Source organism: Mesoplodon mirus (genome assembly GCF_964341445.2).
Source record: "Mesoplodon mirus genome assembly, chromosome: 4".
In the NCBI taxonomy this organism is placed as follows: domain Eukaryota; kingdom Metazoa; phylum Chordata; class Mammalia; order Artiodactyla; family Ziphiidae; genus Mesoplodon; species Mesoplodon mirus.
This window is the reverse complement of record NC_138979.1, coordinates 160,699,253-160,827,818: the sequence shown is the minus strand read 5'-3', so window position 1 is coordinate 160,827,818 and position 128,566 is coordinate 160,699,253. Positions and strand designations below refer to the sequence as shown.

The window sequence follows — 128,566 nt, the reverse complement described above, 5'->3', positions numbered from 1 at the left end:
GAAAGGGAATTCTTTAGAATAATTCAACGCAGAAGAATTTATGTTGGAGAATATCAGTCAAAGGAAAGATAGCAAAAGCCAGATAACAAGATTGTCTAGAGAGGACCAGATTGGATTTAGAAAATAATCCAATCTCATGTAATACTAAACATGAGCCCATTTGGCTTGAGAGAATCACTGAAAAACAAAGCTGATACACACTGAATTCTGAAAACAAAACAAAACAAAAACCTACCTAACTCTGAGACTATTAAGTGTGTCAGTGTGTCAGTTGTGCACCACTTAAAGGTTTGACCTTGCTTCCATCTTAATAACCCAGATCTTCACCTCTCATAGGAGGTGGATGTGAGCGGAAAGTGGGGCAGCTAAGTTTCCTTTGGAAGAAAGAGCTTTTCATTCTCAAATAGGAATTTAGCTGTGTTTCTTTTAGCTTTTATTGAAATATAAAGTATATACATAAAATTACAAATCATAGTGTACAGCTTAGTGAATTTTCACAAAGCAATCACACTTCTGTACAGATCAAGAAGCAGAACATTATCCAACTCAGAAATCCCACTTGTAATTTTAATATTTTCTATTGAAATTCTCTGTGAAAACTATAAAAATAAATGTAATTTACTATAGAACAGACAAGGAGAAAATCAGATGATCACCTCATTAGATGCAGAAAAAGAATGGTTTCTTTCATTTCATAAATTTCAATATCCATTTATGATTTTTAAAAAGATTTGCAAGCCAGAAATAAAAGGAAACTTCCTTAATCTTATACAGAGTATTTACTAAGAAAACTACAGCAAACATCACAGTTAATGCTGAAAACCTGAAAGTTTTCCCACTGAGATCAAGAACAGATGTCCACTGCTATCATGTCTGTTACAGGTTGAACTGTGTCCCCCCCACACCCCCCAAAAAAAGATGTTTAAATCCTAACCCCCAGCACCTCAGAATGTGACCTTATTTGGAAATAGGGTTGTCCCAGGTGTAATTAATTAAGATGAAGTCATACTGGAGTAGGATGGGCCCAAGTAGTCTCCTTATAACATGGCCATTTGAAGACAGCACACAGAGAGAATGCCATGTGATGGTGAAGGCAGAAATGGAGTTATGCAGCTGCAAGCCAAAGAATGGAATAAATGGAATTCTCATATGCCGCTGGTGGGAGTGTAAATTGGGATGACTACTCTGAAATACTATTTGGCACTATCTACTAAAGCTGAACAACCCCAGAGCCTATGACCCAGGAATCCCACTCCTAAACATATAACCAACAGAAATGCATATATATGTTCACCAGAAGGTATGTACAAGAATGTTCACAGCAACATTATTTGTAATGGCTGAAAACTGGAAAACAACACAAATGTCTACCTACACTAGAATACATAATCAAGTTGTAGTATATTTGTACAATGGAATACAAAACACCAAAGAGAATGAATGATCTATAACTACATGAAACCACTCAGATGAATCTCACAATGTTGAGCAGAAGAAGCTAGACAGAAAAGAATATATACTATATGTTTTCACATATATAAGTTCAAAAATAGACAAAATTTATATATAGTGTTAGAATTCAGGACAGTGGAGGGATAGTGACTGAAAGGGAGCTGCTAAGGCTGTTTCGCGATCTGGGTGCTTGTTACATAGGTATGCTCAGTTTATGAAAAGTTCAAGCTGAACCACTTTTGATTTGTGCACTTTTCTGTTTGTATAATTCAATAATAATGTACCTCCAAGAAAACTGTGAAATATGGAAGTTCAAAAGAATATTTACTGTAAAATTGACTTTACATATAGTTCAAAAATAGACAAAATTAAATCATAATGTTAAAAGTGAAGGTAAGGACTTCCCTGGTTGTCCAGTGGTTAGGGCTCTGCACTCCCACTGCAGGGGGCACGGGTTCAATCCCTGGTTGGGGAACTAAGATCCCGCATGCCACACGGTGAGGCCTAAAAAAAAAAAAGAAAATAAGGAAGGTAGTGGTTGCCTTTGGGGAGAAGGAAAAGGGTAGTGACCAAGAGGGGTCACAAGTAGGGTTTTAAGTGCTAACAATGTTCTATTTCTTGAACCAAGTGGTAATTACATAAATATTTGCTTTGTTAAAACTTATGAGCTGTAAATTTATCCTTTGCGCTTTCCTGTTTGTGGTGTTTTTTTTTTTTTTTTTTTTGCGTTACGCGGGCCTCTCACTGTTGTGGCCTCTCCTGTTGCAGAGCACAGGCTCCGGACGCGCAGGCTCAGCAGCCATGGCTCACGGGCCCAGCCGCTCTGCGGCATGTGGGATCTTCCCGGACCGGGACACGAACCCGCGTCCCCTGCATCGGCAGGCGGACTCTCAGCCACTGCGCCACCAGGGAAGCCCCCTGTTTGTGTTTTGTACCTCACAATTTAAAAAAAAATTTTTTAAGCGTGGGAAGGAGAAGAAAAGTGATGGTAGTGGAAGACAAAGAAAAGATGAGATTAGGTTGAGGAAGGCAGGAAGCTTTCTCTTTGCCTTTTCCTTTCCTACCTGGCATGATAGGTTCTAGCTGTCAGGCCCCAGGCCCTCTATCCAGAAACCCTCCCTCAGCAAGGCACCTAATAGGGAAGCAGCAACGCTGTTTAAAACAGGCCCTTCCACGTTCCCCTCATTGTTTCAAGATAGATTTCAGCATTTTTCTAGATCCTATAGGAAATTCTATCTGCTACATCCCTTTTTTTAAAAAATAAATTTATTTATTTTATTTTTGGCTGTGTTGGGTCTTTGTTGCCGCGCGCGGGCTTTCTTTAGTTGCGGCGAGCAGGGCCTTCTCATTGCAGTGGCTTCTCTTGTTGTGGAGCACCGGCTCTAGGCGCACAGGCTTCAGTAGTTGTGGCATGCGGGCTCAGTAGCTGTGGCTCGCGGGCTCTAGAGCACAGACTCAGTAGTTGTGGCGCACGGGCTTAGTGGCTCCGCAATATGTGGGCTCTTCCCAGACCAGGGCTCAAACCCGTGTCCCCTGCATTGGCAGGGGAATTCTTAACCACTGCATCACCAGGGAAGCCTCTATCTGCTACATTCTTACACTTAAGGAACTAACATATAGTTGGCCGTTCAAATTTTGTAACCTGCACAATTAATTTTCAAAAGTCACAGCCATCTTCATTATACAGAACCCGTCTCCAGAAAATTATTTAAAAGAAGACTCATTAGGGCTTCCCTGGTGGTGCAGTGGTTGAAAGTCCGCCTGCCGATGCAGGGGACACGGGTTCGTGCCCCGGTCCGGGAAGATCCCACATGCTGCATAGCGGCTAGGCCCGTGAGCCATGGCCGCTGAGCCTGCGCGTCCGGAGCCTGTGCTCCGCAACGGGAGAGGCCGCAACGGGAGAGGCCACAACAGTAGGAGGCCCGCGTACCGCAAAAAAAAAAAAAAGAAGACTCATTGTTTGTGTAATACTCTCCTTATGACATTTTAGTAACATTGATTTCACGTTACGTGACCAACCCCAAGCCCATTTTTTAGAGACTAATTTTACTAATCTAGAATGCAAAAAGTAAAGAACAATAAAAACATAAAGTGCTCTTATTCAAAATGAAATAAGGGATGAATTAAAGCACAAATCACACAGAAGGTTTTGTGTGGGAAACTCTAGCGGGGCGGGGGGCGGGTGGTCAGCTGTTAATTGTCAATGCTGTCAAAATCAACTCAGCATGAGCCTTCTCTGGGTTAGGTTTATAATCCAGCTGCCTGGGACTTTCCTGGTGGTTCAGTGGATAAGACTCTGTGCTCCCAAAGCAGGGGGGCCACGGTTCGACCCATGGTCAGGGAACTAGATCCCACATGCCACAACTTAAAGGGCTCGCATACTGCAACTAAGACTCGGTGCAGCCAAATACATACATAAATATTAAAAAAAAAAAAATCCAGCTGCCCTTCTTTCCTTATGTTTCATTCTTGCTGTTACTAGGGAGACTTGGGTGAGGGCGGGGACAAGGGGGTGACATTTGATTGGTTAGTGGTTTGAAGCCATATTCTGATTGGCTGGTGGCTTGCGTATTATTTTATGGAATAAAATCCCTGCTACCTCTCGCAGCTTGTACCATTCTAAACAACAGGATCTAGACGCAGATTATCTGCTATTGGACCCCTTAAGATTTGGGATGGATAGTGTCTAGGCTCAGGGTAACCTGATCATATATAACCTTGGCAGTGTGAGTACTTCTTTCCCTTCTTAACACCATGGAGTCACGCTTTCATTTTATCCTAAAAATAAACTCCATAGGTGTTAATAAGTAATCTCAATTGCATGTGGTCAGTCTTTCATTCCCAGTGGATCTGCACAGTTTAGGAAAGCCTGTAACTTGAGAGTAGTTGATCCCTTACAGTTCTTTGGATGTCATCCATAGCAGCAGCTAAAACTTTAACAGAAATATATTTGGAAAGATATTATGGAAGTCACAAAGCAGACAAGAAGGCCATATAACTAGGTCTAGGAGCAGGAAAAAGCCAATCCAGGAGCTATTATACTATCAAAGCTCTGGATGCTGTATGAAACAAAGTTAAACTCTTTTTTTTTTTCCTTTAGCCACTCAATGCCTTCTCAGATATAGGGGGTGGTGAGAATGTTGCAGGAAGGGGAACCTGTTCCAGGGCTAAGAGTGGGCTCTTGTCTAACACTCGGAAATGAATTGTCTGAGGAGACACACGTGCTGACAAAACAAGACTTTATTGGGAAGGGGAACTCAGGTGGAGAGCAGGAGGGTAAGGGAACCTGGGAGGACTCTCTGCCACGGGGCTTGCAGTCTCGGGTTTTATGGGAATGGGGTTAGTTTTCGGTTGTCTCTGGTCAATCATTCTGACTCAGGCTCCCTCCTGGTGGCTTGCGCATCGCCAGGCCAAAATGGATTCCAGCGAGGATTCTGGGAGGTTGGAAGGACATATGGATTGGCATCTCCTCTCTCCTTTTGACCTTTCCTGAATTCTTCCGGTTGGTGGTTGCTTGTTAGTTCTGCGTTCCTTACCAGGACTTCCTGTTTAAGATAACTCATGCAAGTGGTTACTATGTTGCCTGGCCAGGGCTGGCGGTTTCAGTCAGTGTTTCCCCTAACAAGAGGAAGGATTCTTCAGTTCTCCCCTTCAACACCTATAGTGAAAAGGCTGGACACTCTAATCTAAATCCTAATACAACTGCATATAATTTGAGTGTAACGTGCCAAGAAAAAAGTCTGGATACTCTTAGAAAGGAGTGGATGTGAGCAAACAAAAGCAACAAATATCCACTCCCCTGGGGGAAGGGCCTCCATTTTCAGGTAAATGTATTCAAAGACCTGGGCATAAAAAGGAGATTAGCATTATCAATCAAATGCAAAAAGAATACCACCACAAAGATTTTGAGAGAGAATAAACAGAGGCTTTCTGAGCAAGGAAAAATTGGGAATGATTTTAAAATCAAAGAATAAATGTATTAATTAGGAAGTAGTCCAAGCTGCTATAGCAATGAGACTGAAGTACAGTGGATTAAGCAAAACAAAAGTTCATTTTCACTCATAGAACAATTCAGAGGTAAGCAGTCCAAAGTTGTCATCTTCAACCTAAAGCTTCCATCTCTGGGTTCAAGGTGGCTGCTCTGGCTCCTGCCATCAAATCTGCATCTAGTCAGTAGGGAGGTAGAATGGGTTAGGGGAGTATACCTTTAAAAAAATTTTTTTAAATTAATTAATTAATTTATTTTTGGCCATGTCAGGTCTTAGTTGCGATGCGCAGGCTCTTTGTTATGGTGTGCAGTCTCTCTAGTTGTGGTGTGCATGCTCAGCAGTTGCGGCATGCAGACTTAATTGCCCCCCAGCATGTGCGATCTTAGTTCCCTGACCAGGGGTTGAACGCCCCCTACAGTGCAAGCACGGAATCTTAACCACTGGAGGGCCAGGGAAGTCCCAAGGAGCATGCCTTTTAAGGTCATAACCCAGAAGAGATACTTATCATTTTCAGTTACACCCTGTTGTCTACAACTTAAATGGTAGGCCATGCCTAACTGCAAAGAAGGCTGGGAAATAAAATTTCTACTTGGGCAACCCAAATAAAACTCATAAGACCTATTATTAAAGGAAGAAGGGAAGAGTGAATGCTGGGACAACTGGCAATATCTGTTACACTGACAATGACAAGTTCTAATATGGCTGTGGAGCAACAGAAACTCCCACACTGTTTATGGGAGTATGAATGTGTACAGTACTTAAAGAATAATTTGAGAATATATTATCTTCAATAATTTGAAGACATACAATGCCTTATGACACAATTTCACTTCTAAGTATATTATCTTGGACTACAGATACTTTTTTACATATGTACAAGGAGGCATGTAAAAGAATAAAGCTCTGTTTCTAATATTAAAAACGGCAAAAACTTAAATGATCATCTATACGAGCATGAATAAACAAATCGTTTAATATTCACACTGAAATATCATACAGCAATTAAGGTGAGTGAACTAAAGCTAAAACTAACATGGATAAATCTCACAAACATAACTCAGAAAAAAAGAGAAAGTTGCAAAAAACTATATACTGGATATATACTCCAAAGAATTGAAAGCAGAAACTTGAACAGGTATTTGTACACCCATATTCATAGCAGTATTATTCACAATGGCCAAAAGATGGAAGCAACCCAAGTGCCCCATCCACAGATGAATGGATAAACAAAATGTGGCTTATACCTACAATGGAATATTATTCAACCTTAAAAGGAAGGAAATTCTGATACATGTTACAACATGAATGAATCTTGAACATTATGCTAAGTGAAATAAGCCAGTCACAAAAGGACAAATACTATATGATTCCACTTATATGAGGTAACTAGAGTAGTCAAATTCATGAAGACAAAAAATAGAATCAGATTGACAGGGGTTGGGGGAAGGGAAGAATTGGAAGCTTTTGTTTAATGGGTACAGAGTTTCAGTTTTAGAAAACAAAAAAATTTGGAGTTGGACAGTGGTGATGGTTGCACGACACTGTGAATGTACTTAATGCCACTGAACTGTACACTTGAAAATGGTTAACATGGTGAATTTTATGTTATGTATATTCTACCACAAAAATTACTATATACAGTATGTTTTCATTTACAGGCAACTCAAAAGCATACACATTACAAACATATTGTTAAGGTATACAAGTGATGGGTAAAACTATAAAGTAAACCAAAAGGATGACAAATACAAAATCCAGGAGAGTGGTTACCTAAGAGGTGGGGTGGAGCTGAGAGAAGGAGGGAACGTAATCAGAGAGGATTATACAGAAAGTGTCAAAGTTATGGGTAATATTCTTTTTCTTAAATTAGGTTATATGTACAAGGGTGTTCATTTTAGTAATATTCTTTATCCCTTAAATATACTCTATGTATGTAATATTTTATAGTATCTATATGTTATACATTATTTCATACAAAGGTATACATTTAAATACACCTATCATATATACTTAATATAAATGTATGCTTTTGAATGTATGAAGTATTACATATTTTTACGTGGGAAAATTAAAGGAGAATTAAGAAACATGAAAGTGGGTTACTTGAGGAAAACTTCGAAAAACTAATGTTCAGAAACTCTCTCTAGGCTGAAACAGTTCCAACTTGTATAGTTCCACCTCAAACAACAGGTTTGAGAATGAGGTGTAGTGAATACTATTGTCTGCCTTCAGGACATCCATTTCCTTCCTTCTTCCTTCTTGATAAAACCCCAGTTTTGTTCAGGAGTCCACATCTCCCCTTACATATCCCATGTCACTAAGAAAAAGCTGACTATCTTCAGCTCCAAGAGTAGGTCGCTGCAGTTAAAGTCAGTCATGCCAATATCATCCCCTTGCCTTTTATTGGTTCAGAGATTCTGGCTTAACCTAATCAGCCTGTGGCATTTCTTTTTTATTTTGTTTTGTTTTGGCTTGTTTTTTTGGCCCTGCTGTGCAGCTTGTGGGATTTTAGTTCCCCGACCAGGGATTGAACCCCGGGCCCTCAGCAATGAGAGTGCAGAGTCCTAACCACTGGACCACCAGGGAATTCCCTGCGTGTGGCATTCCTTAGGCCATTCAAAGATTGGCATCTGTCCAAAGTTGGCACAATCATGCTGACGAGCAGGATTTTTATTACATGGTTTGGGGAAGAGACCCTATTTCTAACAGGTATGAACAAGGAACATGTTGTTCCAACTTCTGTTTACAGCCAGCTGGGGGCTTTGATGACAAAGCCAACAGAGGAGGAAGGTCAGAACTGAGAGATATGGAGCTTCAGCCCTGATAGTGCTGTTTATAGAGCTCACTACCTTTGAAACTCCTGTTATTTGAGATGTATTTCCTCACTGTTTAAGGTAGACTGAGTTAGGATTCCCACTGCTTGAACTGGAACCACCCTAACTGAAACCTGGAGGTACATTTTAAGGATACATAGAGAAACAGGAACCTCAGACACACAGTTGGGCCCCATGGAAGTTCAGGAACCCTACTTGTCACTACAAGAAGGGCTGAATATGTAGGTCTCACAGAGAGTGGAACGTAGCTCAGGAACTGGGTGGCCCTTAGGACCCAGTGTAGACCTGGCTGTCACTCCCTCAGCATTAGTAAGTTTTTGATCAATTCTTATCCCAGGACTCTGCCATCTTGGGACTCTTGTTTCAGGTGCATCCCTGCTTTTCTTTATGTATGATTTCTAATCTTGCTATAGCTGTTCAACTCTTCATGTCTTGAGATCTAAATTCCCCAGAGAGGATCTATTTCCTTAAGACAGTCCATCTCGTGAACCCCCTGCCAATCTATAGATTAGATGTTTGTGGGTAAGATGCCCTACCCTTGACTCAATTAACAGTAGTTGAGGGACTTCCCTGGTGGCACAGTGGTTGAGAATCCACCTGCCAATGCAGAGTGCATGGGTTCTAATCCCTGGTCAGGGAAACTGCAAGTTGCAGGATGCAGCCAAAAAAAATAAGTAAATAAATACCCTATACACTTCATTTAGGCATATCATTTGTTGATATTTTGCTACATTCTCTCTCTCCCTCCCTCTTCCATCTATGTATCTATGTATCTATGTATCTATGTATCTATCTATCTGTTTTTCCCCAATCCATTAAACAGTTACTTGAAGCTATTGTGACCCTTCACACCTAAACATTCAGCAGGTATTTCCTAGGAACAAAGCTATCCTTACATGCAACTACTATATACTATTCACTCTAAGGAAACTTAACATAAATACAATTACAGTCGGCCCATTATTTAAATTTCCTCAATTGTCCCAATAATATCCTTTACAGTTTCTTTTTTTTTGGTGTGTGTGTACACATTTAGTTTTATTGTAACAAAGCAACTTGTACACTTCTAATGTTTAAAACTGAACATCATCTTTCCAGTGAAACAAAAAGAAAAATTTAAAAATAAACAGGAATGAAATTACAATAGAGAATGTCAATTGCAAATAAGATCCTACAGGTTCTTCTGATTCTCCCATTGAGTGGTAGGGCTCGAGTCATGATTAGGAGAGAATTTTATTTTAAAAGTGTCATCTTAAATTGCAAGGATGTCCATTAAACATCACAATTAAACATGCCAAAGGAGAAGCCATGTTGTCAAAATGCCCACTTAACCCACCCAAACATCTCAAACCCACCCTTTGCTGACCTTCTATAACCTTTTTTTTTTTTTTTTTTTTTTTTTTTTTTGCGGTACACAGGCCTCTCACTGTTGTGGCCTCTCCCGTTGCGGGGCACAGGCTCCGGACGCGCAGGCTCAGCTGCCATGGCTCACGGGCCCAGCCACTCCGCGGCATGTGGGATCTTCCCGGACCAGGGCACGAACCCGTGTCCCCTGCATCGGCAGGCGGACTCTCAACCACTGCGCCACCAGGGAAGCCCTATAACCCCATTTTTTTAAGTTTTTTTTTTCTTTTTTTAAACAAGAGAAAGTAGACAGATACATGTTGGTAAACACTAACTGTCCATACTCACATAGAGACACAGTGTAATCTCTGAGCCCAATATACAGAGAAAGGAGGAAAAAAGCTAGAATTCTATGTACTACTATACAGGGGCCTAGCACCCTCCAGCTTCCAGCAGAGCTAAGGGAGCAGAAGGTTTTTCTTTTTTCCCACAGAGAATGGTGGTGTTGATTCCATAAAGTTTTTGTTGAGACAGGAAAGGATAAAAATGAATTTGGAACAGAAAGGGGTAGAGATTCTTTTCCCACTGAATTCTGCTCAAGGTATTTTCCCCCAAAATAAGTTGTGAGCCATGGTATAAAGGAGAAAAGAGACCTCAAAAACAGGGCGCCTGAACACAAGAGGAGGAGAAAAGAAAAAGACTGCAACTTGCTCCCAGAGACTGGAGAAAATTAAAAAAGGAAGGTTGGAATCCATCAGGGTTCCATTAGTCATCTTCTTCATCTTCCTCTCCTCCCCCCCATCATCATCTTCATCTTCTTCACCTTCATCCGCATCCCCTTCTTCATCAGTATCTTCCAATCCTTCTTCCTCTTCATCATCATCTTCTTCTTCACCTGCCCCTTCCTCATCATCCACGTCCAGAACCAAGTAGCACTGTAATGGATTTGGCCAAATATCATCTTTGAGGACCTCTCCTAACTCATCTGCACCTGCATCAGAATGATCAGTAAACCAGGTGAAGAAGCTTTCTGGTTCCTCATGCTGTCTCTTCCTGCTGGCTTTATTCTGCATTTGATTTGAACGTTTTGTCAAATCCTTTCTGGATTTCCATTTGATTTGAGTGGACTTTGAAGATGGATCACCACTCTCATTCAGATGAAATTCTTTGGAGAGAACTTTATTTTCGAAGGGTTTTCATCAAAATAAAAATCTATTCTGTAACCTGAGTTAATATCTTCACATTCTGTCACTTCACTCTTGTCAAATAATGCAGCGCCTCTTCATCCTCCTCCCCAAGCAGTGCAGACACTTGTGGATGGTTAACAAATGTTACCCCAAAATTTGGGATTTGGGCCATCAATTCCGACCTCTTCTGAAAAAATGGTTGGCGGAGTTTGTTTTATTTCTGTTCTACTTTCAAAATCTCCTCACAGGCTTGTTCGTTAAGTCTGTCTGTTTCATTTTGTACTTCATCAATATGTTCAATTGCTTCTTGCTGTTCTTTTTTTTCATTGGTCAAGTTCGGAGAAGCAGACGTTTCTTCTGGCCTGAAGGCAGGAGTCAGTTTTGGTTTCTTCGGTTTCTTTGCTTGGGGTGGAAGTGAAGACTGGTGTTTGGGGGCCATGCTGGGAGAAGAGCCAAGAATCCACCCAAGGGAAGCCACTCTGAGAACTCTACAGTTTCTTATTTTTTTAATTCAGGGTACAATCAAGGATCACACATTGCATTTAGTTTTCATGCCTAGTCTCCTTTAATACAAAAACAGTTTTTTTTTTCTTTCATGACATTGACATTTTTTAAGACTCCAAACCGACTGTTTTGCAGAATGTCCCTAAACTTTGGATTTCAGTTTCCTCATAATTAGATTTTTTTTAATTTGGGGGGACAAAAATACTACATAATTAATGTATCCTTATATACCCCACACCATGATGTACATTATGTCAGTTTGTCCCATCAGTAGTGACATCAAGTTTGATCATTTGGGTAAGGCAGTGTTTGCCAAATTTCTCTATTGTAAAGGTATGTATAGTAATCTATGGGATAATACTTTGAGGTTCTGAAAGTATCTTTTTCCCTACAGCTTTTTACCAATGGTTCTGACATCCACTGATGATTCTTGCCCAAATCAGTTATTACAATGATGATTGTAAATGATTTTATATTTCTATCCTTCCTTCTACATTTATCAGTTGTAATATTCCTATACAAAAAAGCTCCCCCATCTCTCTCATTTTGTTTACTCTTAATATCTTATGGACACATGGATTCTTTATTAAAAATGAACATGTACACCTTACATTTATACAATGTTATACATCAAATATATATCAATAAAAATTAAAAATAATCATGTGATAATCCACTACTGTCATTACTAATTTTGATCCTTCAGTTGTCTCAAATTTGACCAACATGAGACTTTTCAAGCTGGTTCCTGTTTCTTTTGGCAAGTCCCCATCAATTTTTGAGCACTTCCTTGCATTTTTCTATAATTAAAAAATTTCCTTATTATGAAGAGGGACCAAGATGGTGACATCGAAGGCTCATGAACTTCCTTCCTCCCATGGACACACAGAATGTACAGCCACGTACAGAGCAATTCCTCTGGGAGAAATCCAGAAACTAGCTTAGCGACTTCTACACATCGAGTAGATGAGAAAATACCCACCTCAAAATGGGTAGGAAAGGCTGAGACACACTCTCACCATGAACCTCACCCTCAGTACAGGGCCATACAATTAAGGGGGGAAACCCCCAATTCCCACCTTCTCCCTGAGGAGTGAAAGGTTTGGACCCACATCTTGTGCCCCAACTTTTAAGGTTCTCACATCAGGGATGGGTCCCTAAAACACCTAGCTCTGAAAGCCAACAGGGCTTGTGTCCATGAGTCCCACAGGACTACAGCAAACAGAGAAGCAATTCTTAATGGGTTTGTGACTTCCTTTGATCATTAAACTTTCATTTCTCACTGTGCCATCGCTTGGATCTTGTAATATGTTTTTTTAATTGTAGTAAAACACAGATCACATTACACTTGCCATCTTTATCATTTTTAAGTGGATATTTGGGTTTCTTCCACCTCTTGGTTACTGTGAATAATGCTGCAATGAACATGGGTGTGCACATATCTCTTTCAGACTCTGCTTTGAATTCTACTGTATATATAACCAGAAGTAAGATTGCCAGATCATATGGTAATTCTATAATTTTTTTGAGGAACCACCTCAAAAACTACTATTTCCCATATCAGCTGTACCATTTTACATTCCTACCTATAGTGCACAAGTGTTCCAATTAATAGGATGTTGGTCACATCCTCACCAACCCTTGTTCATTTTCTGTTTTTTTGAGAGTGGCTACCCTAATGGGAGAGATGTAATACCTCGTTGTGGTTTTGATTTGCCTTTCTCATGATTAGTGATGTCGAGCATCTTTTTCACGTGCTTGTTGGCTATTTGTGTATCTTCTTCAGAGAACTGTCTGTTCAAGTCTTTTGCCCGTTTTTAAAATCAGACTGTTTTTTGTTGTTGAGTTGAAGTTCCTTATAAATTTTGGATATTAATCCCTAATCAGATATATGATTTCCAAATATTTTCTCCAATTTCATAGATTGCCTTCCTCTTTTTTTTTTTTTAAGGGCTTCAAATGCTTGGTTTTTTATTTATTTATTTATTTATGGCTGTGTTGGGTCTTCATTTCTGTGCGAGGGCTTTCTCTAGTTCTGGCAAGTGGGGGCCACTCTTCATCGCGGTGCGCGGGCCTCTCACTATTGCAGCCTCTCTTGTTGGGAGCACAGGCTCCAGACGCGCAGGCTCAGTAGTTGTGGCTCACAGGCCTAGTTGCTCTGCGGCATGTGGGATCTTCCCAGACCAGGGCTCGAACCCGTGTCCCCTGCATTAGCAGGCAGATTCTCAACCACTGCGCCAGCAGGGAAGCCCTGCCTTCCACTCTCTCGATTGTTTCTTTTGATACACAAAAGGTTTTAAGTTTGACGTAGTCCCATTTGTCTAGTTTTGCTTTTGTTGTCAATACTTTTGGTGTCACACCCAATAAATCATTGTGAAATCTAATGTCCTAAAGTTTTCTCCTTTGTTTTTTCTAGTTTTATAGTTTAGGTCATGTGTGTAGGTCTTTGATCCACTTTGAGTTAATTTTTGTATATGGCATAAGAGTCTAACTTCATTCTTTTGCATGTGGATATCCAGTTTTCTGAGAACCATTTGTTCAAGAGACTGTCCTTTTCCCATGTGTGGTCTTGTACCCTTGTAGAGAATCATTTGGCAATACGGTCAGCCCAACATATCCAAAGGTATTGCACCAGTGGATTCAAGCAGCTGGGGACAGAAAATATTTGGGGGAAAAGGTTCCAGAAAATTCCAAAAAGCAAAATTTGAAGTTGCTGTGCACTGGTAACTATATTGCATTATTGTAAGTTATCTAGAGATGGTTTAAAGTATATGGGATGGGCTTCCCTGGTGGCGCAGTGATTGAGAGTCCGCCTGCCGGTGCGGGGGACACGGGTTCGTGCCCCGGTCCGGGAGGATCCCACGTACCGTGGAGCGGCTGGGCCCGTGAGCCATGGCCGCTGAGCCTGCGCATCTGGAGCCTGTGCTCCACAACGGGAGAGGCCACGGTAGTAAGAAGCCCACGTACTGCACACAAAATAAATAAATAAAGTATATGGGAGGATGTGCATAGGTTATACGCAAATACTTCACCATTTTATATAAGGGACTTGAGCATCCACAGATTTTGGCGTCTCTGAGGGTCCTGGAACCAATCCCCTGCTAATATAAAGGAACGGCTCTATGTGTATGGGTTTATTCCTGGGCTCTCTATCATTGCATTTGGTCTATATATCTGTCTTTATGTCAGTACAACACTGTCTTGATTAGTACTTTGCTTTGTAGTATGTTTTGAAATCAGGAAGCATGAGGCCTCCAACTTTGTTCTTCCTTTCCAAGATTGTTTTGGCTATTCGGGATCCCTTGAGATTCCATACCAGTATTGGCATTTTTTCCTTTTCCATTTCTACAAATGTTATTGGTATTTTGATAAGAGATAGTATTGAATCCATAGATCGCTTTGGGTAGTATGGACATTTTATTGAGTCTTCCAATCCTCCAGCACAGAATGTCTTCCCACTCTCTTGTATATTCTCTGATTACTTTTAGCAACATTTTGTAATTTTCAGTGTACAAGTCTTTCACCTCCTTAGTTAGGTTTACTCCTAGGTATTTTATTCTTTTTGATGCTATAGCAAATTGGATTGTTTCCTTAGTTTCTTTTTTGATTGGTCATTGTTAGCCGTACTGAACTGCAACTGATTTTTCCATGTTGATTTTGTATCCTGAAACTTCGTTGAAATCATTAATTAGTTGTAACAGATTTTACAAACGGATTCTTTAGGATTTTCTACATAAGATCATGTAATGTATGAACAGAGATAATTTTACTTCTTTTCCAATTTGGATACCTTTTATTTTTCTTGTCCAACTGTTCTAACCCAGACTTTTCAACATGTGCTTTATCAGTTGGTATAGGCTAAGTTATGCTCTTGTAAATAACAAACAAACAAAAAAACCAACCCAAATTTCAGTGGCTAAAACAACAAATGTCTATTTTTCATTTACCCTAGTGTTGGGATGTTCTGTGGGATCCAGGCAAAGCAAGGTCCCATCTCTATGTTTTCATGATTTGAAAGGCAGGCCAAAGGGAGCATAGTTCATCACAGAATGACTTTTAAAACTTCTGCCTAGAAATGATACATGTCATCTTCACTCACATTGCCACACCTAACTTCAAAGGTTGTGGAGAAGAGCCATCCTATACTGGGTCCATAAACAAGAGAGCCAGAAATATTTGGTAAACAGCACAAACAACTGCTACACTCTACCCTTCTAGTTACCAAATGTTGATTTCACTTTCTCTACCACAGGCCAAGTATACACTACACAACCCCCTCCTCCACATAGACATTCTCCAAGTCCTGTCCAATCATGACATCATGCTCCAAGTCCAAGAGATCTAGGTGGAGCACAGCTGTCTCTACAGTAAGGGGTATATGTAGTAGTATCAGTATCAGGAGGTGTGGCTTTTTTTGATCTAGAGACCTATGCACCAAGAGGGCAAATTATCTGCCCTTATAACACCAAATATACAATTGGTGGAAGAGGAACAGGACAACTACAGTGAACACTCCTATTCAGAAAAGGAAACAAAACAAAACACATAGAAGTGACTAGTTTCTAGCAATTCTGTCTACAAGATGAACTGTGCAAGGGCACCTTACTTTGGGGGTAAGGAATTCAGAAAAGCTAAAAATAAAAGGACAGGCAAAAGTAGATAAGGCAAATGCACTACAGAAAAGAAAAAGAAAAAGAAAGCAAAGATCCTGTTCTTAATATAAGAAAAAGTAGAATTCATTCTAAAGAGCATTAAATGAAACAAAAAGAATACACTATAATGCTAAAGGCTACAGTTCACACAAAAAATATCAGTTATGAATATCCATGCACAAAACACCACAGTAGCAACTTTCATCAAGTAGAAACTCTAAGAAATGCAAGGAGAAATAGACAAAGTATACTAAGATTAGAAAACTCAGTGTGAGACAGATCAAAGAGTCAAAAATAAATGTAAGGATACAGAAGACCTAAACAATCAGGTAGATCTTATGCATAAATATCAAACCTTTTACCCTGATAATACCAGATAATACAGAATGTACCTCCTTTTCAGGTGTACATGGAACTTTCATGAAACTGACCATGTTAGGCTACAAAGAAAACCTCAATATTTTCCATATTGCATATTCAAACAGCATATTATTTTTGCATGCCTTTTCCCATCTTTTAATTTACTGAGGTGTAATTTACAAATAATAAAATGTACCCATTTTGTGCACATTTCAATGCTTTTTGAGAAATCAATATATCCAAGTAGCCATCACAGCAATCAAAATACAGAAAATTTCCATCATCCCCCCAAACTCCCTTGTACCTCTACAAGAGCCAATCTTCTCCCTCCACATCAGGCAATCAATTTACTTTCCATCACTATAGATTGGGTTTGTGATTCCTAGAGTTTCATATGTACGGAATCATACAGTATACATTCTTTTGTGTCTGGCTTCTTTTGCTCAGCTTAACAGTTTTAAGATTCATCTATGTTATTATATCAGTAGTTCATTCTTTTTATTGCCAAATAGTATTCCATTGTATGAATGCACAGTTTGTTTATCCATTTACTTGTTGATGGATACTTTGGTTGTTTCCAGTTCTTATCTATTATGAATAAAGATAATATGAACATTGGTGTACAAGTCTCTGTGTAGATATAAGTTTTCATTTCTCTTGGTTAGATTTCCTAGGAGTGGAGTTATTGGGTTGTGTGGAAAGTGTATTTTCCCATTATTTCCAACAGTTTTGTGTCATCTTGATTTAGGCACATCTTGTAAATACCATATAGCCACAAGATTTTAAAAATAGCCAATCTGAGCATTTGTCTTTTAATAAGGGAACTTAACCTAGTCACATTCATTCATCATGACTACTGTGTTTGGACTTTTCCCTACCCAACTTAGTCTTCTATTTTCCATTATTTCTTCTTCCCTCCCCTCTTCTGCATCTCTTTTTCCTCTTTCTTTTAAAATTTACATATAGTGAAGTATACAGATCTCCAGTGGTGTATTTTTTTTAATTTTAATTTTTTAGTTAATTGAGCTTCCCTTTTCCATTTTATTTCTGTTGGTTTAGGAGACGTACATCTTACATTAGTTAGGATTAGGTTTGGCTATACAATTAAAGTAAAACCCAGGTAGCCTTTTCTAATGTATTGGCACACCTGGTCACTCAATTCCAAAGCCAACATTATCTAACAGTTCTCCTGCAGAAGAAGAACAACTCTCCAGTAAGAGCTCTGATTAAGATTATTTGGCTTGACCCTGATCACCCATGTTTGAAATAATCACAATGACAAACGGAATAAGGATGTTCTAATTGGTCCAGTTTGACTCTAGGTACCTCACATAAGTGGAATTACAGTATTTGTCTTTTCGTGACTGGCTGATTTCTCCTAGCACAATGACGTCAAGGTTCATCCATATTGTAGTATGTGTCAGAATAGTATAAACGCATACTATTCCATTGCATGTATATACCACATTTTGGTTATTCATTCATCTGTTTGGACACTTGTGTTGCTTCCACCTCTTGGCTATTGTGAATAGTGATGCTAATGAACATGGGTGTACAAATATCTCTTCAAGATCCTGGTTTCAATTCTTTTGTATATATTCCCTGAAGTCGAATTGCTGGATCATATAGTTCTATTTAAAAATTTTTGAGGAACCGTCATACTATTTTCCATAGCAGCTGTACCATTTTATATTTCCACCAGCAGTACACAGCAGTCCCAACTTCTCCACATCCTCGTCAACACTTGTTGTTTATTTATCCTTAACAGCAGCCATCCTAATAGGTATAAGGTGGTATCTTATTGTGATTTCAATTTGCACAATGATTCAATTTCCCTAATGATTAGTGATGCTGAACATCTTTTCATGGGCTTTTTGGCCATCTGTATGTCTTCTTCAGAGAACTGTCTGTTCAAGTCCTTTGCCTATTTTTAAATCTACCTCATTGTTTTTAAATGCTCATGACATTCCATAGTATAGATATAACATAGTTAAAACTTTCTGATGGTTATTTACATTCTTTTCAATTTTTCTCTATTATAAATAGTGGTGCAGTAAACATCCTTCTATACACTTCCTTGTACACGTGTGAATTTTTTTACACATTTATCATGCATTTACATCACACTGATCATGTGATGCAAATGCACTGATCATTTTAAAGGAAATCACCTATATACCTGTAAATAACCAAAAAATAGAATTGGGCTCACATGATATCTGCAATTTTTATTTTAATGGATCCTGCCCAACTACTGTCTGAAATGGTTATACTTATTTGCATTCTTGTGAGCACTACATGACTATCAATTTCCTCATACCCTTTTATATATATTGGAAAATCTTCTGGTCAGTCATTTGTCTTAATTTTGGGGGAAGTTGTTTTGCAGAGAAATCTAATTTTAATGTATCCACTCTTAGCAATCTTTTCTTTTATGGCTTTTACGTTCTTCATCTTCTTTTAAGAATTCTACTCAGAGCCTATACACATTTTTCTTGTTTTTATCCTAATACTTTCATAGCTTAAAAAATATTTAGACTTTGATCCAGTTGAAACATTTTCTCATGAAGGATATGAGGTAGAAATCTAATTTTTTTTTCAAATGGATAGCCAACTTGTCATTATAATACAATAAGCACTAACATTTATTGAACAACACTTACTTGTAACAGGTACTGTTCAATTCAACCCCATCTTATTGGGGTTGTTTTGAGGATTAAACAAAACATTTTAAAAGGGAAGCAAAGAAGGCATCAAATGGCTATGTGGTTTGCCCAATTCATACAGATATTAACTGGTGAAATCAGGATTCTAACCCTAATGGAATGACTCCACAATATTTGGCTTTTAATGTAATTTCCTTTTCATATAGATTTGAAATACCAGCTTTATAACATACCAAATTGCCATAAGTATATAGGTCTATTTATGGACTTTCTAGTCTGTTTCAATGATTTATTTGTCCATTCTTAGCTATGTTGTGATCATGTAAAACATCTAATCTGATCATGTTATCCACCCTAATTAAAGTTTTAATAACTCCCCATTGACCTTAGGATTAAGTCCAAACCCTTTAGCATGTCATATAAAGCCCCCTCCCTCCCACCTCCTACCTCTGGAGTCTCAGATGTGGGTACAGACACCTTCCCTTTCTAGTTCTTTTTAAAGATTAACTCAAACATAACTGCTTCTGGTCTTTCTCCCCTCCCCATGCCAACCAAGTAGAAAGAAATCATTCTTTCCACCCGTATGTCTACTCCCTCATACTTTTATCTTAGCATCATTATTTTACCGTATTTATTCATCTACATGTTTCTCTTTCCCACCATATATGAGTATCTTGAGGATAAGGCCATATCTTATTAAATACCTAGTATCATCTTAATAAATATTTGTAGAGTAAATCAATATAAAATGACCATCAAATTATGTGAGCAATTATCTGATTTATAAAAAGATGCAGGGCTTCTCTGGTGGCACAGTGGTTGAGAGTCCGCCTGCCGATGCAGGGGACATGGGTTCATGCCCTGGTCTGGGAAGATCCCACATGCCACGGAGTGGCTGGGCCTGTGAGCCATGGCCGCTGAGCCTGCGCGTCCGGAGCCTGTGCTCTGCAACGGGAGAGGCCACAACAGTGAGAGGCCTGCGTACCGCAAAAAAAAAAAAACAAAAAAAAACCCAGATGCAACAAATTTTAAAATGACACAATATATAATTTTCAAAACAACATTAAAAAGTGAGTGTATTTAACCGTACTCAGCTCATTACAGAGCAAATGGGTGAGTGGAATAATAATTCATGCTATAGCATGTTTAATGAACTGGCAAAAGGGAAAGTTGGTCGAAGGAAGGCAGAGGAAATTTGTCTTTTAAGAATTAGAACCGAGGGGCTCCATAATCATCTGGCATCCGCTCAATGTTGTACCTGATCAGAACAAAAAATTAACACTGGTCAGAAGTGTGAGTCCAGAACCCACCTTAAAAACCCATCCTTTCCTGATTACATCACTCTCACCTCCTCTTGTGAATCCTTTTTGTCAGTGGGAACTAAATTTTAAAGGCCTATCATAATGAATGATTTACAGCAAAATGCCGACTATATTATCTCTATTCTTCAAAGTGAGGAAGTTAAGTTACAGCAAAATGCTGACTATATTATCTTTATTCTTCAAAGTGAGGAAGTTAAGTTGGGGAGCCAGGCACTGAGTCCAGATAAGTCCAAGGCCCTCACCCATATTCTTCCCATTCTGTTGTGTTTGTCCCAGGATAAAAGCTGGCCAATAATATCTGAGGACTGACATAGGAATATCCAAGAAGGATAAAAAGCAGCTTTTGTTTGTTTGTTTGTTTTGGCTTAAAATAGTGGTCATTTATTTATTATTTAGTACAATTGTGAGGGCTGATGAGGAGGTTTTGTTGCTGGCCTCCCTGGACTCACTCACAGACCTGCCAACCGCTGGGGGCCCAGCTGGCACTGGGTGTCCGCAGCTTTTGTTTTTTTAATAAACTTTTAGTTTCCCAGATGAGGTGCTAATCACATGCACTAGGTTTCAAAAAAATATTTCTAGCCAAAAAGATTAGCTTGATTTTAATTACTGCTTTGTATTTAAGGCCCCACATCTCCCTATTTCTTCTAGTGATCTTATTGTAACAACGTGAATGTCTGCCTCATTCCTAAAGCCTAGCTCTATCTTTTGCATTTGTTCTTGTTACTTTGCCTCATTTCTTCAAATAGAACTATGTAAACATTTGATACATCAATCTCTTTCAAATCCTTCTATAACTTGACCTCATTTTTAGCTGATATCAGTTATATACTTTTAATCACTTCCCTAAGAGAAAGTTCTCACCTATGGTTAGAAATGTACATGATGGGAACTCCAGGGATCTTCCGGATTCTTCGTTTAAGGTCCCGGTCAACTGTGGCCACAATGTAACACTTGTGCTGGAAGAGACCCATTGGGTGTTCACATAGAGCTCATTCAGGGATACTAGATACAACCACTGGCTAGTCTGAAGAACTATTCATTTTCACAGTAAATAGGAAAGGAAAGGCTAAACCAATTTGTTGAGTAGCTACTATGATCTAGGAGCTCAAATTTATAAGCTGCCTGGGCTGAATGTAGCTCTAAGAATCTTGAGGGGGAGAAGACAGAAAAACTATTTAAAAGCTGCAAATTGGTTTTTGTCTTATAAGTGGAGAGGATTTTCTTATCTGGGACAGACAATTCCTTGGTTTTGGGAAAACGCCCTTAGAGACTCTACGCAAAGGTAGAGTAAGTGCCTTAGATCCGAGGGCACAACTTTTGCGGTCTGTGGCATCTCCGGGGATGACCTACTCTGAGGCCTCCTAGCAGTGGGGGTAGGCTGCCTCCTTGGCCCTAAAGCCAGAATAGGAGGATCTCCAGGACAAGTCTGAGTGAAACAGCTCTGAAAGCACTAACATTTAGCTACCAGTTTGGAACTAATTTGTATTGTACTTTACTTCCATCCTACCCAAATCTCTCACTGAGTTTTATAAAGAGTTGCAGATTGGTGTCAGCCATGCTGTGGGAAATGAAGGGAAATGCTGGCCCCACCCATGGGATGAAGTGGCTAAGAGGATGGCAGTGTGGTCACCAGATGAAGATGATTATCCTCAGCAGAGAGAGGCTCTTTAAGGGCAATCAGTAGCAAAAGTTCTTGTAGTATTTGACAAGGAAGCCAGAACACAAGAATCAAAAACCTACTTATTCTAGGGTATGTGTGAAACAGCATCCTGGGAGACTTAGATGTAACAAAATTCCTACACAGGGAGTAAATGGAACCTCACTTTAGATTCACAGGGAGGTGGAATCTGATATATTATTATGTCTATACTCGCTCACTTAAACCATCTTAGATTTGTGGAATAAAGAATCAGTAAATGCTCCAAATTACACACCCAATAAACGCAAGTGCTAAAATCTGAAATCCTCCCTAAGCCAGTGATCTTTCCATTATGGTTATAGTAGACACTTCCAATCCATTTTCTCAAGTAAATGAGGACACCTACACTTCCCATGAAGGGATTCTATATAATTTTTTTTATCATTTATATTCCTAGATACTTTACATGAACATTCAGGAAATAAGTTTATCTTTTTTTTTAATAGCACAAAGTACATATTAAAAAATGATGATACCTGAGTTACTCTTTGTACTAAGCAGTCATCTGCATAGGTTCCTTTGTGTGTGCATGGTAATCGTTCAAATCTTGGATCCTTGGCAATCCTATATGGTTATAAAAGTGGATTAATGAAAACATTCAAGCAATTGAATAACTTTATGACTCTCAATCAGTGAAATAAGAGTAAAGTGATCTATCTGGAGATTTTAAGACACCCCTCTCCTCCTGAAGCTTATCTTCAGTTTAGAGAGAAGGGAATTAAAGCTTACTGACTGACAGCTGCTGTGCCTTACATCATGTACTTGTCACAAAACTGCATTATTATACTTCCATTTTACAGATAAAGAAGCAGATTCAGAGAGGTTGATTAATTTGTTCAAAGCTACACAGCTGGGAAAAGCCAGGATTCAAAACCAAATCAATTTTAACCCAACCATTTTACTTTTAGAAAGCTGTCTTACACACACGTACAAGAATATAGGCACGAGGATGTCACTACTACACAGTTTATAAGAGTGGAAAACTGTGATAATCTGATTATCCACCAGCAAGGTAAAAGTTAAATACATTTTGGTACCCCTATCCTATTTTAAAAAATGAGGTAGAGTTGTATGTACCAATGTGGAAGGACATATAATAAATTGTTAAATAAACAAAGCAGACCATATATACGTATGGGTGTGTATACACACACACACATATGTAACATAAAAAAATCATATTCATTAATGTCTTCACTGGTCTCAACAGAAAGGTCTTTAGTATTGGGAATGTGATAAGCTTATGATTTTCCAAAACTCTAGTTTTTCACTTGAAAGCTCAATTTTTATCATTGGTAACTAACAGAGTAAGTTGTTTTCCTTGAAGTGACAGGTTCATTGCACTAATTTTTGAGAAAATACCTGTTAAATACCAAAGTCTGAAAAATCAGTGTTTCCCAGTTGTTCTTCACATAAAAATGATATTTCATGAAAAAGAAGCTGGTTCAGCTCACAACTCAAGCACACAAATGCTTTTCATAGAGACAACGTTCATCCTTTGGTATGTTTTTCTTCTTCTTCCAGTTTTATTGAGATATAATTGACATACAGCACTGTGTAAGTTTAAAGGTATACAGCATAATGATTTAACTTACATACATCATGAAATGATTACCACAGAAAGGTTACTGAGCATCTATCAGGAGAAATGCTTTATGTGTACTTCACATTTCACCACACAGAATACTGATGTGTACTGCAGGGTTGAGATTTAACAAAGTTAATGAATTTTACTGCTCTATTAAGCATATTCTTAAGTGACCGGCATTTTTTTTCAACTGCCAGTGGGTGGTAGTGAAGAATACAAAAACCACTAGCATTATTTGGGCCCACTGCCTTGATTTGTACTAAGGCACTGGCATTTTTTGCATTCAGTGAAAATGTCAGCACAGTGACAAAGGCAACATCTTGGAATTATTATGAAAACAGCTTTGCAAACTCCCTGCAAAGGTCTCTAGGACTCCTGGGGTGGGGGAGGGTTCCATGAGCCACACTTTGGGAACCACTGCTGTAAACTCAAGGGCACTTTCTAGAATAAACTCAAAACTTCTTTAGGTAAACTCAAAATGCTTTACGTGTGAAATTCTGAAGAAGATAACTAGATAACAAACTAACAGAAAAGCACTTTCTAATTGAAAATCTAGAGGAACTTAAATGGAGGCCCATGAGACCAATATGACTAAGTAACTTAGTTCAAAAAGCTTCAGCTTGAAAACCTCTAACCTTCCAATGTTTGCTTTCTTAATTATAAATAGTTAACTAGGTTTGTATGATTTTTATTTAAACTAACCAGATAAGAAATCTTCAGATAGCAAACAGTTGAAGGAGGGTCAAAACAATCTTCATTACACCAATCTAGAACAAATCTGGACCAGGTCCTTCCTACCTTAGAGCCACTCGATACTTCTGCCCCAATTTCTCAATTTCAGCCATTACGCAGTCAGTTATACAAGGGATACCTGTTAGGAAAAAAAAATTAGTAACAGAACTTGTAAAGAAACTGATTTAACTCTCTCTGAATTATATCCTGTTGAGAGTATGTACGTATGTACGTATGTATGTATGTATGTATGTACGTATGTATATGTATTTACTGTTTGCCGTGCCACACGGCTTGAGGGATCTTAGTTCCCTGACCAGGGATCAAACTGAGGCCCCCAACAGTGGAAGCGCAGAGTCCTAACCATTGGACCACCAGGGAATTCTCCTGTCAAGAATCTTTGAAATGACAGCAAAATAAGCACAGTACAGTGAACAATAAGAACTAGAGAAGAATAAAATCCCTATCTATAAAGAAACTAGGGAACTGTTGCAACCCCACATCACAAATTCCATAAAGTATCTGTCATAAACATAACTGGGGAAAAAAATTGAGCTGGATCCCTGTCATTGTTTATATATTAAAATAAATTCTAAATGGAAAAAAATCTAAATGTGAATCAAAATATTTAAATGTGAACCAAAAGAAACCATGAAATTAACCAGAGAATATAAATTTGATCACATAAAAATATAAAACTTCTGTTTGACAACTATCAAATGAAAAGTCATACTAAAGTAAAATAAAAATAAACTGGGAAAAACATTTCTACACATTTGTCAAAGGGTAAATTTTCTTAATATACAAAGAGCTTTATAATAATAGTTTGGAAGCACTGAAATTGAAGCTGTGATTAAAAAATCTTCCAACAAATAAAAGCCCAGGACCAGATGGCTTCACAAGCGAATTCTATCAAACATTTAGAAAAGAGCTAACACTTATCCTTCTCAAACTCTTCCAAAATATAGCAGAGGGAGGAATACTCCCAAACTCATTCTACAAGGCGACCATCACCCTGACACCAAAACCAGACAAAGATGTCACAAAAAAAGAAAACTACAGGCCCGTATCACTGATGAACATAGATTCAAAAATCCTCAACAAGATACTAGCAAACAAGATCCTAGATACTAGAATCCAACAGCACATTAAAAGGATCATACACTATGATCAAGTGGGGTTTATCCCAGGAATGCAAGGACTCTTCAATATATGTAAATCAATCAATGTGATATACCATATTAACAAATTGAAGAATAAAAACCATACGATAAGCTCATTAGATGCAGAAAAAGCTTTCAACAAAATTCAACACCCATTTATGATAAAAACTCTCCAGAAAGTAGGCATAGAGGGAATCTACCTCAACATAATAAAGGCCATATTATGACAAACCCATAGCCAACATCGTTCTCAATGGTGAAAAACTGAAAACATTTCCTCTAAGATCAGGAACAAGACAAGGTTGCCCACTCTCACCACTATTATTCAACATAGTTTTGGAAGTTTTAGCCACAGCAATCAGAGAAGAAAAAGAAATAAAAGGAATCCAAATTGGAAAAGAAGAAGCAAAACTCATTGTTTGCAGATGACATGACACTATACACAGAGAATCCTAAAGATGCTACCAGAAAACTACTAGAGCTAATCAATGAATTTGGTAAAGTAGCAGGATACAAAATTAATGCACAGAAATCTCTGGCATTCCTATACACTAATGATGAAAAATCTGAAAGAGAAATTAAGGAAACACTTCCATTTACCATTGCAGCAAAAAGAATAAAGTACCTAGGAATAAACCTAAGGAGACAAAAGACCTGTATGCAGAAAAGTATAAGACACTGATGAAAGAAATTAAAGACAACACAAACAGATGGAGAGATACACCACGTTCTTGGATTGGAAGAATCAACATTGTGAAAATGACTATACTACCCAAAGCAATCTACAGATTCAATGCAATCCGTATCAAACTACCAATGGCATTTTTCACAGCACTAGAACAGAAAATTTCACAATTTGTATGGAAACACAAAAGACCCTGAATAGCCAAAGCAATCTTGAGAAAGAAAAATGGATCTGGAGGAATCAGGCTCCCTGACTTCAGGCTATACTACAAAGCTACAGTAATCAAGACAGTATGGTACCGGCACAAAAACAGAAATATAGATCAATGGAACAGGACAGAAAGCCCAGAGATAAACCCACGCAAATATGGTCATCTTATCTTTGATAAAGGAGGCAAGAATATACAATGGAGAAAAGACAGCCTCTTCAATAAATGGTGCTGGGAAAACTGGATAGCTACATGTAAAAGAATGAAATTAGAACACTCCCTAACACCATACACAAAAATAAACTCCAGATGGATTAAAGACCTAAATGTAAGATCAGACACTACAAAACTCTTAGAGGAAAACATAGGAAGCACACTCTTTGACATAAATCACAGCAAGGTCCTTTTTGACCCACGTCCTAGAGAAATGGAAATAAAAGCAAAAATAAACAAATGGGACCTAATGAAACTTAAAAGCTTTTGCACAACAAACGAAACCATAAACAAGATGAAAAGACAATCCTCAGAATGGGAGAAAATATTTGCAAATGAAGCAACTGACAAAGGATTAATCTCCAAAATATACAAGCAGCTCATGCAGCTCAATATCAAAACAACAAACAACCCAATCTAAAAATAGGCAGAGGGCTTCCCTGGTGGCACAGTGGTTGAGAGTCCGTCTGCTGATGCAGGGGACACGGGTTCATGCCCCAGTCTGGGAAGATCCCACATGCCACGGAGCGGCTGGGCCTGTGAGCCATGGCTGCTGAGCTGGCGCATCCGGAGCCTGTGCTCCGCAACGGGAGAGGCCACAACAGTGAGAGGCCCACGTACCGCAAAAAAATAAAAAAATAAAAATAAATTAAAAAATACAAAAATATATAAAAATAGGCAGAAGACCTAAATAGACATTTCTCCAAAGAAGATATAGATTGCCAACAAACACATGAAAGGATGCTCAACATCACTAATCACTAGAGAAATGCAAATCAAAACTACAATGTGGTATCACCTCACACTAGTCAGAATGGCCATAATCAAAAAATCTAGAAACAATAAATGCTGGAGAGGGTTTGGAGAAAAGGGAACCCTCTTGCACTGTGGGTGGGAATGTAAATGGATACAACCACTATGGAGAACAGTATGGAGTTTTCTTAAAAAACTAAAAATAGAACTACCATATGACCCAGCAATCCCACTACTGGGCATATACCCTGAGAAAACCATAATTCAAAAAGAGTCATGTACCACAATGTTCACTGCAGCACTATTTACAATAGCCAGGTCATGGAAGCAACCTAAGTGTCCATCAACAGATGAATGGATAAAGAAGATGTGGCACATATATACAATGGAATATTACTCAGTCACAAAAAGAAACAAAATTGAGTTATTTGTAGTGAGGTGGTTGGACCTAGAGTCTGTCATACAGAGTGAAGTAAGTCAGAAAGAGAAAAACAAATACCATATGCTAACACATATATATGGAATCTAAAAAAAAAAAAAAGGTTCTGATGAACCTGGGGCAGGACAGGAATAAAGACGCAGACGTAGAGAACGGACTTGAGGACACGGGGAGGGGGAAGGGTAAGCTGGGACGAAGTGAGAGAGTAGCATGGACATATATACACTGCCAAATGTAAAACAGATAGCTAGTGGGAAGCTGCTACATAGCACAGGGAAATCAGCTTGGTGCTTTGTGACCACCTAGAGGGGTGGGATACAGAGGGTGGGAGGTACAATGGTGAAAAACTGAAACCATTTCCACTAAGGTCAGGAACAAGACAAGGTTGCCCACTCTCACCACTCTTTTTTTTTTTTTTTTTTTTTGTGGTACGCGGCCTCTCACTGTTGTGGCCTCTCCCGTTGCAGAGCACAGGCTCCAGACACGCAGGCTCAGCGGCCATGGCTCACAAGCCCAGCCGCTCCGCGGCACGTGGGATCCTCCCAGACCGGTGTATGAACCCATGTCCCCTGCATCGGCAGGCGGACTCTCAACGACTGCGCCACCAGGGAAGCCCTCACCACTCTTATTCAACATAGTTTTGGAAGTTCTAGCCACAGCAATCAGAGAAGAAAAAGAAATAAAAGGAATCCAAATCGGAAAAGAAGTAAAGCTGTCACTGTTTGCAGATGACATGATACTATACATAGAGAATCCTAAAGATGCCACCAGAAAACTACTAGAGCTAATCAATGAATTTGGTAAAGTAGCAGGATACAAAATTAATGCACAGAAATCTGGCATTCTTATACACTAATGATGAAAAATCTGAAAGTGAAATTAAGAAAACACTCCCAGTTACCATTGCAACAAAAAGAATAAAATATCTAGGAATAAACCTACCTAAGGAAACAAAAGACCTGTATGCAGAAAATTATAAGACACTGATGAAAGAAATTAAAGATGATACAAATAGATGGAAAGATATACCATGTTTTTGGATTGGAAGAATCAACATTGTGAAAATGACTCTACTACCCAAAGCAATCTACAGATTCAAAGCAATCCCTATCAAACTACCACTGGCATTTTTCACGGAACTAGAACAAAAAATTTCACAATTTGTATGGAAACACAAAAGACCCCAAATAGCCAAAGCAATCTTGAGAACGAAAAATGGATCTGGAAGAATCAGGCTCCCTGACTTCAGAGGGGTGGGAGGGAGGGAGACGGAAGAGGAAAGAGATATGGGAACATATGTATATGTATAACTGATTCACTTTGTTATAAAGCAGAAACTAACACACCATTGTAAAGCAATTATACTCCAATAAAGATGTTAAAAAAAAAAGGGTGGGAGGTAGATGTAAGAGGGAGGAGATATGGGGATGTATGTATATGTATAGCTGATTCACCTTGTTATACAGCAGAAACTATCACAACATTAAAGCAATTACGTTCCAATAAAGCTGTTAAAAGAAGTAATAGCTTGGAATTATGTGTTATTTGCCAGACACTGTGCTAAGCACAAGGATTATCTCATTTAATCTTAAGAACAATTCCTATCAGGTAGCATTGTTATTATTATTCCCATTTTATAGATGAGGAACCTGAAGTACCATGAAGTAACTAGACAGCAAAAGGTGAAGCCAAGGTTTGAACTGAGACTGTCAGGCTTCAGAGTGGGTTCTTAACCACCAGGCTACATTTCAGTTCATAGAAGAAGACATACAAATGGTCAATCAACAGAAAAATGCTCAATTTCACTCCTAGTTAAAGAGATATAAATTGAGATAAGATTATACTTTCTACCTATTAGGATGGCAAAAATTAAACAGATGAAAACACCCAATATTTGAAGAAATAGGTATCCTCACATTGTAAGTAGGTGTATAAATTTGTATAACTATTTGAGGGCAATTGTGCAATACCTATTAAAATTAAAAAATATATACTCCCTTGATATTGCAATATGGCTTCTAGAAAATGTATTCAAAAGAAATATTCCACCCTAACACGGAGACACATTCACAAAGATATTCACTACAGCTTTGTTTATAATAGGATAAAAACTGGAAATAATCCAAATGTCTAGTCTTTAAAAATGACATATTTAAACAATAGAATACTTGTAGTGGGGTGGGGGAGAAATGGACTGGGAGTGTGGGGTTAGTAGATGCAAACTATTACATAGAGAATGGATAAACAACAAGGTCTTTCCCTGTATAGCACAGGGAACTATATTCAATACCCTGGGATAAACCATAATGGAAAAGAATATAAAAAAGAATGTATCTATGTGTATAACTGAGTCACTCTGCTGTACAGCAGAAATCAACACGATGTTGTAAATCAACTATACTTCAACAAAAAAAATAAAGAATACTATAAGTGAAAAAAAGAATAAGGCCCGGGCTTCCCTGGTGGTGCAGTGGTTGAGAGTCTGCCTGCCGATGCAGGGGACACGGGTTTGTGCCCCGGTCTGGGAAGATCCCACATGCCGCAGAGCGGCTAGGCCCGTAAGCCATGGCCGCTGAGCCTCCGCGTCCGGAGCCTGTGCTCCGCAACGGGAGAGGCCACAACAGTGAGAGGCCTGCGTACAGCAAAAAAAAAAAAAAAAAAAAAGAATAGAGCCCATCTATATATATTCGTTGTAAATCAACTATACTTCAACCAAAAAAAAATAAAGAATACTATAAGTGAAAAAAAGAATAAAGCCTATCTACATATATTGGCACAGAAAAATGTTCAAGATGTAAAAAGCAAGGAGAAATACATAACTAAGACATGATCTATCCATACAACGCCATACAATGGAATATTATTTGGTAGCAAAAAGAAACGATATACTGATACATGCTTTAACATGAATGACCCTTGAGAACATTACACTAAAATGAAAGAGGACCAAAAATATGTGACCCCATTTTAACGAAATGTCCAAAATAGGCAAATCTATATATAGAGAAAGCAAATTAATGGTTGCCGATGTGGGGCAGGGTGGGGCGGGGGGTTGGGGGAATAGGAAGGGTTGGGGGATGATGGCTAAGGAGCTCAGTTTCTTCTCACATAATGAAAATGTTCTAAAATTGACTATGAATACACTAAAAGCCACTGAATCATATATTTTATTTATTTATTTTTTTGTGGGATTTTAGTTCCCCGACCAGGGATTGAACCTGGGCCCTCGGCAATGAGAGCGCAGAGTCCTAACTACTGGACCACCAGGGAATTCCCTGACTCATATATCTTAAACGAGTGACTTATATGGTATGTGAACTAGATCTTAAAGCTGTTTTTTTTTTAAAAAGCATGAAGATGAAAAAGTAAATAATGCATGACCCATTCTCATTAATAAACAAAAGTAACCTCTACCCCACAGAAATTGTATATGAATTTTTAAAAGCTGCCCCTTTCTGAGGAAAGGCATTATAGGGAACTTTCATTTTCTTTATGCTAGATTTTCTTTTTACAAATACATTAACACTCTTGAAAACAAACAAAGTTAAGAAATCTTAAACTAAAATACAATGCCCAGAAGAAAAAGCAGTTGTAAAATGGAGGAAAGAAGAAGTCAGGAAGAGCAGACAGTCATGGAATCAGAGGGCAATACACGCCTTAAAAGGATCAATTTCAGAGCCATGTAGCACTGAAGCAAGGGCTTGCATCGGGAGCAGGGAAGCAGGCTCAGGAAGATCACTGCAAAGAGGACTCATGGGCAGAAAAGAAAGTTCATGGGTAGCTAACCATCCTCCTTTGTTGGAATATCAAATGCAAGGGACCAGGAGCTATGAAAAGGTCAAAGGGGCCTCTCCAAGGCAAGAGGAAGATAAAGGCATTCTTTTATAAATAAAGGCAAGTGAAGAAAAATTAAATAAGCAGAGCTTAAAACAGTTAAGGAATCTCCTAGGTAACTGAATTTGTACTGTAGTAGAATGTTTCTTCAGACTTTACTTTGAGGTATTATGTTACACAGAAAGTGGTATTTTCCTTAATAAGCTTGTTTTTGGAAAAGGCACCATGAGAACATTTAGCTGTATGCATTATAGCTATACTCTATGGTATCCATATCTGCAGAAAAACCTAACTATAGGACTAAAGCTATCCTAAACAATCATCTTTTTTTCTTTTTTTTTTTGGCCACACTACACGCTTGTGGGATCTTGGTTCCCTGACCAGGGACTGAACCTGCACCCTCAGCAGTAGAGTGAAAGTGCCGAGTCCTAACCATTGGACTGCCAGGGAATTCCCCTAAACAATAACCATTTAGATAATAGTGGCAGAGCTATAGAGTCAGGGAAGCAATTCACCTCCAAGAGGCCATGCTTGAATCCTCCATCTATTTCATTTATAAATAGGTCACAGCATTCCTGGAGAAGCAGGAACACCATGGGAATACAAGAAGTCTACCAAGATTAGTGTCTTCCCTCATACAGGCCACCCTAGTCCACTTTTATAGGCATGGTAGTGCGTCAACTTCAGACTACTCTTTATTTCTGAGACTTTTTAAAAAATTAAAGTATTAGATGTACATAGCTTTAAAAAATACGAAAAGGACTATATGAAAAAATGACCATCCCCTGATCTTTTCCCACCCCACTAATTCTGATCCTTAGAGATGACTATTTTAATTCATTGGCTGTTTTTCTCACTTGGTGGTTACCTTTATAACTTGATTAATAATAAACTTATGCAGTTACTTTATTTTTTAGGAAGATAATCAAAGATATTCATTGCAACATTGATTATGTTAATGCATATTTTCTAGTTTTTTTTATCTTAGCACATCCAAGTTTTGAAATGCTTAAAGCTGTACAAAGTTCTTCGTAGCATGTATTAACATGCAAAGGTGTTCATGATACATTACTCAGTGAAAAAAAAAACAGGTGGCCAAAAAGCATGCATAGTATAATTCCAATTATGTTTAAAAGTAAATCTATATTTTTATTAATTGTAAAACGTTGGACGGTAATACCCAAACTATTAACAGTGATTATTTCTGGGAAGTAAAATTACGGCCTGATGCGGGGGAGAACTTTTGCCTATTCTTTTTATGTTCTGTATTGCTTAGTTTTTCGTTTTTTTGTTTTTTAAATATGTATGTATTTATTTATTTATCTAGTTGCACTGTCTTAGTTGCAACAGGCGGGCTCCTTAGTTGCAGCTCACTGGCTCGTTAGTTGTGTCACGTGGGCTTCTTAGTTGCTGCAGGCAGGCTTCTTAGTTGCGGCAGGTGGGATCCTTAGTTGAGCATGCAAACTCTTAGTTGTGGCATGCATGTGGGATCTAGTTCCCTGACCAGGGATCAAACCCAGGCCCCCTGCATTGTGAGCACGGGGTCTTAACCACTGTGCCACCAGGGAAGTCCCTGTATTGTTTAGTTTTAATGTACATGTTACTATTATAATTTACATAATTTCAACACGTTAAATGATTTTTGACTCACCACTTCCTGTAAAACAAAGTCTAAACTCCTTAGCTTTTTACTTTAAGCACTCAACAATTTGTCTCCAAACCACTTCTGCCAATCTTTAAGAAATGTTTGTGGATAGAATTGAGTTTCACCTTCACTCTCCTACTTATACTCACTTGAGCCCAACTATTCTCACCAAATTTGCTCTCATGTTTTCAACCTTTGGGAGTGTCCTTTCCTTTGCTTGGAAGGCTCTCTCTCCTTCTCTCTATTCACTAAAATCCAACCAAGCTATGAAGCTCAGATCAAGTAGCACTCACCCTCTCTTGAATTCCTATATTATATAATATAATATCTGATACTCAAGAAGTGATCATTATCGAAAGAAGAAATGAATCTTCAAGTGTCTGTTTAGTTTTCTCATTTCTAAAATGGGAACATACTACTCATCATATTAGGTTATTGTGAGGATTATAATTATGAAAAGCACTTAACACGACACCAGAACATAGTAATTCATAGTTCAAAACAGCTGGCATTATGATTATCTTTTTTTCCATCTATTGACATCTCCTCTCTCCATCTAGATGGTCAAATCCTGGATGACAGAAACAGCACACCATATATTCTAGCATCCTTCTTTAAACTCTGTGTAGTAGAGCCACTTCATATTTATTGTTAATGGTGACAATGAAGATTATGAAAGAAATATACCACTAACTTTCAAAGAAATAACAAATCACTTAGTTTGGAAAATACTATGACTTCATGGTACCAAGAATAACATATTAACATGGAATTATTATAGTAAAACATTACTGAGATGAAATATACAAATAAAACAATATGTCCTTTCTTCAGTGAAATCACAGAAAATAGGTCATTCCTAGAATTCTATTTTCACAAACGTAGTCAATACTTACTAGATGCCAGATAATAGTAAGGAATTATTTACGGAAAACACCAGACGAATTTGGTTTAATATCTTGTTGGCAGATAACACATCATGCTTCTACAGAAGCTCCATGTGTTCTAGAATTTTGATGTAATAGGATTTTACATACTGTCATAAAAATAGAATGCTCTACTGCAAAGACATAGCAGGAGTGACCAAGTCTTGTTATGTTTAGTTCTTCACATTGTTCCCATCCAAAATCACTGCTACATTACAGCCTTCAAATTTCAGTCAAGGGCTTCCCTGGTGGTGCAGTCCGCCTGCTGATGCAGGGGACATGGGTTCTTGCTCCGGTCCGGGAAGATCCCACATGCTGCAGAGTGGCTGGGCCTGTGAGCCATGGCCGCTGAGCCTGCGCGTCCGGAGCCTGTGCTCCGCAATGGGACAGGCCACAACAGTGAGAGGCCCACGCACCACAAAAAAAAAAAAATTCAGTCAATTTACTGGCAGCTTGATTGGATCAGTTTCTGTTCCCACTTAATCCCACCTGACAGATATGATCTGGGTGGCACGGCACAGTGCCACTGAAACAACTGGAGTCCTTGATACAGTACATTATCCTAGAACAATAAAGTCAGATTGTTATTTTATCTTTGGAGGCCTAAAAATTATTTTTCTGAGCGTGGCTTCTTGGTTGGTTTGTGTGTCTGCTCAGTACTTTATAGTTAAACCAACTTTTTCCCTCATCAGTGTGTAACTCTGTGTCCAGTAATTCAAGAAGTCAAAGTGTGAATCATTTAAATAAGATAGATGCCTTAAATATTTTTTTGTTTTGTTTTTGTTTTGTTTTAGCATTATTTACTTATTTATTTATTTTTGGCTGCATTGGGTCTTCGTTGCTGTGCATGGACTTTCCCTAGTTGCAGTGAGCGGGGGCTACTCTTCATTGTGGTGCAACGGGCTTCTCAGTGCAGTGGCTTCTCTTATTACCGCTTCTCTTGCTGTGGAGCACGGGCCCTAGGAGCGCAGGCTTCAGTAGTTGTGGCGCGCAGGCTCAGTAGTTGTAGCTCGCGGGCTCTAGAGTGTAGGCTCAGTAGTTGTGGTGCACGGGCTTAGCCGCTCTGCGGCATGTGGGATCTTCCCGGACCAGGGCTCGAACCTGTGTCCCCTGCATTGGCAGGCAGATTCTTAACCACTGCACCACCAGGGAAGTCTCTTAAATATTTTATTTAAACTTAAAACTTGGGGGGGAGGGATAAATTGGGAGATTGAGATTGACATATACACTCTACTGTATATAAAGTAGATAACTAATAAGGACCTACTGTGTAGCACAGGGAACTCAATACTCCATAATGGCCTATATGGGAAAAGAATCTAAATAAGAGTGGATATATGTACATGTATAACTGATTCACTCTGCTGTACACCCGAAACCAACACAACACTATAAATCAACCACACCCCAACAAAAATTCTAAAAAAACCTTAAAACTTATATGTGTAACTAGCTCAGCATCTTTTTTTTAACATCTTTATTGGAGTATAATTGCTCTACAATGGTGTGCTAGTTTCTGCTTTATAACAAAGTGAATCAGCTATACATATACACATATCCCCATATCTCCTCCCTCTTGCGTCTCCCTCCCACCCTCCCTATCCCACCCCTCTAGGTGGACATAAAGCACAGAGCTGATCTCCCTGTGCTATGCGGCTGCTTCCCACTAGCTATCTATTTTACATTTGGCAGTGTACATATGTCCATGCCACTCTCACTTCATCCCAGTTTACCCTTCCCCCTCCCCGTGTCCTCAGGTTCATTCTCTACATCTGTGTCTTTATTCCTGTCCTGCCCCTAGGTTCTTCAGAACCATTTTATTTTTTTTAGAGTCCATATGTATGTGTTAGCATATGGTATTTGTTTTTCTCTTTCTGACTTACTTCACTCTGTATGACAGACTCTAGGTCCATCCACATCACTACAAATAACTCAATTTCGTTTATTTTTATGGCTGAGTAATATTCCATTGTATATATGTGCCACATCTTCTTTATCCCTTCATCTATCAATGGACACTTATGTTGCTTCCATGTCCTGGCTATTGTAAATAGAGCTGCAGTGAACATTGTGGTACATGACTCGTTTTGAATTATGGTTTTCTCAGGGTACATGCCCAGTAGTGGGATTGCTGGGTCATATGGCAGTTCTATTTTTAGTTTTATAAGGAACCTCCATACTGTTCTCCATAGTGGCTGTATCCATTTACATTCCCACCAACAGTGCAAGAGGGTTCCCTTTTCTCCAAGCCCTCTCCAGCATTTATTGTTTCTAGATTTTTTGATGATGGCCATTCTGACTGGTGTGAGGTGATAACTCATTGTAGTTTTGATTTACATTTCTCTAATGATTAATGATGTTGAGCATTCTTTCATGTGTTTGTTGGCAATCTGTATATCTTTGGAGAAATGTCTACTTAGGTCTTCTGCCCACTTTTGGACTGCGTTGTTTGTTTTTTTGATATTGAGCTGCATGAGCTGCTTGTATATTTTGGAGATTAATCCTTTGTCAGTTGCTTCATTTGCAAATATTTTCTCCCATTCTGAGGGTTGTCTTTTGGTCTTGTTTATGTTTTCCTTTGCTGTGCAAAAGCGTTCAAGTTTCATTAGGTCCCATTTGTTTATTTTTGTTTTTATTTCCATTTCTCTAGGAGGTGGGTCAAAAAGTATCTTGCTGTGATTTATGTCGTAGTGTGTTCTGCCTATGTTTTCCTCTAAGAGTTTTATAGTGTTGCAGTTACTTTTTATATTTATTAATTTTAGGCATTTAAAGAATTTACCTCTCTTACTCATCACACATCCCTTATCCCATCTTCCCAATTTTATTTTTTTAATTTTTTAAATATTTAAATATTTATTTATTTATGGCTGCATTGGGTCTTTGTTGCTGCATCTGGGCTTTCTCTAGTTGTGGCGAGCGGGGGCTACTCTCCGTTGCGGTGCGCGTGTTTCTCATTGTGGTGGCTTCTCTTGTTGTGGAGCGCTGGCTCTAGGTGCATAGGCTTCAGTATCTGTGGCACACGGGCTCAGTAGTTCTGGCTTGTGGGTGTAGAGCGCAGGCTCAGTACTTGTGGCACACGGGCTTAGTTGCTCTGCGATATGTGGGATCCTTCCGGACCAGGGCTCAAACCCATGTCCCCTGCATTGGCAGGCGTATTCTCAGCCACTGCACCACCAAGGAAGTCCCCCCAATCTTGGTAATTTTAATAAATCAATAAACAACATTCACATTACTGTCATTCTGTAAATGTTCATTATATAGTATCTTTTAAATATTAAAGACAGAGGTGCACATTTTTTCCTTTGATTCCAATAATTTATTCTTTACAGCCAAGTTAAAGTCTAATTTTCATTTGTACCTTCAACTAGATGACTGGAAAATATATGAATATAAAGCCACCACAATACGCAACAGATCTCACTATTAGGAAGTTATTCCCTTGTACTTGGCCTAAATTTTTTTTCCTCCTCATGGTAGGAAGAGAAGATCATTTGAAGGAGGAGACACCCAAACACACAAGGGAAATCTATTAAATTGTATGGTAGGTATGGTAAATTGCATACCTACGTGTAAATAAACTACCTTAGATCCTTTGTGGTACAAATAAACATCACACTGAATAAACTTAAGAATAGTTGACCATAATCATTTCTGGTTCTCTGATTGTAAACGGCAAAATGTCTTATTTAGCTTTTCCACATTGGAGTGGAATGGAGGATGTTTCCTACTTAATGTAAATAAATAAATAAATAAATAAATAGTGAGAAGTGAAATAAATTTTCATTTATCCAGAATTTTAAAATCTGTTTTAAAATCCTAAAACAGAAAATTCCCCACCTATTTTTTTTTCTAAATTGATGTCTATAATGATGGTCAAAGCATGCTAAGTGTTTCATGAATTGTGAAAGTTTAATTATTCCCAGTCAAGTTTGCATCATATTTCTGTTTTTTTATAAATGTCTTTTTTTTTTTTAACATTTTCTGGCATATTGCTTTTCAGTCCTTTTTTTTAAAATTAATTATTTGGTTGCGTTGGGTCTTAGTTACAGCATGTGGGGTCTTCATTGTGGCCTGTGGGACCTTTAGTTGAGGTATGTGGTATCTTTTAGTTGCGGCATGTGGACTCTTTAGTTGCGGCACACAGGCTCTTAGTTGCAGCGTGCAGGAACTAGTTTCCTGACCAGGGATCGAACCTAGGCCCCCTGCATTGGGAGGGTGCAGAGTCTTAACCACTGGACCACCAGGGAAGTCCCTGCATTATATTTCAATTCACTGAAAATGGTCATTGCTATGGTGGACAAATTAAATAGCCAGCAATTCAGTTAAACTAGAACCCCATTCCCCTCTTTTCATGTATTTGGATAAGTATGATTATTCTGTACAAGTGTCACAGAAATGGAAAGGTCTGATACTCACACTTGGCATACAGACAGTCCATCATTGACTGCACTAAGTCCAGTTTGGCTTTAATGGAAAAGTTGATAAAGTTGGTATCAACCAGGATGTGGTAAGGTGGGCCCAGCTGTGTGTTATATTGGAAGAATAAGCAGGAAGGGTGTTGGGGGCTGAAGGAAAAAGAAACAAAACACAAAGTAATGTCAACACTGATATTTAGTAAAAACAAAAAAAAGAAGTCTCTGCTTGGAACAGTTTGTTCCTTTTTCCTTTCTTTGGAAATAAATCCTAATAAATCCTGTGATGATATATCCATCACCAATCTAGAGCAAATAAGAAAAATAAGAAAAATGTGATGAGGTTTCATAAAGCTAAGTGTATTTATTTAAAAGGAATGACCTTTATCCTGAAAATATGCCCTTACTACTTTTTGGTGACACATTCTCTCTTTTATGAAATGCTGGTATGTTAAAACAATGGCAATTATTTCTTTTGAAAGATTCTTGGCAAAGAAAAAAAAATGATCCTAGATATAATCCCCAGAATTTTAGGGAAAATTTTACTGCTCTATGAAGTCCAAAAACCTTCAAACCATTAGAATTGGTATATACTCATCAATAACACTTTCATTTGCATAGCTTCATCTGTATAGTTGTGCCAGACTGACAAATGACTGAGCAAATCAGTTCAGGGAAAGCCTGAATTTCTATGAGGTCTACAGTTTTAGAATCTTTCTTCTAGTTTTAAAGGAAAACTTGAAATTTTTGATTACTCACACTTCTCTTTCTTTGAGTGCACTGGGATCTTTCTTTTCTTTCTTTTTCGGTTTTAATCTATCCTTTTCTTTACTAGGAAAAAAAACAAGTAAATTCAATGTAGGGGAGAAGAAAAAACCATAGCAGTTATAACCTCATGAAAATTAAAAGTTTCTTCCTCCTTCTTTTTTGTCTACAAAGGAAATTCTACTTTGTGACTTCATTATATTAATATCAGCGTACAGTTTTTGAGCATGAATAACTGTGTGGGAAATAGCCTGGAATTAACAATTAATCAGTAAAACATAATTAAATTTTAAAACTATTAGCTAATAATCCATAAAAATTGTTAATGGATAAATAAATGTTGGTTAGATTATTATTTCTTTCTTAGTCAGAAGCTCTCATATCAAGGATCAAAATCCACTTCCAAGCAGTGGGTAAATAGGCTGACATTTATCTTCTAAAGACTGAGATGCTTCAACAGCAGGAGGAAAAGGTTTCCCTTACATGTCTCTTAAAAAGCGCTAAAATGTGACAATATATATACAAAATTTAACTTTAACTAGAAACAGAATATTAGTGGGGCAAATTTCCTTAAAATTACATAATAAATACATACTAAAGGCCAAGAATACAATTTAATAACAAATGAAGGCTCTAACAATCACTCACTCCTTTGTTCTAAGGCTTTGGAACAGTGAAGTCTAGTCCTTATTTAATAGCTCAGTCCATTGTTCACTGAAGCAGGCAAGCTGTTTTAGTTCCTCCTTATAATAGGGAATATCATTCTTCTCTTCTTCCAAATCTTCTTATAAGATTTATAAAGTGGAGACATCTATGTATTTTCCCATTTTTTTCTTTCAAAAATACTTGAGTTGTCAGGTGCTGGTACAGCCATGGTCTCTGACCTCACTGCCTTTCAAAAATTATAACAAACCTTTTTTTCCTGGGGAATGTAGCAGTGTAATGGCAAGAACATAAGAGATAATCCTACCTACCTCACAGAACTGTTAGGAGGCTTAAATGTGATATGGCAGATACAGTATATAAAAACGGTGGTACAAATTGAACACTTAAGAGATGCTGAATTCCCATCCCATTCACCAGTGTACTTGCTCATCAGCTAAGTGACTGTTATACTTTATTACCCTATGCTATATAAATCCAAGACACAATAATATCAAAACTAAACACAAAACAACAACAAAAACTTTTACTACTTATCCCCTCGTGACTTCTATATCTCCGGGCAGTCTATGAACCCAGTTGATTCCAGACACTCACAGCCTCTGATCTCTGAGACTAAGCATTCGCTTCATGGTCGCATACTTCCGTGTTTTCTTTTGTTTCCCCTTAAAACAAAAATTTTAGAGTTAAAAGAGTTGGAAATACACTGCATCTTCTTGAGTTCCTTTTCTTTTGTCCACACCCCTCTTCCCTCAAATACCCAACTCTTCTTATTCTAGCTGCCTCAACCCAGCGCTCTCCCCACTCGCTAGACCATAACAGGCACCACTCCAAGCAGTTTAAAAGCTAAGATCAGAATGAAAATAAGCAAGGGGAATGTTGTGGAAATTTGGCCAATGGCTACTCCCTCAATCTCTGTCCCAAACGTGATCTGACAATACCCCTTCTCGAACCCTCGTTCTCTCACCATGTTCACGCCGCACTGTTGTTTCTTCCGGAATCACCAGCAGCGCGACACTTTTGCGTCAGCCGTATAGCGCTTCCGGCAAAGGATAGCCCGGAAGCGGAAGCCGTTTGGGGAAACGGAAAAGCCCCAAGCCGGTTCCCGTCCCCGGCCGGGTTCTGTACTGGGTTCTTTTGGGGAGGGTCGAGGGACGGTTTTCTGCTGGTGCTGCAGCCGCCTCCCAGGGTAGCAGAGCTGGGACTTCGCCGTGCTGCATCCCCTGCTCGGGTAATGTTTCTCTCTTGCGTCTCTCCAGCACGGGGCAGAGCCCAGAGGACCTGCCTGCACTAGAGTTCCAGAGAGAGGTAGCACAAGGGTAGGGGGGACGAAATTCTGGGTTGCCCAGTAGCTTGGGGAAACACATTCTCCTCATCCTTCAGCGCTGGGGCATCAGGTCTTTATCGTGCTACTCGGAGGCTCTGGTTCCTACTTGGTTCTCCCAGCCGGCATTGTGCCTGGTGTAGCCAGGTGGACGATCCTCATGATTCTCCCCCGAGTGATTACCGTGTTTTCATCTCGGTGAAGCGAGGGATGGAGCCGCGTTTGAGGGCCTTCTTTAGATTGTCTCTAGAAAATTGAGGCATAAGCTTGCATATGTTACTAGTTACCAAGCCAGGAAAATGTTGGGAAATAATTAACATGTATTGTGAAGGCTTAGTGTGTCATCTCTAATGGAAAAGGTAGAGTTTTTGAGAACAAAAAGGGAAAGATAGCTTCCATTTTTTGAGTACCTCCTAGGTACTCTGGTGGTTCTTAACCTTTCGGAGATCCATGGACTATTCTTTAACAAATGGGTACACACACAACATTTGTCATACAATTATGAGACTCGTGGACTCTGAAGCCCATCCGTGAACCCTCTAGGTGTCTGCGCTTAAAGTTAAGAACCCCATCTTACATACTGTATTTGGCACTTTAATTATATTACCTTCTTTGACCTTCACAATAACTTCAGTACCCTCTTTTTACATATGGGGAAGCTGAGGCTCAGACTTTGTTCAGGGGTTTGTTTGGGTCTGTTTGATTCCAAAGTCTGTACTTAACTTATTGCACAAAGCTGTCCTAGTGTTTGAAATCCAAGAAGGTTATGAGGTTAAAAAAAAAAAAGCTGACCATTGCATCATAAGCCTGACTATGAAATATAGTATATTAACATGAAATTTGGAGCCTGACTGATGGAATTAAAAATCCCTGTTCTGCCTCTTACTAGTTGTATGTAATTGGGTGATTTTATCTATGCTTCAGATTCTTTACCTGTAAAATGAATAGTATCTGTCTTACAGGGATGTAATCAAGACTAAATTAGTTGAAGTATGAAGTTCCTAGTACGACTAAACCCTATTAAAGTGTTTTCTGTTATTGTTGTGTGTCTTCTGTCAGAGTATGCCAATTGTGTATTTTAATATAGTTGCTCAATTTGGAACTTGAATGTGTTGATAACCTCAAAGACTTTATTACGTTTTCAGTTCTTGAAAAGCTCAATTGCAGGGTGATTTCTTGTGTTGATTTGAGTAAACAGTTTTCTTCCTACTTCTGCTTTCCCTTTTAGGCACGCGTGCATTTAGATAGCTTTGTAGGGCACATATCTGACTTTGTAGGCTCTGAATTTTTGATATGGAAATAATTTTATTATGGAAGCATCTACAGATACTGTATGTACCTCTTGCTTTACCCCATTTGTGGTTACTAGAAGTTCCTAATCTTTCGGGAACAGCCAAGCTGTCATGGTGATATGATAGCCACCACTTTTTCGATGCATTAGAACCTCCTGGTGATTAGGCAATAAGCTTCTTAAGTAAACATGATTGGTGTGTTTATTTTAAACATTTGGAAACTGATTAGTGTTATATATAGGTTCAGAGGGAAAATTGCATATAATTAGTCATTTGCATTTAAATTAGACATTGACAGAAAAACACTCTCTTGGTAATGTGTACCCTGAATTTTGGAATCCATGAACAATAATACATTTTTTAAAAAGCAGTTTGTAGTATCTATTCTGAGACTTTTCTGATTTCCTTGATTGTTAAAACTTGATAGGGAGCCAAATTAATGTAGGAACACCATGGGGGATGAGACCATACTTAGAAAAATATGTTTTGTTGCATTGTAATTTTGTTGCAATCTGAGATTCTTATGGTCTAAGATTAAAGTACTCGGATATTCTATAGCATATTTTGATGGTGATGGGAGGGGGAGATGGTGTTTTGTGTTGGGTGGGAGCAGAAAGTAATTGCTTTTGATTACATACTTGTGAGAAAAATATATAATTTTAGTCCTTCTCAGCAGTCAAGAGATTGTTTTGTACTTTTGTGCAGTCTTGAAGAGAAAGAATTGTTCAAGGCAGTCGACCCGCAGTTTGAACACATAATTGGGCTTGGACTTCATTCCATTCACTAATTGGTCTAACTTACTAATGTTAAGTTGTTAACAAATTTCTGTATAAAATTTTGGATGATGAAAGACTCCAACATCTTGTATTTCAATGTTAGAAAGTTAGAGGTAGATTCACTTTTGTGGCCATTAAGAGAAAAAAAAATTCACAGGTATTTTCTTCCTTTTCAAGTTACAGTTTTTACACTGTCTCATGTGATACGAGTTTTTCACCCAACAAACGTTAGTTGCTGTTAGTTATTTTTCAGTTAGCTTGACTGCCTCTAAACATGGTAGCATGATATGTGTATAGCATTCCCTACTCCTAAGGTATCGATATTGAATTGGTTCGTAAGGATACCTCAGAAATACATTACCGCTGCATGTTCATTCATTCAGAAGGCATTTATTGGGGGCCCATTCTGCTCCAGGCAATGTGCTGGCTGCTCTTAAAAAGTTCAGGCCTGTATTGGAGAAAGACTTGTGAACAGATAAATTATGGTAGGTGGTTGAATAGGTATGCAAATTGAAATATTTTAGAGGAATTATTCTACTTGTTCATCTTTCTGGTAGTGGTTCAGGTCAGAGTAGTGTTGTGTAATATTTATTTAACACTGTAACATACCATATAACAGATCAAATTTTATGACCTTAATGGATTCTAGTAAATCAATTTACCTTTTAAGTGACTTTCGTCATTAAATAGCTTAGGTGTAGATTTTAGTTATCTTTCTTTGGTTTCTTTGCCTTTTGAAGGGTTTATGAATGCTTAGCCTTTACTAATATTCTTTTGTATAGCAGTTTCCAAAGTTTTGAGGTTGTTTAACCTTATTGCAGTGTGTGGGTATGTGTGAGCATGCCTGAGACTTGATATGGTGTTATGTCACCATGACATTTTCCTGAAGGGACTCTTGAAGCCTGTACTACAAATTGTGGTTTAATAGAAAGAGGTGAGTATCATTTAGATATTAGAAACCAAACAGTTATGGTAGCTATATGTCTTGTCATTTAGCCTGAATTGGAAACAGTACCATATGATTTTAATATGAATTTTTGTTACCTTGTGCCACCAGGGAAGTCCTGTTCATTGTATTTTTAAAAATACTAACACAATAAAAAATTTAAAATTATTTATTTGTTTGTTTATTTATTTATTTGGCTGTGCTGGGTCTTTAGTTGCGGCACACAGATCTTTTGATTGTGGCATGCGAACTCAGTTGCGGCATGTGGGATCTAGTTCCCTGACCAGGGATCTAACCCGGGTGCCCACATTGGGAGCATTGAGTCTTAGCCACTGGACCACCAGGGAAGTCCCACAATAAACTTTATTAAAAGATTGAATGGCTTAGTAATGATTTTGAGATCCTTTCCTGCTTAGGTACTCTAAGATCTTATACAATATCCCTGTGTAGTTTCTACTTTCTCTTCCCAAGGCATATCCATCTATTTTTATCCTTTAACAAATGCTAGTTCCTTTTGAACTACCCTTAAAGACAAAATGAAATAAAACACTTTAAAAAGCATTTAAAATACATTTCTGTTTTGAAAAATTGGGATTGGCTTAAGTAGATGACCTGTCTTTATGCTTCTGATGTCTGCAAGGGCATCTGATTCCACTAGAACCATACAAGGAACATGAATTTGGTACCCCACATAACCCACCCAACAGACACTCAGCCCACTACTCATAGAAACCTACTAGCCATACTTAATTCTCTGTCTTTTTTTGGCACTTGTATAAGCTCCCATGTCCACCCCAAGAACTTTGACAAAGCAAGAGAAAACACAAGTGCTAGTAAAAGTAATTACATAGTAAAAGTTGCTTTTACATTTTAAAGTTCCTTAAATGCTAGCATATTGTGGATATAAAAGTGCAGAGGATTCTTTTGGTTAATCTCCCCACCTCCCTACCCCTAGCATCCATTTCCTCCTTCCTCCTAACAGATTTTTTTGCATGTATTCACTTTCCTCCCTTGCAGTCACGTGCTTCAGGGAAAGCCAACCACATCTTCACGCCAAAGGATGGGGCTGGTTGGCTAAGAATAATTCCATCCGTCTCTACCGGTCTCTAATTTAGGAAAGAAAATGTAATTCAACCTTGGTCAATGACGTGAGAGATTAAGTTTGCTGTAGGCTTCTGGAAAAGTCCTTCCTGTGCTTTCATTTTATTTTCTATTCATTATTCTTTTTGATCAGAGATCAGGTAAAGATAATCTAAGAATATACAAAATACATTTTCTGTTGTGTCCCTTTGTTTTTATCCATAGATCCAGCCCAGGTTATTTTAAACCCCTGTCTTATCCACTTGGGGAAGTTTAACTCCAAGGATACCCCTTGGTGTATGTAGTGAAACTGTTAGGAAAACATGTAAAACTTCCCAAGTGTGATCTAGTTTTTCATATCTTGGTGAAGAAGGAAACCCAGCTGGGCTGCATAAATGGTTTATATCCATAGAAAAGGATCAAAAAGGTTTTGAAAAAACGTTTTAACCAAGCATTACCTAAACTGGGGCAGTGACTTGGGAGGCATGATCAGAATCCTAAGGGGGAGTGAGAATGTAAAGTGGGGAACCTTATGTACTTTTTTTAAAACCAAATTTTACATTGGAATAATTTTAAGTTCATAGAAAAGGTGCAAAATAGTACAGCAAGTTCCTGTATACCTTTCACTCAGATCTCTCCCTGATGTTAATGTCTTACATAATCGCAGTACATTTTGTCACATCTAAGAAATTAACATTGGTATGACATTGGACTACAGACTTTATTTAGATTTCATAAAATTTTCCACTAATATCCTTTTTCTGTTCCAGGATACCACACTGCATTTAGATCATGTGTAATTTTGATAAATTAGGGTTTCCAGTGAGCTTTTTCTGTGCCATGTATGTGGTCCAATAATCCCCTCTGACCAGTGCTGAGGAGAGAAAGTCATTGACCATGAGAATAAACAATACCACATAGGTAGTGTTTTGTAGCCTTTGATTCCCAGAGCACTGTTAATTCAGTGGGAGAGTTGGCTTTGCTCCCAGGAGAGTGGTGTGAAGTTTCCTGAGAAGCTTAAGAGCTGATCCTGATTGAGGGTCCCTTCCCAGCCTCCACTAACACTGTGTGTTCACCTCATAGATTTTACTATATGGAACTATCACCAATTATTTACTTGTCTGTCTTCTTTACTAGTTTGTTTCTAAGGGGTCAGGGACTATCTTATTTTGGAATCCTAAGCATCCAACATATTGCTTGGCATGTAATAGGTTCTTTTTTTAAAAAATTTATTTAGTTTTGGCTGTGTTGGGTCTTCGTTGCTGTGTGCAGGCTTTCTCTAGTCGCGGTGAGCGGGGGCTACTCTTCTTGCGGTGCATGGGCTTCTCATTGCTGTGGCTTCTCTTGTTGCAGAGCACGGGCTCTAGGCGCATGGGCTTCAGTGGTTGTGGCTCACGGGCTCTAGAGTGCAGGCTCAGTCAGTAGTTGTGGTGCACGGGCTTAGTTGCTCCGTGGCATGTGGGATCTTCCCACACCAGGGCTCGAACCCGTATCCCCTGCATTGGCAGGCAGACTCTCAACCACTGCACCACCAGGGAAGCCCTGTAATAGGTTCTTAATACACATTTGAAGAAATTAATAAACCCTTGTTTGGTAACATTGATTATTAGGTCAACAGAAGTTTTGTTTTGAATACCATAAGTGTTGAGTTTCTCCTTCAAACTGAGCCATCTTAAGTTGTCATTTCTGTGGCTAGTTGAGTTTTTCTTCCCAGAATCTTAAACAAGGAACTATAAAGTATTCATTTAAGGTTGCTCTTTCTTCTGATTATATAAATAATTTATTTTCCTTAAAAAATAAGAGTAGAACTGAAAGTAATAGATGGTAGTAGAGTTAGAAATTGTGTTAGCTTTTGAGTATATGTGTGACAATTCCAGTTTCACCCCACTGGGCTGTAGATCTGGCTGTTTGCCTACTACTTCATGCACAGTTAATGAAATAAAAACTTCCTAGACTTATTGAGGGAGACGGCTTGTCAGATTCAGAGAATTAGTTTAAAATTTTTCCCGTTACAGCCAAGATTCAGTGGCCCAGGGTCACCTAAGCATAAAAGCTGCCATGGTATGGGAACACAGGGGCCTGTTCTAAATCTGTGGATCGGGCACAGTAGAGTCAGTTTGGTAAATAGAAAAAACATCAGGGTAGGAGGGAGTTGTAAATAAAGCTGCTATTTTCTTGATTTAGAGTAAAGACTGTGACAGGGACATAGAGCCAGTTTTCTATTTTGTTTTTCTCCAGACATCCCATGAAGTTACAAAATGAGCAATGATAATTTCTTGTTTCATTTCTCCCTGTTTTACTAACATTAGCTTTATATACCTTTCTCCTACTTTCTTTGAACTATTCTCTATTCCAGGGGGCATAGAATAGTTTTATATATACTATTCATTTAATTTTGAGTCTGAAGAACTCTGGATTATTTTACAAAGACTGATGTAATGGAATCCACGTTGAATTAAGAAATGTAGAATTACTTTTAAAAACAAGCATCAGGGGTCCAGAAATTTTATGTCATTTGAGGAGAACTGAGGGACTAAGATCTTGCCTACATTTAGAAATGCCGTTTATTGGATTGAAGAAGTGGAACATCTGTTAAAAGATAAAAATCTTACCAATTCTGAAATAGACTATAACTTAAATAGTGGTTGTTAATGTGGGAAGTTGATTTTGAAAGAAACAAAGGGTTAATAAAACTGTGTGACTAATTATGAGATAAATGGAATGCAGGTGTTTCTTTAAAAATCTTGCGAAAAACTTTGACAGTGGATTTCCCTGGTGGCACAGTGCTTAAGAATCCGCCCGCCAATCCAGGGGACACGGGCTCGAGCCCTGGTCCGGGAAGATCCCTCGTGTTGCAGAGCAGCTAAGCCCGTGTGCCACAACTACTGAGCCTGCACTCTAGAGCCCCTGTGCCACAACTACAGAAGCCCGTGTGCCTAGAGCCTGTGCTCCGCAACAAAGAGTAGCCCCCGCTTGCCCCAGCGAGAGAAAACCTGCGTGCAGCAACAAAGACCCAACGCAGCCATAAATAAATAAATAAACAAATAAATAAATAAAAATTTAAAGAAGACTTTGACGAGAGATTTTCTTATGCAAAACTTTTAGGTAAAACTTATAGAAGAATATCTTTGTGACGTTGTTAGGCAAAGATTTTTTTAAAGAAATAAGACACGAAAAAGCACAAACTATAAAAGGAAGAAAAAGATTAATAAGTTGGATTTCATCCAGTTAGGAAAATTAGAAACTTTTACTCTTTAAACAACTGTTAAGAAAATGAAAAGGCAAGCCACAGAAAATATTTGCCGAATGTATATCTAATAAAGGACTTGTATTCAGAATTTATAAAGAACTCTTACAACTCAGTAGTAAGAAGACAGCTCAGTTTTTTAAAATGGCAGAAGATTTGGATACCAAAGAAGCTTTATAAATAGCCAACAGGCCCATGAAAAGATATTCAATATTGTTAGTCCTTAGGGAAATTAAAACCACAGTGAGATACCACTTCACACCTATTAGAATGGGTAAAATTTAAAAGATTGATAATCCCAAGCATAAGTGGGTATAGTAACTGGACCTCTCATACATTGCTGGTGGAAGTGCAAGGTGGTACAGCCACTTTGGAAAACAGTTTGGCAGTTTCTTGTAGATTAAATATATACTAACCACATGACCTAGCAATCCCACTCTTAGCTGTTTACCCAAGAGAAATGAAAACGTGTGTCCCCATTACAATTGTACTTGAATGTGTACCCATAATAGCCCCAGCCTGGACAGAATGTCCTGTACTGGTGAATGGATAAACAAATTGTTGTACGTCCACATAATGGACGACTACTACCAGCAGTAAAGGGGAATGAACAACTGATACAAGTAATGGCATGTATGGAGCTCAAAAGTGTTACGTCACACACAAAAGACTACATTTTCTATGTGATGTCATTTCTATGGCATTCTGTAAAAGGCAAAAATATAGCAAAAGAAAGTACATCAGTGGTTGTGCAGGAGGGTGGAGGAGGGGGCTGACTGCAAAGGATCATGAGGGAACTTTTGGGGATGATGAAATGTTCTGTATCATGATTGCATTTTATATCATAACCTTATACAGTTGTCAAAACTCTTAATTGTATGCTCTAAATTGGTGACTTACTAGATATAAATTATACTTCAGTGAAACTGATTTTGACAAGAGATTTGACGAGATTTTTTTTTAACCAGTGATTTATATAGGATTAGAGAATGGATTTAAATTAGTTTGGATCTGAATTTGGTATAGGCATTAAAATAATTTTGAAATAATAATATCACTGAACTAAGTTGCAAAGAGCTTACTAGTTATCAGTGTTGGGTCAAGTTGAGGTTAATATTATTAATGAAAATAGATGGAAATAAAATACAAATTTTATTTGAAGAAGTTGCTAGATCAGAGAATGAGAGTTCCAAATAACTAAGGAAAAAAAACTTGAGGGCTGATTTTGAATTCCCCCTCTGGCCTAAATCTTTACTCGGTCTAATACAGTTGACCATCAATTTCTAGAAATAGTCACTTCGTTTTGCCTCCAATAAATTACTTTTATTGGGTGGACCAAAGAGTACCTTCGGTTTTTTAAGTAAAAATAAAAGACACAGTTTTCATTTTCACCACAAACTTTATTGAACAACATTTTCACCCTTTTGTTCCACTACCTTCTGCCATTTTTCAGGCCATTTCATAATTCCATCTTCCCAAAACTTTTTATCTTTTTTGAGCAAAGAACTGTTCCAGGTGCCTTTTACAGTCTTTCAGGGAATTGAAATTTTTTCCATTAAGAGAATTTTGTAAAGACTGAAATAAATGGAAATCTGAAGGTGCAATGTCTGGTGAATACAGCGGATGAATCAGAACTTCCCAGCCAAGCTCTAACAGCTTTTGCCTGGTCATCAAAGAGACATGCGGTCTTGCGTTATCCTGATGAAAAATTATGCATTTCCTGTTGACTAATTCTGTATGCTTTTTGTCGAGTGCTGCTTTCAGTTGGTCTAGTTGGGAGCAGTACTTGTTGGAATTAATCATTTGGTTTTCCGGAAGAAGCTTATAATAGAGGACTTCCTTCTAGTCCCACCATGTACGCAACATCACTTTCTTTGGATGAATTGGCCTTTCGTGTGGTTGGTGGTGGTTCATTTCGCTTGCCCCACCATCTCTTCCATTCCACTTTGTTGTACAGTATCCACTTTTCATTGCCTATCACAATTCGTTTTAAAAACGGAACGTTTTCGTTACGTTTCAGTAGAGAATTGCATGCAGAAATATGATCAAGAAGCTTTTTTTTCTCGTAACTTACGTGGAACCCAAACATCAAAGTGATTCACATAACCAAATTGGTGCAAATGATTTTCAGTTCTTGATTTGGATATTTTGAGTATGTCGGTTATCTCCTGCGTGATATAACATTGATTGTTCTCAATTATTGTTTCAATTTGATTGCTATCGACTTCAGTTGGTCTACCTGACCGTGGAGCATTATCCAGCAATAAATCTCCAGCCCGAAACTTTGCAAACTACTTTTTTTTTTTTTTTTTTGCGGTACGCGGACCTCTCACTGTTGTGGCCTCTCCCGTTGCGGAGCACAGGCTCCGGACGCACAGGCTCAGCGGCCATGGCTCACGGCCCAGCCGCTCCACGGCATGTGGGATCTTCCCGGACCGGAGCATGAACCCGTGTCCCCTGCATCGGCAGGCGGACTCTCAACCACTGCGCCACCAGGGAAGCCCTGCAAACTACTTTTGACACATTTGATTAGTCACAGCACCTTCTCCATACACTGCACAAATCTTTTTGTGCATTTCAGTTGCATTTTTATCTTTCTTGAAATAATAAAGAGTAATATGCCGAAAATGTTGCTTTTTTTCTTCCCTCTTCAATGTTAAAATGGCTACACAAAAATTCACCAATTTTGATAAGTCTCTTTTTAAATGCACACTGATATGACAGCTGTCACATACAATCTAACCAAATTGTTTCGAATGAAGTTAAAGACAGCTAAGTGCTACTAGAGCCATCTTACAGAAAAAAACAAATGAACCTTTTGGACAACCCAATACAATTTTTCTCCTCTGAGTTTCTTCTCATTTTGATTTGCTAGCTCTTTTTGGGGGGCAAGGGCAGGGTATATTTAAAGTTGATCCCCTCAGGGTTCTATGATTAGTCTTTTTCTTGGTCTGCCTGCTTTCTCTGGCAGTCTTTTCCCATTCCCCATGTCTTTTAACTGCCCTCAGGATCCTGGTATCTGTAGCTTCAGAGGCTGATTTCCACTCGTCTTGTGGATATACTCACCTGGATATCCTATAGACACTTTAAACTTAACATATTCAGCTCTGCACTCATTACTTTCCTTACATACTTGCTCTGCCTCCTTAATTCTCTACCGTTATTCATCCAGGCTCCCGAGCATAGAAAATCCTGATCTGTCCTTGGCTTCTTGCTCTCCTTGATCTTTTCAGCCTTGCAGATCACCAATCTGTTGCTTCTAACAGAAATAAAGCATATGCTAGTCTCTCCCTCTCTACATCACAGCCAGTGCCTAGTAGCTCCCTTGGACCAGTATCCTCTTGTCTCTCAGCCATTGATCTGTCTTTCTCTTCAGAGTCTCTTTCAACTTGCCCCCAGAGTTACTTCTTTTTAAATGTGTGATCCTCTTACTCCCTTAGTTAAAAAACATCTCCTGTGGTTTTGTTGTCGTTGTTGCTTAGAGTCTAATAAAATGAAGTCATATTCCTTTAAAATTACAAATTAAATATTTCTGAGCTCTCATTCTTCTTATCCCAAGAATGTCTTCCCCCCCCCCTTTTTGGAGGTTCTTCTTGATGCATCAGTATTCCTGGGTAAGAGGGTAGGCTCTGGAATCACACTGCCTGGTTCCTTCAGTTGTCAGCTTAGTGACTACAGACAAGTTATTTTAGCTCTCTGTACCTCTGTTTCCTCATTTCTAAAATATGCATAATAATATGGTTACCTTATATGGTTGCTGTGAGAGTTAAATGAGATAATATATGAAACACTTCAAACAGTGCTGGCACATAGTAAGTTCTCAATGCAGGTGGATTCTTCTTTTTATCATTATACTTGAAAAAGAAATCCAGAAAGCTTAGTATTTTGGATTGTTGCTGTGGTTGTTTCCAAATGAGATTTCTCTGGATCTCTCATCTTTCCTGATGAGGAACGAATATAAATGAAAACTGTATAACTTGGCTGAACCAAGTTCCCTCAGGTACACTCTGTGCCATCTTCCTCATTTATTTGGGTTGAGCTGCTTGGGCACAAACCACCATCATAACCTGGCAACCCCACAGCTTGGTTTGCACATAAAGCCGTATCCCCCAGGGCTCTCGTGTGGTCCCAAGTCACCTGGGTCTAGTTGCCAGTCTCAGCTGGTCCTCCCTTCCCTTATATTCCAAGTCTTTCTCCCCAAGCGCAGCTGAATTCCTTTCTTTTCTCAGTGCATCTCCATTTTATATCTGAGGGAACTGAAGATAAGCTAAGTAGCTTGTCCAGGATTGCTTAGTTGTGAGATTCATGCTCTTGACCACTGCACTGTACTGTACTTAGAATCAGTCACCCTGGTTTGGCCCAGGTGGTTTTCTAAACACTTTGCTTTTGTAATGCTTAACTTTTTATCACTCTCTCTCCACTCAGTACTTTTACTTATGCTGCTGCTTCTACCTGGGATTGTGGTACTTTTTTTTTTTCTTTCTGCCTGGCACATGCTTACTCATTCTTAAGTAATAGACCCTTTGCCACTCATGTGAAGACTTCCCCACTCAGGCAAAGTTACTTCTCTCCTTCCTTTGTCCTCCACATATTGTTTTTTCTCTTTTGTGGTACTTGCTACGTTGTATTGTCCAGCTCTCACATTGGACAGGGTTTGTGGAGGTTAAGAAAAGACCCCGTCTTATTTATTCCTGTGACCTTAGCTTTTAGCACACAGTCTGGCATGCCACAGATGCTCAACAAATATGAAATGAATGAAGAATGAATGATACAGAAGAACCTAAAGATGTTGGTGGTGAATTATAGTGAATTTGCTAAAACACAAAGTTTTAGCAAATAATTTTTTTTTATAATTTTATGCAGTGTTTCACAGAACTAACCCCCGAGGTTTTTTTTTTTTTTTTTTTTAATAATTCTACAACATTTCTATTGATTGATTGATTGACTGATTGATTGGCTGTGTTGGGTCTTCGTTTCTGTGTGAGGGCTTTCTTCAGTTGCGGCGAGCGGGGGCCACTCTTCATTGAGGTGCCCGGGCCTCTCACTATCGCGGCCTCTCTTGTTGTGGAGCACAGGCTCCAGACGCGCAGGCTCAGTAGTTGTGGCTCACGGGCCTGGTTGCTCCGCAGCATGTGGGATCTTCCCAGACCAGGGCTCGAACCCGTGCCCCCTGCACCGGCAGGCAGACTCTCAACCACTGCGCCACCAGGGAAGCCCAGCAAATAATTTTAAGCTAAGAGAAAATACAGATACCTAGGGATGGAGAAACATAGCAGAAAAAATAAAGTGTGAGTATATGAAATGGGTGGTAATGGGGTAGTATATCAGCAGTTGAGGGGGGGTTGCAATGCTTTTCCAAATTTTCGGCTCAGGTACCTCTAATGGTAGAGGATCAGGGGCATGTAACCCTTTGGGGGCTGGGAACAGAGCCCCAAGGAGCCTTTCTGCCTCAACTACAAAATATATATGAACGTTTTGAACATACCCATGTTTTATCTTTAGAAATTCTTGCATATTTTTCATTCTATTTTATTATCTATGAGTTTGTTTTAACATGAAAATATTTTTTCTCCCCACTACCTCATCCTCTAATAACTAGACGCAGTGGGAACGTGTCCATTTATCCTCTGTCTTCTAGCACATTCTGGCATGCCCCAATGCCCACATCTGGGGAGCATGGAATGGGGTTATAGTCTAATACAGCAGCTTTCTACCTTTCTGTTTTGGGGGATAGTATAGTCAGGAGTATTATGTCACGGAACCGAGGAGGGTGAGCTCATCTTGTTCTGACTAACGAGGCTGTTCCTGGAAGGCTGCAGTCAGTTGGAGGCACCTCATTACCAGATCGCTGGGGACCAGCTGGAGAGAGTTCACAGAAGACCCACAGGAATGATTAAGAGACTGGAGGGGCTGACAGATGAGGAATGGATAGAAATGAAAATTGCATAACTTGGCTGAACCAAGGTAGCAGGAATACACAACTGTATAAATATCTCAAGAGTATAAACTTGTTGGGGGAAGGCGATCTTTTATGGTGGGATTTTGGGGTGGGGAGAATAAACCAAGGGTGAAATTAAGCAAAGGAAAATATAAACTAATAATCTAAAGTGTCTGTTGGTACACTTTGTTTCTTGGAACCTCCTTAGTTGGACCACTCTAACTTGTGGGCCTTTTGCTAATTGAATGATTTGTTTTTTTAAGTTTGACTTCCATGGACTTGCGGCTGGTGCTTCTCTGTGTAGAGAACGCTGGAGACTACATCTTAACAAAGCGAACGTCTTTCTTTTGTCCTGTCTTGTTTTGTGGGACTCAGTGGTTGATATTTGGAACTCCTCTATGTGTTGCCACTATCTCTTTATGCACCAGAATTCTGAAGTGGACTTTCACATAGTTTTCTTTTTTTAATTAATTTTTATTGGAGTATAGTTGATTTACAATGTTGTGTTAGTTTCTACTGTACAGCAAAGTGAATCAGTTATACATATACATATATCCACTCTTTTTTAGATTCTTTTCCCATATAGGTCATTACAGAGTACTGAGTAGAGTTCCCTGTGCTATACAGTAGGTCACAGCTTTTTAGAATAGCATTGTAAAAGTAGAAACTCAGTATGTATTGTAGTAACTTTAGAAACCCAGATACAGTATTTGGTCCCTGAGGTACTGGTTGGTTTTAGGAAATTATAGCCTTGATGAAATCCAAGCATGATTGTATGAAACACATACTTGGGAAATGATTGTATGAAATTCCTATTTGGAGTATGGAAGGCATAAAACTTTTAAATAACAGTTGAAATTAGCCAGGAGAAACATTTGCATAATGTTGCCAGTTTTATAGCCCTTTTCCTAAGAAGGGGTAGTAGAACTGGAAGAAAGTGATTTTTATGCTTTTTTGTTATATAAAAATGAGTTCATTTATACAGCACATTTATGTACCTTTAAGACTGTCATCTATACCAGAGATTGGTAAACTTTTTTTTGTAGACGGTCAGATAGGAAAGCTTTGTAGACCATACATCTCTGCTGCAACTACTCAACTCTGTGTTGTAGTTCAAAGGCAGTCAAAGGCAAAATGTAAATGAATAAACTTGGCTGTGTTTATTCTTCTTTTACAAAACTTTTTTTTTTTTAAGCAAAAACCGGTAGCTGTCTGGATTTGGCCTGCAGGCTGTAGTTTGCCAACTCCTCCTGCAGTAGACCCTTGCTCCTGAAAGTGTGGTCTGCAGACCAGCAGCATCAACATTACCTATGAACCTGTTAGAGGTGCAGAATATTGGGTCCCTTCTCAGCTGACTGCTCTAGAGTCTAGACTATGTTTCCTGAACTTTAACATGCATAGGAATCACCTGGGGAGCTTGTAAAAATATGGACTCTGAGGACTTCCCTGGTGGCGTAGTGGTTAAGAATCCGCCTGCCAATGCAGGGACACGGGTTCAATCCCTGGTCTGGAAGATCCCACATGCCACAGAGCAACTAAGCCCGTATGCCACAACTACTGAGCCTGCGCTCTAGAGCCGAGAGCCACAACTACTGAGCCCATGTGACACAACTACTGAAGCCCTCGCGCCTGGGCCTGTGCTCTGCAGCAAGAGAAGCCACTGCAGTGAGAAGCCTGCGCACTGCAATGAAGAGTAGCCCCAGCTCACCTCAACTAGAGAAAGCCCGCGTGCAGCAACGAAGACCAAGCGCAGCCTAAGTAAACAAACAAACAAACAAACAAACAAAATATTGTTTCCTTATTTTTAAAAAAAGGGTAACTTGCCTTTTTAGGGAGAAAAAAAGAGTATTTAGAAACTTTTTATGTGTTCGTGCATCATTAAGAATTTGGGGGACTTCCCTGGTGGTCCAGTGGTTAAGACTCTGTGCTTCCACTGCAGGGGGCACAGGTTTGATCCATCCTGTATGCCGTGTGACACAGCCAAAAAAAAGAATTTGGAAAATACTAAAAGGTACAGGTAGAAAATAAAAATGTCTATACTTCAAAACGCCTAGAGATGACCACATTTTTTTATGTTGCTCCTTCCAGTCTTCTGTATGTAATATAATATTTAAAAAATTGGGCTCATGATATGTAAATAATTTTGTGCTTGCTTTTTCATTTAACATTTTATTTGTGAGTGATTCACTGTGATATTCCTTTAAAGTGTAATTTTTTTAATGCTTATATAGCATTCTAATGGATCTCTTATAGTTTATGCAGTTCTTCTCTTGTTTGTGGCTCCTTTAAACTGGTTCCGATTGCTAGTTGACCCAGGTTTTGGCTGATGTACTTGGCAAGTCTATCACCATATTTTAAAGTAATTACACATACTTATTTATTTTTAATTATAAAAGTTTGATAACTTGTTTGATCTGGTGGCTTTCACCCATTCTGTTCTTCTGGTCTTGTTAGCATTTTGTGTTTTCTTTTTTGGTCTCCCATGATAGAGAGGCAGTAGAGTGGTCATCAGAAGCATGGAGTCTGAGTCCAGGTTGTCTGGGTTTGACTCAAGTCTACTGTGTACTGTGTGTAATCTTGAGAAAGTATCTTGAGAAAATGCCTCAGTTTTCTCATCTGTAGAATAGGGATAATTGTATCTGTATCTTAGGGTTGTGAGTTAATACATATGAAGCACTGAGAACAGTTCTTGCCATGTGGAAAGGGACTGTCTCTTTTCATTTAGTGATCAGTAGTTTCTTCTCATGTGTTCTATGGTGGCTGTTCTCGCCAGAAACCCCTTTCTGCTACATTTAGTTCATGAATATCTTTGAGTTACAGACTGACTTTACTGAACTTTGTTACTCAGTGACTTTATCTTGAATGTTCACAAAAATTTTCCCCTTACTCACAGTAGCAAATTTCACTGTTTTAAAGATGAAGTCAGTATTGTTTAACCCTGTCTTGGAAATGCATACATGGGCACAAAGGGAGCAGACTGCATAGGCTGATTGATTGGGTTTTAAAGCTCTTTGGTGGTTTCCCCTTTCCAGCTGAGTATTATCTTGATTCCTTATCAGGGCATACAAGGCCCTCTGCAGCCAAGCCCTGCCTGTGCTCTCCTTTCATTTCTCTTCACCTTGTTCCCAGCCCCATTAAAGTGAAACTGGGTGTGTGGTCGTGACGAGGCTCACTCTCAATCTGTGCTCTACCCTGCATCTACTGAAGGGTTGGAATCCACTGAAGTGCTGGAGCTCTCTTCTGGGGAGTGACACAGCTAAGCCCGTGAGATCACCACTTGGCTTTTCTTGTGGACTTTTAATTGGGAAAACTTGGTCAGAGGTTACCTGCCCTTGGTTATTTTTAGTGCCACAGGGTTTCCATTGTCTATTCTATACCTCCTCTTTGTTGTTTTCTGGGGGTTCTCTTTGAGAGATAAAAACCTATTCTACCGACTCTTTTTTTCTTTGTAGCGTAGGATCCTGGGACAGCAGAACAGATGCACCCTTTGGCAGCCAACTGCGCCCCGCACTAGAGAGAAGTCCGGGGATGTTATATTTGGGGATTAGATTTCTCCACCGTGGAATTCATGCAGTTCGCTCCAGAAACACTGACCCTCTGCTTCTGTGACACACCCTCGCTGAAGGTCTGATGGACAGACACTTTCTCTTGACCTTGCAGCTGTTTTCTTTCATGTGGAAGTTGGAAGACAAGGTGAAAGTGGCCAAAAGTTACCTGCTTTGGTGGATAGGTGTGCTTCCCTTGGTTCTCAGAACATGGGCCCTCGTTTAAAGGTAAGGTGACAAGACTAGTTAAGATTTACTTATTATTGGGATGTAGAACATGGACTCAAGTGACCAGTTTCTAAGCCCTCTCAGCAGGGGATAGCATTGACGTGCACAGCTGCAGTTGGAATTGACTTTGCTCCCAGCAGAGCAAATTTGAGTATGAAGAAATCAATTCTCCATTTCTGGGAATAGACTTTTTCACAACCAATCTTCAATGTTAGGGCTAAAATTTATTTGATATTGTAATTATAAATCTTCTACTAAAAAAAAAAGGCAAAGAGTTTTAGAATATGTATGTCAATCAACTTTCTAACATTCCCTTGAGACATTTCCCTTTTCCCTTTTTTGTAGGTAATGTGAGCCAAAGTTCTGTAGTTATTAAGCAACTTGCCCGGGATCTTTTAGTAAGCAAGTGATATTTCTGCATTAGATAATTGGTACTACATTCCATTTTCCTTTGTAATGCTTTATTTTTATTTCAAAAGATTTTAAAAGGGGCCGTAAGCATTTGTCTTTCTAATTTTATCCTCGGTAAGATTGGGTAATGCTTTTCGCACTTTCTTTTACCAGTTTCTTAAATCTTTTCTCTTCCTAAATACTTCATTATCCCTATGACTCCATTCTTTTTCATGATTCACTGTTATATGAGGTTAAGAACACTGGGCTTCAGAGTTAGACAGGCTTGAGTCACTTAACCTGCTGGGAGATGTTCAGCAAGTCAACTTCTCTAAGCCTAGGGTTTTTTTTTTTTTTTTTTCCAAGTCTCTAAAATAAGAATAATAATGCTTATTTACCAAGTTGTATTGGTGACAATTACTTGGGCTAACATGTAAAACACCTAGTACATTGTTTGGCCTGTGGTAAGTGGCTCAATAAGGGGGTTGTAAGTTATGGGTTTACTACTGTGAGGTGGGGTGGGAGCAGAGGGCAGAGAAGGCACGGCAGGTACAGTGAGAGGACAGAAAATGCCTACAGAAGAGGTGGATCTGGAATAAAAGTGATTTGAGGGGTCACCCTAAAAGGAAACCCTGTAGTCCAAGACAAAGGCATGGAAGCTTTGTGACGGCATCCAGAAAGGAGGAAAATGCAGAAGGAAGGCAAGTTTAGAATGTGACCATGGGTAAAATTGAGAGCTGGGTAAGTATTGCTGGGGAGTTTTTTGGAGAGGTATCATAGAGAAGTGGGACGGCTTATAAAGATCACATCAATGAGTGATGAATTGACAGAGCTAACTCCCTGATCACAAGGAGGCTTCGCAGAGAAGAGAGGAGAGTTTGGAAAAAAGTATTATTTGGTATGCTGAGTTTTAAATAATAAAGGGAATTGGAGTAGAAATGTAGAATTGGCCTTTTGGAAAAGGTCTAGGTGATCTAGATCAGTGGTGATGATTTGGTTGAGTGACAAGTGAATGGGGAAAAAATGGACAAGGACTTAACAAGGTCAAGTTCATTATTATCAGCCACGAGGACCAAGACTATGGCTGTTCCACACCGTTCCCCCAGTACCTGGCATAGTAAGTAGGTACTCAGTATTTGTTGGATGAGTTATTTTAGTATTAATTTTTTAACCCTTCATTATAAAAATTTTCAGACATAAAATTAGAAAAGTTTAAAGAACTCCCACATAGGCAGAGATTTTAAGTATGGTAAGAGAAGCCTTGCCTTTTCTAGTTCTGATGCATTTCTCATCGAATGAAGTGGGGACCAATAGAGAGGTTCCCTCAGTTTCTTACTGGCTCTGAAACAAAGGAGTAGTGATGCTGCTACTACTACTGATAATAATTATAATAATAATTAAAACTGAGAACTCACTGTGTGCCAGGCACCATCCTAGGCTGTTTACATGTGTTAACTCTTTTCATCCTCACAACACCCCAGTGAGGTACACACAGATACTAGCCCCATTTGATGGATAGGGAAACTGGCAGATTATAGAGAGATTAAATAAGTTGTCCGTGGTTACCCTGTGAGTGGCAGAGAACGGATTTGAACCCAGGTAGTCTAGCTCTAGTCTAGTCATGCCCTCATCTTCTATATTATTCTCTTTGCTCTACTGTTTGATTTGAGAGTCTTGATGGCTGTGGAGAGTTATATTGAAGTCTTATCACACTAAAGGAGATGGTGTCATAGAAATTATTAAACTTCATCTCTTTTTACGGCCATGAGAATTCTGAAGCTTAGACAGGTCACACAGTTGCAGCCCTGGAACTGGTCTCCAGGCTCTGACTTACTGCTTGTCAGCTGCCTCTCACAGAAAAGGTTGTTGTGGTTGTCAGAGACAGTACATAGGAATTTTCCCAGCCCTCATGATGTGTGCCATAAATTGAGCATTGCTCCATTCCTCTAAGGAGTATGAGACTTAAGACCACAAGTCTGTAACATCACCTACATATACTTCATTTTCTACTGAGTGCTGTAACTTTGCTGAGGGCTAAATGTTCACGTCCAGGATCAGATTGAATGACGTCCAACTGGGGGAGTATTTAAGACAATTAAACTGCTGGGTTTGGTTCCACCAAGTCACCTAGTATATCCTGTAAGGCACAGAGAGTTGCTTTTTGAGAGGTGATAGCAGCTTTTCAGCATAGGGTCCCAGGAGATGAGATTCTTGTTTGGGAAGGAGGCTCACTAGTCGTGATCTCAAGTATTGAGTTAGTATATTGTCCTCTGTAATAGACCCTTTGGAGAGCAGCTTAATTCATGTGTCTTGACAGTGCTAATGTTCCCTGTGTGGATTTCCTTTCTGGTAGGACTTTGGACACCAGTCTAAATAGGGATTTCTATGAAACTTGACATGGTCATTCCTCAAATTACCTACTCCCTATGGATTCTGTTGGATATATTGTTATCAAAGGATCTAATGGCCATTTTTGGTCACTCTTTCTCTTAAATTTTCCCAGCATAATTAGACATAAAAGCACACTTGGTTGGAAAAAAAAAAGTTGTTTTGGTCCCTCCCAAATCTGAGCATAGAAATTTTCAGCTGTCTTGTCTCTAAGTTATATATTAGTGCTGATAAAAGGTGCTGGGTTGAGATAACATTGATAACCTTAATATATATTGACTTGAAAAGAAAGAATGAATTTAGTGCATTGTGGATTGGAGAGCACGTACAGTCTATGCTAAGGTCAAAACTCAGTGATAAGATAGGAATGTCAGTGTGCATTGCATTTTTCCTTGGCAGTACCGTGGGTGTTTCAAATGAGTAATAAGATTGAAGTCTTATTCTGGAGATAAGTCTAATAGCAGTGAAAGTTTTCCCTCAGACTCTGGCCCCTATTTGAGTTGTTCTGACTTTGGCAGGCATCACTTAGGATGAGAAGTACAGTCTCCTCCTTTGCTTCCTTCCTCTCCTTGGCCTCTCTGCTGAGCTCATCTTCCACAGGGCCCATTAGTTTGTCTGATTGGTAACAGCAAAAGAAAATGGTTTCTCTTACATGCCCGTTGCTTATTATTAGGATGACCCAGAGTTCATTTTAATTACATAATGCCAACATGATGATAATAATCCTTTTAAACATTTTATATAACTATTTCTACTTAGATGAATTACTTCCAGAAGGCAAACATAAGGGGAAAGTGACTCCATTATCTTCCTTGCCTGTGTAAATTAGTACCACTTTGCATGGGGAGGTAAACTGTCTTGGGGCCCTGGATCCAAGAAGATGAAAGCCATGCTATTACATTTTGTAATTAGAAGTGGCTGTTTGTGGTATTCCTAGGGTGGTTGGTAGACTGGAAGTCTTTAGGGGGAATGATGGTCTCTCTTTCTCTGAAATGTTGTAGGGCACCTGTCAAGCTAGAGAGAGAGCAGGGATAGTAAGGCTGGAGATGGTAGGCTCAAGCCACATGCTCTGCTTTGTCTCTCTCTGAGACAGCTGTAAGGAAGAGTTAGAGGAAAGACTAAACAAGTTTTCTTTTGCAGCTGCAGCTGTGATCCTCGGCTGTCTGTTGGCATTGAAGGGACCTGATGTTTTACGTTATTGGTACGTTATAGAAAGAGCTCTCTCTTATTTCTTTGTTAGGGTTGCTTATATCATTTTTTGCCTCCTTACCTCCCCCTTTCTCCTTGAAAATAGACTTAGCAATATTTCCAGGCATGCCAGAATGTACCTTCACAGAGTTGGCAGTGGAATTCATTCATTTGAGAAATATTTATTGAGTAATTATGGCCAGTGCCAGATGCTGTTTCCTGTTGAGTCAAAGTCGAATAAGGCAAAAATCTGCCTCCATGGAGTTCATAACATGAAGGGGGAGAAAAGTTATAATAGATGAATGAATGCACGGGCTTTTGAGGGAGCCCAGAAGAAGGAACCTCTAACTGTGGCAGGGATTTGGGAGGGCTTTTGCCAAGTGACCAAGGAAGGGCAAGGCTTCCAAATGGAGAGAGTAGAGTGCGCATTCTTCTTACTATGTTAGGACCCCAGTACGTGACGGGAGGTTGGGGGTAGGCATCGTATGTGGACCATGGTGTAGAACAAGGGTTGGTAATCTTTTTCTGTAAAGGGCCAAAGAGTAAATATTTTCAGCTTCCCAGGCCATACAGTCTCTGTCACAGCTACTGAACTCTGCGGCTTTAGGGCAAAAGCAGCCCTAGACAACAGTAAATAAGTGGGTGGGGCTGTGTTTCAGTAGAATTTTATTTACAAAAACAGGCAGTGGGTGGGATTTGGTCCGAGGACCCTGCTATGGAAGTTCCTCTCTTCACCGACAGAGGTAGTGACCCAGTAGAGGGTGTCTTTGGAATTCTTGCTTGACAGATGTCTGGCCTGTTCCACGGTGAGAAGCTGTAATGTGTAACTGGCGGGTGGTGCGTGTGTTCTCTCTTTTACATAGGTGGCATCACGGTGTCTGTGGTTGCATTCTTCTTCACAATTAAGTTCCTCTTTGAGCTTGCCGCACGTGTAGTCAGCTTCCTCCAGAATGAGGACCGAGAACGCCGAGGGGACCGGACTATATATGACTACGTGCGGGGAAATTACCTGGATCCCCGGTCTTGCAAAGTCTCCTGGGATTGGAAGGACCCGTATGAGGTGGGCCACAGCATGGCCTTCCGAGTGCATGTAAGGGAATGTTTCTGTCTCCGTACCCACTGGGGTTTCTGAGTCAGTTGCCTTCCAGAATCCAGTTCAGTCTGTTGATGGTGCTGGCCTGAAACGTTCATGTTCTCCAACACCTCCCCACCCCCACCCCCCAGGAACTTGGGAATTGTGGACATCTGAAGAGTCACACATTTCTCTATCGTTTTGGTTTAATAGGTGCTTAGCTTGGAAGAAGTATAAAGCTTAATGTTACATTTTCAAAATGAGAAGAATATTGCTGAAAAGAGTAGGTGTTACAGATTAGGGGTTGGCAAACCATGGCCCAAGGGCCAAATCAGGCCCACTTCCTGCTTCTATAAATACAGACTTACTGGAACACAGCCGCACCTATTCATCTTCCTGTACTGCCTATGGATGCTTTCACGTTTGAAGAGTTAACCACAGTTGAGTAACTAACTGTGTATGACCCGCATACCAACAGCATTACTCTCTGGCCCTCTGCAGAAAGTTTGCTGCCCCCTGCAATGGCTTCTCCACTGCAGCCTTGCGCTTAGCTCCATAGTCTGAACCCCACTAGCCCTGCCTAGTGCTTTTGTTCACTCAGTGCCAGTGGTACCCACTGACTTACCTTTACGTTTGGGTTAGCAGTGATAATATAATAAAAAAAAGGGGCAAGTAAGACAGGGTAGGCAGCATCTGTGGTTCAGAAGTGTCAAGTTGAAATGGACTCAATGGTGTATTTTACCTGTTTCCTCAGAATACATTAAGAATTTGTTTGTAACTTAATGGTTTTCTTTGAAGCACTGAGAGAATTTGTTCCCTCTTGTGTGAGCAGGACTGTAGGAGTGGGTAGATACAGGGATTTACCAGTCACCTCCTCCCTCCCCACACTCTCTCAGGTAACACAAGAAATGATTTTCTCCCCCTGCTCGATAATGGGTGTCCCTCTTCTCTCCACCGCAGTTATTCTATAAGAACGGGCAGCCATTTCCTGCACGTCGGCCTGTAGGACTAAGAGTTCACATCTCTCATGTTGAGCTAGCAGTGGAAATTCCAGTGACCCAGGAAGTCCTGCAGGAGCCCAGTTCCAACGTGGTCAAGGTGGCCTTCACTGTGCGCAGGGCTGGGCGGTACGAAATCTCAGTGAAGCTTGGTGGATTAAACGTGGCCTATAGTCCCTACTACAAGATTTTTCAGCCTGGTAGGTTGTTTTTTCTTTCTTTCTCTCCCTCCATTCCTTTCTTCCTTTTTCTTTTCCTTTCTTCTTCTTTTCTTAAACAGTGCCTTTGTTGAGATTTAATTCACATGCTATATATATATAATTCATACATTTAAAATACACAATTTAGTGGTTTTAAAAATTTGTAGACTTGTATAACCATCACCACAGTCAATTTTAGAGCATTTTCATCACCCCATCACCCTGTACCCAGGTCACTCCATATTTTCCCCAAATCCCTTCTCCCTAGGTAACCACTGATCTGCCTCTGTGGATTTGCATACTCTGGGTACTACTCTACCATTTACATTGCATAAAAGCGTGATCATAACATATGTGGCCGTTTGTGACTGGCTTGTTACACTTAGCATAATGCTTTTGAGGTTTGTCCATGCTATAGCATGAATCAGTACCGCATTTCTTTTATTGATAAATAATATTACATTATATGGATATGCCACATTTTATTTATCCATTCATCAGTTGATGGACATTTGGGTCGTTTTCGCTTTTGACTACCATGAATAATGCTGATGTGAACATTTGTGTATAGTTTTTGTGTGCACATATGTTTTCATTTCTCTAGGAGTGGAATTGCTGTGTCCTCAGCCGGGTAAGTTCTTAAGGGGTAAGGGTGCCAGAATAGACCGAAGGTAAAGTCTTCTGATTTTTGAAACCTTTTCAAGTAAAAGCACCCTAATCCTACCCTTGCTGCCAGTATGTGTTTTACTTCTTACTGAAGAGTGTTTGCCCAGGCTTCTAGCATCTTAAGAACTGAGGCCTCTGTCTCAACTTTTTTTACCCCCTCGTGGTCCTTTGTGCCAGACAATAGATGTTCATGGGCTTTAAAGCCTAAAAGTATAATCTCTGACTCCTGGTTCTACAACATACCATTTAGTGTGCTGAGACCCTGGCTGCCCTGTTTGCCCTGCCTTGGCTTCCTTTTGACGGTGTCATTAGATACTAGCCAGGTTGGTGTCCACTTTGGGAGTCAAACCATAACAAGAGGGGTCTTGAGAAGATTTGCATATGTTTGCATGAAAGGTTCTCAGTTTTCTTTCTCTTATAACAGAGGAAGCCTCCGGACAAGGTGGCTCCCAAGCCTTCTCCCTCTCCAGGTATTTCCTCCTTTGCTTCAGTGACTCACTCACAGGCTCCTTTCCACACGAATTAGCATCACCTTGCCTCCTGCCGCCAGTGGAGAACAGTTCATATCCTTATAATGTGTACCAGCCCTTTTCTTTTTAAACTAAAACTGAACTATTTATTTTGACATGACTGTAGATTCTCCTACAGTTGTAAGAGATAATACAGAGAGATGCTCTGTACCTTGACCCACTTTTCCCAGTGGTGACATCTTACAGAACTAAAGTACAGTATCACAGCCAGGTTATTGACATGGATGCAGTCAAGACACAGAACATTTCCATCACCGCAAAGATCCTTCATGTTGCCTTTTGACAGCCACACCCACTTTCCCTCCCTCACCCACCTGTTTTTTAACCCCTGGCAGCCCACTAATCTGTTCTCCATTTCTGTAATTTTGCCATTTCAAGAATATTATATAAATGGGATCATAACAATATGTAACCTTTTGGTGAACATACCTTTTTTTCACTCAGCATATTTCTCTGGAGATTCATCCAGGTTGAGTATATCAGTAGTTGGTTCCTTTTTATAGCTGGGTAGTATTTCTTGGTGTGAATATACCATACTTTGTTTAACCATTCACCAGTTAAAGAACATCTGGGTTGTTTCCAGTTTGGGGCCATTATAAATGGTGGTTTTAATTTGCATATCCCTAGTGGTTAACAATGTTGAACATGTTTTTATATGCTTATTTGCCCTCTGTGTGCCCTTTTTGATGAAATATCTTTTCATGTCTTTCACCCATTTTCTAAACGTATTTTTTGGTTTTTACTATTGAGTTTTGAGAGTTCTTTAAGTCCTTTGTTAGAAATGTGGTTTGCAAATATTTTCTCTCAAGCTTTAGCTTTCCTTTTCATCCCCTTAACAGGGTCTTTCACAGAGCAAGACTTTTCAATTTTGATGAAGTCAATTTATTGTTTTCTTTTTATGGATCATGATTTTGGTATCTGAGAACTCTTTGACTAGTCCTAGATTCCAAGGATATTCTCCTATGTTTTTTTTCTAAAAGTTTCCTAGTTTTATATTTAATATTTAAGGTCGTGATCCATTTTTTTAGTTAACTTTTGTATACTAGGTCAAGATTTTTTTTTTCTTATAAATGTCCAGTTGCTCCAGCATCTTTTGTTGAAAAGGCTAGCTTTCCCCTATTACATTGCTTTTGCACCTTTGTCAGGGATCAGTTGGGCATATTTGTGGGGATCTATTTGTGGGTTCTTTGTTCTATACCATTGATCTGTGTGTCTGTCCCTCCATCAATACCAGAATCTTAATTACACAGCTATGTAATAAGTCTTGAAATTGAATAAACTGACTCTTTCCACTTTACTCTTCTTTTTTATAATTGTTTTAGCTATTCTAGATCCTTTGCCTTTCCATATAAATTTTAGAATAATACTGTCTAAATCTACCAAAAAATCTTGCTGAGATTTTGATAAGAATTGTGTGAAAATTATATATCATTTGGGAAGAATTGACATCTTTGCTATGTTGAGTTTTCGAATTCATAAACATGGTATGCCTCTGAATTTCTTTTTTTTTTTAAATTAATTAATTTTATTTACTTATTTTTGGCTGCATAGGGTCTTCGTTGCCGCGCGCGGGTTTTCTCAAGCTGTGGCGAGCGAGGGCTACTCTTCGTTGCAGTGCGTGGGCTTCTCATTGAGGTGGCTTCTCTTGTTGCGGAGCACGGGCTCTAGGCATGCGAGCTTCAGTAGTTGTGGCACGTGGGCTCAGTAGTTGTGGCGGACAGGCTTAGTTGCTCCACGGCATGTGGAATCTTCCCGGACCAGGGTTTGAACCCATATTCCCTGCATTGGCAGGCGAGTTCTTAACCACTGCACCACCAGGGAGGTCCTGAATTTATTTCTTTAATCGGCGTTTTGTAGTTTTCAACATACAAGTCTTATACGTGTTTTGTTAGATTTGCACCTAAATATTTCAAGTTTGTTTGTTTATTTTGCAATTATTCACTTATTTTTAAGGCCTGCTTCACTTGTAGGCTCCCAGGGGGGTGCTTGGTACTACATCTATAACTCTCAGTTCTGTTTTCTCCAAGTTTTTCTGTCATTTTGTTTAGTGCTTGCAGTGGTTAGGAATTTGTAAAAATGAGTTCCCAAAAGTTCATTTGAATTAATCTCTTTGTTTTCTTTCTTTTTCTCTGCCTCATAATGGTATTGTTTATCCCTAGGAACTGGGCAGGCACCCAGCTTTTTAGGACTCACTGACTGAGTAGATCTTTGTGCCCTAAAAATCACCTCTCTGACGTTATGTTCCATTGTCTTTGTTCCAGGAACGGTGGTTCCTTCCAAGACCAAAATCGTGTGCCATTTTTCTACTCTCGTGTTGACCTGTGGGCAGCCACACACTCTTCAAATAGTGCCCCGAGATGAGTATGACAACCCTACCAACAATTCCACGTCCTTGAGAGATGAGCACAATTACAGTCTGTCCATTCATGAGGTAAGCAGGCTCCCGTCTTGCCCTGCGTGCTCCCACCTGTCACTCTCACCCTCTCTAGTTCACTTCCATCCATCTCCTTCTCCCTGACTGTTGCGCCTGCCTTCCTTCATCTGACAATACCTATCTCATTAGTAACTGTGAGACTTCGATTAGCTCGTTGATAGGAAAGTTCTCTGTAGAGAGTAAATTCCTGTGCAAACAGGGGAAATTATGTATGGTTGGTGATGCTTTGTTTTCCTCCTGTAGCTCGGTCCTCCGGAAGAAGAGAGCACTGGCGTCTCCTTTGAGAAGTCCGTGACATCCAACCGGCAGACCTGCCAGGTGTTCTTGCGGCTCACCCTGCATTCTCGAGGCTGCTTCCGTGCCTGCATTTCGTACCAAGACCAGCCAATCAATAATGGCGAATTTGACATTATTGTCCTAAGTGGTGAGTTGAGAGAAGAGCTGTGATTTAGTCCTCTTCTTAGGCCCCTTGTTCTTTGCACGTCTGCACTCTTCTCACCAACCCCACAAATATTAGATATTTGAGCCAAACTTGGTTTAGAGCCCTGTGGACTAAAGGTCTAGTGACAGGTAACTCTCTCCCCTGTCTTGCACTTTAAACCTTATTCCTTGTTATACTTCAGAGAATGAGAAGAATATTGTCGAACGCAACGTGTCCACCTCAGGAGTGAGCATTTACTTTGAAGCTTATCTGTATAATGCTGCCAACTGCACCAGCACGCCGTGGCCCCTCCCGCCCATGCACACAAGCTCTGCCCAGCGCCGGCCCTCCACGGCTCTGGAGGAGGAAGATGAAGACTCACCCTCTGAGTGTCACACCCCTGAGAAGGTGAAGAAACCGAAGAAGGTGTACTGCTACGTGTCACCAAAGGTTGGAACTCCCATTCTTGCCCCCTGCCCGAGCCTGCTTGTAATTGGTACTTGGTTACAAAATCCACAAAGCAACAGTCTGAGAATCAGAGCGAGATGATTGCCGTGTTGGGGTTCAGGGATACCGAGGAGGCTCCTTCAAGTTGAGCAGAAGGCCGTGCCTCCTCTTCTGTTGCCCATGTCTGGTTTGGCTGGATTACACCTCTGTCTAGAGAGTCTGTGCCTTGGGATTTCAGAGCACCTGTGGCGTTCTGCTGTTTGATTGCTTCTAGGAAGATTTTTCAAGGCATGGCTCTCAGAGTTTTAAAGAAAGGTACTTTTAACCATTAACGATTTCTCACTAGTGTAAAAATTACTGTTGGACCCTTGTACTATTTCAGAACAATTTGATCTTTCATTCTGTGATTTGTGAAAACACAACAGATGTCATGATCCATGTGCAGGATTGGAATAGAGAAATTTTGGCAGAGACAAGGAGGTGAACTTCCCAAGGCCCCTGAGCTAAGAGGCGCTTTGTCTTAGGGGTTTTCTTTTTTAGTATTTGTATTTTGCTTATTCATACAGACCTCAGAAAAATGAGACTCTTGAAACATCCCATTACATTCCTTTAATTGCATAACCAAAACTGAGCTCTAATTCTGTTCTACTTTAGAACACTTCACTATGTACTATCCATCATTTAAAAATCTAGCCTTAGGGGGCTTCCCTGGTGGCGCAGTGGTTGAGAGTCCGCCTGCCGATGCAGGGGACACGGGTTCGTGCCCCGGTCCGGGAAGATCCCACATGCCGCGGAGCGGCTGGGCCCGTGAGCCATGGCCGCTGAGCCTGCGCGTCCGGAGCCTGTGCTCCGCAACGGGAGAGGCCACAACAGTGAGAGGCCCGCGTACAGAAAAAAAAATCTAGCCTTAATTTGGCCTGGGGGAATGGCAAAGAGGGAAATGGTGAGGTAGAGATAAAACAAGATTGGCTGTGATAATTGTTGAAGCTGGTGATGACTTCATTGCACTGTTTTCTCTTCTTTCGTATCTGTTTGAAATTTTCTTTAATGAAGAGTTCTTTAAAAATCAAGAAAAAAATCTGACCTACTACATGTTCAGATGACAGGGGTTTTCATTTTTATTTATTTATTTATTTTTCAATGTTTATTTTATTCATTTGTTTTTGGCTGTTTTGGGTCTTCGTTGCCGCACAGGGGCTTTCTCTAGTTGTGGCGAGTGAGGGCTACTCTCTTTGTTGCGGAGCACGGGCTCTAGGCATACAGGCTTCAGTAGTGTGGCAGGCGGGCTTAATAGTTGTGGCTTTCAGGCTCTAGAGCACAGGCTCAGTAGTTGTGGCACGTGGGCTTAGTTGCTCCGCAGCATGTGGGATCTTCCCGGACCAGCGCTTGAACCCGCGTCCCGGCAGGCAGATTGTTAACCACTACCCCACCAGGGAAGCCCCACAGGGTTTTTTTTTTTTTGCGGTACGCGGGCCTCTCACTGTTGTGGCCTCTCCCGCTGCGGAGCACAGGCTCCGGATGCGCAGGCCCAATGGCCATGGCTCACAGGCCCAGCCGCTCCGTGGCATGTGGGATCTTCCCGGACCGGGGCACGAACCCGTGTCCCCTGCATCGGCAGGTGGACTCTCAACCACTGCACCACCAGGGAAGCCCAGGGGTTTTTTTTAGATTAAAAAGTTATTGCATTGTCTTTTCTTTTATTGTAAATGGCAACAGACCTCTTTTTATTCTGACATAAAGGATTTTTCTGAACTTTTTTGTATGAGACTCCTCCCATCCCCCACCCCCTCTTCCCCAGCAAATCCTTGGTGCCATTCAAATAGAGATAAAGCAGTGGGCGTGGGCCACTGGTGTTCCCTGTCCACTGACTTGGAAGAAGTCTCTCTGAGAGCATCTGGCTAAACAGAAGGAGATTTTGATTGTTTCTAGGTGAAATGTTATCTACTTATAAAGTGAAAACCTGATCTCAGATATTTGGAAATGGTAGTAAGACTTGAGTATTAAGATTATGAAATATCTGTGTGAAATTGCATGGTGAGAATAATACTTTAAATTTGCCGATTTTAAGATAGAGTTGATGTTTTCTATTTGATTTCAGTCCTAAATTATCTTCTTTGTTCAGAGAGGAAAAGGGTTACCATGAGAAATGTAGATGGGGACTGATATTTAAATTATTATACCCAAATAGAACCTCTTTATTTATCATTCACTTCATTTTCTATATGTTGGTCCTCCAGCAATTCTCAGTGAAGGAGTTCTACCTGAAAATCATTCCCTGGCGCCTTTATACCTTCCGAGTGTGCCCAGGAACAAAAGTAAGTTGAACCTTACATCCGGTTTGTGTAGAGCAGGCTTCAGCCTCCAACATCTCAACCTTTTCTTTTTTCCTTGAAGGACTTTTGGTGTTTCTGGAAGTTCTCATTGTGCACACAGGATTTATTGCCAATAAAGAAGGAGTTGTTACCTCCTCGTGAAGGATGTAGTTCTAGGAGGACACGTGCCTACAGAAACAGCAATTGGTAGCAAGTCAGAATACTTCAACAGTTACCTTTTGTCCCTAAGACTAAGTTAATGGAGAGGGTGCTGGTAACTCTGACCTGAGCTTGGCTTCCCAGCGTGCCAAAGACAGCTCTTTTAGCACCAGTAGTCTCATCTATTAAAAATTTTTTAAAAATTTTTTTAAAGTGGGTTTTTTTTTTAAAACTCTTCTGAGCTTTTGGAATCTAAAGGCAAATCATTTTCCCCCAGCCAGTTTGCCCAACCTATTCAGGTGCTCATTTGCTATTTTACGTATCCTTCCTGCTTTCACCCTTCTTATATTTTATGTTGGAAAGTCTGTAGTGTTGCCTGTGATCCTAACTAAAAGTGGTCTCTGTGACTCGAGTAATTTAAAATAAAATCTGAATCATAGAGCACTGAGGTGAAAAACAAGGAGATGTACTCCTGGTAGGTACTTACTTGGGGAAAACAGGCTTAACTTGTTTTTGTTGGTTGGTCAGAAGGGTAGGGATGTGAAGGGTTTTTGCTGGATTTGGGGGCTTTATAGATTAACTCCTTTTCTTTTTTTCCTTTTCCTTTTGTTAGTTTTCATACCTTGGCCCTGACCCTGTCCATAAGCTGCTCACACTGGTGGTGGATGATGGCATTCAGCCTCCTGTGGAGCTCAGCTGTAAGGAGAGGAACATCCTAGCGGCCACGTTCATCCGCTCACTCCATAAAAACCTAGGTGAGTTTGGACAGGGATTCTGATGGGGTAGGCACTGACCCCAGATATCTGGATGCCTGAGGGTGTAGAGGTGGCCTGCACAGGTGTCTTATAATGAGGCTGTAATCATGATGGATCTTGCTGCTCCTTAGGAGGCTCTGAGACCTTTCAGGACAAGGTGAACTTTTTCCAGAGAGAGCTTCGGCAGGTACATATGAAAAGACCACATTCCAAAGTCACCCTGAAGGTCAGCAGACATGCCTTGTTGGAATCGGTGCGTAAAGTTTCATCCCTGTCAAAAGTTTCCAACTAGAAACCTCTGTGATATTTGGTTATATTCTGCAGGTTATCTTTTCTATGAAACCCACATCTCTGTCTTCTTTAAATGTATTAAAGACGGTGTTCTATGCATTTGATTGTACAGAATTTGGGGCAGATTTGTTGGAGGTATGTTATCGAAAGGAGAGACTAGTTGACACATTGGCTTTAAAATCAGACTGAACTAGCTCCTGAACAATTTCATGGAACTCTTACTAGTTTGAACTAATCAGATTGCTTCCCTCCTCTTTGCCTTCATTATTTCATCTGTAAAATAAGAGAAGATGCAGACAGATGACTATTTAACTTAAAAGCATTAAGGGCAGGTGTTAAGTTGTTGTTATAGAAGAAAGTTCTTGTTATTGAATCCCAGGAATAGAAGAGCTCTTGTGGGATTAAAAGGAAATGATTTTTTTTTTTTTTTTTTTTTTTTTTTTGCGGTATGTGGGCCTCTCACTGTTGTGGCCTCTCCTATTGCGGAGCACAGGCTCCAGACGCGCAGGCTCAGTGGCCATGGCTCATGGGCCCAGCCGCTCTGCGGCCTGTGGGATCTTCCCGGACCGGGGCACGAACCCGTGTCCCCTGCATCGGCAGGCGGACTCTTGGCCACTGCACCACCAGGGAAGCCTGGAAATGATTTTTGTTGTCACTCTGGCCTGATGGAAAAGGAACACCTGATGTGTGTCTGACTCCATTACATAGACACTGGCATAGTTCTTACGTTCCTTGAGAATGAGAAGGCCTTGGTCCCTGTCCAGAAAGTGTTTGTGTTATTTAGCTCTGGTAGGTGCTGCTGGAAACCCCTTTTCTCAGCCACATTCTCCTTGTGGCATGGCTTCCTGTCTGAACCTAGCCTTGTGGCTAAAAATGTCTAGCGGATAGACTGTACTTTACTGAAAACCAAGACTCCTTGGTTCTCTTGCTGACAGCTTACTGATCTGAGCCATTGTTACTTCTTTATTTAAGAGTTTTCTCATTAATAAAATGAGGATTATTTTAAAAAAAGAAGTTTCAACTTTCCAGTAAGGCAATGGTGTAAATATGAATTGGATTATTTTTTTAATTTTAGATTTCTTCTGGAGATATTTACATTTTAAATATAAGATGGTGGGCTTCCCTGGTGGCACAGTGGTTGAGAGTCCGCCTGCTGATGCAGGGGACATGGGTTCGTGCCCCGGTCCGGGAAGATCCCACATGCCGCGGAGCGGCTAGGCCCGTGAGCCATGGCCACTGAGCCTGCGTGTCTGGAGCCTGTGCTCCACAACGGGAGAGGCCACAACAGTGAGAGGCCCGCGTACCGCAAAAAAATAATAATAATAAATTAAAAATGAATAAATAAATATAAGATGGTGGTATTAAAACTTATTTATGAGTAATATACTGCCTCCAGGTACTTGTGGTTATTATATGGACAATGGCAATGTTCTTGTGTTTTTGTCTTTAATACCCAAGAGATACCGGCCAGTGTTCTGACAGTTTCCCTTCTTTTTCTCTCACTGCTTTTCAGTCTCTGAAAGCCACTCGGAATTTCTCCATCTCAGATTGGAGCAAGAACTTTGAAGTGGTTTTTCAGGACGAAGAAGGTCAGTTTTGAAATTTCATATTCATCTTTTTTAACTCTCCTTCCCACTCCTCCTTGTGTCTTTACCCCACATGCACAAAAACAAAAACAACCCCCCTACACATACTCGCCACCCCTGCCCCAGCTTCTTTTTCCCTGGGAAAAAGAAGTCATGAGTCAAGACAAAAAGGGTGGCGTTTAATGGCTAATAGCTTGGTAGACCTTGTAAAGCACATACATACAGGGACTTGGAGGGAGAGTCTGAAGCAGAAGGGTAAAGTAACCTTTGTAGAGAAATGTCAGTTTCCTAGGCTCTCTGATCTGTATCCCCACACTAGGAGGCATTAGCTTAGTGATCAGAATACCTTTAATCCTACAGAAAGAGGGGATTTCAATACAAGTCCATAGCTGAGGTGGGATGGAATGGGGGACACCAAGGTGGTGGAATGCAGGAAGTAAGGATCGGAGAGTATAAAATGATGAATAAATGAACAAAAGTGATAAGAGGTGGTGGGCCAGGGTCACTCTTTATTTTTATTATACTTTCCAGCTCTGGACTGGGGAGGGCCTCGCCGGGAATGGTTTGAGCTAATCTGCAAAGCACTATTTGACACCACCAATCAGCTCTTCACCCGATTCAGTGACACCAACCAAGCATTAGTGAGTCTGTGACTTCCACGTGGGTGGGAGGAAAATGTGGATTGTGTTATAATGAAGAGACTAATAGAGTTTGAACTAATCAGATTGCCTCCCTCCTCTTTGCCTTCATTATTTCATCTGTAAAATAAGAGAAAATGCAGACAGATGAATATTTAACTTAAAAGCATTATAATACAGTGGCTGTTCTACTCCTTAGTGTTTTAATAATTAAGCCACTTTTCTCAAAACATACCTGAAGCAATTGAATGCTGTACAAGATCTCTCTCTTTTTTTTTAATTTATTTATTTTATTTATTTATTTTTGGCTGTGTTGGGTCTTCCTTGCTGTGCACGGGCTTTTCTGTAGTTGTGGAGAGCGGGGGCTACTGTTCGTTGCGGTGCACAGGCTTCTCATTGTGGTGGCTTCTCTTGTTGCGGAGCACGGGCTCTAGGCATGCGGGCTTCAGTAGTTGTGGCTCACAGGCTCTACAGTCGTTGTGGTGTGTGGGCTTAGTTGCTTCACGGCATGTGGGATCTTCCTGGACCAGGTCTTGAACCATGTCTCCTGCATTGGCAGGTGGATTCTTAACCACTGTGCCACCAGGGAAGCCCCTGTACGAGATCTTTGACTAGGTGGAGTAGACAAGTAGACTTTGGCTGAAAGAAGTTCTGGTTTAGGGAAAAGGCATTATATCATCCAGTGATTAACTTCCGTTTGCAGCCAGGGACCATGAAATAAATATAAGATTCTTCGATTTAATGTAAGTCCATCTTTGCCCTTTATCCTCCAATCACTTTTTTTAAAAAAATTTATTTATTTATTTATTTATTTTTGGCTGTGCTGGGTCTTCGTTGCTGCGCGCGGGCTTTCTCTAGTTGCGGTGAGTGGGGGCTACTCTTTGTTGCGGTGCATGAGCTTCTCATTGCAGTAGCTTCTCTTGTTGTGGAGCATGGGCTCTAGGCATGGGGGCTTCAGTAGTTGTGGCACACATGCTCAGTAGTTGTGGCTCACAGGCTCTAGAGCGCAGGCTCAGTAGTTGTGACGCACGGGCTTAGGTGTTCCGCGGCATGTGGGATCTTCCCGAACTAGGGCTCGAACCCATGTCCCCTGCATTGGCAGGCGGATTCCCAACCACTGCACCACCAGGGAAGCCCCGTCCAATCACTTTGAATTATTCAATGGTGGCTGCCAAACAACTAACGCCATTTGGATGGGCTTTTTGATCTTAACGCTGAAATTCTTGCTCCCTTGGGATAGAGTTGGGGAGGGAGGATCTTCACAGAACTAGGCTTGAAGAAAAATGGCCCAGGGCCTTTTAATCTTTCTCTTTGACAGGTGCATCCCAACCCTAATCGCCCCGCTCATCTGCGCCTAAAGATGTATGAGTTTGCAGGGCGCCTGGTGGGCAAGTGTCTCTATGAGTCCTCTCTAGGAGGAGCCTACAAGCAGTTGGTCCGAGCTCGCTTCACCCGTTCTTTCTTGGCCCAAATCATAGGACTGCGCATGCATTACAAGGTAACTCTTAGGTGTGCATTTTCTACTAAGGCCCCTGGCCATTAACTCTGGAATCTCTCCACCCTCAGCTTATTATTCTTAAGGTTGAATGGGTAAGTGGTTCCAAGCAGTTACAAATTTCGTTTCTGGGTAAGAGTAGTCATGTTCTGTTCTGTGTCTTTCTGTCTCCTCAGTACTTTGAAACAGATGACCCAGAATTCTACAAATCTAAAGTTTGTTTCATCCTCAACAATGACATGAGTGAGATGGAGCTGGTCTTTGCAGAAGAGAAATATAACAAATCAGGTCAATTGGATAAGGTGAGAAAGAGAACTGAAGCCTGTGGGTCCCATTTCCCAGCCTTCTCTAGAGCAGGGCTCTCTAGTATAACTTTCTGCAATGATGGAAGTGTTCTCTGTTTGTGCTTTTGAGCGCCCAGAATGTGGCTGGTGTGAGCAAATACCTGAATTTCTAACTAACCACATGTGACTAGTGACAACCATACTGGAGAGCATAGCTTTGGGGCACTGCATCCCACACTGTATGGTCTTGGCCTATTTAAGTGGAGCCAAAGGCACGTATACCCATCCATCCCACCCATTCCTACTTTCCAGTAGAGAAGAAACTAAGTGATAGTGAAGTGCCACTGCACAAGCAGCTTTGGAAGGGATGACAGTGTCTTTCTTAACATTAGGGGCAGGGATGTAGATGACTCCTATTTTAACACTGTGCGTATATATTTTTAAACTTTTTACTAGAAAATTAATGGCCAAAAGTATTTCTGATGCAAATGTGGTTTTGTTTACATCCTGGGGTTAAATATATCAAATGGTAACGATGAAGCTAAAGTTGCAGTTATAAATAATTGAAAGCAAAATAGCGATGACTGAAAATTTGTGATCACTGATAGCACTGAACTGATAATCAGATACCTTTGTGAACACTGTGGGGATCCCAGCTGACGGCCTTTGCACGTGTGTGGGCGGAGCCTGTCTTCCTGACCCAGCACTGCAAGGTGTCTAGAGTCAGTGGAGTACTGAATTAGGGTCCACAGGCCTAGGGGAGTACTGATTTTAAATGGATTTAATATGAATACTAAATCTTAGTAATTTACTACTTAGGCTACTAGTTAGAAATGCTTACACACATAAAATAAAAATATCCAGAATTGTGCACAGTAACAGAAAAAAGTCTTACACGTTTAGATCCATTGAGAATCCTTGCTCTGGAGCAAAGTTCCGTCCCTACCATGCTGTCGTCAGGACCTTAAAATCTGATCTTGTAACTAAATGGAGGCCTTCACTACTCACCTATGAAGACAACCATGGTCATTGTACACAGGTTTTCTGGGGTTGTGTCATTAAACTGTGCTTCAGGGCTTCCTCAAAGCTCCCTTAGGGGCCATTTATTGGAAGGGGTGTGCCAATTCTATTTGAGAATCATGCAGTTCAGCTTTTTCTTTGCAGATAGAAAAATGGGGAGCCCAAATATCTAAGTGACTGAAATCCTGTAGCAAGTTAGTCTCCAAGTATCAAGCCGTGGCTTTTTCCATTGACTCACGTTGGAAATAGAAGAATGTAGGGAACATCTATGCCCATCTTAGAATTTTTGAGACCTGAGAAGACTTCTTCACTACTTATATGGTTTTATTTATTCTCAATTGGCTCAGGGGTTTAAGAGAAGAGGTCAGTAATGGTTCAATTTTGGATCATAGAAATGTTAAAATATTGCTAACAAGGAACCATAATATCTTCCTGTTGCATCACCACTGTTTGACCAGGTCAGAGGAGACTTACTGAGAGACCCACTTCAGAAACAGTAGCGAGGAGAATATATAGCAATAGCAGTAGGAAACCTTAAGCTTAGTAACTAAATAAAACCAAGTGTGTTGAAAACCTGAACGCACAGCAGGAGCTTGTGACCATGGTGGAGTTCAATAATGCTGTGTTTGTGGGACATACTGGGCAGATGTCATCTCATAAACTCCAGTCCACATCATCTCCCTGTCTTTTGCCTCTTCTTTCAGGTCGTAGAACTTATGACAGGTGGAGCTCAAACCCCAGTCACCAACACGAATAAAATCTTCTATTTAAATTTGCTGGCCCAGTATCGGCTGGCCAGTCAAGTGAAAGAGGAAGTGGAACATTTCCTAAAAGGTGGGATCCTGTCTACTCTTGGCTTTGAGGTGAAAATACTTGTACCCATGGTGTGGATTTGGCTTTAACTTGGCTACTTTGTTTCAGGCCTAAATGAGTTGGTCCCTGAGAACCTTTTGGCTATTTTTGATGAGAATGAGCTTGAGGTAAGTGCATACAATTGACACCCCCTGTTCTTGGCTTGTGTTTTATTATGCCCACAGGAACTGGATTACTGCACCTTCTGTTATGAGATGCAGTAGGAAAGCCCTTTAAGTGTTGGTTTTACCTTTGTCACTCTTCCATGCATGGACCCTTTCTCCAGCTTTTAAAAAATTTGAATGTGAAAATTAGGAATCAGCAAATTACTAATTATGAATAGTAATAATTAATATTTATTCATCAAATATTATTGATACTGTCAAGTAGTAAAGAATGTTGGTATCCTGTACAGTCTTTGTAAATCCTATGACCTTTAAAGTTGATTTAAGGGAATAATAGAATTTATTTGTTCAGAGACTGTTTATTGAGTGTCTTCTATATGCCATGTGCTTTTGAAGAACTGGGGAGCTAGGAAAGAATAAGACCAAGTCCCTGTCCTCATAGAGCTACATTCTAGTGAAGGAAACAAACCAAAAGATGTGATGCATTTCACAGCTTTGTGTTACAACACTATATAGTTAATATATTCTTATTTTAGATCCTGTAACACCCAAAATGCGGCTATAAGATGGTAAATACCTTGCTATAATTAGCAAAATTGAAGTTCCATGAACTTCAGGTATAGATAAAAAATAAAACCAGTTTGCTTTTACCTGCTGCTCACAGATGATACACACAATGCAAGTTACTAGCTTTAGCTTTAACTTCCCGTAGCCTTTATGAGGGGCATGTTTCTGTAAACTATTTCCTATAGGGAGGAAGTTCTTCTTTAAAAATGGGGAAACAAAAAGTAGTTTCAGGTCGTCTTGCACAGTTTTTATTCTTGTTAATTGAATTGGCTTCGAGAACAAGAATCAAAATCTCATGCAATTTTCAACACGTTTTGTACCTTTAGATATGCAATCTGAATAATGAACTCTCCATCTCTCAGCCTGAAGTTTCTGACAGACCTGTCACCTCTTGCTGTCATTTTCTGGGCTGAGGAACAGCTTCTGGTGTAATTTGTTTTACCCTGAAGCAAAGCATTTGTAACAATTCATAAAGTGCATAGGAGGGAGGAGGCAGTCTCTTAACGGTTGTTCCCCATTCTGCTCTTAGTTACTCATTAGCTTAGCAAGTTCTTTTTGAAGGAGCCAAGCTTCTCAGGCTTAATTTGGGCTTTTCTTTTCTTTGATTAGGTTGTTTCATTCTTTATAGCTATTGGATGAGTACTTAGAGTCTGCTAAGTAACTTGCTGGATCTTGAACCAAATTAGAACATCAACAAGATGTTTAGGGTTCTGGTGTCATTAATGTTCTCATTTTTTGGCATTCTTTTTCATTTATCTGACCAAGTAGAGGCAGGGCTGAAGGGATGGTAGTAGAAGTTCAATCCAGAAAAGAAGGATGGATCTGGGGAAAAAGGAAAGGCCATCTAACAAATTCATAAATGGGGCTGGGGGTCTTCATGAAAGGGGAAGGGCCTGCTTTTGCCCCTGGTATTCCCAGGCCACATCCAGAGCAGACAGTCAGTAAATACTTGGTTCCCTTTCTGTCCTCTGTTTCAATTCAAAATAATATATAGCAGCAGTTCTTAATTAGGGGTGCGCATCAGAAGCCCTTGGGAAACTTTTTCAAAATACACAAGCTTGTAACCTGTCCCTAGAGATTCTGATTCAATAGGTCTGGGGTAAGGCCATAGGCATCTGTCTATCTATCTTTTTTTTTTTTTTTAAGCTGTGTGATTTTTCCCACACTGGTTAGGAACCATTGGCCTATTATAATTGATTTTCCTAAAGCAGTATTCTGGCATTATGACCTCACCTTATGTCTCTTTCTTGGTGTTTTCTGTATTCCACATTTTGCATGTTAACATATTTTGACCTTATGGTGGGACTTTGCCCCTCTGACTATCCTAGTAACACCTGACTATTCTCCAGCTGCTGATGTGTGGGACTGGAGACATCAGTGTGTCTGACTTCAAAGCCCATGCGGTGGTCGTTGGTGGCTCATGGCATTTCAGAGAAAAGGTAAGTGGGCCAAATTTCTTTTAGTCGAATTTGTGCTGTCTTGTAAGGAAAAAGCTTCAGAAGGAAAAAGTCGAGTAGTCGGAGAAGCAGACATATCAACTGGGATATATGTGGGAAAGTGATATATGTGGGAAGGGCAGGTGGTCATCCAGGCAGACGGGAACCCTGGTCCCTAAGGGCTGTCACGCTGCTGCCACAGAGGCAATACATTGGAAAGGCAGAGAAATAGAACCAAGTAATCAGCGACTACACTCCTGACCGTGTAACAATATCAATTCCTTTTAAAGAGGTTGTCGACGCTAGCCGTTCCTACCTGCGTGCAGTAACTGGGGCCCACCCCCACTTCAGGATATCCTGTTCCTTCCCCCAGGGGTCACATCCTAAGCTGCACATAGGTGTGACCCCAACCTTGTGCTCTCCCCGCCAGGTCATGCGGTGGTTTTGGACTGTGGTTTCCAGTTTGACGCAGGAGGAGTTGGCTCGGCTGCTTCAGTTCACAACAGGCTCGTCTCAGCTACCACCCGGAGGCTTTGCCGCCCTCTGTCCCTCATTCCAGATTATTGCCACTCCGACCCATAGCACGCTACCAACTGCACACACGTGGTGGGTATCTGACTGCCTGGTGCATGCTGTCACGGGGGATTATCTTTCCAGCCCTTGCCAGTGTTTCTGGTGGTGTGAGTTAATCACTTCTCTCCCCTTGGCCTTCCAGTTTCAACCAGCTGTGCCTCCCTACGTATGACTCATATGAAGAGGTGCACAGGATGCTGCAGCTGGCCATCAGTGAGGGCTGCGAGGGCTTTGGCATGCTCTGACCACTCTCTTGCCATCCACTTGGCTCCCGTGCTTTCTGGAGCATCCGGGTGCACATAACAGACATAACCACTGACCCTAACATACACAGAACCATCAGCCAGAAGCTGCTGCGTGCTGTCCAGTGTGTGGAGTATTCAGTCACCTACAAGCCTTGTCCTTCCCTCACCCCCTCCTTTCCCATCTCCCCCCACCAGGCCACTTTGGCAGGTACATAATCTGAGCAACTCGCTCAGTCACGAGAGGAGGGCCATGCTGCTGTGCTTACACTTGGTTCTTAGAAGCTCTCAGTAGCCGGAGTGGCACTGGACTACCTCTCATGGTGACTGATAGCACAAAAGGATCTTTTCTGTGGTGTCAGAACTGGAAAAGGAGCTTTCCTTGCAAGCGTTTCTGGAAATGATCATTAATCCACAAAGAAGAACTCCCTAATAAGCTTTTTCTTGAGTATAAGCCTGTGAGGTAGACAGACCTAAGAATGTGAAAGATAGCTGGGCTGTTGCCTGCAGTGCTGAATGTGATTCTCCTTTAGGGTTATGGGGCATGTCTAGGCACGTGGCTGGCTTGAAGACTACTGATGCTTGTCCCTGAGTTTGTTGTTTACACTGAGGTGTGGCTGGGCTCGGCCACTCACCTCCAGCTTATGCAGTCTGCTAAGAGCTGGGGGTTCTTTAGATTTCTGTTGAAGAAACTTTTGAAGCAAGAGATTGGAACAGTACGATAGCATGCCACCGATCCCTGGTTCTCTCTTTGCTTGGTGTTCCCTGGCAGCACTAAGGCAAGGGAAAAGGAATCAGTAATTTAACTGCTCCTCACAGGTCCTTAGGGTCAGGACACAGGGAACACACATAGAGGAGATACATCAGATGATAAATAAACACCTAGCTGTCCCAGTTACTTCCTGTCACTCCATCAGTTACCAGCAAGGGCAGCTAAGGAGGGAGGAAGATAAGTTAGGTTCACTGTTACGTGATGATTGAAGAGAACCTGCAGCTGTTTCTTGGAAGATGACGGCAACCTTTTTCATTACGATTTGAATGAAGACGTTTTCAAGACTCAAAATCTCACTGAATTCCCAAATTTCTGTTTCTAAGAAGGCTTTGCTGCAAGCTACCATTCCCAATGGGACTCTGAGAATATTTACAAGCCATCTTTATTGCCAAAACCAGCAAGTACAAAGAGTCCAGAGATGAGGCGGGACTTGCAGCAGTGCCTTGGCCTCCTGGAAGCACGCCTGAGCCCTCCTGTTCCCAGAGATCACGAGGAACAAGCCTTCCTGAGCTGCTACAATTCCTGCCTGACCTCACTCCTTCGCAGTTGTCATTTGTCCTTCTTGGCATGGGTGCCGACCTCACTCATCCTTGGGGTCTAGGATCAAGCATCAGGGCCTCTGTACCCCAGGGTCCTCCATGCCACACGGTCACTGCTGTCCTCAGGGACCAGGACAAGGTGCTGCTGCCTGCCCCGGTGTTTTCCTATGGGATATGTACAGGCAAGTTTCATCATCCCCCGGGAAACATGAGGCTGCCCCTCGGGCCCAGAGAGGGTTTCCAGCTGGGGGGCACGTGGGTTGGTTCTGCTGTCTTTGGCTGTTGTTTCTCTTCTGGATTCTGCATTCTCCTCTCCAGAGACTCATGCTGGAGCTCAAGTTGATTTTATTGGTTAGATCTGTCCTTTTAAGCTCTAGTCATAGCACTTTTCAGAGCTTCCTGGGTACCATTGCAGCCCAGCTGCGTCCTGCAGTGGTCCTTAGCCCCAAGGTCTTTGTTTAACAAAACCCTTTGGTACTGTTGTGGTTTTCTGTTCTTCTGGTTTACCCTCTCTCTCCTAACTATTCAAAAGTATCTTTGCTCTTTAGGCCTTTCCTTTGACCTTTTTTTCTAATCCTGCTTTGGAACTAGCCAGTGTGGGGAGAGGTACGCCATGTCGGAGAGAAGGAAGTTACTTCTTGAGCAGTTTTCTATTCACGTTTCTTATTTTGGCCAGTTGTTTTATTTATGCCCTTGTAACCCAGATGCTTGGGGAGCCAGCTAACCTCCTGGCCTTTAGTCTCTTCAGAGGAGACCAGGCACCAAGTGAACACCAAGGAAGATGTCAGCATGTTTCTAGAGCTTCAGCAGAGACCAAGCCCTGCTGCTGCAAATTTGTCAGGCCAGACAAAAGGGCCGGACAGTTGCAGCAATAGTGTAAATATTTTGTACAGTAAATAAATGAATGTTTAAAAGGACTAAGGAGCAAGTGACTGCTTTACGTGATGATTCAGGGCTTAAATTGGAGGTGGGGAAGGAACAGAAAAATTTAGAAATGTTTTTGCGTTTCCCCAGTAATGCCTTCAGAAGCAGCCAGCTTGGGGTTGAATGTACTCCCGGAGCCCTGGCCTGGCCCAGACCTTCTTGCCCTTTCACCCTTCCCTGATTGCTGTCCATGGTGCCAGGCAGGGCCACAGTGCTTGCTTGCACAGAGAGCCAATGGCTGGGACAAGCAAGTGCTTGTACTCAGTCAGCTCCAGAAGAAAAAACCAGTTTGGCAAAAATAGAGGATGTCTGTTCTCATCAGTCTTTTAAACATTAATTGTTGTTTTACTACATAAGAAACTCAGTGTAGAAAATTTGGAAATTAAAAAAAAGTACAAGAAAAAAAGTTACTTGCCATCCAGAGGCAATAACATTTTGGGGATGGCCTTCTTATTTGCATATAATCACACATGTATTTCTCAATGTGCCCTTGACCCTCCCACAGAAGTTTGCGTATGGCAAACAAAAACCCTGTTCCACAAAAGTTTTTGGGTGGCAGGCAGGACCAATTCTTTTCTAACCACAGATAAGCTTGGCAGAAAGAGAAGATCAGACCTCTGATTTGAGCCTTGTAGGAAAAGTGTTAGGGACCCTGACTTTCTTAGGGAAGTAATCATGGTGTCTTTGTGCATTGGTTCCCATTCTGGAAAATCAAAACAAAATCCCCTTTATAATTGTTTTTTGTTTTGTTTTGTTTTTTGTTAGTTTTTTGTTTTGTTTTGTTTGGCCGTGGTGTGTGCCTTGTGGGATCTTAGTTCCCTGAGCAGGGATTGAACCCTGGCCTGGCAGTGAAAGCTCTGAGTCCTTATCACTGGACTGTAATAGTTTTTAAAATACAGATTATTTTTTCTCCCCACCCCCACCTCCCAGACCCAGTGGATTGGAATCTTAACTTGAAAATTACTCCTTTAGAGTGCATTCAAGGTACTCCCACCTCATCAAGCTCCCTTGAGTGGTCTGAGATGTCTTAAACACACAAAACAAAATTCTATCCCTCCAACTTTACACTTATAGGTTATTTAACAGTGCTACATCATTTACACACGCTGCTCTTGTGGCTTTGAATGGGTCACTATGAACATTTGTCACTGAGTGATTTCATCCCATCATGCAGTTATTCATAAGACTCAAGAGGCTAGTAGAATTGTTCTTGAATTAACACAGTAAAATACTGCCTTCAGCTTCTCATGCACTGTTACCTTCGAGCCACTGCAGCTCAAGCTCTGAGACCTCTGCCCAGCTACACTTCTCTTAGGACACAGTTGAGGTTCTCCAGCAGGTGGCTTGACCAGAGGGCTCCTTACCTCTGCTTTGGCTTCACTTAGGCCCTCAAGCATAATAGACCAGCTCCAGGTATCCTGTAATTCTTTCTTTTAAAAATGAATAATTCCTTTTTTCTTTTATTTTGAGATGAACGTGTTTTTTAAAAAGGCATACAAGCATGTACAATTTAACAAATAATTGTAAGGGAAGAGCACATGTAACCACTATCCAGGAAAGAAAGAAAACGACAGCACTGCCGAGCAGGTCTCCTCCCACCCTTCTAGAGGTAACTCTTCCTGACTTGTAGAATAATTGTTTCACCAGTTCCCTTTTCAAACAGCCTGCCCTAAAAAATCATAGTGCGGAGGGGGGAAAAAAAGCCCACGTGATCTCGTTTATTTATTTATTTATTTATGGCCGCGTTGGGTCTTCGTTGCTGTGCACAGGCTTTCTCTAGTTGCGGTGAACAGGGGCTACTGTTGCAGTGTGCGGGCTTCTCATTGCAGTGACTTCTCTTGTTGCAGAGCACAGGCTCTAGGTGCGTGGGCTTCAGTAGTTGTGGTATGCAGGCTCAGTAGTTGTGGCGCACGGGCTTAGTTGCTCTGCGGCATGTGGGATCTTCCCGGACCAGGGCTCGAACCTGTGTCCCCTGCATTGGCAGGCGGATTCTTAACCACTGCACCACCAGAGAAGTCCCCCCATGTGATCTCTTGATAAGATGCTAACCAAAGTCCGTTTCTCCATAGTAATTCCTGTACCTCACAATTAGTTTTAAAAGTCTTCTGAGACCATTGTTGCCCCGTGAGAATCTAGTTCCCGTTCCTGATGCTGAATCTGAGGAATCATATTCAAAGACCACCAAGTCTCTCTGCAGAGGTTTTTCCCCAGATATCCTAAATTGGATACTCCTTTGCTTTTATACCCTGAAGAGGTTTTATGGATTGATCTAATGTGGTCATGATTCTCTTTGGTGTCAGCAGCAGGTTCTTGAGTGAAGTAGTATTGAAAATGACTTGGTACTAAATTGTCCCCCAAATTGTGGGGTGGGCTAGTATTTCTGATTCAGAGTACTGAATCTGTGTACCTTCTAACCAAAAGCCATCCCAAAGTTCTTGGAGAGCTTAGGCTTTTGCTTGGAGTACAAAGGGAGGGGATTTAGAAATCTGCAGAGGCTATGTCGATGATCTTGGTCTGTATGTGATAGAGAGGTGCTGCTAGTTGGGATATGCCTTGCTACAAATACCTTCCTCACCCCCCAGATCAATTCACTTTAACGTTGCTTGTATATGAATACTTTGTGGTGGCCACAGCAGGGACCTGGTTCGCTGTGGTGAACTCAGGTGTGGTCTCTACAAGATGCTCAGTGAATTCCTGGTGAGATGTAGAGGACACAGTCTCTTTCGAGAAGTCAGAGGAGTGATAGCTATAGTTCTTTTTTTTTTTTTTTTTGCGGTACGCAGGCCTCTCACTGTTGTGGTCTCTCCCGTTGCGGAGCACAGGCTCCGGACGCGCAGGCTCAGCGGCCATGGCTCACGGGCCCAGCCGCTCCACGGCATGTGGGATCTTCCCAGACCGGGGCACGAACCCGTGTCCCCTGCATCGGCAGGTGGACTCTCAACCACTGTGCCACCAGGGAAGCCCGCTATAGTTCTTTTGATATGGCATCAGAGGCGGCTTTAGTGAAGTTGTCCAGGTTGTCAGTAGGGTCCTGGCTTGTTAATACCAGCCAGCAGCCACAGCTTCTTAAACACATGGTGGAAATAATGTTGATACGTCTAGGGGCAGGGATCAAACACACTAGCCCAGAACCAGAGCATCTAGTCACCTTGCAAGAACAGTAAGAGGCTCCCCTTGTAGTCTTCCTTCAGGGAGATGATCGATAATTTATCCAGGATGAAGCCTGTGGATATGGTTGCTACTTCCTTGCAGTCCCCAGTTAGCAGGCCAGCAGGGCCTTTGTAGTCTTTGTAGTCTTTGATGGCCAGAAATGCCTTAAACCATGTTTGGCCGGCCAGCCAGGCAACTTTCCGAGTGAGCAAGGTCTTAGGACTTCATCTCTTAGGGGTGACTCTAGGAAGAAGTCACTCGAGCTAGGTGAGGATATAATTTCTTTTACAAACTTCATTGTGTCCTAGACCAGGTGGCTCCTCCTGATGACAGGAACCTACCTGTATCCTGTGTTTCTGACTCCAGAGCCCCTGGGCCTCCAGCCTCCCCTGTGGGACAGTCATCTCCTGTCATTTGGCCTCTTCTAAAAGAAGATGCCCTTGAATGCTTTTGCATCAAGTGTGCAGAATGGAACCCTCAAAGGGTAGAGAGCCGTGAATTGATGAGCTTGAACTTTCATATTTTATTTTTAACTCCCACGGTTCAACCTTGGGCAAGACAATCTTTTAGTATTAGTTTTCTGACCTGCAAAATGATGTTGTTAACTAAAGAAAGTTGACTAATAACTTGGAGCCCTTGGGAAAGTTTTCCTATATATAATATGTGTGACACCATATCGATTATGGCTTAGGGCCCTGGTAACTTCCACAGCAGGAGACTATATGGGTCTGGGGGCAGTAGGGGATGCTAGAGCGGATGACTGGTATGTGGTGAGGCTCTTGCTCCACCTTGCCATGTCCAGGCAGGCCAGAGAGAATGGGTATTCAGGACACCTGATCCAAACACCTGTGAAGAAGACCCCAGGTCAGAAGAGACCACCTCTCTCTTCATGTGACCCTCCAAAAGCCAGAGGAAGTATTTGAAGGGACTGCATCTCAAGCCATGTCATGTGGTAGGCAACCTAATACCCTTGACTTTGCTTAACTCACCTGATTACTGAATCATAATGATAGCTACCGATTTTTGAGCTCTTCCCTTATGCTAGGAGCTTTAATATATATTGTCTCATGTTGACAATGACCCTGCAAGGTAAGTCTTGTCTTCTCCATTCTACACGAGACACAATTGAGACTCAGAAAGGATAAGTAGCTGCCAAGGTTCCTTAGCTAGTAAGTGGCAGAGCAGTATGTGAACATGGGTCTGTTTTATGTCAAAGCCCAAACTCTTCCCACATTGCTGGTTTGTCTCTAGCAGGTTAGCTTAGACTAAGAAACAACCCAGGCACTGGGCCACCGGTGTTCACTGACTCTGTCTCACATTCACTTGGTGACACTGTGTGACAGATGAATACTTTACCTTTGTTTACCTGTCAGTCATTTGAGGCTTTGGGGTTTATGAGGAGAAGGCCCTATTGATTCAGCATAGAGAGCTTCTAAGAGATAGAGCTATTGGCAGTAGCTTTAAAATGTTTTTGTGTAGAAAGTTCCAAAGAAAACCAGCTAATGTCTTGAGTGAAGTGACTTCCAAGTTTAAATGAATCCTGCATAAAGTGTACAAGACACCGTTGAGGATATAACTGAGGAAGAATATCCTGAAATTTTAATATCCCCACTTTGGTTGAAAATCCATAGGTTGCATGCAAATGAAATACTAGAATGCGGTCCGACATGCTACCCAATACCCTGATGTTTATCTCTGGTAACTAAGTCTGCAGAAAGAGACTCATTTAAATAAATCTTTTGTCTCTAAACTCTCCTGACATGAAACGCAGCACCGTTTGGCATAGGCCAAACCTCTGGTGGTTATTTTGCTGAGGAAGTAAACATTTTCAAGAATGCCAGAGTTAAAGGGAGACACACACCTCAAACAAGACCGACTCTATTGGAACTATAAACATAGTATCTTCTGCAGGGTGAGGGGTCCTGTGCCTCTCTAGGGTGAGGTCACCATTTCTATGGATTTGCACATGGAGGAGTCTTTCTGAATCTTCCCATCTTTTGGTGGACCAACAGTGTTCCTCCTCTACTCAGAACTCCCACTCGAAGGAGTTGCCAAGACAGTCTTCTGTTTGCCCATTAGCAGAGTCAGGGATATCAGTATTTGCAAGCCAGCTGGAGAGCCTTTGATGGTGTTTATGTTATGTTGAAAACAAAATGTTGTGTTATATGGAAGAGGAAGATTATGTGTGTGTCATCATTTTGTGCTAGTTCTCATAAATCCTGGGTCTAATCCTACTCTCAAGTTGTCATGTCATTTCCTATAAGTGTACCCCTTGCCCCCACTACCAAAAAAAATATCTGATGTTTCTGTTCCATCACTGGGTTTATGGCCTCCCTTTTCCCTTTACTTCTTTGCATCTCTGCATTTCAGCAAACATCTGTGGATCAGGCACTATGCAGGGGACACAAGATAGAATGTGATCCCTGCTTCTGAACAGCTCACAGTCTCATGGGGGGAGACAGACACATAAACAATGCATTTTCCTTAGAGTTTCCTTCCCCCAAGGCTTGAGCACCCAAAGCCATCACCACCTACCCCCATAGTTTCTCTCATTCCTGTTTAATCTGGTGCGGAGGGGGGCATTTCTGTTTATGCATTTAGAGATTTTCCAAAGGATAGAGTAACAGCTGCAAGTGAAATTTGTTGAGCTCCTTACACATACACAAAGGGAGAGAAGTTAGCCTCCCTGTTGATCTTCAGAGAAGCAAGAACCCTTGCAAAGATGGATTCCAAACGAAGACCCAAAGAGCAACCCCCCAACTGTGCCATAAGTAGGGCATCACGCCTGAGCCGTTCCCAGGAAAGGGAAGTCCGTCATCTTAGGACCCCACTCCCCCTTTAACCTTCTCTCCCAGACAAAGCAGACCTGAGGTGTTGACTTCGGCAGCAGGAGACTGGCTAGTAGCCTGCAGATCAGTGAATGAAAGTAAAATCTTGAGTGAACGGGGAGAGGGACGTATCTCCAACACTAACAGCAATCAAAGGGTTCCTACTATGGTCTGAATAACTAGGGGGTGGCAGAGGAAAGACAATGTTATTTCCCAGGAACCAAGAGGCATGAAGAGGCAAATCAATTTCATGAGTAGCCATGCAGTTGGTTGTGGCCACTATAGGTAGAAACACAGCTTCACTCCAGTTTCCCCTGAAGTTTCTCAAACCCAGGAAATTGGAGTCCTTGGTCACGTCTTTGTAGTGTGCTGCAGCTGATGGTTAGTGCTCTGTGGTTTGGGCAGATCTTAAAGGTGATCCCCCTAGCTTCTGGGCTGGATCGCAGCTGGATGGGCCATTGCCTTGAGGATAACTTTCAGGCTTTTCCCAGAGTGATTTCTCTGATACCTTGTCATGGTCATGCCAGGCTGCATCTCCTCAACAAGTCACAGCAGCAGAATTACACTTGGGTGTTCTATAATCTGACATTTGCTATCCCGGTAGGGGTAGACAGACGTGTTGTCGGATCCTGGCAGGCTCACGTGTGCCGCTCTGGAGAGGTCTGGAGGTGGGTGTGGGTACCGCAGCGATGCATCTGCCTGCTCCTTAAGGGTCTGGTTTCAACAATTCTGATTGAGATCCCGCTACACCTTGAAAGTTCTATTGTTTTGGCATCCAAGCTGTGTATTCCAGACAGCCTCTCATACTCGGAAGCAGCACAAAACTCTTTTGTCAGATCATGTCTTGAGTTTTGGCTCCAAAAATATAATTGGGGATTAACTATGGGAGGATGAAAAAAAAAAAGCAAAACTCCAGTCCTGACTTTTGGGGGTCAGGCTGGGCTTAGGGGCTTGGCATGGTGGGAAAAGGGGGCCAAGACAGTGGTTGGCACAAGGATATGGAGAACTTCGGAAGCAGAGCCAGAGACTCTGAGGACTGAGGCCCAGGAAAGCCTGGCACGAGTAGACGCTGGGTATTTAACCAGGAACCGTCGCTCTGTTTTTCTCAGCCTTGGCAGTAGGTCAGGGCAACAAGCAGTTCTAGCAGGGTCCACTTCCTTCCTGTTGTCTCCACCCCAGCCTCACTCCTCATCCCAAACATCTGCTTCAGATTTGGGCCCTTTCCTTCTCCCTGATTCCTGTACCAAACCACGGGTGGCAAGGGTGAGGGGTCTGCAGGTGTGGGACAAGGAAGAAGAGGAGGAAAACCCCGGGAAAAGCTTCTGAAACAGAAAGGTTCTGTTTCAGGTGCTGCAGAAGGGTCTGATCTTTTTTTTTTTTTTTTAACGTGCCTCTATATCACCAGAATCTTACCAGTAAGTTGTTTCCCTCTTGGGGTAGAGGGAGCAACCAAGGGAGGGAATTGGGACCAGCTGGGGAAATCTCCGGGCATCACATGGCCTGCTTTTCAAAGGCAGCTCAGAGTCACTGCAGAGGGAGCAATAGATTAGTTCCCCCAATGAGCAGTCGAGTGGTCAGGAGGTGCTAACGAGGTATTAAACACCTCTTCTCCAGCGAGCAGCTGCGATGACAGCCTGTGAGCCAGAGCAGCAGAGGTAGCCTAGGACTGGAGGCGGCAGGAGAGAAGAAACAAGCCAGTGCTAGCCGTCAGTCACAGAAGCCTCAGAAGTTTCACTAGAAGGGATCTAAGTTTCTCTGGTACTTGCCCTGAAATCCCAATCCATTTTAAGTGACAGGGACACCCCAAGAGAGAACGCTGGGACATCTAAGGGAGTAATCTCAAAAGTCTTGTAACGGGGGCTTCCCTGGTGGCGCAGTGGTTAAGAATCTGCCTGCCAATGCAGGGGATGTGGGTTCGTGCCCCGGTCCGGGAAGATTCCACATGCCGCGGAGCGGCTGGGCCCGTGAGCCATGGCCACTGAGCCTGCGCGTCCGGAGCCTGTGCTCCACAACGGGAGAGGCCACAACAGTGAGAGGCCCACGTACTGCAAAAAAAAAAAAAAAAAAACTCTTGTAAAAATAACAATAGCCAGCATCTAACACTGTGCTTTGCCCTGTTCTAAGCACCGCTTATGTTAACTCATTTAATCTTCACATTGATCTACAAGGTAAAGACAATTACTATTCCCATTTTACAGAAGAGGAAAATGAGGCACGCCAAGGTTACATGTCCAGTGATGTGTCTAGGTGTCAAGCGGGCCCTAACACCTTGTATCACACAAGGTCAAAGGAAGTGGAGCTTGGGGGCAGGACAGTCAAATCCAGAGTGTTCTGTTCGTCCTCCAAACCAGAGACAGATTGTGTGGGCTCTGATTTCTAGGACCACAGGGAGCCCGTCTGGCAGGCACTTCTCCATCCAGTCCCACTGTTCTGTGCCTCTCAGGCTTCTGCTGCCCTTTGAGCTTTGCTTTCTACCTCCACCTGCAGGGCAAGTGGCACCCCTCCATCTCCAGACCCAAATCAGCTGGAGGAGGTTCCTCAGGAAGTTGCCTGGGCTCCTGGCCCCTAGCGGGGAGTGGAAGAGGAGCTAAAGTGCAGGAGCTGGCCAAGGTCCACAGACCAGGAGTCCCATTAAACTTCAAAGCTGTGGGGTAGGAGCCAAGCCTATCATTTGACCTCACTGACATCCAGCTCACCCTGGCAGGCCTCGGTCTTGTATAGTGACAGGCTGCAGGCCTCTTCCAGCTGCTGCTGCCAGGACTATGCCAGAGCCCACTCTCCACTTTATGTGGTTTCAGTCCCTTTCCACCAAGAGGGAAGAGTGCGCTGGTCCTAGGAGGCCCACCTGACTGGCCGGGGGCCTGAGGACAGCGGCTCTGCAGCCATGGTGAATGTGGTCTGACCAGGCCCGGCTCATCCTGCCTTCCAGCTTTTGCTTATACTGTGGCTCCATGAGGACTGCCGCCCTTCTCATTCCATCCAGCATCCCCGTCCTTCAAACCTAGCTCGTGTCAGAGAATGTGAGGATTCATGAAAATGTGTGAAAGCGCTAGCAGAGACTGACACATACTAAGCCTTAAAAAAAACAGAGAGGTATCATCATCATCTTTAACAATGGTAAACCGATATCCATAGCTATCTTTGGCTTTATTGTGGATTTGAAGTTGGAAGATCTGGGTTCAAATCCTGACCTTGCCACTTCTTGGTTGAATACTCTTTGGAGAAATTGCTCAATCTCTCTTAACTAGAAAAGATGGATTCTAACACCCACACAGTGTACCCCACAGAAGGAGTGGGAAGCTCAGATAAGATAAAAGATGTGAACAACATTTTGTAAATCACAGAACCCGCTACAAATGCTGGCGTTGCCTTTCTTACCTCCACTAGCTCACAGGGAGCTCTGGCCCTCGTGAACCTCCTGCCCGCACCATGCCTGTCCCTTAGGATGATCTCATCCCTGCTACTGGCCTAGCCTGGGAGTGGCTAAATCCATTTGTCCTTCTAGCCAACAAAAACAGGCGTGGAATTTTTTCAGAAGAAACTTTGGTTTCAAAATTAAGGAGGTAGGGACTTCCCTGGTGGTGCAGTGGTTAAGAATCCGCCTGCCAATGCAGGGGACGTGGGTGCGAGCCCTGGTCCAGGAAGATCCCACATGACACGGAGCAACTAAGCCCGTGTGCCACAGCTACTGAGCCTGTGCTCTAGAGCCTGTGAGCCACAGTTACTGAGCCCACGCGCCTAGAGCCTGTGCTCCGCAACAAGAGAAACCACTGCAGTGAGAAGCCCGCGCATCGCAATGAAGAGTAGCCCCTGCTCGCCGCAACTAGAGAAAGCCCACCTGCAGCAACGAAGACCCAACACGACCAAAAATAAATAAATAATTTTTTTTAATTAAGAAGGTAAATGAAACCAAGAAAATGCAAAAGAAGAGGAGCAAATGGACTTACAAATACTGATGTCTCCTGCTATGAAGTCCAACCTCAGGGGCCAAATGCATTGTGAGCCCTGACCACAGGCCTCAGCCTTGCCTGGTGGGTTTGGGATTGAAAAGCACCAAAGAAAAAGAGAGCCCAGAACAACAGCGAACCATGCTACACACACACACACACACACACACACACACACACACACACACACACACACACACACACACACACACACAGTGGGGATAAAACACACAGACCTTATAATGTTATGTGTCTGACGCTCATGTGAGTCCGGCCACCAAAGGCAGATGTCCTGAGAAGCTAATGAGGTATACTTAAGGCCCCTCACTTGCACAAGCCCTTTCCAAGTTTATGTATTTTTTCAAGGTCATAGATTTTATAATACTTGCTAAAGTTAAGATTTTTTAACTAGTAGGTTTAGAACACTGTCTCCACCCCAGTTTCTCCTCTGTCACGCCTCCCTTTGTGTCAGTGAGGGGAGGTGGCTATAGCATTTGGAGGTGTGACTAAGGGAATTTGAGTTGGCGATATATTCAGTTGGGTTTACTGTCATATAGTCATTGGTTTTATTTTGGGAAAACATCCATTTGGGTCATGTGTAATACATTTATGTCTTGTAATATATTTACTGCTAGCCAACCTGGTTACAAATGGCTTTCTGGAATATTCCCACTGCACATTCTGGGGGTATTCTCACCTGATGCTGTGACGGGTGCAGAGCCAGAGCCTTATCACATCTGGCACCAGAAGTCTGCAGGCGGGAGAAGAGAAACAAGGGTTGAGATGGATGGAGAAGAAGCCAGTCTGTGAGAAATCCTTCCACTCCTCAGATGGTCAAAGCATATTGAGGTTTTCTGTTGCCTGAAGCTCATAAAATTTGGGGAGCCTGCTTTAAGAAAAAGAATACAAAATTAGGTATGAATGAGAATATTTACTTAGAATAAGAAAAAGAATCACAAGTTACAAAATTTTTAAAAGCTAATAAATACCACAAACATCACGAAGTCCAGAAAAATAATCCAGACCAGCATCTGGATCTGCCCCTGCCAGTGCTGTGTGTGGATCTGCCGTTTCTCCTCTGATGGGATGTGAGCAGAGGGACAATAAAGACAACTTCAGCCTACCCATTTAGGGTTCCCAGGAACGGAGAAAGGTGGCAATAATTAAATATGAATTTTATGCCATCTTTTGGCACCCTGTGCAGGCTCCTGGAGGGAGGACACAAACACTCCTGAAGCCAGTGGCTCAGACAGTTTCCTGAATTGAGAGCTGAGAGCTACAGGCCAGCGTCCCACGTCACTGGCCTCTACCATGTTCAAATGCAGGGAGCAGAGATTTCCTCCGAGTTAGAAGGCTACTGTGACTGATTCCTTAGGAACTTCGGAGAACCTGCCTAGGCCAGAGGGTGGCTCTGCAGGAAGACTGGGTCACACAGCTTAGGGGACAACTCCTAATGTTTACTTGGCACTTCCGTGTGTCTTAAATCGTGTTCCTCAAAAGCAGACCCTGTAACAAGGATTTGTGTGAAAGTGAAATTCTTAGGAGTCTTCCCAGGAGTGGGGGAGGGAGACTGAGAAGAGAGAGAGGCCAAGCGAGGATGTGATGTCAAGCAAGAGGTCACGGGGGTGGGGAGGGCGGGGAGTGGTTCAGTGTGCAGGGAGCTTGGGAGATGGAGGTGTTTATACCCCTCACTCAGAGCCGTTGTCAGTTAGGGGCTGCCTGGGGCCCGAGGGAAGCAACTTCCCAGGCACTTCCCTGACCTCCATGCAGGCAGCCAAAGCAGGTTCCAGCAGCTGGGGACAGGTGCTGGCAGCTGGGGATGGGGGTGGGGCGGGTCCTGAAGTGATACGGGGACCTGAGGACACGTGGGCAGAGCACCGACAGCATATGCTATGCCCATGCCCTGTCTGCTGCTACTAACCACTTTAGCTGCCTGGTCCTTATCTGTGGCTTGTTATCACTACCAGTTACCATGCATTGATCTCAGTGACTCCTCAAAACAGCCCCATTATCGACCCCACTTCATGGGTGAAGCAACTGAAGTCAGAGAGCAGCTGTGACCTGCTCCAGGCCCTTCTTGGCTGCCACCCCAGGTCTTACCACCCCATTTCCTTCCTTCAGGAGCTAAGGCACCCTGTCTGGTTTGTGCACCACTCCTACACACTGCCTAGTGTAGCGTCGGCACGAAATAGATGCTCAATGCATAAAGGATTCCAGAACAAAGGGCTCAGCCGGGGACCATGTCTCATGATACAGCACTATGGTGATGCCCCCTTGGAGCCAGCCCTGTGCCAGGGTGCCCCTGGGGCCTGGAGCAAATGCCTCAGGGCAAAGGCAGCCCTGAGCAGAGGCTTGGAGAGTGCCAGGCTGACGGGCCCCAGCTGTATTCTGATAGCACCCTCATTCGCATCTGCAGCAGCATTTGTGAAATTGCCCTCCAAACGATTCCAGTCTCCTGGGAATGGCAGCAGCCTATTTTGGGATGGTTTTCAGTGTGTCCCTCGAGTTTCCCCAAAAAGTTGTGTCACATTCTCAGCCTGTACATGAGTTTAACGTTAGTGTGTGGGACCATTAGTGGTCTCTGGAACGTGCCACAAGTGGTCCCAAGATCCTGCCTGAGACTCGCTCAGAGGGCTGTGGACAACCTCATAAAGGAAAATAAGGCAACTGGAGGTAGAGCCCATATCAACTGGATAAAGTATTTAGACCGTACACAAGCCAACGAAAAAGCACATTTGCCTTTGGAGGCTGTCTGAGGCCCTGCAGGGGTTGAAAGGGAAGAGCAGTGAGGTATATAAAATACCCCATTCCGTCCTGCTTGCAGTGACCATGGTGCCCGGCTGTGCCGCCTCTCCCTGCTGCTGGAGTGGGTAGGGTCTGGGCCGGGAGGGAGAGAGAAATGTTACACTGAAGGGAACCTCAAGCTGGGGAGGGGCTGCAGCCGAGCTGCTCTTGCAGGCTCGGGAGCTCCAGGCTGGTTGCCACCTGCCCTCCCCAACTCAGACTAAATATCCAGCCCTGCGGGTAAGTGAGAAATTCTTGGCCTCAGCCTGCCCGGGCCTCCCTGGCTTATAATCGCTTTCCTTCATGGAACAGGGGCTGCCGTCTGCCCTTGGCCTGTTCTTCCTATTCCTCACTCTGCGGGCTCAAGCTGATTGGCAGACTTATCCAAGCATGGAGGGTAGGGGCACTGCCCTTGGGAAGCAGCCAGGAAGAGTGAGGGAGTGAGATCCAGAGACCGAGCACAGACATGGAGTCAGAGGCTGAGAGCAAGAGACAGGGTAAGACAGGCAGTGACATGAAGACAAAGAGATGGAGTGAGAGACACAGAGAGAGACTGCAAGACAGAAAGAGAGACAGAGGCAGAGAGAGGCAGAGGAGAGGTGGGGAAATAGACATATCGCATAGGACGGCCAGAGAAAGAGAAATGCAAACAAAGAAGAGAGAGAACAGGGGGCAACAGCTGAGCAGACTAACTGGGCCCTGAGCTGGGGCTCCCACATCTGAGCGCAGCCTTGCCCATCAGCCTTCAGCGGGGACAGGAATGAGTTCTCCAAGGTGGGCCTTAGTGGATGGAGCGGGGACTTCCCACATCCCCACATCTGCTTCCCATCTGCATCCCACTCATGGGTGGATTTGCATCCCCAGGCTTTTTCTCCAGAGCCACAATCCATTCAAAACAAACCTCGGCTTTTCATTTGTAGCTGCAAATCCATGCTGAAGTCTGTGGCTCTCTTGAGTTGTAGGGGCCCCGCAGGCTCTGGCAGTGCCAGTGCAGAACCAGGGAAGGGGTGGAGAGGCTGGAGGAGTGGAAGAGAGATACTGGCCCCCTGGCTCTGACCTGGAGAGGACTTGGAGTCCGCGCTGAAAGGCTTTTGGGAGGCGCCCAAGGCCACCAGACCTCCCAGGCCCCTCCCCAGAGGCTGTACCTGCTGTGCTGGTGACATGGCCAGCTGTCCTTTCCACATCTAGGGGAGACATACACCAGAGCAGAGCCCTCAGCCATCAAGACTGGCCACGTCAAAGCAAGATGCACAAAGTTCTTGATGAATGACACTTATATTAAAAAAAAGTTTTAAAAGCTAGTAAATGGGCTCTGTAAAAGAGTCCGGGCCCAAGCCCCAGCATCTGTCTCCTTCATGTCATGCTGCCATGGTAGCTACCTATCCTCTCCCGTCTCCTTTCTCTGCTCCTCCCTTCTCTGGGCCCACCCCCTCTAGGGCGTTTTGATCCTTCTATCATGTCACTCCAGTCCTAGTACTGCCTCTCCTCATTAGTCCATCCATTTAGTCATTCACTCACTCGTGTCAACCATTCATTCAATCATTCACATATTCAACCACTGATTTCTTCACTCAGTGTCCCCTGAGCACTGCCCTAGGCTTACAGTCCAGTTGCTGTGGATTGAATGTTTGTGTCCCCCAAGAATTCATATGTTGGAGCCCTAATCCCCAGTGTGATGGTTCTTGGAGGTGGGTTTGAGAGGTAGTTAGGTTTAGAAAAGGTCACCAAAGTAGAGGTCCCATGATGGAATTAGTGTCCTTATAAGAAGAAGAAGAGACCAGAGCTCACTCACCCTCTCTCTCTGCCGTGGGAGGACACAGCAAGAAGACAGCCATCTGCACACCAGGAGGAGGGCTCTCACCAGACCCTGAACCTGCTGGCTCTTTGATCTTGGACTTCCCAACCCCCAGACTGTGAGAAATCAATTTCCATTGTTTGAGCCAGCCAGTCTGTGGTATTTTGTTATGGCAGCCCGAGCTGACCAAGACACCAGTCAGTCAAAGAGGCAAATCATATACTGAGTGAAAGTTAACAGGAGAGGGGTTAGAGGGCAGCACAAGAAATGTCATAAGTCAAGGTATGACGATGAAGTAGTTTAGACAGCAAGTTCTCGAGAATTTTGGAGAAGGGAGATGAAAATTTTGTCAAAGGAAGTGGAAGTTTGGGTTCCACTGGTCTCCCTTAGGATATGGCTTCTACCAGGACATGGAGGCGGAGAGCTCCAGCATCCTCAAGTCAGCCCTGAAGCTGCCCAGACCTAGAGTTACAGGAAGACCCCAGGGACAGGTTAGGTAACGAAGGGGGGCCTCCTAAGGTGTGAGTCTCAGTGTGACTCCTGAGGTTGCCTGCGGCACCCTCCCGCTGGCCATCGGGGACTGCGCAGGGCTCCTTCAGTCCTGCCAGAGAGGAGGGGCGGGGCCACAAGAGGCAAGGCTGAAGGCTGGGAATTCAGCCAGACTTGCCTCCACGGAGAGTCTTGGGCAGAAGAGTTTGGGGGTGGGAGGGTCTAGGTGAGCAGCGGGGAGAGACTCCAGCTCTGGAGGATGTGGGAGGGGAGGCTGATTACTGTCCTGGGGCAGGGCTTTCCTGGGGAGGAAGCAGGGGTGGGTGGGCCAGGGGTGGGAAACGGGATGGGGTGGAGATGTGTGTGGAGGGGGGGGGCGGTAGGGGTTGGTGCTTTACACCTGGGGACAAGGCAGGAGATGAAGAAGTGCTCGGATGGGGAGCAGGGGCTCAGAACAGCGCCCAGCTTCCTGCTTAGGCATCAGCTTTCTCGGGGATTGAAGTAAGCTCAGGACTTGCTCAGTAATGAGTAGTAAAAGAGAATGTATTTGCTATGTACCTGAAAAGTGCAGATTAGGACAGACTTCAGGCCCATTCTCGACATCATCAGGACCTGGTTTCCCTCCACTCTTGGCTCCACCCTATGGCAGTGGCTTATTCTCAGGCCAAGTCCCCTGCCCGCCAGCTCTTTGCTCACAGGTTCTAACCATTAGGAGCCCCAGTGCAAAAGTCTCTCTGGTGCTGACTGGGTGTGTCCTTGCCTCAACCAATCCCTGTGGCTAAGACAATACAATGCTTTGATTGGTTAAGACCTCCATCCCATGATACCTTGGGGAAAATTACTTTCACCAGAAAAGTGTGAATGGTTTTGAAACACAATTGTCCCCATCCCCTCACTACTGTCTTAAAAAAGTATTGCAATCTCTTGTAGGGTTGGATTATTTTTATTCCAGAAGAATGTAAGCTCCATAAGAACAGACTTTGTCACTTTTGTTCAGTGTTGGAAACCCAGCACAACAGTGCATGCTACAATGCTCAATAAATAACTGCTGAATGAATTCACCAGGCTGAGTTAATTGCTGTAAACGCCAGACCCCTGGCTAGTGATTATTCAATGTTTAGTGTACCATAGACTGTTCTAAGCAGTTTAAACATTTAAACTCATTTAGCTATTACACAACTCCATGACAAGTACTGTTATTATCACCTGCATGTTACTGATGGGGAAATAGAGGCACAGGGAAGTTACGCAGCAAGTGGCAGACCTAGACTTCAGACCCAGGCATATGGTTCCAGCACGTGTGTTCGTAAGCACTACCTCATCTGCTCAGTAGATGTGGAAAGTCCACGAGTTGGATTTTCAGGGCAGAAAAATTTCCCAGACTATAATTTCTACAGATACTGTTTCTTTTCTCTTCAGGTTAAAAGTTCCTTCAGCTTTCCTTGACCCTCATAGGGCAGTGGAAGTGAGTGAGTCTGTGGGACTTGGGAACAGTTCCTGTTCCTCCTCCCAGCTGAAAATTGAGTTGGATACAGCGTCCTAGTTGGGGAACCACAGAGGGGCTGAGTTTCTATACATGCACCTTCTTTTTCATTCTATCATTCAGTCATTCAAAAAGATTTACTGAATCAGATGAGACTGGAACATCTTGTGGTGCTAGAAAATAAGGAAGTGTTTGGAAGAGGATGGGGCATAGCAGAAGGACAAGAAACCAGCCTGTAGGAGTTTCCAGTGGGCGGAGCAATTTGAACAACACAACAAAATAATAGTAAGACTGGATTATAACCCATAGAATAAAATAAATAGCCATGAGTCCCTACTGAAGTTAAAAAAAATTGAAAAAAATATGAGGAAGAAGGAACAGCTCTTCTTTATAGAAGAATTCCAATTAATAAATATAGAAGTAATGAGGGAAATACAAAATCAGCATTAGGCAAACATAATAGTAATAATCGTAGGCAAGATTCACCAGTGATGGATGCTAAAATCAGTGGGAAAATGTTTGAGGAGAATCAGGATATTTGCATAGTTTCAAAAAATCTCCCCCTACCGAGATACTTAATGATTACAAAGGGAAGGAGAGTAATGATTTTTACAGTAGAGAAACAGTTGAGAAACCCGGCAGACACAAGCTTAACCAAGTGATCAAGTTTAACATCATCAGTAATAGACATGTCCTCATGTGATGAGGAGGGTCCAACATCACTTCCGTGGTATTCTTACCCAAAATGAATAACCTCAATATATAATCATAAGAAAACATCAGATATACTCAAGCTGAGAGACAGACTTAAAAAATAACTGAGGAGCACTCATTAGAAGAGTTAAGGTTGAGACTTCCCTGGTGGCACAGTGGTTAAGAATCCACCTGACAATGCAGGGAACACGGGTTCAAGCCCTGGTCCGGGAAGATCCCACACACCACGGAGCAACTAAGCCCATGCGCCACAACTACTGAGCCTGCGCTCTAGAGCCTGCAAGCCACAACTACTGAGCCCGTGTGTCACAACTACTAAAGCCCATGCGCCTAGAGCCCATGATCCACAACAAGGGAAGCCACCACAATGAGAAGCCTGCACACTGCAACAAAGAGTGGCCCCCGCTTGCCACAACTAGAGAAAGCCCATGTGCAGCAACGAAGACCCAATGCAGCCAAAAATAAATTAATTAAATAAATAAAATAAAAGAATTAATTTCATGAAAAACAAGAGCAGACTAAAAAACTGTCACAGATTAGAGGAGACTGAAGAGATTCAACAACTAAATGCCACAAAGGGTTCTGGAACAGAAGAAGGACATTAGGGGACAAACCGATGAATTCAAAAAGGGTCCGTGGTTCTGTTAATAGACTCATAACTCTGTTAGTTTACCCATGTTAATTTGGTCGTTGTGCTATGGCTACGTAAACTGTGACCATTAGGGGAAGCTGGTGAGGGTATGTGTGAACACTGTACTATTTTTTGTGTGTGTGTGTGGTACGCGGGCCTCTCACTGTTGTGGCCTCTCCCGTTGCGGAGCACAGGCTCCGGACGCACAGGCTCAGCGGCCATGGCTCACGGGCCCAGCCGCTCCGTGGCATGTGGGATCTTCCCGGACCGGGGCACGAACCCATGTCCCCTGCATCGGCAGGTGGACTCTCAACCACTGCACCACCAGGGAAGCCCAACACTGTACTATTTTTGCAACTTTTCTCTAAGTCTAAAATCGTTTCAAAGTAAAAAGTTAAAACATATATTTATCAAGCACCTACTTACTGCCAAGCACCTGGGATACAAAAGCTTACTCGTACAAAGATAACTCTGCGAGGGACAACTCCTGCTTCCAAGTAGCAGTGTTTCTCAAACTTCAGTGTGCATTCAAATCCCTGGGGATCTTGTTAATAAACAGATTCTAATCCGGTGTGTCTGTGATGAGACTCTACATTTCTAACGAGCTCCCAGGTGATGCTGTTGCCGCTGGTCCATGGACCACACTTTGAGTGACAATGACTTGAAGTATAATAGGAGAGCAAAACGTGCACACACACGGCCGTGATGAAAGCCAGAGAGTACGCTGTGTGATGATGGCTGGAGGGCACGTGGGACAAGAGCCACAGGCTTCTCACATGGGCTCCTGCACAGAGAAGGATCCTCCAGGCTATTCGCTCCTTCTGGCCTCAGCCTGTTTCTCAGAAGTATTGGCCACTTCTTTCCAGGCTGCCTCTGGCTGCAGCCTTTCTGGGCCAGGCCAGGCTGGAGCTAAGTGAGAAGGGACAGGTGCAGAGCTACTGACGCTCTCAGAAATTCCATCAACGCCATGAGAGCTGGGCCTGGGCCTGCGGTCGCACACACGTTCCCAGTTCGTCTGCTGGCCAGCACCAGTGTCCCTTTCCCAGGAGCCGTCCCTCTGGTTAGCCCCTAGGCAAGGAAGGGCTGTGTGACACATTGGATTAAACTCCACCCCCGGCCCAGCCCCACCATTTTTATAGCTTAAGTGAAGTTCGAGCTTCTCCCTAAAATTTCTGTGAACTCCTACAGACTTGCAGACGCACAGGTCCTTCTGCATTCATACTTGCTGGGGCAACCCTACCACAGTCATAGCAAAACAAAAGAGCTTCCTCAAAGCAAACCGGTGGTCAGTGTGGAGATGACGGAGCAGGGGTTGGTCAATCTGACTCTGGCCAACCCTCTGCCAGGGCCTCCCAAGGGATCTGTTGCCATCATTTCTCTCCATTCTGATGCTGGACTCTCCAGGCAGACCTCACATGTTCCGGTTCATGCTCTGAATCCTTTCTTGGACAGCCAAGTTGGCCAAATGACACTACTTCAGAGGGGAAGCAATCCCTTGTGTTCTAAGGATGGGGGACCTCCTGAGGTTGCATTTTTGAGTCCTATGAGACTTCAGGGATCATCTTCCAGCTTAAAACATCTCTCTTTTTTTAAAAATTGCAGTATAGTTAATTAACAATGTTGTGTTAGTTTCTGGTGTACAGCAAAGTGATTCAGTTATATATATATATATATATATATATATATATATATATATATATATTCTTTTTCATATTATTTTCTATTAGAGTTTATCACAGGATATTGAATATAGTTCCCTGTGCTATACAGTAGAACCTCATTATTTATCTATTTTATATGTAGTAGTGTGTATCTGCTAATCCCAAACTCCTAATTTATCCCCCACCCCTTTCCCCTTTGGTAACCATAAGTTTGTTTTCTAAAACACGTCTCTCTTTTGCTTTACCCATTTGGTCCTTCCTTCAGGATCCTGTAGGGCCCACGGCCTCCAGAAAGCTTCTTTTGACTACCCCAGCACACAACATCTTCCTTCTATCCCCTGTAATGTAATTTTATTGTCAGACGCATCATCAGAGGTGTGGAGTGTAGAGCTTTCTAGGGCAGGTTCTGGATTGAACCGTCTGGGTTCAGATCTCCATCCTGCCATTTGGGAGTTGTGTGACCTTGTTACTTAATATTTCCAGGCCTCGGTTTCATCATCTGTAAAAGGGAAACAAAAACAATTCCTATCTCATTGAATTGTTATGAAGATTAAAAGAGGTAATGTATGTAAGCTACTCAGACTAAAACCTGGCATGCAGTAACTGCTCAGTAAATATTACTCATTAATAGCTATTGGTGTCAACTATTCAATCAGTACCTAATTTTATATTGTTTTGTATCAAGGGAATCAGGGGTAACTTGGTGATGTGATCACAAGAAGAGTTCTCTTAATAATAATAATCACTGGACTTCCCTGGAGGCAGAGTGGTTAAGAATCCACCTGCCAATGCAGGGGACACGGGTTCGAGCCCTGGTCCAGGAAGATCCCACATGCCACAGCGCAACTAAGCCTGTGCACCACAACTACTGAGCCTGCGCTCTAGAGCCCACAAGCCACAACTAGTGAGCCCACGTACCACAACTACTGAAGCCCGCACACCTAGAGCCCATGCTCTGCAACAAGAGGAGCCACCGCAATGAGAAGCCCGCGCACCGCAGTGAAGAGTAGCCCCACTCCTGCAACTAGAGAAAGCCTTCGTGCAGCAACAAAGACCCAACACAGCCATAAATAAATAAATAAATTTATTTATTTTAAAAAATAAAAAAGCTTCACTCACATTATCTCCCAACTTCAGGAACCATTGGTCCAATGATTAACCAATGAAATATTGTGGAAAACATAAGGTGTCATGAGGGTAATTTGAAATAAAGGACAAGTGCAAATACAAAGGTTTTAATGTATTGGCTTGTTTTTGGTTCTGCTTTGTTTTGTTTTGGTCAGCATACGTTGGAACAGAGAACTGAAAGGTACAGATCTGCCAAAGTTTTCCCATCCTTCTCCAGGAGGAAAAGTGTTATGATTCTTTCCTGAGGAAGAGCTGCAAGTCTATCACATGGTGCAGAGGGGCCAACCTGAAACCCTTCAGTGTAGAATCTGGGCAGCTTCATCAAATCCCTCCATCAGACCTAAATGAGGCCCGGAAGCCAGAGGCCCGTCAGCTGGGAGAGTTGTGCCTACCATGCACATTCTCTACGATTAGGTGGTTAAAAGCAAAGGCTAGTTTGGCTCCCAGCTCCACTGCTTATAAGCTGTGTGACATGGACAAGTTGCTTAACCTCTCTGAGCATCTGTTTCCTTATTTGTGAAATGAGGCTAATAATATTTGTCTCATCAGGTACCCTTGAGGATAAAACGAAATACCATATATCAAGAGCATAGTGTCTGACACTACTTTCCTTATCTTAGAACGTGAAAACTGCTTCATAAACTCCTCTCTTCCCAGATTCTTGGCTTTTTATATTTTAATTTTGTTCTGTTTTCTTCTAAGTTTTCTAGATAAGCTCCTTTTGAAAAATTCTGACCATGCCTTGGCTGACCTTTGGGAAAATGAACACGTCTACCCCTAGAAACGTGAGGGCTGCCCTTTGAGCGGTCACCATGGTGGCAGCCGGAAACCTGTGGAAACTGAGGCAGGTGGTGATGGGAAACTAAGAAGTGGGCTACTTGGGATGGCGGGGAACATTTCAGATTCTGTTCTCTTCTCTCATGGGGATATGAACCTGTAGTCTTGCCTCCCCAACAGATGATAAGCCCCTTGGTTAAAATTCTTAATTACCCTGTGCCTCGGTTTCTCCATCTGTAAAATAGGAATAATAATGATGTCAACTACATAGGGTTGTTATGGGGATTAAATGAGATAACACACATAAGTGCTTAGAGCCTGGCAAATAGAGTGTGCTCAAAAATATTCCCTTTTCCTCTTTTACGGCATGGTGATGCTGAGCACTGCTGGGCATACAGTGAGGTCCCTGAGTCCTGGCTTCCACTCCCAGGGGTCGGTGCTGTCTGCCCTAAGTTCAGTCCCACCTTGTTGATCCAATTGGGAAACGATGTTGAAAGCAGGTGGTGTTCTCTGTTTGAGGACTCTGAATTGTTTCTGGACATTGTGTCAGCAGTGTTAAAGGGAGCCAGGTTACAGCCGCACTTAACGAGGAAAACAGAAGCTAAGTGCCTGCCAGAGGGCAACAGAGCATAGAACACCAACCAGCCCTTCCTCCAGAGGAGACGCTGTCTGCCTGGGCTCTTGGCTGAGGTGTGTTGTGAGGTCTGACTTCCCTCCTTACGTTTTCTTTTTAAAAGAGAATAACTTTCCCTAACCTCAGTCCCTCACCACCCACTCTCCAGCCCAGCCTCTAGCTTGGAAATGGGGTTTAAAACCATGGCTAACTAAATGATAGCTAACTAAGATTGTTCTTTCGTTTCAACACTTTCTACAGTTCTACGAGGTAGGACTTATTCTTTTTTTTTTTTTAAACTCTGCCTACTGGACACCACCTCTTGGATGTCCCATTAGCATGTCATAGTCTAAAAGTATTCATCCCATTTTTACAGAAGGGGAAGTGGAGTCTCAGAGAAGTAAGTTGTGATCTTCACTGAAGAGCACACAGCTAAAATGGGGAGCAGCTAGGGCTTGAAGTCAGGCCTCTGACCCCTGCACCCTCGCTCCCCTGTACCTGCCTTCCTCTGGAGGAGGATGGCAAGTGCCTGATGCTCACAGAGCAGGAGGGGAAAGTGGGAAGGAAGGAGGCTGATGTGGCACAGTTCTGCCTCAGGCCAGCCTTGGCTGATGTAACCGCCTTCAGGCCCCAAGGGACTTCTTGCCCTACGGCGCCTCCTGGTCTGGCCTGGGTGTGACTGCCTCTGCCTCCTCCTCTAACTTCACAGCCTTCTCACAGGCCTGACTTGCTTGGGCTTTGGGCCCTTGCAGGGCTGCAGAGGGCTCGGCTGTGCCTGTGCTGCCTGGTCCTGCTGGGGGGCTCTTGGTCCAGCTGCTGTCTCCAGACTGGCAGCTGCCTTTGGCTTCTGCCCCAGGAGCTGCGGAGGCCAGCAAGGGTCACCAGAGAGGCCAGACTCCGGGGTTAATTAGATGAGAACTGGCTGGATTGGGGCGGGAAAATCCCCACCTCAGCTCAGATCCCTGCCATGCACCCCTTTTCCCATCACCAGCTTCTACTTCTGCTTCCTTTCAGGCCCCTCCTCCCCAAAGCCCTCCCAGAACCCCTCTTGGTGCAGCTCTACAGCAAGAGCCAGCTGAATGCTTTCCTATCCATCTGTCTTCCCTGGTAGATGCCCTTCTAGGCCGGGGCAGTAGCTGTACATGTCAGGAGGCGCCTCTGTTCTCCAGGGCTTGGGAAAATACCCCATATCTGACCCTGAGCCCCGGGTGGAGAGGAATGTTGAGGCCGGAGCTTGAGTGGGATCTGCTGTCCTGGCAGGCGGCCTTTCCCTGCCTCGGGTTGAGTTATGGGGAAGGGCCCAGGGGGTCAGGGACTCTGGCAGCACGGGGGAGAGTTTGAGAGCCCCAGCGGCAGGCAAGGGACAAAATCCCATCCTTGGGGCCCATCCCCCATGCCAGACGCTGGACTGGCTCTTGAGACTCCTTCTTGAAACATTAAGATGTGCAGTGTTCTTGGAGCCTTTCCCTAGATCACACCCAGCCAGCCTTCTCTCCAGGGAGGCTGGGATAGGTGACCAGAGTTAACAGAGAGGACCCTGGGGGTGGATGACCATCAAGTCTCACTCTTCTCATCTGAAAATGGCAAGTAGGGCTGGATTAGTGGTTTCCAAGCCATGTTCTGATAAGCCGTGTGGTTCCTCTGAGATGCCTCAGAGGCCACAAGTCAAGGGCATGAGTGTGTGTTGGGGGGTGAGGAGGCAGGGGTGGGCCCCTTTTCAGCCAGAGCAGCTCCCCAATTTCATTTTCATCCTTGAGCTGGCCCATGAGGCCCTGTGGTCCGGTCCCTGCATCCCTCTGTCTTCATCTGAGCTACCCTGCCTGCCTGGCTTCAACACAGTCATCTGCAGTTTCCTCCAATACAAGTGCTTTCTTGCCTCTGGAATATCTCTTGTAATATGTCTTGTCTGGACCCCCTTTTCTCTACCTCTTTGCTTATTTCCTATGCACCCTTCAGATCTCAACTCAAAAGTCACTTCTTTGGGGATGCCTTCCCCAACGTCTCTCAAGGCTATGTTAGGCCCCCTAGCTGCATACATCTTTTTCATAGCTCCTACTCCAATTGTAGCTCATTATTGAGTTACAATTATTTGTTCAACGTCTGCCTCTCCCACCAGACTGTAAACTCACAAGGGCAGGAATCAGGTCTGTGCTGCTGCTGCTGTGCCCCCTAGCGCAGCACCTGGTACACAGTAGCCACTCAGTGAATATTTGTTGAATGCTGAAATACTGCACAAAGGTTCTTGCTAATCTTTGAAAAAGTTTGGGAAGCGCTGACCTACAGGCTCCTTAGCCTTGTCCAGTTTGGCATTTACATCTTGAAAACTTGGATGCAGTTACTTTCACCACCAAAATATTTAATGGCCCCCCCCCATTAAAACCTTACCTGGCCTTTTCTTAACTTCCAGGGTGCCCAGAAGGGAGTGATGTGGACTGTAACAGGAAGAAAAATAAAGGAATCCCAAGAAAGGCAGGGCAAGAGCCCCTCCCCGCACCAACACTGGAGAAGCAGGTTGGGGTGGGGGGGACAGCCATGCGCAGGACCCAGGATTGAGTCCCAGGGCACACCTGTCCCATATCCATCAAGCTGCCTTGTCGGGGAGGGGTGGGCAGCCCCTCAGGCCACAGTGACCACAGCTCTCAGGCCAGCAGTTTGCTTGCCTTTGAATCAGTGGCTGACCCCATGCTGTCCCCAGCCTGTTCCAAGCAGTTGGGGAGACTTCCAAGCATGTCTTTTGCAGGCCAGATGTGTGTCCACTGGCTGTGAATTCTTGCATGGAGAACAGGTGGGTGGTAATTATTCTAGCAGGAGCCTAGCGTGACTGGAAGCTAAGTCGATAATTCTGTCGAGCTCTGAAGAACAGAAAAACAGCATTCTTTCTCTGAGCTTGCTTTTATAGGGAGAGAGGAAGATGGAATCTAGGGCTGGAGCAAGAGCCTTGGTCCCCATGGCAGATTCTGGAGTGTCCTGCAATTTCCTATACCCCACCCCATTCATCTCTCGCCTCTGTAAATAGACATGCCATGTGTAGTGAACATCTGTTGCATGCATATGCCCAGCACTCCTTCTCCTTCCTTAGATAACGGAAACTCAACTTTCCTTTGGGGAACTCTGCCTTGCCAATTCGAAGCATTCCTGGTGGGGCTGTCAGCCATGGGGATCCTCCCACCCATCCACCCCAAAGGGTGGGCACAGGACCCCAGGTACGTCCATCAAACTCTCTCCTAGGGAATTTGAATCTGGGATGGAGTCGCTACTGACTACAGAAGGCAGCTGGCTTAGAATCATCCAAAGCCCTCCAGCCCATGGGTTCCTGCCACACGGGCTCCCATAGCTGCCCTGGTCTCTGGCTTCCCAGGCCTGGCTGTTGATCACCTCCTTCAGGACCCTGTATCTTTCCAATAAATTCTTTTTCCCCAGTTCAGTTTACTAGAGTCGGCTTCTAGAACTTGCAGTCAAAGCTGATGTGTAGCCCATATTCTTGTACCTCCCTGCTTTTCTAGCCCCTCCCCTTCCTCTTAACCCACCTGCAGACCCGTTTTCACTTTCCACACCCTGAAAAACTTTATGCTCCCAACCATTTTCTCCTATCCAGGTTTGCTCTCAGAAAATGGTCTACACCCATCATTACACTTCAGAGTGAATGAAAACTTTGTCTTGCTCTTCGAAGAGAAGATGGATTTCCAGCCCTGTGTCTAAGTGTTCACTGAGTGCCTTTGTCTCTTGTTTCAGGAATGAGAGGTATTCATGAAGAGGTGGAAGAGATGTTTTGGGGACAGAGTGGGCCTTCCCCCAAACACCCTGAAATGGGTCCTGACCACTTCTCGCTGGCACTCATCACTTGCATGCAGTGGGAACTGCCTTCTCCAGTAACTGCTTATATCTGCCCTCCACAAGTATCATGTCAAGTTTTGTCTCCACTGGAGTCACCTGCTTCAAGTGGTAAGATCTTGATTCAGTGCAAATGAGCACCTACAGTATGCAAGACCCTCAACCATCTGTATCCAGGATACAAATGTGCTTAGTTGATGTTGATGGTAGTCTTGTTGAGCAAACAGACTCCACCCCACCATGTCTCCTACATGAGCCGAATGTTGTTGGAGAGCTGAGCTAATGGCCCTGGGACCACAAAGGAGGGAGGACCGTAGAGAGGAGGGGCCCACCATCTAAGCCACGCGGCTTCTCTCTCTTGGCTTGTGTATAAATTAGGATTCTTCGCTTGCAAGCAACAAAAAGGACTCTGACTAATTTGTACATTTAAAAAAAAAAGAAGAAGAATGGGGTTACCAGAAAGATTTTAGGAGCAAACAGAATAGATATAAGAACTGAACAGATAAGTATCAAGAAGGTCAGGGGCTTCCCTGGTGGCGCAGTGGTTGAGAGTCTGCCTGCTGATGCAGGGGACACGGGTTCGTGCCCCGGTCTGGGAGGATCCCACATGCCGCGGAGCGGCTGGACCCGTGAGCCATGGCCGCTGAGCCTGCGCATCCGGAGCCTGTGCTCCGCAACGGGAGAGGCCACAACAGTGAGAGGCCCGCGTACCGCAAAAAAAGAAGGTCAGGAACCTAGGCAGGGATGGGGCTCTCAGGCCCAGAAACTCCTTGGAGTATGTCTGTTTTGGAGCTGCCATTGGGTATTCCAGTTACAAACCGTGTGTCTCTGGGTCAAATCATGAGAGAAAATCTGATTGGCCAGTTTGGGTCATGTGCCCCCTGGCAGGTATTGTAATTGGCTGCCCCATCAGAATGATCTAGAAAATGGAAGCACAGTTACCATTTAAAGGAAAAGGAATGTTGATAGCAGAATAAGAGAGCGGAGGGATGCTGGGCAGATGAAATGACAAAGCTCTCCTTAGTCACAGGCTGGAGGATGATACCCCTGTCTGCTGGATCCACCTTTGACTTGGGTTGTACCCACGGCAACCACCGGCTGAGCAAAAGCCTGTAACCAATGAAAATCATGTTGTATAGAGCAAAAGCCTGTAACCAATGAAAATCAGTCTGCTCATGTTGCAGGTGGATGAACTAGAGACAGGAGGTGAATTGTCCCTGGTCACAGCCTCGGTTCTAACGGGCAGCCAGTGCTGAACGAGGAGCACACAAAAAGTCAGGCTGGACCCACAGGCTTCTGCCTCTGGTAGAAATTTTCCACGCCAGCAATGGAGTAGGGGTGAGGGTCCCTATAGACACCACTGGGAGGGGTCCTAGGACCCTGCACGGGAAAGGTTAATGTGGATGCTCCATAAATATTTGTCCAGCTGCCCTGGTCCCACACTGGTGCTGGGGGGCAAAGTGGGCTCCCCCTGCCACCTCTAGTGCTATGCCCAGGATCCAGACAGACACGCCAGCATTGAGCCCCCAGATCCTGGGCCCCTGCAGGAGTGACTGTGTCTGGGGCTGTGTCCAGACCCTGACTCTGGTGGGGCTTTCTGAGCTGGCCTTGGGGCTCCCAAAGTGACCCTTCGTCCAGGGCCTCAGGACGGTCCACTGCAGAGAATGCCAGGCTCAGGCCTCTGTCTTGGTCCTGTCCCTCCCTGCTCAGCCTCGCCAGGTCCCTGCAGACCCAGACAAGGCCCGTCCCTCTTGGTGTTTACAGTCTGTGAATGCTTGTGGCCATTTCTGCCGCCCCGGCAGGGCTGGGAGGACTCATCCATCCTGCCTGCCCTTATTAAGTCAGTCGACCGTCAGATTTGCCTCTTTTTGGCTACAGCTGACGACCGCCTTGGGGCCTTTTCCCTCCCCAGCGTTGGCAGGGTGCCTCAGCAGCCCCTTGGCTCTCTCTCCCCCTATGCCACCGACGCTTGGCATCTTTCTAATCCCCTTTTCCCTAGGAGGTCTCATTTCAGCCTTAGCTGATCTGCCCTTACCTCCCAAGTCCCCTCTCTTGGAAGTTCCAGCCTCCAGCTTGAGAATTCAGGGTGTGGAGAAGGAATGGGCCCTGTTCCCACTCGCTTGGTCCTCTCCTGTCCAGCTGGCACGGGGAGGCCCTTCCCTTTGCTGGCCTTCACATGCTGGGCCGTTTCCGCCTGCTTCTAGCTCATTAGCGCAGGTACGCTGGGAGCCAGACCTGTCTCCTGCCCCAACACTGAGCTCACAGCCCTGCTCCTTCCTGGGTGGCCCCTCCCTGCTTCTCTGCCCCTGCACCCTTCGTTTCCCACCCAGTCTGGAGCACTTGGCACGTGGTGTGCCACCCTCCTCCCCTCCCCCACCCCCACAGGTCCTCTCTCTCTCTCTCTCTGGTTTTCCCTGGCCTGGCTCTCTTTCCAGAGTCTGGAAATGGGGAAGCCTTTCTGCTTGGGGATCCTATGGATCTAGCCCAACCTTCCTCAGCCATTATGGAACCAGTGCAAAAGTCCACGGGCAGGTTTTGTTGGGGTGAACTTAAGAGGTCATGACTCCTAGTGCTGGATGGGACCGCCTCAAGCCATCTAGCCCTTTCCCTGTCTTCTGGAAAAAACATTAAAACCATCCTGCTTCCTTGGCACTTTGGGGCAGTTCTCCTTGTACCTCAAAATGAAGAGACTGCGGGCTCTGTGAGGGGGCATGGCACGTAGAAGATGCCCCACAAATATTTTCCGGACGAATGAATTGTAAGTGTCTGTTTTGGTGAACAGGCAGCACCATAGCTTGTCAGATCCACTCTAGGGGCTGTTAAGAAGGAGCCCTTCCCCTTCGCAATGGAATCAGAGTTCATGCTGGAGCAATGCCAGCAGCTACAGTCATGACCATAGGCAACCAGGGCCATGGAGAAGCTCCACACATCTTTCCAAGTCCTTGAAAATAAGGCTCTTCCAACTTCTAGATGCTGGTTTTTATTTCTACACCATGGTGGCCATTCCTGGTGGGTGACGAAGACAGGGCATCAAACAAACGAAGCCCCTATTAAGAAATCTGCATTCAATTCTTCTTGAACTCACTCACATGATGGGTCCCCAGCTCCCTTTTTCCCCTCAGGAGATGTGCAGATACATTTGTGTTTCATCTCCTCCTCTCCTTCCTCCCTCAGGAACCCTCCACGTGTTTACCATGAACTTCATCTTGCATCCTCTCCCTCGCATATCTTACCTCTGGGGGGTGTTGGATGAGTGTGCGTCAGAGACACAAAGGCAGCACTGGTCCTCTCATAGCATCTCTCTGGCAGTTCAGCCTATTTCCTCTGGTCCCCCAGGATTACTCTGTTCTCTGCACTGACTTTGGTGAAACCTGCTGTTGTGTGACCACTGACCCCGAGCTAGCTCATGGCTCAAGGGAACTCTCAGTGGCTGAAAGACTCCTGGACCACAGCAGTGGGGTCCCTGGGGGTTCAGGAGGCAGAGCCACTCTGCCTTCCCAAAGGTCAGCTCTCAATGTCTGAGATGAGGAGTCCAAGTCCAAGAGTGGAGAGGAGGCCTTGGGCAAAGAGAGGTAATGAAATCTTAGGAAGACCCTGGGCCTTTCATATACTGAGATGCTCCTTAGTGGTCTTCCTCCCGTGTAGAAATTCTTTCTAAATGCCCATCCAGCCTCTCTCTGAGCACTTCAGAGAGTGCATCACTCAGCAATGGAATCTGTCCTGTTGTTGGCCAACTCTAAAAGTTGAATTTACTGTAAGTGGAAATCTGTGTTCACATGTTTTTTCTTGTTCCTGACTCTGGATCTGGAACAACACTGTGAGCCCTACTGTGACAGAGACAAGAAAATTAACCTTCCATTTTATGTGACATCTCAGTAGCTTTGACTACAGTTGGCCATGCTTTCCTTCTTTTTTTTTTTTTTTTTTTTGCGGTACGCGGGCCTCTCACTGTTGTGGCCTCTCCCGTTGCGGAGCACAGGCTCCGGACATGCAGGCTCAGCGGCCATGGCCCACGGGCCTAGCCGCTCTGCGGCATGTGGGATCTTCCCAGACCGGGGCACGAACCTGTGTCCCCTGCATTGGCAGGCGGACTCTCAACCACTGTGCCACCAGGGAAGCCCCATGCTTTCCTTTTTTAAATCTTCTCTTTCCTTGGATTCTGTGCCACTTCCTCCTTCCACTTTGAATAATCCTTTACTATTTCCCTTGCAGGATTATTCTCTTTCCCCCAACCTCAAAATACTAAACCCTTAACTCTTGAAAAATAACATTATTGATGCATATTTTGTAATCATGTAATGCACTATGTTCAAATTTACAATTCAATTATTTTTTTAGTAAATTTACCAAGTTGTGCAACCATTACTAGAAATCAGGTTTAGAACATTTTTATCACCCCAATAAGACCTCTTGTGCTCATTTACTGCTAATACCCCTCCCCCCACTCCCACTCCTGTCCCTTGAATCTATTTTCTGTCTCTATAGCCTTGCTCTTTTTGGATATTTCATATAAATGCCATCATACAATATACGGTGTTATGACTGGCTTCTTTCACTGAGCATAATGTGGTTGAAGTTCATCAATGTGGTAGTTGAAGTTCATCCATATACTGGTAATTTACTCCTTTTTATTGCTGAGTAGTATTTCTTTGTATGAATATACCAGATTTCGTCTGTCCATTCACCAGTCTATGGGCATTTAGACAATAGATAACCTTTGGTTTTTATGAATAATGCCATTAAGTCTATATTATTCGTGTGTAAGTCTTTACATAGATATACTCTAACCCTTAACTCTTCTTACTCCTAAGGCAGTCTCTTCCAAATCCACAATTCTAAAGCCCACACCCACAGCCTTTTTCCTCCTGGGCCCACAGTTAGAATACATTTTCCAGCCTTCCTTGTTGTAAGGTATGGCCATGTGACTGAGTTCTAGTCAATGAAATGTGGGCAGAGTGATGTTTGCCTCTTCCAGACATTGCCCTTAGAAAACCTGTGCTATTCTCCACATTTTTTTCTCTCCATTTATTGGCTGAATGACAAGAAGGAAGCATCTCTATATTGGCACTCCATGATGGAAGGATCCTAGGGCTCTGCATGACCATGTGGATCAGAGCTCCACTTGATGTGAACAAAAATAAACTTACTTTTTTGGGATTATTTGTTACTGCAGTTAACCTGTTATGACTAATGCAAACATAGAACAACTCAATCCCTCTCTTACCTGATAATCCTGCAATGGTTGAAGATTGCCAGACTCTCCTCTAACAGGATTTCTCTTCTCCAGTATCTCAACTATTCCTCCTGGGTTATTTATTTATTTATTTATTTATTTATTTAGCAGTACGCGGGCCTCCCACTGTTGTGGCCTCTCCCATTGCGGAGCACAGGCTCCGGACGCACAGGCTCAGCAGCCACGGCTCACGGGCCCAGCTGCTCTGCAGCATGTGGGATCTTCCCGGACCGGGGCACGAACCCATTTCCCCTGCATCGGCAGGCAGACTCTCAACCACTGCGCCACCAGGGAAGCCTGTCCTGGGTTATTTTTTATCTTCATTCAGGTCACCTTCTCCTAGACATACTTCAGGGTTGTGATAAGCCGTTTAAGACATGGCAGCAGAATTAAGCACAAAACTGTTATTGTGTTATAACAGCTTGGAGTACACTGTTACCCTTCCTGTACTGAGCCCTGGATTCTACCCAAGATGGTACTAGACCTTTTAGAAGTTTACATTGTTGGTTTATTTCAAACTAATGGTTAACTAGGATCTTCCTTTTCAACAGTGTCTGCCCGCCCCCACCCCCACCCCCAAAATAAGGTCATTTCACTGAACTGCTATCAAAGCAAGTGTCTCTCATTCTTTAATTATTGCCTTTTTTGGACTAAGATGCAAGACTTTTTCACTTATCTCTATTAACTCTCAATTTATCTGTATCAGTATAAATCTTGCTTCTACCCTCCAGTTTATCATTTATTCCTCCAGTTCTATGTCATGTGACAATTTGATAAAAATGCTTTTTCTGACTTCATCCAAATTGTGAGAAGTCTTGCACAGGCCCCAGCCCTGTCTCATGTGCTACTATAGATCTCAGTGACCTCCATCCATCCTTCAATGTGGGGAATAATTGTTTCCCCACATAATTGCCTTACTGTAGGCTCTGTATTTTTCCCAGCTTATCCACATTAAATATCACTTGAATTTCATTCAACTATCATTCAAAAATCTGACAACATTTCTCTGATAAGGAATCCCATCCAAAAAAGGAAATGGGGTAGACCCTGGTTTGATTTAATTTTTGCAAACTTGGCTCTAGTAGTCATCACTGTGCCCCTTCCTCACCATCTTTTCCACCTTCTCTGGGCTGACACTTGCCCTGCCTTCCAGACCCCACTCAGACAGAATCCTCTCTAGGATCTTCCCTGACCAGCTGTCCCATGTTCCCCGCCCGCAGAGCTCTGTCCTCGCATTCACATGCTCCCTGAGATTATCTCAGTCACAGCACTTACCATGAGAGGTGTTGCTGCCTTTCCTACTACACTGGACACTCCTTGAGGACAGGGACTAAGCCTTATTCTTCTTGGCAATGCTGATGCCTGACAAAAAGATGTTCAACAAACGATGGCTGAAATGCACAGGGCACTCCCCAGAATATCTGTTTGACATCAAGCCCATATGGCTTACCTCTCTATGGGGCAAAGCTATGAGGGAGGCTGCAGAGTGGGTGGGCTTGGATATGTATATTATGATACTCAGGCATGATGTAACTTCAGCAACATGAGCCTGTGGGATTATAGAGGGACCTGAGGCCCAGGAAGAGTGATACTGGGGGACAGGAGCCTGACTAGGGGGCTGAGTCTCCAGGGGTCCAGAGAGAGGGGGGAATTCAGACAATAGAGGTACCTGGGGAAAGGGTTGGCAAAGAAGAGACATAGTTGGGTGGGTGGGTCATGGCATCAGGAGGACAGGGGCCGGGCAAGACTTGCTCTATTGGCAGTTCCACAATTTCTATAAAAGAGGAGCCATGTTGGGGGACAGACTGGGTGGAGGGGATTGATTTTTTTGGTTTTTGTTTTTTGTTTTTTTGCGGTACGCGGGCCTCTCACCGTTGTGGTCTCTACCATTGCGGAGCACAGGCTCCGGATGCGCAGGCTCAGCGGCCATGGCGCATGGGACCAGCCGCTCTGCGGCATGTGGGATCTTCCCAGACCAGGGCACGAACCCGTGTCCCCTGCATCGGCAGGTGGACTCTCAACCACTGCGCCACCAGGGAAGCCCGGGGATTGTTTTTAAGCATGGCAAATTCACTGGCTTCATGTCGATTGGTGTTTATTTGGGATGACTTTGGGTGGGTTGATGGAGGTTAAGAGCATGCCACTTCCTCCTCACACAAATGACTCCTTGCAGTTGACCAGAGGACATCAGTCTCAGAATTCCAGATAAATAGTCTGTCCCCTCCAGGGCCAGCTGGTGGCTTAGATGCTGGGAACGGGTCCTTCTTTCTGAGAAAAGGAGCTGACTAGAGCTAAGCATGCCATTAATTGATCCCAGCCTACCCCTCCAGCCTCATCTCCTTCCATAACCCCATTCCTATCCAAACTCCAACCACATAAGTTACTTGTCATTCCCCCTAACAGCCCAGGCTTCATCTTACATCCCTGCCTTTCCCTATGCAGTGCTTCTCCTTGGCATGGCCCCCCTCCTACATAGTGAACTCTTCCTTAGCCTTCAAGATTCAAGTCAAAGTCAGGGCTCTCTGAGAAATGCTCCCTAGCCAGCCCCACTTGCATGGTTAGTGGTTTTTCTTCAGTGAGCCCACCAGATGGTTAATTCCCACCCTACAGGCAGTGAGGATGTCCTACCCACCCCCAGTGCCTAACACCGTGTTTGGCACATACCAGGTGCTCAAAAAATGTTTGTGGAATGGGAAGATCTCGTGATGCCAGCCAAGCAGGCTAAGCATTAGAAGGTAGGCAGGAGCTCAGAGGCAGCTCAGGCAGCGAAAGCAACTCCAAGTCTCACCAAATAGTACACCTGAGAATGTCAGTACACATCTTGAGACTGAAATTGCAGGTGGCAGAATGCAGCAGCTAAATAGGGTGGGTGTGTCTGTCTGTGGTGTGTGTGTGTGTGTGTGTGTGGGGGGGGTGTGTGTGTGAGTGTGTGAAAGAGAGAAAGAGAGAGAGAAAGAGGAGAGGGGGCAGAGAGGGAGGCCAGTCCTCTGTGGAGCAATGGCTCAATCAGAAAAGGGGACTGTTTCCCCTCAATCATCATGGACCCTTCTACGTTTCTTCTTGCCATCTGGAAGAAGGGAGATGATGACAGCTTATCTCCAGTACACCCTCCCTGGCTCCCAGCCCCCTCCCTCCCCACCAGCGGCTTTGGCACTTGCACCTACCCTGTCAGAGATGTTCTCAGGCTCTGAGGCCCCACTGCTGACATGCACAGCCACTCTTGGCTTTCCTGGCCCAGACAGCCAAATAGCTCCCAGCTTCTTGAGGGAGTTGAAAGAGAAAGAGTTGAGAGGCCTGGGAGTCAGGAGACACTGGTTCAAGTGCTGGGGCTGCCAGTAGCCAGTCATGTGACCTTGGACAAGCATCTCTCCAGCTTTGGGCCTCAGTTTCCTCAACTGTAAATTGAAGGAATGGGCTGGTTGATCTCTCAGGGAGGTCCTCTCCAGGGTTCACATTCTGTGGATCCTGCAGTTCTTGGATCCACGCCCATCCCTTGTCTGTCTGCTCCTCAGATCAAAATCTTAGTGTTGACAGGGAATGTGACTTCATCCAGTAAAACCCTCTCTTTTATACATGAGGAAACTGAAGTCTGGGGAGGGCCATGGGCACGACAGGGAGACACTGGGGGCATAATGCAGGACCAGAACCAGGGTCTGTGCTCCCTGCTGTGATCTGACCTTGTCCTTGAAGGACTGCCTTGTTCCCAAGCTGCCCAGAACAGGTTGATGCAGGACACGGTGGAGCCTTGGTCTTCTTCAGGCAGTCACCTCAGGGCCACTGCCTTTTGAGCCTGTCAAAGAAGCCCACTACCCTGGACCAAACTCAGGTCCAGAGAACTGAGCTTCAGCCCTCTCTGTGTTACCGTCCAGCTGCGTGACCCCAGGCAAGTCATTATACCTCTTCGGCTTTATTGTTCTATGGTTATATGGACCCCCTCCGACTGTGAGCTCTCAGGAATGAGGGCTTACCTGTTGTTTTAATCCCAGGGCTTGGCTTTCAAGGTCAAGTGGCTTAGTTCAAATTTTCAAGAGAGGATCTTATTTGTCCAGTAACCAATGACGTATGCATTCAAATCAGACCACAGAAGTCTTAGGTACAGAAGTCTTAGGTCACTGACCAGCCAATGTCAAGGCTGCCCCGGGTCATGTGTTCATCCCTGGTCCAGTCGGCTGTGGTCCAGAGTGTTGTGTTGGTAAATACAGTTGTATCTAGGCGCTGTGCTTTAAAGGACTACTATGATAATCTCTTGCTGGTGAGGAAACTGGCTCAAAGAGATTAAGTCACTTGAGCCAAAGACACACAGCTGGTGAATGATCGTGCTGAGTGGCACGCCAAAGCCCCGTGTATTTCCCACTTCTCTGGGACCTACAGCGGTGGACTAGTCATGCAGGGCAGAGTGCGGTCCAGGAGTTCAGGGAGGGAGCGAGCTTTCTGGACTTGGTGGTGGGGTTCTAGGAAGTCTTCTCGGAGGAAGTGGGAGTTTTCAGATGGGAATTAAAGGACAGGCAGGCAGGGGTGGGGAGAACATCCCAGGTGAAGAAAATGGTGTGAGCCGAGGAATTTGGGTAAGGGGACATGGGTGGGGAAACTGGGGGGAGTTCTGGGTGAGTGGGACTGTGCTGAGTATCTGCAAACAGGAGGGGAAGGGTATGAAACCAGCTTGGGTGCGGGGCCAGTAAGAAGTTTGGGCTTGATCTGTGAGGTAGTGGGGAGCCACTGAAGATTGTTGAGCAGGTTTTGGCCTCATCAATCCTGTGCAACCAGAAAAATGTATGATTCGTTGTTTACAAGTCTGTTTCTCCCTCACTGCTGTCTTCGGGCAGAGGTGGGGAGGGGTGGAGTGCTGCTGAGGAGGTGCTGGTGGCACCAGCATCTTCACGCCAGGGCCTGAGGAGGAGTGAGAAGAAAGTGCGTGGTGGCCAGGGCTTCAGGACTGGAGGTGGAGGGTGAAGAGGAGGGGAGGAGCCGGAGATGCCTTTCCTTCCTCCCTTGGCCACCAGCCTCCTCCGGCCTGAGGTCTGGTCTGGTAAGGCAGAGCACAGAGCATGCCTCTGCTGTCTGTGTGAGTTCCTGAGGAGTGAGATCTTTAATTTTTGTCTGCTGAGTCCTGATGGGCGAGGGGCCAGCCTGTGTTACAACCTCCCCGAGGCCCCTGGGCCAAGGCACTCAGACCAGAGTGGACGGAAACAAGGAATGAGTCATGTAGACTGGCTGGGGCCCGCTGGGATCTGGCTGCACCTCCTCCTACCCACCCCCCACCCCACCGAAGCCTGGTGTCTGTACCCTGTCCTGGGGAGTCTGGGGGTTTGGGGCCTGTCCCTAAGGGCTTGGGGTCCTAGAGAGAGGGGATGCAGGGCACCAGGGAAAACCTCACTGAGTATCCCGATTCTCCGCGTGTAATTAGGGGAAAATGGACATCAGAAGGTGGTGGCAGAAGGTGTCATCCCTCTTTCTTTGTCTTGATGAAGAGTGAGCTGCTTATGGGCTTATTCTGGGAAAGACCCTACGACAGCCCCTGTGCCCTGTCCCCCCAAACCCCTATCCCTTGGGCTGTGAGGGATGCTGCTGTGTCCCAGCAGGAAGCCAGGTGGGGACAGGCTGGGAGACGTCAGCAACAGCCGAGGAAAATTGCTTCCTGCTCAACTTGTCCTCAAATTCCTGCCCAGCCATTCCAGAATCCAGGATAGGGCTGCATCGTCCTTCAGCCCACAGGGCTTTCTCCCTGGGCATTTGGAAAGGATAATACAGTGTGTAATCTGTCCCTACCTGAATAACTCCCTCATCACCAGGAGAGCACTTGAAACCCCTGTGGTCCTACGGGGGGAATTAAAAGAAGGAGGCCTTCCGGGCTGCTCACATCGTTTTCCTGCTCAGGTCTTCAGAGACTCAGCTCGGGGAGAAGTTATGCTTCAGCCCCCAGGAGTTCTAGAGGATTCCACTCCAGCCAGAGGCTGAAGGGATTTATGCAGGTAAATAGGAAATGTGGTCTGAACTTTAGCTAAATGCACAGAGCTTTCAGGTCAGCCCACCCTTGTATCAAGGATTGGAAACGAAGGGAAACGGAGTGAAATCAGTTATTTTGAAGAGCTGCCCATTCCACATCATTGCAGGACATCCTGGAGTGAGTGCTGTGTGCTGTAGTGGAAACAGCACGGACTTTGGAGCCGGTCAGACCTTTTAGTTGAATCCTGGCTCGACTCCTGGCTGTATGACCTTGAGCAAGAGACTTCACCCCTCTGAGTCTGTGAAGTGGAAATTACGATGCCTACCTCACAGGGCCACGTAGATGCTCTATCTGTGCTCTAAAGAGACAAGTTGAGGGTTGAGATGAGCCTTACTCAGAAATGGAGAACGACTTGATGTAAGTAAGCTTATTTCCTTCCTCCCCCTTGGTGAGAGGGAATCAGATTCAGTGAAACGCCCCATGATGACTTTTGCCTGCCCTTGACCTAAAATAGACCCCTAGCTGTAAATAGGCCTGAGAAGAGTGGGATGTGCTTGATGGGGGCCAACTCGTGACAGCGATTTCATATGTCCATCAGCACCAAACACCCCACACCACACCACAAAAGGCTGTGAATGCTTCTGGTTCCCAGACATCAGCAGCCAGAGGTGCGATTCCAGAGAAATGCTCCTCTGGAAGCTGGCATTTGTATAGTGTCTGGAACCAGAAAAACCAGGAGTGAATCCTAGTGTAAGCAAGTACTAGCTTTGTGATTGTGGGTAAGTCATTTTACCTCTCTGAGCTTTCATTCCCTCTTCTGCTACATGATGAAATAATAGTACTTTCTTCAGAAGGTTATTATGAGGATTAAAGGAGAATGACTGTAAAACACTTAGCACAGTGCCTGGTACCTTTTAAAAGCTCCAGAAATATCAGCTGGCAAATGAAGTAGCAGTCATTGAACCCCTCCCATCACAGGGTAGATAGGGCTGGTTATCTATGTGCCCTGAAGGTGGGGTGGCAAGAAAAGCATCATTATCTCTATTTTCAGATGGGAAAATAGAAGCCAAGCATAGCTGAGAGCTGAGCTCACCGAAGACAGAAACATTCACTGCACCCGGAGGGGACAGTACTGGCAGACCAGAGCAGGGTGGCTGTGAGTACTGGGGGGTTGCCAGGCCATGGCGTCTGAGGTGGCGTGGTCTTGGCAGCCCCTGTGGGCCTTGGAGGCCTCGAGCAGGAGGAAGCTGGCGCCTTTTCATACAGCCTCCACCTTCCAGACTGGAGGCTGAGGCTGCACGGTGCAGGGTCCCAGCCTCCCAGTCTCTGGACAAGGACGTCTGAGCCCGTGAGCTGCTCCCATCTGGAAGGCTGGGGGCCCAATCAACCTTCCTTCAGCTGTTCCGCCCACTGATTAACCAGGAAATGTGTTATTTGTTCTGAGTAGGGGAACAAGCTCTCCTGGGGAGAGGAATTCAGGACTGGAGGTCCAGTCACTTCCAAGGAACAAAAATCCTTGGAATTCTGTCCAGAGTCTGGGTCTCAGCAAAGGGAGCAGAAATGCAGTCCTTGTTTTTGGTCCTTATTTACCAAGTTAGTTCAGGTTCTGGTAGCTCTCTGGCTGCCGGCGTTATTCCAAGACATGGGAAAGCAATGAGGTTGCCTCGAGTGTCTAGCAGACTGCCATCCCCTCTCATGGTGCACGTGTCCCGGCAAAACTTTCCCCACTGGAATCTTTTAGCAGCCCCTTGGGACTCTCTCTGCAGGGTTTCCAGAGACGATTTCCCTCTCCAGACCCAAGGGGTGGGTTAGTTGGCTTAGCAACATTTTGTGCCTCTTTAGGGGGGAAGCGGGAATCAGGGGTAGGGAAGTGACAAGTGGTGAGTCAGGGGACTTGCTGGAAACGGTTAGCTCCCCTTCTTTTCCTGAGCAGGGAAGGGAGAGGGGGACAGAAAGTTCTGATACCTACCCCCTGGGAATTGAGTGGCGGGCTAGCCGTCAGGGAAGAGGCTGGGGAATGTGTGGTGGAGAGTCTTAGGTGGGGACAGCTGCAGAGATGGCTGGAAAAGGTACCACTCAATTGTCAGGAGGGCTGCCGAGGCTCAAGCCCAGAGTGAAGGCAAGGTGGTGCAGTCTTAGAAGCTTGGGCTCAGGTGCCACATGACCAAGGTTGGAACACTTCCTCGGCTGCTTATCAGCTGTGTGATTGTGGGCAAGCCAGTAACTATTCCCAGCCTCAGTTTCCTCCTTTGTGTACGTGGAAATCACAACACCTCCTTTCTTTGGTTAAAGGAGCCAATTCACGTAGCATGCTTAGCACAGTGCTTGGATCATAGTAGACTCCATAAATTTTAGCAGCTCCAAAAAGGAAAAACAAACAAAAAACTCCCCTGTTTATGGGATTGGAGATTCTGAAGAGCTGCATCAGCAGATCCCAGCGATGACAAGGAAAGGGAGTGACGGGCAGTAAGTGGGAGGCAGGACAGGAGGATGGTGCTGGGATGGGGGAGTAGGAGATGCCAGTCTTCAAAGTAGATTAGCCTGGCTGCGGGCCCCCAGGAGAACAGGGTGGGAATTTCCAAGGACCACTTGTACTCACCAGGGAGTGGGAGGGACGCCTAGAGGTGAGGGAAGTGTGTCTGCATGAGGGTTTTGGCTGAGCTGGAGCAGTGAGAGGCTGAATGGGCAGCAGACTTCCAGAAGTGCAGACGGAGGAGACAGAGCAGTAATAATGACTTGGACACGTGGGAGGAAAAAACAGGTCAGGGACGAAGATGATGCCAAGGTTTCTGGCCTTGGGAGGCTCATGGGGATCTGAGGTGAGCGTTGAGGGATGAAGAAGAGAGATCCTAAAGGAGCTGGGGAGGTAGTGGGGTGAGGAAGGGAGCCCAGAACTACAGAACTGGGTAGATAATGAGGCAAGGAGAGGGAAGTGTGGAGCTGAGGCTTTCCCGTAGCGGTGAAGGAGCAGTGTATCAGGGAGAGAGCTGAGCATTCTGGGAATTGAGATGGCATTCATCCCAAAATGCAAGGTGCAGAATTCAAGGAGATCCTTAGGGCCAGCCTTAAAGGCAGCAAGCACATGAACTTGGACCAGTAACTCCCACCAGGAACTCAGTTTTTCTCTTTGAAAATGGGTCTAATGATACCAGCCCTCCCTACTTGATGGGATTACCCTGTCATTCATTCAATTAGCCATCCATTGAACACGTATTTCTTTTCTTTCTTTCTTTCTTTTTTAAAAATATTTATTTATTTATTGGCTGTACCAGGTCTTAGTTGTGGCACTCGGGATCTTTTTTGCTGTGTGAGGTATCTTCGTTGCAGCATGCAGGATCTTTTTTTTTTTTTTTTTTTTAGTTGCAGCATGTGGAATCTTTAGTTGTGGTATGAGAACTCTTGGTTGCAGCATGCAAACTCTTAGTTGCGGCATGTGGGATCTAGTTTCCTGACCAGGAATGGAACCCAGGCCCCCTGCATGTGGAGCGTGGAGTCTTAGCCACTGGACCACCTGGGATGTCCCTGAACACATATTTCTTGGCTGTCTATTAGAGGCAAGCACTGTTCTAGGTTTTGGGGAAACAGGGGTTAGCCAGGCAGGCAAGATATCTACTCCCTTAGAGCTATCATTGTGGCTTGGGAAGTCAGATAATAATTTTACAGGTTGTTGAACAGGATTTTTCCTGTGGGCTTTGAATTTCTGCTGAAGATGCAAAGGCTAGAACGATAAGGACTAAATATTCTCACATGCCAAAGAGAAATACTAGGCATCTTACTAAAGGCAGAACCAGTTCAACAACTATCAAGATACATCCCTGGATTCCAGCCTAGGAATAAAAAGGGATTGAAGAATGTCATTGAGTCAGAGAACAGTTGCATTAGTCAGCAGGGCTGAGATTTCCCCTGAGGGTACTCCCCAAGCAAACCAAGGGAACAGGGCCCTAAGAAAACCAGTCACAGAGACTGGGGGCCTCCAAAGAAGAGGAAACTAGCATGACTCCCCATAACTCTGCCTCCACTGATGCTAGGCTAGCTGAGGTGCTAGAAGCTGCAAGCGCCCCAAAGCACCAAAGCACAGCAAGGAAGTTCCTGGGAGAACCCAACCTATGTCTTTAGGAATTGGGGATGTACATAAATGAAGAGGCTTGTGTGCATTTTCTGTCTGGAGAATTCTGACCGTGGAGACTGGCTGGAGTGGCCCTTATAGCAGGAAGAGATGCAGCCAGCTCACCACTGGTTTGCTGGCATGGACAGGAAAGTCCCTTGGGGAGTAGGGGACACAGGGAAGTTGTCCAGAGAGTGCCTTGCTATGGTAGTGCAGGGTGGAGATCATGCAGAGAGCTTCCCAAGAACCCACAAATGTGCCCATGAAAGAGCCAGAGCTTGGCACCTGTCAGCCAAGGGCGCCTGTCACAAAGGACTTTACCATTTTCCCCCTAACACCTCTCCCCCAACCCTGATGTGGAGGAGCCACAGCAGAAAAGGGAGGTCAGAAAATCAGCCCACACCCCACTCTCCCTAGTACATGATCTTGAGCCAGGGGACAGGCCTGTGGAGGCAGAGGAGGGGTATTAAATTGGATACGAGATTGATTAAATTGGATGAGGTTTTGATTTGGACAGAACCAGACTTTTTGGTGCCTGGAAATTGGTCTTAATTATAGAAACGAAACTGTTCTTGTGACTAACGGTGACGGGCAAGCCAAGGACTCTGCTTGAGATGCCATTAAGGGTGGAGAAGAGAAATTCACCATAATATGGTTGAAGGCAGTGAGGGGAGAAAAATAGAGCTGTTTCCTGATTGTCCCTCTTCAGGTTCAGCCCATTCAATGAATCAGTTATACAGGTAAACAAACAATTTCAACTACTCTAGAGCAATGCAGGTGAAACAGGGTGATGTATTAGAAAGTGATGACTTGGGAGTGGGAAGAAGACTGCTCTAGGTTGGGGGGTCAGGGATGGCCTCTCCAGGGGGTGATGCTTGAGCTGAGAGGTGAAATAATGAGCGTATCCTGTAAAACATCCTGGAGATGAGTGTTTCAGGGAGAGGGAAGTGGGCATTAACTTAGCCTGTTCAAGGAGTAGAGAGGAGGCCAGTGCAGCTGCAGTGTGGTGAGTGCCCCAGCAAGAGGTGAGATAGATCAGAGAGGGGGCCAGTCCTGCAGGGCTTTGGAGGCCAAGGTCAGGAGTCGAGGCTGTTCTTCAACATTAGACTGGGTCTGTCCTTTGTGTGGTGTGGGTCCTTATAAACTGGTGGCTTCCTGCCTGCTCGGTCCCTCTGCCTCTCTAGGAAGCAGTTGGCTGCAGAAATGCAGGGGCGGGGTGGGGTGCTTGGGGGAGGCAACCATGGTTGCCAGGCCTTTAGACTTTACGGCAGGGGACCATGGTGTGAGTGATGAGCTGACTGTTGGGGGTACTAAGATGGGTGGCCGTTGGCATTCTAGCACCTCTGCCCTCTCCCTGCCAACACAAGAAGATGTGAGCACACTCACTGCATCAATCAGAAGCTCGTCGAATCCCGAGGGAGTGAGGGCTGGATGGGAGTCTAGGGAATGGATCTGAGCCGCAGGCTGGAGGACTGGATTTCATTCACTTCTTGGACACACGCTGTCTCCTTGAGTGACCTTATTCCATTCCAGATGCTCCATGTTTATTCCCCTGTAGAAGAGAAGACACCTCTTTGTAGGATCCGCCGCCATCCACGCCTCAGGCCTAGGCTCGATCCTGACGCAGCAGGAGGGCGATTAAGATCAAGGAGCTAAGGCGGCTGGCAGCGACAGGTCTCTGCCGGCCGCAGGATAGCCAAGGACGCGGCCTAGTCCACTAGAGGGCGCGCGCCCCCAGGGGACCTTCCAGCGCTCCCGCGTCCCACAGCGGCGGAGGCAGGCGAGCTGCCCCGTGCTGCCCCAGCTCTAGCCGCACCCCCGGCCGACGCCCCCAGTGGCTCGGGCGGGAAGCGAAGGGGCCGGGGCCCGGCCTTTCGGTCCTGTCTCTGTCATGCCGTTCTTCGTACCTCTCCTGACCTCCTTCAGACCTTCGAGGCTGCAGCCTTGGTCATCGAACAGGGAGTTTGTCCCTGAGGTTAGGGGCGGGAGATAAACTCTGGACAGGTCAGCAGTTCAGCTTGCCCAGGACAAGAGAAAGGTGGCTTGGGTGCCCCTGTCCCGGCAGGCGTCATCTCGCCTACTAGCCCTCGGGCCGGCCCTGCGTCGCCCCCAGCTCCTCACGGGTTAACACCCCTCGCCGCCCGCTCGCTTCCCAGTGCCAAAGTGGGTGTTGCTGGAATTCCTCTCTCCCTCTCCCGTAATGAGGGGGTTGAGCTGTCCCTCCGAGGAGGGGGCACGGTGTGGATAAAAGAGACGAAAAATCAGGGGGAGGTTTCCAAAAATAAAACCCTCCGGTTCCCATTCAGAAGGCTACAGTGACGGGGAGAAGGCGCGGCGGTGCGACAGCGGTGCCCACCAAGCTAGAGACGGAGCGCGGCCGCCGGGCTCATTGCGCGCAGCCCCGGGCCGCTCCCGCAGCCTGGCCCTCGCTCCACAGAGAGCCTGGCCCGCAGTCTGATTCGGGGCCCCCTAGACGGGGAGAGGCGGGCCACCGGGAGGGGACCGGAGCGCAGCCAGAGGGCGGCCGGGCGCACAGACTGAGAGCCCCGGGGCAGTTACCCGCGCGCGCCGCTTTCCGGGCGCCCCGGCGCCATGAGGCCCCCAACCACCACCCGCTGCCCCGGGCGCGTCCTTCGGAACCCCTGGAGGAGCTTCTTGCCTCTCACCCTGGCTCTCTTCGTGGGCATGGGTCATGCTCAGAGGGACCTGTTGGGCAGATACGAGCCGGCTGGAAGGGACGCGAGTCGGCTGCGGCGCCCCGGGGGCAGCTACCCCGCAGCGGCTACAGCCAAGGTGTACAGTCTGTTCCGGGAGCAGAACGTGCCCGTTCCGGGTTTGCCGCCCGCGGAGCGGACCCAACCTGGCTGGGGGAGCCCCAGCAGGCCCGCCGAGGCGGAGGCCAGGAGGCCGCCCCGCGCGCAGCAGCCGCGGCGAGTCCAGCCACCTGCGCAGACCTGGAGAAGCCGGCCCCTGCGCCAGCAGCAGTCCGCACCCGGGGCCCGGGCCCCCCCGGCTCTCCCGCGCCTCGGGACCGCGCAGCGGCCGCGGGCTGCTCGAGGGCGGCTAACGGGGTGAGCACTGGAGAGGGAATCATGGGGGCTGGGGGAGCGAGGGCCGGTCTCCCGTACGCTCGTTCGTGGAGGGATGTGCAGGCTAGAGGAGAGGGCGCCGGGCTCTGCCTTCCGTCCCCGTGTCCTCAGTAATGCGGAGGAACAGACCGAGGTCCCGGAGCTGGGCTCCATCTGATCCACTCTCAAAGAGTTGAGAGGAAAGAGAAACACCATCCACACCCTTTCGTACCAGCTCGCCCAGACCCGACGTTAATCCTTTCCCAAGGCGCCAGGGCATTCGCCCGCCCTCCTCCCTCCCGCCTCCAACCGGTGCCTGCTGACGCCCGTAGCGGTGCGGGGATCTGAAAGGGATCGGGAAGAGGGCAGCGGGGTGGGCGTTCCACGCGCTTGAGGCCCAGGGGAAGCTGAGCGGGCTTAGAGCGCGGGTAGGTGGAGGACGTCGGGGGCTCCAGAGCGCGAGGGCAGATGCACCTCCAGGAAGGAGGCTGGCAGCGAAGCCTGCGCGGGGGGACGAGTCTGTGGGTTGCGGCAGAGGTCGGCCTGGGCCCGCGGATGGCTGGCCGTGGAAGTGGGCGTGGGGTCGGGGGCACTTTGGGCAGGAAGCCTGCTCGCGATGTGGCTGTGGCACTGTGGGTCCGTGGGGGAGTGGGTCTGTGCGTGCCCCTGT

At 43.7% G+C, this 128,566-nt stretch overlaps 3 protein-coding genes and 1 pseudogene across 9 annotated transcripts in view; 2 read left to right on the top strand and 2 right to left on the bottom strand.

Annotated features, from left to right (window-relative positions):
- Positions 1-8,525: 8,525 nt before the first annotated feature.
- On the bottom strand, positions 8,526-11,903 carry LOC309802459 (protein SET-like; annotated as a pseudogene). The gene is made up of 2 exons (XR_014296165.1): positions 9,881-11,903; positions 8,526-9,651 (listed from the first exon to the last, which is right to left on the bottom strand). The product of XR_014296165.1 is annotated as a protein SET-like (transcript).
- Positions 11,904-20,014: 8,111 nt separating this feature from the next.
- FCF1 (FCF1 rRNA-processing protein) lies at positions 20,015-41,085 on the bottom strand. Of its 2 annotated transcripts, XM_082618949.1 has the most exons (8): positions 41,003-41,085; positions 40,633-40,700; positions 39,367-39,438; positions 38,612-38,760; positions 24,396-24,468; positions 22,486-22,573; positions 21,172-21,266; positions 20,015-20,246 (listed from the first exon to the last, which is right to left on the bottom strand). In XM_082618949.1, exons 1-8 carry the CDS (start codon positions 41,003-41,005, stop codon positions 20,198-20,200), a joined length of 597 nt encoding a protein of 198 aa, XP_082475075.1. In that variant the 5' UTR covers positions 41,006-41,085; the 3' UTR covers positions 20,015-20,197. The 2 variants fall into 2 exon arrangements, with proteins under 2 accessions (XP_082475075.1, XP_082475076.1); XM_082618950.1 differs by lacking the exon at positions 39,367-39,438.
- Positions 41,086-41,129: 44 nt separating this feature from the next.
- On the top strand, positions 41,130-83,755 carry AREL1 (apoptosis resistant E3 ubiquitin protein ligase 1). Of its 4 annotated transcripts, none has more exons than XM_082618948.1 (20): positions 41,130-41,266; positions 58,091-58,411; positions 62,330-62,390; positions 63,241-63,437; positions 64,410-64,647; positions 68,105-68,274; positions 68,521-68,701; positions 68,901-69,148; positions 71,383-71,460; positions 72,230-72,371; positions 72,503-72,624; positions 74,176-74,251; positions 74,780-74,889; positions 76,205-76,384; positions 76,558-76,683; positions 78,390-78,519; positions 78,607-78,665; positions 80,579-80,668; positions 81,096-81,271; positions 81,381-83,755. In XM_082618948.1, the coding sequence occupies exons 3-20, from the start codon at positions 62,375-62,377 to the stop codon at positions 81,481-81,483; spliced, it is 2,442 nt and encodes an 813-aa protein (XP_082475074.1). In that variant the 5' UTR covers positions 41,130-41,266; positions 58,091-58,411; positions 62,330-62,374; the 3' UTR covers positions 81,484-83,755. The 4 variants fall into 4 exon arrangements, with proteins under 4 accessions (XP_082475074.1, XP_082475073.1, XP_082475071.1 ...); XM_082618947.1 differs by having other exon boundaries at positions 41,131-41,266; positions 58,096-58,411; positions 63,241-63,467; XM_082618945.1 differs by having other exon boundaries at positions 41,131-41,266; positions 63,241-63,467.
- A 43,271-nt stretch (positions 83,756-127,026) lies between these two features.
- Positions 127,027-128,566, top strand: part of LTBP2 (latent transforming growth factor beta binding protein 2) — a 105,281-nt gene continuing 103,741 nt past the window's right edge. The window contains exon 1 of one of the 2 annotated variants that reach the window (XM_082616991.1): positions 127,027-127,899. In XM_082616991.1, coding sequence (XP_082473117.1) covers positions 127,421-127,899 — 479 coding nt within the window. In that variant the 5' untranslated portion in view covers positions 127,027-127,420. The remainder of the gene's footprint in view (positions 127,900-128,566) is intronic. The other variant, XM_082616990.1, reaches the window with a different exon arrangement.

Excerpts from the sequence above, each read along its gene's own strand:
- AREL1 (XM_082618947.1), top strand. Across the intron at positions 68,702-68,900 it reads TGACATTATTGTCCTAAGTG|AGAATGAGAAGAATATTGTC; the intron begins GTGAGTTGAGAG and ends GTTATACTTCAG. Across the intron at positions 72,372-72,502 it reads CTCACTCCATAAAAACCTAG|GAGGCTCTGAGACCTTTCAG; the intron begins GTGAGTTTGGAC and ends GCTGCTCCTTAG.
- FCF1 (XM_082618949.1), bottom strand. Across the intron at positions 38,761-39,366 it reads GCACTCAAAGAAAGAGAAGT|CCCCCAACACCCTTCCTGCT; the intron begins GTGAGTAATCAA and ends TTTTTCCTTCAG. Across the intron at positions 20,247-21,171 it reads ATGTACATTTCTAACCATAG|GTACAACATTGAGCGGATGC; the intron begins GTGAGAACTTTC and ends TGTTCTGATCAG.